The following is a 118,477-nucleotide window of genomic DNA, read 5'->3' as shown; positions in this document are numbered from 1 at the left end:
CTCCTAACTTCCATTAAAATCAATGAAAGTTAGGAGCCTAAATATCTCTGAGGATCTAAACCTTAATAGCCTCTCCTTATTTCTTTCAAATAAGGGCCAGTGAACTAGTTAACCAGATTTGTAACATCAGCAATTAATGCTAATGGAATATTGCTTAAACCACCCACCAGCATGACTGATCATGCTTATTTCTAGGCCAAGCTAATGGCAAGAGTGTAAAATAAGATGCCTCCCACTCACATTTGTTTCTTCTTTTAGTTTTGTAAACGTTTGGCATCCAATTAGAGCAAAGTACATCATAATGTGCAACCAAACAAATGTTTTCCAGTGGAAATTCACTATTTAACATACATGGCCATGATATCATAACTATTTTCCTAGAACGCTGGTTGACGTAATTTTTTAATTCAGAGAAACTTAATAAGACACAGGTTGCATTTTAAGGACCAGCTTTATACTCAGTGAAAAGATACTGTGCCAATAAAATCTGCAAACAAATTTTGCTAACTATCCAGAGCACAAAGAAAAGGAGTACTTGTGGCACCTTAGAGACTAACAAATTTATTTGAGCATAAGCTTTCGTGAGCTACAGCTCACTTCATCGGATAATAAATGAAGGAATGTTTAGGGTATGGGAACAAACCTTTGCCTCAGGGTACAGAATGAACTCACTGTAAAGTCCCATAAGGTATTAAAATGATTTACAGTCCTGTTTTTTTAATATTCCATTAAAATAAATACTCTTCCATTACTATGGGGAAAAAATACTAACGTTTTCTGTGCATGAAATGGAGTGATTTAAATCTAGCCGTGATTATCCAAATTACATGGGCATTTGAAGTTGTATGATTATTTTCTCCCTGCAGTGTTCGGCAAATTGCATTATTGCTTTTAGATGTGGACTGTAGTTTAAAAAAATAGCTTGAACATGCATGGTGTGCACTTAGAAAACATTTTATTGAGTCAAAATACTGTGCAAAGAAAGACTAATGAGAATTACCAGGCACAAATCAGCCTATGGGAAAAACTACATTGAACATAAGAACAGTCATATCGTGTCAGACCAATGGTCCATCTAGCCCAGTATCCTGTCCTCCAACAGTGGCCAATGCCAGGTACTTCAGAGGGAATGAACAGAACAGGTTATCATCAAGTGATCCATCCACTATTGCCCATTCTTAGCATCTGGCAAACAGAGGCCAGGGACACTTCAGAGCATGGTTTTGCATCCCTGCCCATCCTGGGGTAATAGCTATTGATGGACCTATCCTCCATGGACTTAGCTTGTTCTTCTTTGAATCCTGTTATAGTCTTGGCCTTCACAACATCCTCTGGCAAAGAGTTCCACAGGTTGACTGTGTGTTGCATGAAGAAATACTTCCTTTTGTTTGTTTGAAACTTACTGCCTATTAATTTCATTTGGTGACCCTTAGTTCTTGTGTTATGAGAAATAACACTTCCTTATTTACTTTCTCCATACCAGTCACGATTTTATAGACTTCTATCATATCCACCCCTTAGTTGTCTCTTTTCCGAAATGAAAAGTCCCTGTTTTATTAATCTCTCCTCATATGGAAGCTGTTCCATACCCCTAATTAATTTGTTGCCCTTTTCTGTACCTTTTCCAATTCAAATATATCTTCTTTTTTTGAGATATGAGGCAACCAGATCTGCACACAGTATTCAAGATGTGGGCATACCATAGATTTATATAGAAGTGATATATTTTCTGTCTTATTATTTATCCCTTTTCCTAATGATTCCCAACATTCTGTTAGCATTTTTCACTGCCGCTGCATATTGAGTGAATGTTTATAGAGAACTAGCCACAATGACTCCAAAATCTCTTTCTTGAGTGCTAAGAGCTTATTTAGACCCCATCATTTTATATGTATAGTTGGGATTATGTTTTCCAGTGCGCATTACTTTGCATTATCAACATTGAATTTAATCTGCCATTTTGTTGCCCAGTCACTGAGTTTTGTGAGATCCCTTTGTAACTCTTCACAGTCTGCTCTGGACATAACTATCTTGAGTAGTTTTGTATCATCTGCAAATTTTGCAACCTCACTGTTTACCTCTTTTTCCAGCTTATTTATGAATATGTTGAACAGTATTGGTCCCAGTACAGACCCCTAGGGGATACCACTATTTACCTCTCTCCATTCTGAAAACTGACCATTTATTTCTATCCTTCATTTCCTATTTTTTAACCAGTTAGTAATCCATGAGAGAACCTTCCCTCTTATCCTATGACAGTTTACTTTACTTAAGAGCCTTTGGTGAGAGACCTTGTCAAAGTCTTTCTGAAAATCTAAGTACACTGTATCCACTGAATCATCCTTATCCACATGCTTGTTGACTCCCTCAGAGAATTCTAGTAGATTGGAGAAGCATGATTTTCCTTTACTAAAACCATGTTGACTCTTCCCCAACAAACTGTGTTCATCTATGTGTCTGTTAATTCTGTTCTTTACTATAGTTTCAACCAATTTGCCTGGTACTGAAGTTAGGCTTACTGACCTGTAATTGCTGGGATCACCTTTGGAGCTTTTAAAAATTGGCATCACATTAGCTAGTCATCTGGTACAGAAGCTGATTTAAATGATAGGTTACAGATCACAGTTGTTAGTTCTGCAATTTCACATGTGAGTACCTTCCGAACTCTTGGGTGAATATCATCTGCTCCTGGTGACTTATTGCTGTTTAGTTTATCAATTTGTTCCAAACCCTCCTCTAATGACACCTCAATCTGAGACAGTTCCTCAGATTTGCCACCCAAAAAGCATGATTCAGGTTTGGGAATCCCCCTCACATCTTCAGCTGTGAAGATGGATTCAAAGAATTCATTTAGTTACTCTGTAATGGCTTTATTTTCCTTGAGTGCTCGTTTAGCTTCTCGATTGTCCAGTGGCCCCACTGGTTGTTTAGTGGGCTTCCTGCTTCTGATGTACTTAAAAATGTTTTGCCATTATTTTTTGAGTCTTTGGCTAGCTGTTCTTCAAATTATTTTTTGGCCTTCCTAATTATATTTTTACACTTCACTTGCCAGAGTTTATGCTCCTTTCTATTTTCCTCAGTAGGATTTAACTCCCACTTTTTAAAGGATGCCTTTTCCCTCTCTCACTGCTGCTTTTACTTTGATGTTTAGCCATGGTGGCACTTTTTTGGTCCTCTTACTATGGTTTTTAATTTGGGGTATATATTTAAATCAAGCTTCCATTATGGTGTCTTTAAAAAGTTTCCATGCAGCTTGTAGGGATTTCACTTTTGGCACTGTACCTTTTAATTTCTATTTAACGAACTTCCTCATTTCTGTGTAGTTCCCCTTTCTGAAACTAAACGCTACCATGGTGGGCTGCTTTGGTGTCCCCCAACCCCAAAGGGATGTTAAATTTTATTATGTTATGGACACTATTACCAAGTGGTTCATCTATATTCAGCTATATCCTGTTGACCAGATCCTGTGCTCCACTTCAGATTAAATCAAGAGTTGTCTCTCCTCTTGTGAGTTCCAGGACTAGCTGCTCAAAGAAGCAGTCATTTAAGGTGTCAAGAAACTTTATTGTTTATGGAATTACTTTGTTTACAGAAAATGAAAAACAGAAGGTATTTTTTAAAAACACCACGCAGGACTGCCTAACTAATTATAAACTGGGACTCTTTGCTTATTAAGAAAAGAAAAGCTACTACATGTTACATTTTTAAGCTGACTAAAACTGTTTAAGAGTATATTCAAATATGATCTAAAAAAACTGTTACACGTACATTTTACTGTAAAGATTTTAATATACCTCCAAACATGAAAATGTTGACCATTTTACATCATAAAGTTTGTATGTCAGCTGAAAAACATGGTTACCTGTTGTAAAAGAAAGGTTTAGTCATCAGGTTGTATTCTTGAGGGTCATTTGGTAGCTTTCACTGACATTTGCCTGGTAGCTATTTGATTTAAAAAAAACCCCATCTTTCATGTGACACACACTACTCCAGTTGATAAACGATGAAAAGTCACATAATAGCAGTGCTAGCAGATGGTGAGCGTATCCACTGTTAGTGAATATGTACAATTAATGAGTTACATTTTACGTGCAGTTTTCATTTTCTTTTCTATTTCTTGAAACCCCAGCAAGGATTGCCAAAGGGCTGATTAGCAACCTAAAAATCCAGAACACCAAAATGAGAGAATAGGGAATCTTAGGCATTATGTTAGAGCCATCTGCTTAACACACAACACGCATTCATCAAGAGGTTTGTTTCCCCATCAGGTTCCCGTTATGTACCTACAATATTTGTGGTCTGTTTATTGCTTTATATATCTGCAAGAGTAAACTAAATTCAAGAGAATAGCAGTGAGTAGATACGTTATTGAAGATAAATACAGCTACAGCCACTTTATCAAACTTCCCAGTTCCAGCCTCTGTAAGCCTCAATACCATTTTCTTGACAACACAACAGGGCAGGGTGCAATAACTGTTTCAGCAATGATACTTTGATAAAATTATTACATAAGGAAATTGACTAAAAATGCTTCTCCTAAACTAATATGAAATACTGAATACAAACCTGTTTTTGTTAAAACAGCACAGAGCAGTTTAAATGTCAGTGGTTTTTCTTGAGTCACAGAACAAGCCTGACTATGTTTTCATTCCCAGCTTGGTAATCACAATACATTTCATCTGTACCTTTAGAAACTAAGGGCAGTAGAGCCAGTCCCATTCTCAGTAAAGTCAATGGAAATTTTGCCATTAACTAATGTGGGAACAAAAGCGGGCCCTACAGTTAGTTGGAACTTTTAGATGCCTGTGTATGTTAATTGGAGAGAATAAAATTGTATAGGGCAGGTACAAAGCCAAATTAAAAGTTGTATTAAGCAATGAAGCTAGTGAGGATGATTAGCAAAACTTGTCCTTTAGTTTGGCAAAAGATCTGCAACTCTTTCAATAATCTCGAGATGCAGGTGATTAATTGCAGGAAGCATCCATGGCTCCAGCCCCATTGTCCCCATCCCAACTGTCAGTTATTAGAACACAGCTTCCTTCATGCATGATCTGGTTCTCACAGTTGTCCAATGCATCATTGTGACTCAAGCACACTTCCACTTCTTTTTGATCAGTATCATGACTTGGATGCCATTTTTCTTCTGATTCCTCATTGCCATGGATCGATGTGTCTTTGTCCTCTCGTATCTCAGATGCCTTGTCTGAGACGCTATCCAGCTGGTCATTCAAGACTGGTTTGCAGTTCCCAACATTTTCAATTGTTGACAGTTGTGCTTCTAAATTTCTTGTGTTCTCTATAACTTCACACTCTGGTTTTTCTTCTGCTGTTTGTTTCTCCCTCGAACTTAGTTTAGCCTTGATTGATTTCTTCGTTTGTTTGTTGTGCATCTCTTCTTTGGAGAACCTCCAGTGAAACTATAAATAAAAGATTTGAAAGTTAAAGGTCACTTTAAACAAAAATAAAAACTCAAGTAGAAATTTGCTTTCTGAAATAATAATGGTTGATCTGGCCAAAGGATCCAACCTCAGAATATATATTGTATATGAGTACCCAGACTACTTAAAATTGTTACATTTGTAGCTATTAGACACATGTAGATACAAAGCTTCTGTTCCTTTCTCTGTCTCTACTGCTTTGTATGCTTAGTAAGTTTCTTGATGAAGGATATTTCAGTGCTGAGGTAATAACCCACAACATCCTGGCAGACATTCCAAACTGTTCTGAAAGCAAGAAAATGGAAAGCTGTGCTAATGTAGACAAACAGAGGAAGAGATCCTGGAATATTATTCCAGTTTTTCAACAAGTTAGCAGTAGAAGTAACAAAGCCTGACTGAGAACACAAGCTCACACATTCACTAAGCGTGTGAAGACAGCAACTCAGAAAAATTAGAAATTCAGCTTTTAAGGTGGAATCCCACTGCTTGTTTTATGACTATTTATCCTCTCCCTCAGATACGTGTAAGTGTGTATATAAAGTGTGCTATGTACACATTGATATAAAACCAAAATGTGAAAGAGCTGAGCAAGAACAGTTTTATAAGAAAATCATTCAAGTATTGTCTATCACATAGAAAAGTACTGTACTTCTATCCTATGTACTGTTTGGAGTCTGCCACAAAATAACTCTAAAGGGTATTCTTTTTCAGAAGCCCACAGTTCCCACAAGACCAGCATTTGCAAGATTAAACCAACATTTTGAAACTTTCAGGAACTTTTCCAAGTCAGTTTGTGGACTAAAAAATTCCAAATGTATAATCTGAGCTGCTTGTGCTAAGCCATACATACAGTGCAGAATCCAGAAGTGATTTTACAGTACAATGTTTTAAACACTGAGCATTTAAAAGACCAAGTGATAAACAGTGCAAGTAAGTAGCAAAACATCCTGAGCCATTTGTACAAAAGTTTCTGGGGGAGAATGCACAAGGCCACCTCATACAACACACACCACAAGACTCATCTTGACCACCATTTTGGATGATCTGTGTTGACTAATGCTGAAGGCTCTATTTTGACTAGCAATAAAAGTAACTATGGTTTCTTGAAATGTTGATGCAATAGTCATAGAATTAAAATCAGAAGGGACCACCAGATTGTCTAGTCTGTCCTCCAATATATCACAGGCCACCAAAACCACCTACCACTCACACACTGAACTCAACAACTGAAATTAGATCAAGGTATAGCCCTCAGGAGACTATTGCGTGCCACAGGCAAAGAATAGGAGAGACTGAGGTGCACCGATGCCCAAGGCCCCTGCAAGGGCAGGAAATTGATTGAGAGGTACCCAGATGAACCTGGCAGGCAACTTGGACCACATGCTGCAAAGGAAGATGAAACCACCCCAAGACCACTGGATGATCAGTTGAACATGAGCTCCCAGTGTGATGCTGTGGCCAAAAGAGCTAATGCGATCCTGGGATGCATAAACAGGGGAATCTCGAGTAAGAGGAGAGAGGTTACTTTACATCTGTATTTGACACTTGTGCACCCACTGCTGGAATATTGTTACTCTTCGGGGGATTCTGCGGGACTGTGCACCCGCAGAAAACACCCTCCCGCTGCAGATTTCCTGCTTTTCCCTGCAGAAAACGGCAGGGAAGCTGCGCTTGGGAGAAGGGGGGGCGATCATGTGTGCAGTTTTTTGCGGGGGGTTAGCCCCCCAGACAGAGCTGAGGCATGGGCGGGGGAGCACACGGGGTTACATTTCTGCAAACGTAGAGCTGCCCAGCTCAGAGGCTGCATCTCGGGCTCCGCTGACTCTGCATGCAGCCTCCTGGCGCCAGTCGTGCTCCCCGTCTGTGTGCTGGGAGCCTTCCTGTTTTCTGTGGAACAATGAGTGCCCGCAGCGGGGCTGGGTAACGGTGGGAAATGAGGGAAGGGGGCTAAGGGGAAGGAAGGAGTGGAACAGGGCCGGGAGAGGGCAATGTGGGAGTGAAGGGAGGGGGAGGGAGAAGAAAAGGGAATAGGGGAATCGTGGCGGGGAAGTGGGAGCCTAACATGCTTGTCCCCTTGGCAGCAGCTGGGGCTCCCCCGTTAAGCAGGCCCATCAAACTCTCACCCTGACAAGCCGTACCCCCCGCTACACCTGCACCCCTCTGACAAGGCCCTCACCCCACTAAGCCCCAACCAGCTGCACCTGGACCCCAACACCCAGACCACCCCGCACTGAGTCCCCATCCCCCGCCAAGCCCCATCTCCCCACACTCAGACCCCACCCCCGCTGAACCCAACCACGGTCACCTGAACCTCCTGCAGAGTCCCATTGTCCCTGCACCCGGAACCCCCCAATGAGCCCCTGTGCAGCCAGATCACCCATTGAGCCGCCCACACCCAGACTGCCCCACACAGAAACCTCTCACCCCACACCTGGATCCCCCCACACTAAGCCTCTCCACACTTGGATCCTGCTGGGATGAGTCTGCCCAGCCACACCTGGCACAGGGGGCATGACCCCAGGGTGCTTCTGGAGCAGGCCCAGCCCTTGCACTGTGTCAGGGTCAGGTGCAGCCTCACTGCTGAGTCCTTGTACTGGGGGAGGTGGTGATCTCCCACCTCAGTGCAGCCAGTGGCCTGTGCTGCCATGCTGGAGCCACATTTATTTACTGACAAATAAAACTTGCAGAATTTTAAAATGTTGTGCACATAATTTTTAACTTTTTGGCAAAGAATTCGCTTAGGAGTAATATTGTGTCCAGTATTAATGCCCACAATTCAAGAAGGATGTTGATAAATTGGAGAGGGTTCAAAAAAGAGCCACAAGAATGATTAAATGATTAGAAAACAGGCCTTATGGTGATAGCGTCAAAGCGCTCGGTCTATTTAGCTTAACAAAGAGAAGATTAAGGGGTGACTTGATTACAGCCATAAGTACCTATATGGGGAACAAATATTTAATAATGGGCTCAGCTGCCTAACAGAGAAAGGCATAACACATCCAAGTGATGGAAGTTGGAGCTAGACAAATTCAGACAGGAAATAAGGTGTAAATTTTTAATGGCAAGAGTAATTAACCACTGGAATCATGTACCAAGGGTTGTGGTGGATTCTCCATCACTGACAGTTTTTTTTTACTCAAGAACGGATGCTCCTCTAAACGACATGCTCTCAGAATTATTTTGGGGCAGTTCTGAGGCCTGTAGTAAACAGGAGGACAGACTAGATCAGGGGTCGGCAACCTTTCAGAAGCAGTGTGCCGAGTCTTCATTTATTCACTTTAATTTAAGGTTTCGCGTGCCAGCAATACATTTTAACGTTTTTTTAGAGGGTCTCTCTCTATAAGTCTACATATTATATAACTAAACTATTGTCACATGTAAAGTAAACAAGGTTTTCAAAATGTTTAAGAAGCTTCATTTAAAATTAAATTAAAATGCTGATCTTACGCCTCCGGCCCGCTCAGCCCACTGCCAGCCTGGGGTTCCGTTCACCTAGGCCAGCAGCAGGCTGAGTGAGGCCTGCGGCCAGGACCCCAGCTGGCAAGGGGCTGGTAGCCAGAACCCCAGACCGGCAGTGGGCTGAGCGGCTCAGCCACTGCCATTCAACCCACTGCTGGTTTGAGGTTCCGTCCGCCGGGAGGGTCCCAGCTGCCAGCCCCGCTCAGCCTGCTGCCAGTCTGGGATCCCGGCTCTGCCCACATAGAGTGGGTACCTACCATCTCCCTGGTTCTAGCCCATTCTCTTCCTCTCTCTCTCTGCATTGAGCTGAGGGTGGGAGTGTGCTGAGCACAGGGCTGGGGGTGAAGGAGCAGGCTGGGGGTTGGGGTGTAGGGTCTACCCGGGAGCTAGAATGAGGGAGGGAGCTCAGGGTTGGGGCAGGAGGTTTGGGTGTGGAGTGCTTACCTGGGCAGCTCCCATTTGGTGCGAGGGGTGCAGGTGGGAATGTGGCGGGCAGGTGCAGGAGCTCCCGTTGGTGCTCAGGGTGGGGGTGAGAATGTGGGGGTGAAAGAGTCAGGGCACAGGGTGTGGGGGGGCTGGGTATGTGTGGGGGGTGCAGGAGTCAGGGCAGAGGGCTGGGTGTGTGTGAGGGGGGTGCAGGAGTCAGGGCTGGGGTCGTGGGGGGGTGCAGGGGTCAGGGCAGAGGGCTGGGGTGTGTGTGAGGGGGGTACAGGGGTCAGGGCAGAGGGCTGGGGGGGTGGGCTAGGGTCATGGGGGTGCTCCCAGCCCCCTGCCCAGAGCGGCTTACGGCAAGGGGCTGGAGGGGATATACCCTGATTCCACTCCACTTCCCCAAGGCCCCATCCCCACCTCTTCTCCGCCTCCTCCCCAGAGCAGCGAGCTTCTCCCCCTCCTCCGCAAGGGCCATCAGCTAATCGACGGCGGGAAGGGAGAGGAAGGGCAGGAACCCAGCACGCTGGGGGAAGAGGCGGAGGAGGGGGGACCTTGCCTGCCCTGCAGCAGCCGCCGGCAGGACCAAGCTTCTTCACCCTGCCCCCGGGAGAGGGGAGGAAGGGGGCAGGATTTTTAATGGCATGCTACTGTCTGCCGGGGTCCCAACCTGGGTTCGGCAGCAGGCTGAGCGGGGCTCGCGGCTGGGACCTGGTGGGCCGCAGCGTGCCATTAAAAATTGGCTCGCGTGCCATCTTTGGCATGCATGCCATAGGTTGCTGACCCCTGGACTAGATAATCATAATGATGTCTTCTGCCTTAAAATGTATGAATCTATTAATCAGACCTAGGGGAAAATTCCTTCCTGACCCCATATATGGCAATCAGTTAGATCCTGAGCACGTGAGCAAGAACCAGCCAGCCAAGCACCTAAGAGCACTGGCCAACTCTGTCCAGTGTCCCATCTCCAGCTGTGACCATCTCTGAGGCTTCAGAGGGATGAAAAGAAAAAAGAAACAAGGGGGAGGAGAGAATCCCTTCCTGACCCCTAATAGGTGTAATGTGCTTATAATATCCAAAAATTAGTCAGAGGGCAAAGGATTTATCTGCCTCATCCCTGAAGGAAAAGTCAACCTTCCCAAGCAAAGTCAGCCGAAACTTTCAAGTGGTTAGTTACTTCACCATTTAAACAAATTGCCTCACCAATTTGCCAGCACCCAGGTCCCACTCTGCATTGTGCTGCATGCCAACAGCATGCCAGCTGTCAAAAACTCAGCAGCAGCTCCTATCGGGGACTGGACAGATCCAGGAAGTGGGACGGACCCATTACCTGAGAGCTCACCAGCAGGGAGGGTAAACTAAGGAGTCGGGGGAGAAGGGAGGGAGTCCAGGAGGGTCAGGTTGGTGAGAGGAGGGGAAGGTTAGGCTGGTGAAGGGCACTTTGCCTCACACATTTGCAGTTCTTCTGGCACCCATGCTTTCCATACTACATAAAATACGGGAAGCTGTGGACCTTAGCTTTCTCCTCTGCCTGTCCAGCTGGAGTCCAGAAGTCATTTTCCCAATGCTACAGGTCTATACCAAAGACCACCAAGAGGACAGCTCACGTTCACAAATCTTTTGCCCTCCTTAGCAATCTGATGCAAGAGGACCACACAAAACCATATCTTAGAGATAAAACATTTTCCAAACGAAATTTTGAAAACCAGACTTCCCCATTTTGCACCCACAGTTTTAAGCCCACAAATAACTGTAAGCACAAAGTCTGCCATTTGTGATCCGGTTCTGCTCACAGATAAGGTAGTTGTGTAAATCCCATATGTTATGCCCACAGTTAATTGCACATGCAATTGCTTGCAAGCATACAGAGGCATGGTTGAGACCCTTACTTCATAATGACAGGTTTCAGAGTAACAGCCGTGTTAGTCTGTATTCGCAAAAAGAAAAAGAGTACTTGTGGCACCTTAGAGACTAACCAATTTATTTGAGCATGAGCTTTCGTGAGCTACAGCATCCGATGAAGTGAGCTGTAGCTCACGAAAGCTCATGCTCAAATAAATTGGTTAGTCTCTAAGGTGCCACAAGTACTCCTTTTCTTTTTACTTCATAATGCTGAAGTAATGCTCCAGCTGGTCAAACTCTGAGGGACCAAAAAATCTCCTAACAGTAGCTAGATTTAGCCTATATTCTTTTATGTTTTATTTGAGCCTAGATGTCGTTCACCAAATGTATCTTGCATATAAATATATTAAAGTGAACACTGCAATTTTTTAACTTGAGTGTCTAAATTTAGACACTCGAAAAAAGTGTCCTGATTTTCAGAGGTGCTGAGCACCCACAATTCCCATTTAAATCAGTTGGAGTTTTCCCTGAGTAGAGGCTACATATCAGGCCCAAAATGTTAAAAAGTTTCTTCTGAACTAAGGTCAGCCTTTACAGGGTTTAATGTTCATGAAGCCTAATTTCTGCTGAAATGAGCCTTAATTCTGTCTCAAGAAACAGCAGATAAACTTCATGAGTAATTAGATTAAATCTGCAGCCTGTGATGGGGCAATGAGAGATACAGTTATCGCTGTCTTACAGGAGAGTTTGTACAATTCCTTATACGTTTCCTTTCTGTTCTGCTGGCTGAACTGCATAGCACCAGACTAGTTCATATGTAGGATTTAGTTTCCACCCCTGCAATTTCATTTTAATCTTATCAGCACCTCATATTTTCCCCCTCCAAGTGTTTATCTATAAAAAAGTTTTAAACATGTAATCAAAAATTAAATAAAACTATCTGATCTTAGTGCCTATGCTTTTGTGCTGTGCAGAATGCTTAGCAACTGAATCAAATGTAAGGAGGTTTATGTCAGGCGTTTACCAGCAGCTGAATAACAATGATAGCTTTTTATAGAATTAGTATGAATTTGGATGATTTTACCTCTCCCATATTTTTCTTGAACCTTTGACTGAAAACCAACATATTTTATTACTTGTATTTTTGTACTACATTTATTTCAGACTCCTGCCCCATCCAACCCCCCCTGTTCCCTGACGGCCCCCCGGGGACCCCTGTCCTCTGACCGCCCCCAGAACCCCTGCCCCTGACTGCCCCCCTCCGCCCCCATCCAACCCCTCCTCTCATTCCTGACTGTCCCCCCAGGACCCCTGCCCCATCAAACCACCCCTTCTCCCTGCCCCCTTATTGCCCCCGGAACCCCTGCTCCTGACTGCCCCCCGCCGCCCCATCTAACCCCCTCTCTCCTTCCTGACTGCTCCCCCAGGACCGCTGCGCCCATTCCCCGCCCTCTGACTGCCCCAACCCCTATCCACACCCCCGCCCCCGACCACCACCCCGAACACCCCTGCCCTCCATCCAACCCCTCGCTCCCTGCCCCCTGACCGCGCTGCCTGGAGCACCGGTGGCTGGCGGTGCTACCGCCGCACGGCCCGGCTGGAGCCAGCCACGCTGCTGCACGGCACAAAGCACCAGGTCAGGCCAGGCTCTGCAGCTGCGCTGCCCCGGGAGCTCGCAGCCCCGCCGCCCAGAGCATTGCGCCAGCAGCCCAATGAGCTGAGGCTGAGGGGGGAGGGGCCGGGAGTGAGCCTCCCGAGCCAGGAGCTCAGGGGCCGGGCAGGAGGGTCCCGTGGGCCAGATGTGGCTCGCGGGCCGTAGTTTGCCCACTTCTGCTTTAGGTGGTGATCCACATTGGCACCAATGACACTACACCTGGCACTATTCCAGAGACTTCAGGGATCTAGAAAGGGAGCTGAAGGAGAGGAATATCCAGACTATCTTCTGGGAATCCTTCCTATGCCTCAAGTGAGAGAAGAAAGAAGAAATCAGAGGTGAACAGTTGGTTAAGTAAGTGGTGTAGGGGAGAAGGTTTTGTGGGATACTGGGGCACCGATCTCCTGGGTGATACACCAATGAGGGTATCTGGGAGGGCTTTAAACTAACCAGAAAGGCAGAGGGTGTTAATGGAGCAATCGTGGTGCCAACACCCAAATATGTAAACCAGCCACATGGGTGTCATGCAAATCCAAGCACAAAGGGTAAAGGTAAGGGACACATTTTTAATCATCTATATTCTGATGCTAGGAGCCTAAGTTATAAACAAGAGGAGTTGGAGATGCTCATGTATGAGAAGACGTATGATATGGTTGGTATTACTAAAACTTGTGGGATGGTTCATGTGACTGGAACATTAAAACTGATGGTTACAACTTATTCCATAGAAATAGAGGAAAAAAGAGAAGGGAGTAACACTTTACATCAAAGACACAGGAGAGTGTTACCCAGGGACCTCCTGATGCCAATTGGCAGAGGGCACAGGAGATGCAGAGTTTTACATGGATCCCCTGCATCAGGTATGCACATAATAATTCACCAAAGGGTGATAGGTGAGGACTCTACTGAGAGCCAGTAGTCCACTGATCATCATAATCATTTTGAAATGTATGTACAAGTTAATATTTAAGGAGCTATGTATCTATAATAGAAGTTATAGTCACAAAGCCTAGGCCTTAAGGCAGGTAACCAGGAGATGATGTGACTCAGACTGATTCCTTCTGGACAGGATGTAATAAATGCTTATTGCCCTGTCTGGGCATTGTGTATTGTCCATGGCACAATATAGATCTATTTGCATCTGGAGCCAAAATGCTAATCAAGGGATTGTGAAATCTTCAAGAGAGGAAATTTACAAGAAGAAATAAAACAAAAGGAGGGGGATCCTGTTTATGAGTAAAGAGAATGAATTGTTGGAGTATATGTGGGGGGCAGAGTTCTCCCCTGCACAGTATCCCCCCGCACCCTTCCTTGAGTAGGCAAGCTGGCAGTGTGACTTGTCTCACAAACAGAAGATCACAACTGAGCCTGGCTTGTGAAACGCTGGGAGGACTTTGGGATGGGCGTTGCTATATAAGACAGGAAAGTAACTTGTTAAATAAATCCAGGTTCTAGAATGCAAGTTATGAAAGTATTTTATATGTAACTATTTGTTTCCAATATTTCTATTTGCCGTCATTTGAATCTCTTCTCTTTGTTAAATAAACTTTTGCTTGTTTTTCCCATAAATATATCTAACTGCTGTGTGTTAAATGGAACTGTGATCTGAGGTGAAACTGGTAAGCTGGAGTGCTCTGCTTCTTTGGGAACAGCAAATCTGTGAATTCTGTGAGTGTCCAATGGACCAAGGGCTAGACGCTCCTGGGGGATGCTTGGAGGGCTTGGCAGTTGAGTGTTCCTATCACTGACTTGCAGAGGGCCAGAGAGAAGAGTGCTTGTGTTGCCCAGGGCTGGTGGAGTCAGGGAGTTGACACATGACAGACACAGATAAGGCTTCTTCATGCTAAGGGCAGGTGGTAGCGAGGTGCCTCCCAACCCTGGCTAGTCTTGGGAAGTGTTAGAGTCATAGAGGATTCAGAATCACAGAACCTTGAAAGCTTACAGATTAAAGTTCTAACTAGTAAAACCAAAGATGGGCTACTGGCGGGCATATGTTACAGGTCACCAAATTCCACTAGTGAGCAGGATGAACTGCTCATTAGGCATCTGCCCATAAAGGGTAGAAGGAAAAAATTGTGTTATTGTGGGTAACTTCAGCCTGGTGGACATTTGCTGGACATTTCATGTAACCAGTAATGAAATGTCCTTAAAGTTTCTAAACATTAATAACTGATGATTTCTTAACACAGAAAGTCCTGAAACCAGTATGATGGTGTGAGGGAACTCAATAGTGGATCTCATTCTGATGGCCAAAGGTGACTTCATAGCAGGCCTAAAAATCAGTGGTTGCCTAGATACTAGTGATCATGATCTGATTATATTTACTTTGTGCAAACAGAATATGGCACCAACTAGTAATATGTTTATTTGGAACTCTAAGAGGCCAACTTTTCAAAGAATAAGGCAATTAGTTGTCAGTATAACTGACGGAATATAAATTTAAAACGGGAAGCGTTAACAAAAATTGGTAATTGATCAAGAACATCCTATGGATGCCCAACAGCCACGAAAAAGGTTATCCTGGACAACAAATCATCCTGGTTAAAAGCAGTCCACATGGTGGGACTACCCCAGAACTGTAGACCCTGGGAGCCCTGGCAGTCGGACAGTGAAACCGACAGTCTTGCCAGTTTTGATGCTGCTACTAATAGTGATGAAACTGACAAGACTGTCAATTTTACTCAGTAGCTGTCTGAGACTGGGGAGCAGATTTTACTTTGGAAACTCCGTATGTCAGTGATTCTGAAACAAATTTTGGGGGGATTTCTGATTCATAGGAAATAAAAAACAAACTGAATTAATTCCCATTCGGAATGAAACCAAATTTTAAAACTATAAAATTTCCTGTGAATTGGAAATCCTGTGTTTTGGCCAGCTCTGCTCCTAATGTCCAACTCCACTTAATAAGCAGGCTCAACATTCTGCACTAGCTGAACTTCTGAACGGTCCCCGGGTGTCATCCCATTGCATTGGTAACTAATGTCAGAGTAGCTGCAGTAGATAGAGCAGGAATAAAATGGAGGCAGCTCTAGTAGCTTCTTCATCCTCTGATGGCTTGCTTTCACTAGATGGGTTGTATTTCATCTTCATACTTCACTTTTTTGGCTCCCTTGCATGCAGGTTGGGAAAGGTGAAACACATGTGAACAAGACCTGCTGGTCGGCAATCTGCCATTTTTTGCCTTGTACAAATCTCTGTATTTTCTCCTATCCTTTAAAGTATGACATGTTTGGGCCAGGATTTCTGCATGCTGCTCATTTAATAAAGGGAAGTGAAACACCTCAGGGAAGTGGGAATAAAATGAAGATGCACTGATACCTGTCAGCTGCATGCTCCATTAACGCTAGCTTGGTTTGGTTACTTTTTATAGGTTAGTGAAATTCTCCCAATCTCATATGTTAGTATTTATTTATATTTCAGAAGCACCTAGAAGCTCCAACTGAGATTAAGGCTCCACTCTACCAGACTCTATCCAAAAATATAGCAAGAGACAGTCCTCTGCCCCAAAGAGTTTACAGTCTAAACAGATAAGGCAGACAAAGGTGGGAGAAAGGAAATATTACGGTCCCCATCGCACAAATCATGAACAGGGGCAAACAGAGATTAAGTGACTTGCCCAAGATCACATAGGAAGTCTGTGGCACAACCAGGCATTGAGCCTACATCTCCTAAATCCCACTCCAATTCCTCGCTGTGTTTACTGTTTTTAATAGACCACATAGTCTCTAGCTCCCTCCAATGGAAGGAAGAGTGAAGGACAGCACCTTTCATGTCCTTTGAGTATTTTGTTATTTCTTTGGTTTAATAGTTCACACCAGAGTTCTAAAGTGTTCTGATAATATTCAGCAAACCTTCTAAGTCATTAGAAATGTTGAAACTGATGTGGAAAATCAATTAGAATATTAGAGTACTGCCACAATAAACCTACACAGGAATTCAAGGTCATTTACCTTAGATTCTTTCTTCTTTGCTTTCTGGGGTAGAGAGGGTCTCTGAAGAAAGACAATCTGCTTAGTGGCTAAATTCCCCTCCCTGTAAAACATAATCCTGAAAATGAGTCAAGCTCATACAAAGTAGGATTCAAAATCCAAGAAATACCTCAGTCATTTGCTTAAACTGGGCAAAAGAGAACCACCAGAAATAACCTAAACATCTGACTGTCTCAAATGCATATGAATAGAATGGTATTTGTTGGGAACCATCATCTTAATTTAGGCTCATGTCTAATTTGATACACCTAAAATCCCAGTTCAATCGCTGATGTTTTTTCTGCCAAATGTTCTAGAATTCAAGTATCAACACAGAATAAAGTTTTTGAAAAAAAAATCAGTCTATGTGACAGGCATAATAATCTTTATGTGCACTACAATGTCAATTACACATTGCAGTGTGCTTTTACTAGCCAAGCAATAAGTGCTGCCAGATTCTGCAATAGTGATAGCACTGATTAATGCACAGCTCGGGTGTGTAGGAAAGCACAAGGCAAAGCAAAATGCCTCCATCACTCAGGCTGTGCGTTAATCAGCACTAACGACCAATCTGAAGCATTTTATGGAGCTAATTATAAAATGGTTGACAGAAAGGAGTGGAAAGAAGGGAGAACACAGGACAATGTTGCAAAAAGGGATTAAAAATCCTTATTTGTGATTTTTCATCCCCTGATTTATTCAAGAGTGTATGAAAAACATTAGATTAGAATAACTCCTTCCACTGGCTTTCCCAGCGTGTTTGGTCTTTATAGACTGTAAGCATTCAAGGACAGGAACTGTCTTCATCTGCGTCTCATACACCACTGGACACAATGTTGGTGCTTTAATAAACAACAACTTGGCAGATCTATTTTTTTTATTCATGAGTGATGAAGTCACCTATTTGAAGAGCAGTTCTGGAATGTGCAGTAGTAAGGATCAACTGCTGTCACATGCCTGTATTTTTAGCCAGTCCCCATGAAGAATGTTTTAAAACTATTTACATTTCTATTAATATAATTATGCTTATGATGTAAAAGTAGATATAAAAATGACCAAAACCCACCAACAAAGGAAATTCCAACTGAAGGCTACTACAGTACTATCAGTATTATTTCACCCACTTTGCTGAGCTACTGCAGCAAACGATATATAACACCACACACTGTTCTGATAGCTACTGATGAAAGACAACATGTGCTTCTACCACTAGGCCACACCACTCTACAAAGGGAACCACAGTTAGTTTATTTTTTTTTTAAATGGAGCTAAGAACTTACACCTGCAACCCGGCACTCCACATACAAGTCTGGCAGCATTCTAACACCCACCCCCACCCCCTTCCTGCCCACAAGATTTGTGACAGGGCTGAGGTGGGGACAGAAGTGCTCAGACTGGCCCAGTGGCAGCTGCAATGTGGCTTTCTTGGACAGTTTAGTGCGCATGTGCAGGGAACTGTATGCTAGGAGAACAGGGAGCTGTCAGCACAAACTATCATGCTGATACAGAGACTTCCTTAACCAAAATGCAGTGCCCACACAGTACCTGTTTGTCTTTACAATTGGAGTAGGAAGCACACAAGTCAGCTGCCAACCATACACCGCGAGAGAGTTCAACAGTGGAATATAATCTGTCTGCACTTCAACTCCCTGGGAAAGAAAAATCAACTGTTAGGATTATCGCTTGATGTGTGACAATTTTTTTTTAAACAGTGTTTTGTGTTGTTTCTTTACAAAGTTAGATCATTTTTGCAAGTTAAGAAAATATTTGAAAACGCAAGACATGTAGGATCATTCTCCAGTTCTCACTGAAGAGTTAAATATATTTGTTTAAACAGTGCAAATATGAAATTTCTTTTTGGGCTCTAAACCGTCCATATGACAGCTGATGAATCAGATAAACAGGGCTAATTCATTTTGTTTTATCAGAGCTCCCTTGGACAAGTGGCCTCCTGCAATCTTCATTGAAAAAAGAAGAATTACATCCTTGCAAACAAAAAGGAATTCATGAGGCACAAAAACGCATTACACTGTGTGGTCAAGATTCTGCTCTTGATTATGCTGGTGCAAATCCTGAGCAACTGTCCTGAAGACAAGCAAGTTAACTTCTGCTTTACACCAGCAGAGCTGAGAGCTAAATTTGGCCCTCCGATTTCAAAGCATTTCATGGGGAGTTAAATGATAGTATGGTGGTAATGAACCCATGTTATTTGCATCCAGCAGCAGAAAGAAAATATAAGTACAATTTGTTTTATTCCTTTTGTCACCACAGGCAAATAAACATTGCCTGTTTGTTATTCTGAATCAGGAAATATGTGGGCGAGACCAAAACGTTACCTTTTAGTGTAAAAGTCTAGCTTCACTCAGAGATGCTGTACAATAGACCCTTGCTAATTCTCCCTCTGCTAATCTATAAACCCAATAATTCGCTTGAAAGGAACAAACAGTAGTCTCAGTAAAGATTGCTACAGGGAGCACTAATCGTACAAAATGATCTATTGCACATTTACTCTTCAGTGTTACCAATCTTACTGAAGTATTATCATAAATTGCTAATACACTTGTCACTACAAATACTATTACACTACATGACAGTATAAATTCTGCTTGCCAAAATAAATACACAAATACATTCTGTGATGCTGTGAGTGTGTGTGTGTGTATTCATTTTCTTGTTAATTCTCAAAATAGGGTAAAGCATCATAGTTTTACCAGTGATCAGTGTCAATCAGTAAGGTACTAGTTCAAATCAAAGTCTATACATATTGTAATAACAATAATTTGAACAGACATAATTCATATCCTACTGTAGTATTTTAAACAGAGGACCTGATTTTCAGTCTTAATTGGGCTTTCCTTTTTGTGCATGCGATTTATGTCACTTAGATAGCTATATAACTGAAAGGCAGGTATAGCTGGGTAACTAATCACTTACATGACCTAAACTGCAAAAAGAAAAGGAGTACTTGTGGCACCTTAGAGACTAACAAATTAGCTCACGAAAGCTTATGGTCAAATAAATTTGTTAGTCTCTATGGTGCCACAAGTACTCCTTTTCTTTTTGCGAATACAGACTAACACGGCTGCTACTCTGAAACATGACCTAAACTGTATATGAACTAACTAAAGGAGCAAAACGGTACCCATTTAAAGGAAAGCCATGATTTGAAAATCTGTCCTAAAATATGCACATGAGCACACATTGGATTAACCTTGCTTTGGGTTTCTTCACAAAATCTGTCAGATGCTCACAATGATACACCTACTTACAGAGGCGAGACATATTTGCAAGGACTGGCAGCATCACCTTATATAAGACAGCATGAAGGTACAGGAAAGGAAGAAGATGGCTTTTAAGAGAAAAGATAAATTCTAATTTAGCTTCTGACTCAATTCCTCAGAAGCTTATCAGAACTTCTTCAAAACTACCATGACAGCAGAAGTGTCATGTTTATGGAGCCGCAGAGCTGCACAAATCAGAGATTCCACCAACCCCACTATCTTTGTCTTCCCTCCCTCCAGCTGCCAAACTGACTTTTTCCTCTTTTCAGTTTTTAAAATGGCCCAGTGCCTGAGGAAAATCTATTAAAGGTACAGACAGATGTCCAAATGCCTTTGAAAGCAAATACTAGGAAAATACTAGTTATTTTGGAATGAATTTATAACAAAATCGGAGATTTGTCAGAGAGCTCAACAACTCCTTATTTCCAGAATTATCCAGAAAAGAAGATAGTAATATCCAGAACAAGGATAAAGACTGAAACCAGAACATTTGCTGTGGCAGGCACACCACTGGGCAGCTGCAAAAGGAGCTGATTGAAAAAAAATTCCCTCTATCGCACAGTACCATGAGCAGGAAAACTTTTGGGACTTAACAACAAAGGACATGCAAAGAGTGGCTCAGGACAGACAGGGATGGCGGAGCCTTTTTTGTGCCCTAAGCGATGTCTGATGGTGCAGGAAGGATTCAGACTTCAGATTCAGCACCTCAGGGCTAAGATTATCAAAGACAGCCTTCCTGTTTCATCGAGAAATGTGACAAACATGTCAAAATCCGAGAGTAGTTATGGCAACCAGGAAGAGCACCACGACAACACAAATCACATTTGGCTGCTGCAGGAGTCAAACCATTTCAGCAATGCGTTGTCTCCTGCCACAGCCAGTTTTCTCAGCAGGCTCCTGCAGCCGCAAGACAATGAAACCCTGTGGGATTTTGACCTGTCTGACTTGTCAGATCTATGCATCACCTGTAGCAGATGATGTTATATGTCTCAACAGACGCTTAGAGAGAGAAAAGAGCAGGCTAGGGTTCAACAAAATTAAAGCATTTATTAGTTCAGAAGGTTGAAGTGTATAAGAAAATTGAAGGGGAAGGATTAGGAGAAAAGGGTGGATAGAAATTGTTCTAAAGGTGGTTTCTGTTTTCTGTAAGTGTTAGTCTCATGGTGCCTTTTTATCCACCCTTTTTTCCGAATACCAGTCAGCTGGGTTTCTAGCACCCATGAGAAAGCATGTCCATACCCTGCCAAGGTACATACCTGGCCCTAGAATCACTTCCATGGCCCTCCTTAACAGTTCTGCTGGAAGTCACTCAATGCCTCTGTGGAATCAGCCAAAGTACCTCTCCCCAGGTCACCATGCCAGTGATCTGCAGGCACACACCTCCTGCCCCATCCCAACTAGCTCTGTTCAGTGGTGGTAGGTAGGGGAGAGGACAGCAGCCTTTTTTCACCTTAAGTAATTTTTTTTTTTCAAGTGGAGCTCAAACTCTTCACTGGCAGTACTAGCAGCTTTAGAACCAAGAGCCACAGAGGCACTAACATGGAAGGGCAAAAAGAGGCCATGATGTGTAATTGTATCACAGCTGGAACTTGTGTTCCACCAGGAGTCATAGCTGACTACGACACATGGGAATACACATATTCATAATAAGCCTGAGTGTGGTACCATGCCCAAGTGTCACCGTTATAGTTCTTTCCAACACAAAAAACAGCTAAATACATAGTAAATTTTAGCACAATCTTGCCATGCACCAAAAAGCAGTCTCGAATCTTTTAGTAAATGTAATTTATATTCTTATATTAAATGTAGCTGTATTAAGTTCAAATACAGAAGAGCATGAGATTTAACTACTGTAATCAGGATGTTTTTGAAGCTCAGGGTTGGTTAGATAGAAGAAGTAGAAAGTACATGACAGAGCTCTGATGAAAAAGAAGGTGCACAAATAATACCCTGTATCAAACTGGGAGATATTTCATTCTGTGAAGGGAGCAAAACTCTAATTAACTCACTTCCCACTCTCCTGTGGTTGATAAGTAATCTCTGATCACACCTTGAGTGTCAAAAAACTAGAACACATTGAGCTGTGTTTTTTCCCTGATTTGCAACACATAATAAGATTTCATTTTTATTTATTGTTTTGCTGTTTGGTTTCAACATTTCTTTCCCCCACAATAGTCTCAGCTCATTAGAAAACTAGAAATTCCTAAAACCTGATTTTAAAAAAAGGTAAAGATAATATCCAGGGTAAACCATACAACATACTGTATTCACAATATTCATTTTCTTCTACAGTTGCAGTTTTAGCCACCGAGCAACACACACACACAAAAGACTGCTAAGTTCTTGTACGACTGAAAAAAATTCAGTCAAAATTATTTATTTTTCTTGAGTTAAGTAAATGTAGTTTAGTTACAAGTAAGCCAACTTTGGTCACTGCCTAATGTATATTTTCTTGCAATGTAGAGATGAAACAGACCAAGATTAAGGAATAAAAGGTGGAGCATCCCATTAAATAAGTCTTAATAAAGCACGTAAGGCAAATCCGGATGAGCTGTGCACTGAAAAGAATCATAGGGTTTGGAGGTGGAGAAGGAATCCTGGCAATCAGGATGGGGAGCAGAAACGCAGACAAATTGTAACTGTCCCCTGCTTCTCTGTGTTGGGAAATGGGTTGTCAATTATTTTTATTTATTATTTGTATTGCCATAACACCTAGCAGCCTCATAATCATACAGGGAATGCACACCCCTGTATCAGATTCGGACAACCTGCCCCCAGTCACACTGCAGTTATGACTCTCCATAGCCCCATGGGAAGGGGAAGTGGGGAGAGCAGGATTTGCACCACAGAAAAAGAGAGAGGAATAAAAATGTGTCTGGCTTGCTGAGAACAGGCTGGTGAGGGTCTGTGGGGAATGTTTTATGTCCTCTGTGCATTATGAGGTGAAATAATCCCTAATATGGAGTTGTTAATGATATTTCTGTTCTATTTTTGCACTCTTCCCATGAAGTCATTTGGGCTGATCATATAATATTATTGATCTATTTTAAAAAGATATTTATTGTTAGCAAAAGATTAGTTATGTGTCTGGGTAGGGTACAGCAATAAAAGTTGAACTATCCTGCTCTCATATTGGGATCATCCTAAATTTCAATACATAGCACAACAGAACATTGCTAGTTTGCACTGACTGGGAAGTCCACGATGGATTACCAGCTTTCTAAATTAGACACAGGTCCTGCAAACTCATCAGCTTGGGCAAACCCCTGCATCTATATAGAGCGCAGTGACTTCCAGCTGGTGTGAGTGATATCTACGCAAGCAGATCAGTTTGCAGGATTCAGACATCAGTGAGTAACAACAACAAAATCACAGGGAGGCCTTTGCAAGTTATTCTGGACAGGTGTAGTTCAGACAGTTCATGGTACACATGCACTGTGTATATTTTGAGAAAGTAACAATGCCTTAGTACAATCACTACAGCACATTGCTATGACAATTTAACTGAGAACAGGGGTGAGAGACTACCAGTTGTTTTGTAAGAATTTTGGATTTGCGGATTAGCTAAATGAAGATGAGAAAAATTCTGCTCTATCAGTTACATCTTCATCCCCCAGCTCGACTGTGCATGGGCCAAATTGCATGCTCTTAAATGCACCCAAATGTCACAAGTCCAAAACTGTGTGTGTTGCTGAACAGTCTTAACACCTGTGTGCATGTCAACGGTAAATCTCCTTTCCTAGTGGGTTTTGTGGATGCAGATTCTAGCCCGACACATGCACACGTATTAGGATTGTTCAAGTGCTCACACTTGGTGTTTGCACCTGCAGAGCACAGACATGTTTATGTAGAGATGCGATTTGCACAACGGAGGAAGAGTAGAGGCTCAGCTGTAAATATGGCTCTATGCGGCTAACACACCGATACAGTTCACTCATCACTAGAAAGTGTCTTTGTAAATGTTTTAAACTAACATTTCAATGGCAATTCTCACAGCCAGTACTGTGGGAAACTTTCACATTCTTGGCCATAGGGTATGAGAAATATAATCCAACAATTTTTTATCAGTATATTTTTTTAAACCAATTTATCTAGACCATAAATGCATCTGGTGTATTTCAGTAGTTATATTCTTGTGACACCTGTTTAATTAGGCTCTACTAGACTCTCACATAGCTTCACTTTGGTACTGGTTCTACTATCTGTCAGTCAACAATGTTTGGAAAAAAATTAGCTCATTTATTGTTCAGGAACTGATATCTCTGATGATAGCCAGGCACACTTCATAGCACACACTGTTCAATGTTGTTCATTCAGATTCCCACTGCAAGTCATTCAGGGTGAAATTCATCCCCCTGCCTGGACAATGCCCAAGTAATCAGCCTTTGTGATGACAACTCCATGAGTATGAAATTTACCACACACACCACCACAGTCTTTAGGCAGTCCACAGAGCTAAAGAGCAGACCCTTCACCATCACTATTCCAGTCGATGGAAGAGCAGCCATTGCCCTCCTCTATGCAGGGTTGGGGCTACTGGATAGGCGTTGTCATGGATCCCCTGGCCTGCCTCCAAAGATCCCTCCAACATACAGGCCTATTCAGAGTTAGTCTGGAGGAGGGGGATGCACAGCACCCAATTCCCTGTTCAGCTGCTTCACTCCCATCTCCACTGCATGGCTTAAAGGTGACCTGATGAGGGAATGGAAATGAATTTGTGCCTTTTTGGTTCTTTATGAAGTATAAAGAAGGGCTAGAAGAGTTTTTTTCCTGCTTGTTTCCAGATGGGAAATTCAGGTCTGCGTCTGCCCTTCCCAATTTTTTCTTGAAGACTCTATGGACGAGTGGACAGTTAACACGCTTATGACAAAATCACAGATACCAAAACAAAACATGAGTCAGAGGAAAAGTGATCATTATTAAGAGTATCTAAAACTCTGTATTTTGTCTGCTTTTGGCAACACCTATTTAACTCAAGCCCCCTATAAGTAGACAGAGAAAATGCTGTCTCTGTTAGAATTTTAACATTCCTGTCCTTGCAGTCAAGGGCTGAAAAAGGTCTGAATACACATTTCTAGATTCCCCAACTAAGACCTCCAGCAAAACCAAGGGAAGATCAGACTTGGCATTTCTGTTATTTTTTTAAGATAAGAAACAAACATTACAAAAAAAAACCCCAATGCCTTTCCCCAAGCTTTTTAGCTGTATATACATGATAAAGGAGCAAAACAAGGACAAACCGCCAATATTTTCCCCACTGAGCAGACTACTTTTATGTGGTACAGGTCTTTCATAGGACTGAATTTAGTAGTCATCACCTTCAACCCTCCTGCTATTCTAGTCATGGGTCTTTCTCATGACCACAGACTGACAAGTGTAACAAAGTGAGGAGATCAAAGTCACTGGAATCTAAGGTAGATCAGATTTAAAACTAAATTAAGGCCAGATGTCCAGAGAAATTTCCAGAAAGAGCACTGAATTAAGGAAACTTGTGACGCAGGCTTAGCTGAAGAAATAACTTTGCTTTGTCTGTTGGGATAGGAACCACATTATGAACATTTACCACACCTATAGCTGATACTATATCACATGACTTCCATTCTACCAGACACTGAAACATCACAATATATCTGGGAGCTTATAGTGTAATTCGAATCAACACGCTGCAGACACAGAAGAAAAAAAATATTGAAGCGAGAGCTGAAGATGCACAGTGGGGAAATAGCCTTTAGTCAAGGAAAATATTTTCAGAATGACTGTTACTCACGAGTGAGAAACAATGCAAATATTTGAAATAATTGTTTATAGCTCTTCATTTTAATAAAGTACTGGTTAATTTGTCAACATGTTGTTTCTTGGGTACAGGAAAGAGAAGGTGACAGATTGGAGTTGGGGAGAAGGGAAACCAGACAGTTCTTGATTAATCAGAGCTGCCTACCCACATTTGCCTGCACAAGCAGAATTAAAACCATCAAAGATGTTTTAATGCTAGAGCTCACAGATTTTAGTGAAAATAATGTGGCCTGACATTTTTAGGGCTAAAGCAATACGGTCGAGGGAAGCATTTAGTCATTAAGAGTTCTCTGGTCATTTGCAAAGATACCAGAGTTCTGTTCTGTCTGAGTGGAAACAGTTAAATAACTCAGAACTATTACATCCTGTCAGTTGCTTGGCGGACCGCATACTGTGACAGCTGCAAGCTTTACATCCTCTTGCAAACTGACATTTTACACACATACCAAGTGCATCAGAGTGTTCAGATTGTTCTCGCCATTAGACTTGGAAGCATTACTGTTGTTTAATAGCAATTAAACAGGCAATATTTTCTCTGTAAAGAGGCATGCCGATTCCCCCTCATTTGCCTTTATGATTATTGGAAAGTTTACCTTTTATTTAGTCTCAATAGATTCACTTTTCTTAGTAAAGCGCGTTGAGATCTGTTGATGCAAAGCACTGTATAAAAGCGGGGTATTATCATCTTTTTATTTATTACTTTATTATTGATGGGACTGGAAGATATATGGCATCTTTTCTTTCATAGTTGTGGCTGCATTTTTTTAAACTGGAGTACACTTAAAGAAACAACATATTCGATAAGACAGTTCTCATCCCCAGAAGGAGCACACAAACAAGGGAAGTTGGATAAGCTCTGCAGAAATTACACTGAAATGTACATATAATTCTGATTCCATCCCCAAAATTCTGAAGCTTCAAGATAAGCAGGTCTGATATAAGCTCAAAATGGGAGTCATTTTATCCATGAATTTCTGAATGTCCAGGGATGTTTCTTCCATATGTCTGGTGCAAGACAGACATGTTCTAACAGGATGGAATTTTAGAAAAGATGAGCATAGCCTATACTGCTCCAACCATGAGCTTGCATAAGGATGAGAAAGTCTGGATTAACCAGACACTTCACCCCTCTGGAAAACTCTGCTCATGATTCTTTGGTGTAACTGTAGTAGAGGCAAAGCACTTATTAAGGTTCCAGATAACTCCACTGTGTCTCAGTGAGTTCTTCTGTCATCCATGAACCTAAAGTCCCTCTCTCTCCAGCTGTGATCTAATCTTCATCTCTGGCAGCTTGATTTCCCTGCATTTGTCTGTGAACAAAGGTGAATTCTAAGAATATCTGGCTGGGAGACAGTTTGGTCTACTGGACAGAACACTGGCGTAGGAGTCAGACAGCCTGGGTTCTAACTAGAAATGGTTGGGAAATTTTCAGTAAATGTTGTTTTTTGGTGGGGGGTCAGAAAATGCCTATTCATTGAAACATATTGGCTTTGACAAAACTTTCTCAGGTCCAGGATGGACTTTCTGGTAGAAATCACAGAGAGAGACCCATTCCAGAATAGCCAACAGCCCAGTGGTCAGGGCACTCATCTGAGACACAGGAGAGGCAGATTTAATTCCCTGCTCTGAATTAAGCAGACTTGAACTGGGATCCTTCCAAATGCCAGGGGAGTGACCTAACCGTTACAGAGTCAATCTTGCTGACTCAGTGAATATTTAACTATTTATATAAGTGGAAAAATTCCACCAAGAAAGATGGAGAAGAGAGTGAGAGACTAACTCTAAAAGCCTGAGAGATTAGGGCACTTGCCTGGGATTTGGATATCCCTACTTTGAAGCAGGCAGAGCAGAAACTTGAACCTGGATACCCCATATTCCAGGATGAACACCCTAATCACCGCCCTAGGTGTTAGTGTGTCTCTCATTCTCATAAAAGTTTGTTCTAATGGAAAATGAAAACAAAGATCAAAACCTCAACATTTTTCTGAATTCTTCTTTTTCAGCCATTCCCAATTCCAATACCATCTCTTCCACTGACTTGCAAACTTCCCCTCTCTGCCTCTGTTCCACCTTCCACTGTCTACCCTGTCTATTTAAACCAGTGGTGGGTAACCTGCGGCCCGTCAGGGTAATCCGCTGGTAGGCCACGAGACAGATTGTTTACATTGACCATCTGCAGGCACGGCTGCCCACAGCTCCCAGTGGCTGCGGTTCACCGTTCCTGGCCAATGGGAGCTGTGGGAAGCAGCGCGGGCCGCAGGGACATGCTGGCTGCCACTTCCCAGAGCTCCCATTGGCCGGGAACGATGAACCGCGGCCACTGGGAGCTGCAGGCGGCCATGCCTGTGGACGGTCAATATAAACTAACTGTCTTGCAGCCCGCCAGCGGATTACCCTGATGGGTCACAGGTGGCCCGCAGGTTGTCCACCACTGATTTAGACTATAAGCTCTTCAGGGCCAGGACTGTCTCTTAATGTGTTTGAACCTAGCATAGCGGGGACCCGATCTCAGTTGGGGACTCTAAGGAAAACAGTAAGAATTATAGGAATACTAATACTGGGCTAAGTCTCTTAAGGGAAAGGATGTCATGGATAGCCAGCTTACATGGCTTCCCAACAAACCTCTGAGATACTTTTCTAGCTATAAGGAAAGAAGTACTTGTGGCACCTTAGAGACTAACAAATTTATTTGAGCATAAGCTTTCGTGAGCTACAGCTCACTTCATTGGATGCATTCAGTGGCTGTAGCTCACGAAAGCTTATGCTCAAATAAATTTGTTAGTTTCTAAGGTGCCACAAGTACTCCTTTTCTTTTTGCAAATACAGACTAACACGGCTGCTACTCAAACTTTTCTAGCTATGTGATAAATTCATTGGTTCTCAATCTTCTTGAATTGGTTTGGATGCAAGAGTTTCTTAGGATCAACACAAACATAAAGAGCAGGATTGCCAGGTAGCATGCAAGCCATCCTGATCTCAAGTTACATCAGGTGATGATTTAGCCATGGCACCTGAGTTATATAAACCTAGATCCTCCCAATTGAAATCCACATCCTAACCCAGTTAATGACCTATCTCACAACCAAGTCAAGGGAACTGCACAAGGGATTAATTTGGCCCACACGATGTGTACCCCATCTTATGTGCATGCTACCTGCTGTATGAGTACGGATGATTTTAACACCTAGTCTACTACAATTATACCTGGATATCCTTCTATAGCTTGAATAATGCTGCATGCAAAGAGCCTATCTTACTCTGCATTTTGATGAAGTGTTTGCTCAAGAGGATTACTTAGCCCTAGAAAAGGCAAAAAAAAAAAAATCTGAAAACTTTTTTGTACTCAAGAGACTTGGAGAATCTGTCCAATTAGCACTGGGTCCAAAATCCATCCCAAAAATGTTCTATGAAGAACCATTGTGGCTGACAGATAATTACAAAGGCAAAATGTGAGGGGTGAAAGAACTGCACACCCTGGATACGGATATGCATGGCACTCTTTTTTAGGTCAGTCATTTCTGCTTGTTGGCCCATTGGCCTCTGAAATGTGTTCATTCTTGCCTTTTTTAAAAAAGTCTTTTGAATTGTTTCCACTCCCTCAGAAGTCACTTCCAATTTTCACTTCTCAAAAGTCTTAGATGGTTTGAGGGGAGTATTCTCATGCCTCAGCCAGTGAGGAAAACCTAACCCAAAAATCTATCAAGATAAACTATCAAGTGATATAATCAATAAAAAGAGAATACAATTGCAACAATCCAACTGAAGCAAATGCTATAAATGTTTAAAATATTATACAGCAACAATAGCAAAGAAAATATATAGTTTTAAGGCTTGTACCTTGAAAGAAACCAATAAGACTTCCAAAGGCTCCTGTGGAAATTCACAAGACTAGTATTTATTGTTTTCTCTGAGTCGCCTGATACTTAACACCCAAAACAGTTAAAATTTATGAAAACCAAAGTAAAGCATTGTTTATAGCAAGAAAGGCTTTGTAGCTTTCAAAGGGTTTTAATTGTTTATATATCCTCTCTTTAACAATTCAATTTATACAATTGGAATATTTATCAGGATAAAAGTCAAGCTCTTTCAAAAATAAATGCTGAAATAACTTGGTGTTAAAATGCATTCTTAAAGCACAGACAGGCTCGACTGTACCTAGCCCGTATGTGGATAAACAAGACAGGGGAGGTCAGAAAGAACCTTTCTCCCTGACTCTCACACTTATATAAGAAAATAAAGGCTGACCACAGTTTTATTGTGTGCTCCTGAGCATGAGGACTGCTTCTGTGTAGCACGGTTACAAGCAGCAGTCACCCTAAAACTGGAAAGGCATAGGCAAGGCCATGGCGGTATTCCCCTCCTTACCCTGGAAAGGAGCATATGCTGCAGCTTCTGTAAGAATTTCTGCAAGGGCACTCCCTAAGAACACCTGGAGGCCTAGTGCACAACTAGGATACAATGCCTCTGTGAGATGCAAAGGCTCACAGGCACTCTTTGCAAAGCTCTGTCTTAATGCCAGAATTTAGCCCTAAAAATGTGCAAAAAAGAGCCTGTTCCAACTTACTTTCAAGAGTATAACTATCTGTATTAAGAGTGAACAGAATACCCAAATTATTTATTCAGACACTTTTAGCCACAAGAGGACCCACCACTAGCTGGTTAACACAATGCCTGTATTATTCTTTGATTAGATCTCTGAACATTACTGTATGGCCATTTTATTTCACTACGCCACAAGCCATCCCTTGATCACCACTAAAATCGGTGGTGCTTAACTTTTAATTGCTTGGGATTTTACATATTTAAACTGGTGGTTGCCCAACATTTTTTGTTATGCATACTTGTCGTGAAACCATGCTTTGTTTAATCCTCTCTCCGGATTTTATACCCTTTTACTCCACATAGCAAACTAGACGTGTAGCCATTATCTTTTTTAATACATATTTTTTTCTGGCAGCACTGACATAGACATACAAAAAGCAAATTAAAGTAAAAATGTGGGTGACAATACACACGCATTGTTCCATTTGATCCTTCATTTTAGATGCAAAGAATTCTGAAGCTCAGTTTCGTTGAACTAGTTTTGCCTACAGTTGGAGATATACACCTTTTGGCCTGATCCAAAGAGTCTTTCTACTGACTTCATAGTAATAAGGTGATATGCTGCATGCTTAGTTTTTCTGCACTCTGCTCCCATTTCTCGCCTTTAATCTGCGAACACTCAACTCTGGTTAGTGCTGACCGTCATTCTGGCCAAAGACGCATCTCTGCTCATCCCTTGTCAGTTCTTTTTGTGTTGGCCAGAGAGGTCACTACAAAGCGAATTACTAGTTATGTGTACTCATGGCATCTATATCTATCTAAGATCTTTTTAGTACCACTATCCCCGGGATGAATGTAACGTTAGAACTTGAGCTAGCATGTGTGATTATGCTGCCATGACAACTGATGGAGATTCTCTTTATAGTTCATGTAGCAAAGGCATGTTTTTGGAACAGAAGGGTCTTGAGTTCTATCTGTCACCACCACTCATGCCACTCAAACAGTTTAGCTGAGAACTCCAATGTACAACACACGAAACATCTCTTATTAAGCCACGTACACATCCCACTTACGGTTAACTTACCATGTCATTATGTTTTCAAGCCCTCTTTCCTTTACCTCAGGGAATATCTATACTACCCGCTGGATCGGCAGGCAGTGATCGATCCAGCGGGGGTCGATTTATCGTGTCTAGTCTAGATGCGATAAATTGACCCCCGAGCACTCTCCCATTGACTCGCAGGCAGAGTCAACGGGGAGCAGCAGCAGTCGACTCACCGCAGTGAAGACACCACAGTGAGTAGGTCTAAGTACTTCAACTAAGTTGCGTAACTTAGATCAAACCCCCCCCCCTTGGTGTAGACCAGGCAGTAACCCATGAAGTATGTGGAAGTCTATTACACCAGCTTGCCAGCTTGTGATTTAGAAAAATATTACAATACCGTGATGGTGGAAACAAAATTATAGTAAATGATATACTTACTTCCAGGACAGTCCATTGTTCCACAACAATAGCATCATAGCCCTGTATAGTTTTACTGTCTTCCATGGAAAGATCTTCAAAGACAAACACTCCATCTGTCAAGTCCTGCATGGAATCTACAAAAACAAGAGGTTTCTGTAAGCTGCATGGTACATACCTTACACACAGCAAGGCATTTTACTTTGTTAATGATCAAAATCTGATCTTTTCCCCCAGCATGTTAATAAAAAAGGACACAGGAGGAGACCGCCATACATTACAGTTCAGCTAAAGTGAATGAGACTAATTCATCTTGTAGTTTTAAATAATACCCTTGATTCTGTAAGAGCAAGGTTCATGATCACTTATGTGTTCATGTGTTTATTTTCAACAACATAACTACTTCAGTTTGAACATGCAAAATGAAATATGCCCACGTTAGGCCCCAAACCAATGGGACTGCTCACATGCTTAAAGTTATACACATACTTATACTCTTATGGATGAAGACCATATGACATAATATTTACTGCCAAATTTTCACAGGCCTCATTATTTAGGCTTACAATATTAATGAATACATCTACTAGTCCACACAAGTCATGTAATCCCACTGCACTTGCAAGTGCAATTACCTAATCTACATGCACAAAGTAACTATTAGCATATGCAAATTAAGGATTGTGTGAGAGCAAAGATGTGCTCACAACTATTGCATGAATTATGAAAGTACTTTGATCACTAGGGCCAGTGTCCCCTACCCCTTTTCAATCATATATATAACTGCATGTTCAGCCTTTCTTTTGGTTTTCATAGATCATTACTAAGTAGCAGCATGTTCTCCTAGGCCTTAGTCATGTACTCATAAGCAGAAGTCACTAACCAATTCCTTTCTTTAATGTTTTGCAGTATGTGCTCTATTAAGGAGCTATTTTGTAAGATACACAATTGAGAAGCAATTGAATTACTGTTCCTTGTAAGATAAATAATCTAAATTATGAAATAATCAATAATCATATATTTCAAAAACGATTACAAAAGATTACTCTGTGTATGATAGAATATACTGTGAATTATTTTTACATTGCTTAGTAAAACATGTTTTCAGCCAGCCTGCCTTAAAATAGCTCCTAAATAACACATTTATTTTGGATGACTGATTATAAAAGATCTTGCACATGTTTTCTCTCCCTGCAAAAAAAAAAAAAAGACATTTTATAGCGTAATTTCTTTTAATTTTTAATTAAATTATTTTCTGCACATGGCCATAATTTGTCATTTTGGAGGGGAACCAGATATGCCCAAACAATAGATCACACAGAGCTGATATGATAACTAATGAAAATCACACACATCCAAATAAAAGCAAACCTAGTGATGGATTCTCCATATAAGAGTGACTCCAAGGGCACATTTTGTTCAGTAAACCTGTTATTAAAAGGTTTTAGTAGTTGTCATACTTGCTATTGGAAATATTGCAGGTAAACCATAAAAATTAGAGATAGAAAAGACGTTTTCAGTCTGAGCCAATGCCTATATTTACTGTCTAGTGCCTTGTCAAGGCTCCGATAATTTCCTTTAGTTGGGGTCTTTATTCATCTACATTTACCTGGAGGGAACAGAAACTATCCACACAGCATTTCTTTGACAATTACATGAATGTAGAGCTGACAACCCATTTGGACAAACCCACTGGCCTCTTTTAAAGGCCAATGATAAAACCATGGGCTCAACTGCTGCTTTTTGTCCATGGCTCACAAAGGAGGTGATGTAGAGCCTCGCCATTCAATAGGAGAGCCAGGCATCACAGTATCCCCCAGAACTCCCAGACATGCAGGGAGCAAGTACACCCACTGCTGCGCCCCTGACATATCTGCTTGTCCATAACAGTCTGCTTTGCTCTGATCCCATCTCCTTCCCACACCCCCTTTGGAATGTCTTGAACTCACGGGGTGCTAGAAAGATAGCACTGCTGCCTTCAAGGAAGAACACATCAAAAGTGTGCCCAGCTCAGGGGTGGGCAAACTTTTTGGCCTGAGGGCCACATCTGGGTGGGGAAATTGTATGCAGGGCCATGAATGAAGGGCTAGGGCTGGGACAGGGGGTTGGGGTGCAGGAGGGGGTGCGGAATGCAGGAGGGGGCTCAGGGCAGGGGGTTGGGGTGCAGGAGGGGGCTCAGGGTAGGGGATTGGGGTGCAGGAGGGGTGCAGGAGGGGGCTCAGGGCAGGGGGTTGGGGGCTCAGGGCAGAGGGTTGAGGTGCAGGAGGGGTCCGGCAGGGAGCTCAGGGCAGGGGTTGGGGTGCAGGAGGGGTGCGGAGGGAGCTGGGGGCTCAAGGCAGAGGGTTGGGGTGCAGCAAAGGTCTCAGGGCAGGGGTGCAGGAGGGGTTCAGGGTGTGGGCTCCAGCCTGCTGCTGCTTACCTGGAGTGGCTCTGGGGTGGCAGCAGTGCACAGTGGGGCTCACGCAGGCTGCCTGCCTGCCCTGGCCCCATGCCGCGCTGCTCCCAGAAGCGGCTGGCACCATGTCCCTGCGGCCCCTGGGGCAGGGAGGAGGGGGCAGAGGGCTCAGTGTGCTGCCCTCGCCTGCAGGTACCTCCCCCAAAGCTCCCACTGGCCGCAGTTCCATATTCCTGGTCAATGGGAGCTGCAGGGGGCAATGCCTGCAGGCAAGGGCAGTGCGCAGAGCCCTCTGCCCTCCCCTCCCCCAGGGAACGCAGGGATGTGGTGCCGACCGCTTCCGGGAGTGGTGGTCGGAGACCCCCTCCTAAGTGGGACGGAGTCAGCCATCTGCTGTTCAGACTGGGAAACTTGAGAAGTGTGCTGCTTGCCTGGAGCTAGAATTCAGGATGTGATGAAGTGTCTGCCGAGACTGATCAAGCCCTCAGATTGTTACCCCTTTCTAGTTCTCCATGTGGGCACCAATGATATTGCCAAGAATGACCTTGAGCAGGTCACTGCAGACTATGTGGCTCTGGGAAGAAGGATAAAGGAGTTTGAGGCGCAAGTTGTGCTCTTGTCCATCCTCCCTATTGAGGGAAAAGGCCCAGATAGGGGCCATCGAATTGTGGAAGTAAATGCGTGGTTGCGCAGGTGGTTTCGGAGAGAAGGCTAGATTCTTTGACCATGGGAAGTTATTCCAGGAAGGAGGATTGCTAACGAAGAGAGGGAAGAGCATCTTCGCAGGCAAGCTTGCTAACCTAGTGAGGAGGGCTTTAAATTAGGTTCGCCAGGAGATGGAGACCTAAGCCCTGAGATAAGTGGGGAAATGGGATACCGGGAGGAAACACAAGGAGGTGGGTGAAACAGTGGAGGCCTCCTGATTCATACTGAGAAAGTAGGGCAATCAGCTAGTTATCTTAGGTGCCTGTGCATGCATGCAAGAAGCCTGGGAACCAAGCATGAAAAATTGGAAGTCCTGGCATAGTCAAGGAACTATGATGTGATTGGAATAACAGAGACTTGGTGGGGTAACTCACAGGACTGGAGCACCGTCATGGATGGGTATAAACTCTTCAGGAAGGACAAGCAGGGGAGAAAAGGTGGAGGAGTTGCACTGTATGTAAGAGAGCAGTATGATTGCTCAGAGCTCCAGTATGAAACTGGAGAAAAGCCTGTTGAGAGTCTTTAGGTTAAGTTTAAAGGTGAGAGCAACAAGGGTGATGTCGTGGTTGGCATCTACTATAGACCACCAGACCAGGAGGATGAGGTAGATGAGGCTTTCTTCAGACAACTAATTGAAGTTTCCAGATCATAGCCACTGGTTCTCATGGGGGACTTCAATCACCCTGACATAGAATCATAGAATATCAGGGTTGGAAGGGACCTCAGGAGGTCATCTAGTCCAACCCCCTGCTCAAAGCAGGGCCAATCCCCAATTTTTGCCCCAGATCCCTAAATGGCCCCCTCAAGGATTGAATTCACAACCCTGTGTTTAACAGGCCACGGCTCAAACCACTGAGCTATCCCTCCCCACCTCTGCTGGGAGAGCAATATAAGAGTGCACAGACAATCCAGGAAGTTTTTGGAGCGTGTTGGGGACAATTTCCTGGTACAAGTGTTGGAGGAACCAACCAGGGGCGGTGCTCCTCTTGACCAGCTGCTCACAAACAGGGAAGAATTGGTAGGGGAAGTAGAAGTGGGTGGCAACCTGGGCAGCAGTGACCATAAGATGGTCGAGTTCAGGATCCTGACAAAATGCAGAAAGGAGAGCGGCAGAATATGGACCTTGGACTTCAGAAAAGCAGACTTTGATGGGCAGGATCCCCTGGGAGGCTAATATGAGGGGGAAAGGAGTCCAGGAGAGCTGGCTGTATTTTAAAGAAGCCTTATTGAGGGCGCAGGAACAAACCATCCCGATGTGCAGAAAGAATAGCAAATATGGCAGGCGACCAGCTTGGCTTAACAGAGAAATCTTTGGTGAGCTTAAACACAAAAAGGAAGCTTACAAGAAGTGAAAACTTGGACAGATGACTAGGGAGGAGAATAAAAATATTGCTCGAGCATGCAGGTATGTACTATGAGCTCCACCTATTGAAGCTACTAAAGGTATGTCTGCACTTCGAACTGGAGTTGTAAATTCCAGCTCAAGGAGATATACCCACACTCGCTCTGATTGAGCTAGTGCACTAAAAATAGAGTGTGGCCAGAGTGGCATGGGCAGCAGGAGGGGCTAGACACCCCAAGCACATTCCCAGCAACTTGGACAGTTATGTACTTGGGTTGGCTAGGCCATCCTGCCGCTTGCACTGCCACAGCTACACTCTATTTTTAGCACAATAGCTTTATCAGAGCTAGTGTGGGTATGTCTCTGTGAGCTGGAATTTATATCTTCAGCTCAACATTGTAGATATACCCTAAGTATATACCCTAATATGCAAGCACATGTGTGATCTGGGACATAACCATCATGTCTCAAGTCGAGAAAAATAGCCATCCAAAATTTTGCAGGCCACACAACAAGACTCTCTTTTACAATTCCTACAGTAATCTGCAGTAGTTACACCATCTACCATGCCAGCAATTTAACTTCTGCCCGATTCCTGTGTGTTTTACTCATCTTTCAATAATCTCTTCATTAGTGTGATTAATCTCTTGGAAGTCAGTGTATTACATTCAACCAGTTAGTTCTCAAATACTGTTAGCAAGCCCTGTGCTGCAATCAAACATTGGGCCATTTCCATTAGTAATGGTTCATTGGGCCACACAGCTGGTCATGCTATTAAAAGAAACCCTGATTCGATTTTGTCTGGTTCATGGTGTCATTTTCCTCTCCATCCTCCTAGCTCATGCAACTTCATTCTTTCTCAGAGTGAAGGCTCAGAATACAAAGGTTAAATCACCCTCCTTCACCAGCAAATGGTCCATTATCACTGCATTTTTTATTAAGGTAAAGATTCTCCCCCACTGTGCACAATAAGCTATTTTCACTCGGCTGTATAAATATTTGATGCAGATCTGTTGGCAAAATGCTGCTGTAATGTTCTTGCTTGTGATTTAAACAAAGGGTATGGAAAAAGATTTCTTATTTTATCATGACAGCTATACTAGTTTTCCCCACTGTTGTCTTTGAACTATTAAGCCACCTCATCTATGAAGCTAACCTTCATGTTGTTATTGTTTTTACTGAGTGAAACATACTGGCATAAACTCTACTTGGCATGTGATCTGTGTGTTAGCCTTTGACTGAGCGCTCTCTCTCTCTCTCACACACACACACACAAATTGAGCATAAGTGACAAGAATCCCAGCCACATTAGCTAATTATATAGGGAAATAATAAGCCAAATGCATCCTGGGCCAACTCCACTGAGGTCAGTACAGTCACACGAGCAATGATTATTGTCCAGTGTGACCAGTAATGTCCCAAACATTTTGTTTTTCCAAGCAACTCTTCTATTTTGCTTTTGGGTTTTTTTTGCACATTGTAGATATTTTTTAAAAGTCCAAAAGTTGGAAATTCAGAGTTAAGGTAACAAGCAAATGTAGGAAAACTAAGAATTTGGAGTAGTGGTCCTCAAACTAGGGCCGCCTCTAGTTCAGGAAAAGCCCCTGGCTGGCCGGGCTGGTTTGTTTACCTGCTGCGTCCACAGGTTCAGCCAATCGCAGCTCCCACTGGCCGTGGTTCGCCGCTCCAGACCAATGGGGGCTGCGGGAAGCAGCGCGGGCCGAGGGATGTGCTGGCTGCTCTTCCTGCAGCCCCCATTGGCCTGGAGCGGCGAACCGCGGCCAGTGGGAGCCACGATCGGCCGAACCTGTGGATGCGGCAGGTAAACAAACCGGCCCAGCCCACCAGGGGCTTTCCCTGAACAAGCGGCGGCCCTAGTTTGAGAACCACCGATTTAGAGGACTATAAATCAACAAAAAACCTAAACAACATAAAATCTGGAAATACTCAGCTAAGGTATCAAACACCAAGCTTAACTCTGACCCATTTGCCTTCATCTAGCCTCTTCTTACTGGTGGAAGAATTGCACTAGCTGTCACATGAAAATCTTTGTATATTATATATGAATCACAATAATATGGTCTTTTGTTCTCCAATGACATAACCTGCAGCTACACTTCCAACCTTCCTCAAGTACAGGAGGATTTCAAGCCCATCTTAGAAGGGCAATTAGAATATGGAGGGCCCATAACTCATTAGTTCTGAATGAATATAGAAAATTTGACTTCTGACCTGTGTTTGGAATATGAGGTTTCTGACTAAGACTGGGAGAGTAAATGGGTAGAGTCAAGTGCTATCATCTCATGGAGAAGCAGGGACACCTAGATGTTTTATTTCAGAGTAGCAGCTGTGTTAGTCTGTATCCTCAAAAAGAACAAGAGTACTTGTGGCGCCTCAGAGACTAACAAATTTATTAGAGCATAAGCTTTCGTGGGCTACCTTTACCATGAAGGTAGTGAAGGGGCAGGCTTCTAGCTGCTACTTAGTGGGTTTAGCCACAGTTTATACAGTGTTCTATGGCCCAGAATTGAAAGAGATTAAGGATAAAGGGCAGAGTTAAGGACAGTGTTGGCACAATACTGACTATTTCTAAGCCTCATGACATTTAGGTTGAGTCAACAACAATGTTCTAAATTCATTATTTCCACACTTTTTTCTTGATTTTCAAACTTTTTGCTTTCACAATAATAAAATTCTAATAATATTGTAAATTAATGGTCTGTTTACAACCTTTACTCTAGCTTAACTCTGGATCTGGTCATTTTTACACAGTTCTAAACTAACTGTACTATTCTGTTTGTTTAGAACATTTAAGACTTACCCTCTTCACCGCTGTGTGTAGGCATTTTCCAAGCACTCCTCAACGTGGTATCTGAGTGCATGAACCTCCCCCAGAGCAATATTATGTAAAAACACTTTTAATGTTTAAATAACATAAGAATACTTTTCATATGCTGTGTTTAACAGTACACTGATGAGGGGCCAGGAATAAATACTTGCATTAAAAAGCAGACATAATTGGGCATATCAGGCTCAGTGACTCATACTTTATAAATTTCAATTTTATATACACAAAATAAATGACCATTTGTTTCTAAGCAAGTTAACTACCAATTACAGGATTTGCCAGGAAGCTCTGAGAAATCATTCCATCATGTGAACTTTGGACCTTCTCTTTGCTGCTATTTGCTGCAGAATGAAAAATTAGGACTGACTGTTAATTTCCCAATTGAATTTTAACAGGATAAATTAATTTTCTTGTGTTTTATCATTGGCCAGGAGACTTCTGCCAGCAGCAAAAGAGGAAGAAAACCTTCTGGCAGCAGTCCTTGTCTCACTTTGCCACAAACCTTGTGCCCCTAAATCAGCGCTCTAGCCAGTGAGTTAATACAAAGGAATGGCTAAACAAACTCAATGAAGTCAGTAGAATGTGAAGGCACTCAGCATTCATAGGATCAGGGTGTTACTTCTCTAGTCTTGAGAGGACTACTACCATATTCTTCCAAGAAAGTTAGTTTGTTGTCTATGACCTGCACATTTCATTTTTGCCTTACATTTTCCCTCCGTTGGCCCGTCTTTTCCTTTCCATCCTTTCTGGGTCCGGAACACCCCTAAGTCAATATTGTACTTCTCTGTAACAGGGCTGAAGGCTTGACTTTAAGTAAAGCATTGTGGCCAAGTATGTTCTAAGTACTGGTTATGGAACCAAGAGAGCAGGGTTCAAATCCTGGCAAAGATGCTTAATTTTCAGAACAAAACCACCCATTTATTTGATCTACTCTTCTCGCTATAACATCAACAAAACAAATGAACCACCTCCATTTTCCAGCACATCTTCCAGATCGGAGAAGGCAAAGTAAAAGAGAGATTATATGTACATTTTGTAATTTTGTGAAGAACTCAGGTGATGGGTGCTGCATAAGAACCTAGACAGACTGATTAGATAATGGATAAACAAAATCAATAGTGTCTTTGCAGTCACCTACACTCAGACCCAGAAGCAGTGTACAGCAGGGCAGTTTATAGGAAATGCCTCCCTTAGTTTATTTCAACTGCTTTAAAATGTTGAGATATTATTTCACGAGCTGCTGTGGGGGTGAAATCTACAAGTAATCTGCACGTATGGTATGTGATTCCAGAGTGTAGTTAAAAAAACAGGCTACTCTTTGTTAAAACCTCAAAGATTAAAGATCAAAAACTGACTCATGTAAATAAGCAGAAGCTATCTATGTTTCCATACTTCTGTGAATGCAGAAGCATCTCTACAATGTACACAAAATATAATGCATGATCTCAGGTTTCCTCATTCAATCACCAAAGTATTTCCTGTACTTGGTATTTCCATCACTGAAATAGGTTGATCAAAACCAAAATCTGCTTTGGCTTTTATCCTAAAAACACCTATCAAATGTCTTCTCTTCAACTACAGTAAGCCCCTTAAAAGGAAAAAGAGAAAAAGAGTCACAGGGTAGTGCTTTCAGTAAATTCCATACCATTTACCATTCCAAGGCTGAAGATGGCGTTCACCAGCAAGCCTCCTTTCCTGAAGTGATCTGTCATATGCTCCAGCCAATTTGCTTCTAAGCCATTGACAGTCTGCCCATTCCTGGAGATCTTCATAGGAATCATCACAGTATAGTACTGGCTGCATCTTTGTTGGGTCTTTGGCTTGTTGAAGATAGCAAATATTTCCACTGCTAAAAAAAAGTTTTTAAATAGTAATACTAGAATAAACATATTGTGATATCATTATTGTTTCCTATTATAACTATCATAATCACATCCTTCCCCTTTTGTCTGCTTGTTTTTCTATAGTAACCCTTCAGAGCTGGGTCATCTCCTTTACGTGTTTATACAACGCCCGGCACAACAGGGTCCCAAATCCTGACTGGGGCCTTATCATAATGTAAGTATTTACTAGTTGTAATATGGAACTCCCTCTCAGAGGGACAGTCGACTAGCATAAATAAATAACATAGTGGAAACAAATGAGCATTACTAGTAGAATTTATCATCGTAGAATTAATGTATTATTAGCAAATTCACCCGAATTGTATACTTGTTTGCCTCTGTGTAAGCGCCACAAAGGAGATAGCTACTAACTGTGATATCAAGGACATAGCTCAAATCTGAGATCTTACTGCAAATTTAGGGCAAGTTACATTTCCAATGATGTGACCTTCCACTAAAGAAGTAAATAACTTATTTTGGTGTTATATGGGCTGCGCACAGAAATGGCAAGTGGGAGAGCCAAAATCAGGAATGTACAGTGTATCAAACAAATATTGAGGCCAAATGGATTATTTAGTTGATTTACTCCGTGTCTGAGAAGAGGCAAAGCAGTAAGAGATGAGCAGATGAATAGGGAGGAAAAATGGAATTCCGAAGATCCTTAAAGATGAGGACATTAGCTAGATACCAGTGTGTGTGATGTAGCTTCCAGCCCACCTGAGGAGCGACGAATTTAAATCTCATCATTAGGTAAGTCTCTGTAGACAACAAAATCATCACAGACATCTGCAGTACTGGGGCTAAGTGGAAGTTAAAGAGATAATCAAAATTCCCAGGAAGAAAGAAACACTAAACTTAACAGTAAAATTTCTACAATGTAAACTATTAATATATTGTTATTTTACATATTAGTGGCCCGATTAATGGCCCAGTGAAGTCAATGGTAAAGCTCCCATTGATTTCAAACACAGCAGGAATGGAACCCCAATTGAACTGATATTTTTTTAAAGGAAATAAAAATAATAAAAAATTCAGGCAGCCCATTAACTTGGAAGTATCTCATATTATATTGTAAAGATAATATCTTCTAATCCCAGGTGTTACTATGAGAGAGTCACTCTGACAGTTCTTTCTTGTGGAGGTCTCATCGTGGAACTAAAAGAACACAAAGCAAACAGGGACAATTTAGAGTAAGTCACTACTCAACATGAACAACGATGGTGGAACTGGGTTCCATGGGATTATAATGCCAATGACTTAGCTAAAGCCTGGTTGAAGTAAGCATGGTGGGGAGCGAAAAGGGAATGAAGGCTTAATCAAGTATAGAGAGTGTACCTCAGAGAAGAGCTCTCTAATACTCTCTCTATATAAAGGAAGGCTGGGAAACAATAGTTGATGAGTCCTGGAGGAAGGAGATGCAGAGAAGAGACATAACTCAAAATTAATACCAGCAAAGGGAATGTTAACAGGAATTCACTCACTACACACCACTTGTTTAGAAAGAACAAAGTGATGATAAGGTGACTCAAAAGGGTATACTACTCAAAAAACCATATGAACAGAGAACATAAATAAATCAGGAGAGACGTTAACTATCTGGAGATAAACCAGGACATGATTATTAAAGGTAGAAATAGACGGAGAAGGTTTTTTGTGGATATGATAACTATAACACTTTTCAACTTGGAAATGACGGGAAGTAGGGAGGTAGCTATTTTGATTTGGTTTTGAGCTGTGCAGGTCTGATCCTACACACATTTGTGGTCAATTGGATTCTTTCATTGGCCTGAATAGGCATTAGACCAGGCCCTTGATGACGTGAGTGAAAGTGTAAATGTAGGCACAAACAATAGCAAGAAAAATCTGGTCTGGCTTGTAATCAGAACTAATTTGATACCAAAGAAGTCCTGTCTACACTTGAAAATAGACCATTGTTCACAATGACTTTCAGCAAAGTGTAAAAAGATCAAAATCCTCTTCAGTACAGTTTCAGAAAGCATGGTATTTTCTGAAATGTTATTCAAAATATTTTATCCTGGTTACACGTGCACTTAAAATCATTTCCAATCCAGGTTTGGAGGACCCCTTGATGAAAGCCATTGTCAATAATGGTTCAATTGTTGACAGGTATACAAGCAGAAAGGACAAAGATTCTGAATTTCAAAAGCCATAAGAGAAGTGAGGAATGGAATTCAGTGAAGAAGAAAAACATAAAAGAGAAATGTTCAACTACTACTACTATTATTTGTGTAGCTAAGTTGGGGGTTGGCTCTTTACAGGTATAAAAATAAACATGTTGGCTCAAGAATGTAACAATAGATACAGATAATAAAGTCAGAAAGCAACTTCTACATAAGGGGGGGATTAGCTAGGTGACAAAACAAAGGCAGGTGGGGAAAGCACTTGGAAGAAGTTCTTGTGAGAAAGTACTGTATGCCTGTGAGTTGTATAGAACATTTGGCAATACATACACATGAAAATAGAAAAAGGTCAATGTGGATAAACAAAGACATGCAAAGAGTAATAAAAAATGAGAAAAAGCATATGGGCTCTACAAAATATTAGGCAAAGACACAAATCGGCAAACGTAACAATGACATTGTAAGAGTGTAAGAATGAGAAACCCAAAGGGTTCATTTATATTGCAGCTGGAGATGTAATTTCCAGCTCAGGTAGACATACACATGCCAGCTTTGATTAAGCTAGAGCACTACAAGAGTAGTGTAGCTACAGTGGCAGCACACGCTAGCTGCCTGAGTACAATCCCATCCAAGACCCTACATAAGTACTTGAGTGGACAGACTACCCTGCTGCCCATGCCGCCATGACTACCCTGCTGTTTTTAGCATACTAGGTCAATCAAAGCTAGTGCAGGCATGCCTACACAAGCTGGTAATTATACATCCAGCAACAGTGTAGATGTACCCTAAATTAAATAATAAAATGAAGACTGCACAAACTGTAACAAATACTACAACCATTTCCAAAAGATGAATTCAGGAGAAGAAAAGTCCAAGAGAGAGCAGAGAAAGAAAAGGTGAAAGAAAAGGGAGACAATGCAAAAATTATGCAGGGATTCCGTGTTCACAAGGGTGGGTGCAGGATTGATGCCAAAGACTGAAATTCATTTTCCAGGGAAGAAAAAGGAAGTGCTGAAAGAACTCACTGTCACTCAAGAATAATAAAGAAATCAGCTATATGATGGCGACAATATATTTGGAAAAATCCAGCTACAGGTGAGTTACTTCATAAAACTGTCTTCTCAGATCCCCCTTTTTGGAAAATGGAAGCATGACCAACCTGTACACTGGCTGAGAAGTACTCTCAAATCAGAAAGCACTCAGGAGAAAGAAGTTAAACAAAGGTCAGCAGAGACTGAGAAACTGAAGATCTTGTCTAGTGAATCAGCAGCTGGGGTGAAATTTTGGGGGGTTTCAAGAAGGCCTTAAAATAAGTTCCATAACTAAAAGTTTCAGTACAATTGTCAGAAACCTGGGCACAGATGAGCTATCTCAGAGTCTGAAGATAGATGGAATTAGGGAATGGAAACCGTTTGTGCCAGACAGACAAGTGGTGCCCTTCAGGAAACCAGATTGGAATGGAACCGGTTTTGTAAGGTCTAATCGTTAATCATGAGATTCAATTCAGAATAATTTGGGAAAAGGTAAGAGTACACATTTCCTTCCCCCAATGACACTGTGTGTTTCTAAATTGTTCTAACCCGTATCTTATTTGTAATTGCAGGTGAAGTTATTGAATTGCAATAATTGCAGGTGAAGCTACACAGAAGTAAACAGATACAATAGGGAGTCCAGTGGCATCTCCCTGCCAAGATATTTTTTTTTAAGTGGTGAAAAATGGCCCATTTAAAGTATAGTGTGCAACTAGAGGACAACAAAACAGACACAGGAAAATAGTTTATGATGAACCTCCCTCCACGAACAAATACATAAGAATAAGAAGATGAAAATGATCAAGTGTAATGAATTTATGAGAATGAACATTTACCATGAACCCCTTCCCACTTACTGCTATCTGACCCTGTCCTAACTGGAGATCTGCAACTACCATCTCCACCTGTCTAAGAATCTAGATCCTCTGTGTTCTCAGAACTTTTGGGCTGGTTTATTTTCTGCTATGTGTTCACCTACAGTGGTGTTGACACACACTGAAAGGGTTTGAGGACTGTCCCATTTGTGACTCAGAACTGTAAAGCCTACTCGGGCACATTATCATCTTTTCAGATGGGCAAGTAGCAGATGGAAATCAACCAAGCTCAGGAGCTCTGAGGACTTCAATACCACAAGCAGGGAGCAGTAGCAAACAAATCCAGTTGAACAGCAAGCATATGAACTTTCCACATGAGAAAGAGGCAAAAATAAGTTAAAGAGGGAAGCCCAAATCTGAGATGACAACTGCCCCCTGCAAACGACAACCCCACTAAAATAACACAGAAGGATGAACCTAATTGGTCAGAATGGAGTTGCACCTGATCGTCTGTTGCTCCTGTGAATGCCTAAACACTTATGATTAAATGATCGTGAAGTGTGCAGCCAAGTTGAAAAGTGGGTTAAAAGGTTTTATTATTCATAGTTGCATCTTTTCCCTGTTGCAATGCTACATTTACTTTTCCAAGATGCTGTGAACATAACAAGGGCAGTTTAAAACTTGCTTGTTCATATCAAAGGTCACCTCAGTACTTACTTCCAGTAAGTGGTTCTGCACATAATGCTGATGTGTCGCTTTGTGCTACCCCTTCTTGATTGTCTGTTGCTTCTCTGAGTCTTGGTGAAACACTTGGGCTCTCTCCTTGAAACTGCTCTCCATTCTCCCCTGCAGAGTTTAAGCTCAGATGCTCAGTAACTGGTTCTTCCCCTTTTACATCCCCACTGGGCTCTACACTCTGGTCAACATTTTCCTCACTTGGGGCTGGTGCACTGCATCCATTAGCATCATCTGCTTTCTTGCTATCCAATGAAGCGTGATTCTCTGAATAGTTTGATGCATTTTTGACATCTTCTGGTTGTGCAGAGTTGTTACTGGTGGGTGCCACAGTGGTGCTGGCCTGAGAGTTCACCGGGGAACTGTACTGAGGTATAATTCCAACAAACTTCAAGCCTTGACTTGCTGCATCTTGAATCTACAAATCAAAGGAGATTATGTTTGAATCTGCATGTTGCCTTATAGGACTAGACATATTCTGAAAATAACACACTTAAAGGGAACTAGCATGTAATTTTACTATTTCATGTGCTACTATAGGAAATTCTCATAATTAGCTTTACATAAAATGTTAAATTCTAGAGAAACAGAATGACAAGTTCCTTCAACTGTCTGTGAAATGTGAAAATCAAAAAAGAAAGAGAAAGGCCTATGCAATAACATGCATTGGATTTCTTCATTGGGAATGAATATCTGTGTTTGAAAGGCTTTATTTATGACACATTACCAGATGTAGTTTTGCCTAACCCAAGTTTTATAGTGCCAGCTTAAAGACATTTGGAGTTGAGGAGCAGAATGTTATATACTCTGTTTACTCGATGGATATGCAAGTGAAAGTCCCACAAATTCCCTGGGCTACATATACATCTTTGTTAGCCCCTTATTTTAAATTGAGGAACAAATGACGAATTTTCACTTAATGAGAGTACAAAGAACAAAGTTATTGTAGTACCTTTTTAGTATTTGAACTAGTTCTAGAGATAGAGATACATTTGGAGTAAAAATATCTGTGTGGATAAACAAAGAAAAATAATGAATAATCATCTTTGGAACCCCCCTTCAGGTAGTTGAAGGCTGCTATCAAATCCCCCCTCACTCCTCTCTTCTGCAGACTGAACAAGCCCAGTTCTCTCAGCCTCTCCTCGTAAGTCATGTGCCCTCTCCCCCTCATCATTTTCGTTGCCCTCCACTGGACTCTCTCCAATTTGTCCACATCCTTTCTGTAGTGAGGGGCCCAAAACTGGACGCAATTCTCCAGATGTGGCCTCACCAGTGCCGAATAGAGGGGAATAATCACTTCCCTCGATCTGCAAGCAATGCTCCCTCTACAGCAGCCCAACATGCCGTTAGCCTTCTTGGCAACAAGGGCACAATGATGACTCATATCCAGCTTCTCATCCACTGTAATCCCCAGGTCCTTTTCTGCAGAACTTCTTCTTAGCCAGTCAGTCCCCAGCCTGTAGCGGTGCATGGGATTCTTTTGTCCCAAGTGCAGGACTCTGCACTTGTCATTGTTGAACCTCATCAGATTTCTTTTGGCCCAATCCTCCCATTTGTGTAAGTCACTCTGGACCCTATTCCTACCCTCCAGTGTATCTACCTCTCCCCACAGCTTAGTGTCATCTGCGAACTTGCTGAGGGTGCAATCCATCCCATCATCCAGATCATTAATGAAGATGTTGAACAAAACTGGCCTCAGGACCAACCCCTGGGTACTCTGCTTCTTAAAATTTTAGATAAAGATGAATGATGGGAAAGTGTAGGAATGAAATTGTAAGAATGCAAGAACAATAATGAGACTGTATAAGTAATAACAAATATATATGAATGGAGCAGGAAGTAACAGATGGAAGGTCCAAGACAGAGCAGCAAGAGGCTGTTGAAATTCTCCTTCTAGTTAAACAGGCGCAATGCTACTGACTCAAACTCCCATTGACTTCAATCTGTTTGCACCAGTAGAATTGAGAAGAGAACCAGGAGAATAAGCTAGACTTTTAAAATGTCAGGGAGAGAGGTGACTGGCTGCTAATTCATGCATCAGTATTCCCCCTCTCCCCCGCCCCCCTCCGGGAGAAGAAAGACACTAGTGACTAGTGGATTTCTGGTTCATATTCTTAGTTATTTTGATTTAAGCAAAACCCCAAATTATAAAAAGAAATGGCCTCAGAATACAGGAGTTCTTCAGCCTCAAGCTAATACTGTGTTTTCAAGGCAAATAATCCAGCCGAATCGGAGCATCCTGGTTATTCTCTATAGTTCTGATTAATATGAACCTAAATAAAAGCAGCTCAGGCTTTTCAAATGCAAGTGAAAGAATGAATTATCCATTGAACCCATCACATTAGTTCTACAGCACTGGGAAGTGAGGTGGGCGGGGTAGACGTTTGAGATATTAACAATTTTATTTAACACTAAAAAATAAAGAGGAAGCTCATTTCTGCATTTTGCCCCCACCCACAGACATTTTTTATGAATCATTATTTCCTGAGAATCACATTACTGTGCTGAATATATACACAACCTACAGGTGACATCTGATCAATACAGAGAACTTCCTCTTTCAAACGACTGGGATTTTTCATGTTTAATTAACTCTTAAAGAGTGTGATGGTAGGAACTGAAGCATGGTTCCCCAGGAAACAGGGTGACAGTCAGCAGGGTGAGTTTGCAGATGGACAGGAGCTGCTGACTGGAGTGAGGCTCATTGCTAAAATGGAATAATTACCACAGCGCAATCTCGTCTCAATTAACAGGAAAGTAAAAATGCTATTACAGTGGCCTATTTAATAGAAGAAAGCCGGACAGCATTAGAGGTCTCTATAAATAAACTGAAGCATGTTATTAGTATTGGGCTAGAAGAAAGTCAGCGCCTGACTGGCTTGCTCAGTTGATCCAAGTGCATGCAAAAGATATGATGCACTCATAATAGCCTAATGTGTCTGACTCCTTGTTGCAATTTTACAAATACTTGTAATACACTCATTATTAGCAAGTGTTACAAAGTCTCTTCATCTTCCAGTGCTAATCTAAACTGCATTCGTATAGTAGAATGTCAGATCAGTTAATTATAGTAATTTAACTAGTAGGCAGCTGCCAGAGTTTGAGCACAGTACAGGTATAATAATTTACTGGTCTTGAAACACTGGTTGTCACCCCATAGCAGGCTAACGCACACTGTGCACTGAATTACAGCAGCATTCACAGGTACTGCAGCAAGATCTCAGCACATCCAGAAAAGGTGTTTGTTCTTAGAAATATGAGTTCTTGTAAAATGGCTCTTGTTTTTAGAAGGGACAGAGGGGAACTGAGGATAGAATCATAGAATATCAGGGTTGGAAGGGACCCCTGAAGGTCATCTAGTCCAACCCCCTGCTCGAAGCAGGACCAATTCCCAGTTAAATCATCCCAGCCAGGGCTTTGTCAAGCCTGACCTTAAAAACCTCTAAGGAAGGAGATTCTACCACCTCCCTAGGTAACGCATTCCAGTGTTTCACCACCCTCTTAGTGAAAAAGTTTTTCCTAATATCCAATCTAAACCTCCCCCACTGCAACTTGAGACCATTACTCCTCGTTCTGTCATCTGCTACCATTGAGAACAGTCTAGAGCCATCCTCTTTGGAACCCCCTTTCAGGTAGTTGAAAGCAGCTATCAAATCCCCCCTCATTCTTCTCTTCTGCAGGCTAAACAATCCCAGCTCCCTCAGCCTCTCCTCATAAGTCATGTGTTCCAGTCCCCTAATCATTTTTGTTGCCCTTCGCTGGACTCTCTCCAATTTATCCACATCCTTCTTGTAGTGTGGGGCCCAAAACTGGACACAGTACTCCAGATGAGGCCTCACCAATGTCGAATAGAGGGGAACGATCACGTCCCTCGATCTGCTCGCTATGCCCCTATTTATACATCCCAAAATGCCATTGGCCTTCTTGGCAACAAGGGCACACTGCTGACTGATATTCTCATCATGATCAACCTAGGATTGTAACCATATCGTAGAGACTTAAAAAACCCATGTAGAATTTATTTCAAGGCACTTTACAAATAAATTAATCAGCAATAAAGCAGTAACCAGGATATAGTGCCTTGTTTGAAATCCCATTGTACATGGTCCCAATAAAATCAGTGGGGCAAGCATCTAATTAATTTCAATGAGGCCGGGATAGTGAAAGTGTTACACTAGCAGTGCAATGAAAGGTATTATACATCAGCAGATGTATCATTTTACTGCAATAATGCTTCCTCCCCACTCTCCACAGAAACGTGTAGGAGCTGACCCTTGGCACAAATCAAAGAATCAACTCCTAACATTTTACATTTCCAAAATGAGGCAGTTTTTATTTAGAATTTGATTTTATTTTTAGAATCCTACCTAGAGCCCTAAGAAATGTAGGTTTTGTTGGCCTAGTGGACTAATCAACTTAAGCCATCTGCGTGGAGTCTTACAACCTCTGGGCCATGATTGGACTGATGCATTTTCAAAACAGCTAGTATTTATTGAAATCTCTCATATTTTGAAAAGTTATTACTGCATTTATTCAGTAATTATTTTTCAAATATAAATATCTCAAACTATATATACACATCAGGTCACTGGGGCTTACCATGCTCACCCTTATTTTAAGTTTCAATTACCCACTGAACTTCATTGCTCAAATTTTAAACCATTTTTTGAAATCAGAATGTTTATGATGAGTTCAAGCAACTTGCAGCATAGGTTCTGTTTCATTTTATTTGTTGCTGTTTTTAAAAATAGACAGTCACCAACTTCTCCAACCCCCACTTCTTTTGAGGCTGAAACCATGGATGCCAAATTTCAGCTTCAGTGACTGGGAAACAGCTGACGGTAACGAACAATCAAGCTTTGTAAACAATATACTGGAGCTGGTGTGGGTGCTAATACCAAATAATCTGAAGTGTGAGCTTCCTACCAAAGGAGTTGGAGTTGGTGACAGGATATAAGCTGGCACTTGGGGGAAAGCCTGAACCTTGTGCTGCCGGCTGAAGTGCGAGTAACTTGTGCAGCACATCTGCTAAACTTGATTTAGGTCATTTGGACAAATTACTTGATGAAAGTAAATGGCCTGACTGTAGATGTAAAAGTAGCTTTCACACCTGCTTCTGTAAGGACAGTCAGGTACAAGCTTCCCTCGCAGGCTGAAGGCAAACCTTCAGCACTACCACCCAGCGAGTCAGCAAAAGGTAGAACGGGCTTTCTTGTTATTTTCTACCCAGAGTACTACTTGGCTGGTTACATCTCTTCAGAAAAGAAAAGGAAGTACTTCATGTGCTAGAGCTGCAACTTTTCTTCATCACAAACACTCAAATGTAACAGTAAAAGGGTAGCAAAGCAGGCTGCTGTTTTATACTTAAGCATGAGGCAGATCAAATGAAAACTCACTATACGCATGATGAGAGACTGTACTTACTAGAAGTCATAGAAGATGCTTATAAGCACAGAGTTTAAAAAAAAATCTCCCCAACACCATGACAGGTTGTGCCCAGAAGCTGTGTGACTACATGGAACAAAACGCACGTAAGTCAGCTGCAAAATTCTTTGAAGCAATGCAGATTTTTTTTTAACCCTTCAAGGCACCACACAGGAAATCAAATCTGTTCCAACATACCAGCCTTTGAGGAAAATATCCCAGCAGATGCACAATTTAGAATCAATGTGGGGGAAATACATGTAGTGAAGCGGGACTGAATGAAAAGAACACTTTCATTTTGGCAGGCTAGTGCTGAAAGTATTCCAGATTGTACAAATATTACAATTGGTTGTCTTTATGTGCCAATCCACAGCACAAATAGTGAAAGGTCCTTTTCACATTATGTTCTATTGCTAAATGAGAAAAACAAGAGCATAAAAACACAGAAATTGCACCTGTACAGCATGCTGCAGCAGAATGAACTCAACATAACAAAAACTTCCCTACAATACATGCTCCAGATTGACTGAGGCTTTTATTAACATTTGTTGGGTTTTTGAACATGTTATACGCAAGGTAGCATTTAATTCTTGGAATTTTTCAAAGGGAAGCCCCAATAAGATAAAAAAAGGATAGAAATTTCTTGTTTCATTCCTCGGATACATACAGAAACATTTCTAGCACCTAATAAAGCATTGTTTAGTTGATATGGGCCATTATAATAATGGGCTGGTTTACATACACAACATATTCCTGTTTAACTAGAATTTTCAAACCAGTTTAGTTCAACCAGTGTAAATCCATAAGTGGACTCATTTTAAATCAGTTTACAGCTGTCTTATATTAATGGATTTGCACTGATTTAATTACGTCAATTCAAAAACAGGTTCTGTTTAACCAGGTGCAAGTTTCATGTGTAGCCACAGCCTATATATTTTTGGAATTTAATGTTGCCCATGTAATTTGCTTCATAAAAATGGCATTTTGTCTTGATGACAAACAAAACAAAAAAAGACAGCTTTACCCATTACTGTCAGTAAAGTAAATGGCAAATCTCCCGTGGACTCAAGTGGGAACATGAACAAGACCTTCATCAAATCTCTCCTGTAATTACCCAACTTGGAATTTGACCAGGACACTTTGACTAACACCTCCTAACACTTGTGAAAAGAATCATGGATTGTTTCCTAAGTGGTTGGGACTTTAGTTTTATGCCTCAGCTGAAAAAAGGCATTGTCAGCAGCACAGTGTAGTGCGGACAAACACTCTGCTGAGGCAATAGCTCAGAGTGCCACCCTACTGAATCAATTGCTGAGGCACCTGTGATTTCCTTGGATATCTCCTGTCTAATTACAGACCCATCCCAACTTTGCTTTTAATATGTAGTAAAATCACATCTCATGGTGGTATAGCTGATTTACAAAATGCTATTTTCAAAAAATAATCTGTTTGAGTTACAGGCACCAAAAACCATCACAGAAATCCAAATTTTAGGGACTGGGGGAAGTGTTAGTTTTATAACTGAACAATTATAAATAGATTTTTTTTAAATTATTTAAATGAAATCTCCTGGAAAGTTTACTTTGGATTGTATATTTATAACTGCATTATCAACTGTCAAATAATCTCTGATATATAATGGACAAGGTGACACTGCTGTCAATTCAGAAACATGACGACTGCAGATATAAACACTGAGTAGCATACTGTTTTTTTTCCAGTTTCTGTAATTGTTCCCAATAGCAGTCTGTGCATTTCTCCCATGGGCTGACATTTGCGGGTCAAACATTTCTTTCAAATTCAGAACAGTATTTCATCTAAATCAACAAGCATGGAAATTACAGCAGAACAATTTAATAATGAAAACCCGTCTCTTGGAAAGGGTTTTCAAGCACAAATGGGCAGTTGATTTTAATAAGACTAGTGTTCTAAACTTCTCTTAACTTTTTGATGCCAGGAGCTGGAATTTCTTGGCACGCATTCAAAGTAAATATACATTGTACTAATGCCACCAGTATACTCTAACTCATCACAGCTGGCAGTGTTTCTGAGGTTTAGACTCCCTGGTGACTTAGGTAATAATTTTTCAGAAACTAGTCATTACATCTGAGTGGTTATTTCATTAATGCTTTATAGACTGGTTTGGTGTATGATTCATGCTAAAATAAGGTGCCCAGTTAATGTAGTAGCAACCAATTAAAGGAGACTGTTGCTAACACAAAACAAACAACAGAAAACATTTACAGAGAACAGATGAAGCAGAATTCCATTTGGACAGAGGAAAAAAGTCACTCTCTGGTAACAATCAACCAATTTTCCACAAGCCAGATGCATTAGGGTAGGCCTGTAATAAGTTCAGAGACAGAAAGTTGCTACTTAGTGCTGCTGATGAGAAAATACACTGCACTAGAAACAATGGGTTGGTCAAATTTGGTCAAAAGATATTTTAAAAAAACAAGTCTAGGCTGTCCCAGTTAATAAAAGAAATATTCCTATTTTTTATAACAACTTCATGGTCATCTCTCAAGTCCCTGTCACAAGTCATGCAAATGTACTTTGATAACTGACATACCCTCAAAGGTCTTGAGGCAAAGAGTACATGCTGGTGAGGAGCAAGGAGAATAGTATGTGCTGTATGTCAGGAATTGGCATGAAAATACTGTTCCAGGCTACAAGCATTACAACTGGATCATTCCTCATTAGGATTTATTGGTGCATATTTTATCATAAATACCAAAGCTCCCCTTTTTTGTCACCTTGGTTTCTGTATTTGTTTCTGAAAAGAGATATTTAAAATTAAAAGCATCTTTTAGTTAGTCTTGGACACTTTCTGTAAGTCTGCTATACTCATGCTCATTTCCAAAACAGAAACAATAAACCAGGATTTAAGGCTCATTTTAAAATAGGCTAAGCCCAGCCAATGGCATGAAGGAAGATTTTTAGTTACTTCTATAACCACCCAGAAACAGTGTTAAACTTTATACTTCCAGCACTTTTGCATCCTGAATGTTAGGTTGCAGAAAGTGAAATCTCACTTACTGTGACAAAGTGCTGGGAGCTAGCACCTACTGAGTTCTGGGGGTGGGTAGGCGCCAGCCCACCCACAAGCTGGGAACTAGCAGGTGAGCACTCTGGTCACTCTGGCACTAATTAGTTTCCCCAGGGAGGTCTGACTGGGGAATATAATGTAATTGGCAAATCAAGCTGGCCGGCTAGGTAAGGTAAGGATTTTTCACTTCACAAACTTATCAAACTATTTAATATGACTGGCAATTTTTGCTCAGCAAAGGCTCCAACCTTAGGGGCTCCAAATAACTCAATATCCTGTCAAGCAAAACTTCCACTGAAGTTAAAGGAGATTTGCTTAAGTAAGCACTGGGTACTAAAATAGTAACAGGAGTTGAAAGTTAAGATTGTGGTACAATAACAGAGATCAGGGATTTACCCATCTCAGTGCAGCTCAACCTTTCTGGCCATGCTGTTGGTGACCTTGCCTGAAATAAGATTCTTCTGAAATTTATGGTCCTAGCACCAGTGCAAGCTCCATTAGAGCACTAGTGGAGACTGTCCACAAGTGTATTCACCACTGTGTCATTAGAGCAGTGTTAAATGACATAATTATAAGAATTCTAGTGGCTACTGTAACCTCAGGCCAGCACGGATGCTAGAACTTCAGAAAAAAACCTCAGCCTAGCCATAGCCTTATTTTGTATAAGATTTACGCTTTAAAACTGGTATACACCTGGAACGTCCTCCAGGCTTCAACCATCCTTCTCAATCCCCACAAACCTCTGCATATGCTTTAACCACAGGGCACTTTGGATAAATCTTACCAGTGACCTACTGGAGGTTTGTTAATGGTTTGGTATAGGCTACAGATTTGTGACTGTAGCTTTGAAGTCTGAACACCGCCTTGAATCTGAGTCTTCTGTTAAAAACAGTTTCTAATGGGTGAATACAAGTCGAGAACAAGTAAAGATTTATACAAATACAAGTTTGAAAATTGCTTTCAACAATCATGTCAGCTGGCTGAATATGATTCAGTGGTCAGTGTAATCATGACAAACTGTGTTCTATGCTGGGTTTACTCATAGTCAGTTGACACAACACTAAACACTGACTCAGTGTATCTTCATTGTCCAAGCTGTGAAAAACACAAAATGTAAAGTGTAATGGACATAAATTAGATATTACAAGTTGTCTTAGTTTTAGTGATCTACAATGTTATTTGCAGGAATTAAGTATTATTTTTAACCTGAGAATATCAGTCTCAACCCATACTTGCTTTCACTTAACAACTATCTAGTATCTACAGTAGAAGCTGCAGTTCAACAGACTGAACAATTTGCCCATACCTTCGTTCAGGACAATACCAAATACAAACAGATCCACTGTTACCAAATATTTTCTTTTTTTCCAGACAACTACTGGAACACTGAAGCCATAGACTGTATAGTTTACAACATCTATTTTTACCCTGGTCAAGAGGATGACCCCAAAATCTGCTGGGGCAAAGGATTCCAAGGCCTCTGGGAACATCATGAAAATAGTTTTGTGACATTCATGGAGCTTATATCTCAACACCAGAGTTAAATGGCTGAGTCAAAAGAACTCACATTGAAAGAAGTTTAAACAGGAACAGATGTTTCCCTTCACACTATACTGCTTAACATACAGTATATGTGATTTTTCACCATACTTTTGTTTTACATATTCTTTCAAAATGTTAACAAAACACACTTCAACAAATACCATTATTGCAGCAGACAGCCAACAGCTGGGCCATTGCTGTCCAGTTTTAACCATTGCTTCTAGATCATATCTACACCAGGAACCCAAATTAAAAAAAATTAAGCATTACTCTGCACTGAAAACATGCAGAAAACAAAGTTGGTCTAAGATGGTTTTCATTACAATTTGTTACAGAAATAAATGTATTGTTCTCTTGTACGTACACTTGAGAACCAAGGGTCTGAAGGATGGAAATGATTTGAAAGAGTTTCAGATCACATCGAGATAAGTAATCCCTCTGAGTAATAAATGATACTCTAGAGGTGTAATTTCCCAACCATCCAAGTACATTCAGACTGTTTATTCATTTGAAGAATGACTGCTACGACCAATATTCATGGTCCAAATTCTTCCCCCTTTCCATTTTTATTTCCACCTGCTCTGCCCATCATCTGATAGGCTCTGTAATACATTTCTAAGCAAAAAGCATATCAAGAATGCCAGTTTAAACTACAGAATAATGTTTGATATTTTTACAAAATATTTTTCTACTGAGCTTCAACAAAGACAATGTACTCAGAGAATACAGGGAAGAGCTCTTTGTACCACTGTGCAGCAAACCATTAACCAGCCCAGCAACAGCATTAATAGACTCCAAAAATTGCCATGTCCAGCTATTCTTTCCTGCTGAAAAGAGGGTTAAGTCCAAAGCAAAGTACTAGCAATGAAGAGTTAGAAATGTGGAATAAAAGGACCCAAAACTGGAAGAAATCAGGAACAGTCATCTAACAAAATAAAATAATCGGAAAGATTTTTTGTGGGTTTTTTTGTAGAATATATAAATAATTGATTAGAAATCAAAGTGTTAGTACCTTTTACTTAAAAACAAAGTTGTTGTTAAATGTACTACAGAGTGTAGCTCTTTAGCCTTTCCCCCTCTCCAGTTAATACACATGTATCTTGTCTAACTCCACATATGTCCTATGACACAATTGCAGTCTTCCCCATCTATCTGCCCTTTCATGCACTTAAGGAGAAAGGTGCTTCTAGAACAGCTCCACTATTGTAACTATGCGGCGACAACGATGGAGGACGAGAAGGATTTCTTTGCTTTCCTACATCGTTCTGGCAAAGGTTTGTACAATCGCCTTGTGATGCTGTCCCACAGATTCAAAGCTGCCCTTCCTCCAGCAACAGTCCATTATCCAACCTTCCTGTTTCATCTGTTGCAGCTTGCCTTTGAGCCAGGGAGACCTGGATGGGGTGCTGACTCCTGGGTTTAAGTAAATCAATGACTATGGGTAGCAGATGATTAATGGCCTAGTGATCTGACAGTTGTGTGGTATACCTCTTCCAGATTGCCTAGAATCCCACTGCATTCTAATGTCTCAGAAGGTAGACTATCACTGCCCTGGCTCGGCACTTCCATTTGTAGAAGATGAGTACAGACAGCAGTAAAGATGAGGGTCAGGGTGTGTCAGGCTACATAATTTGCTTGGGAGATCAAAGGGAAGAACCACATGCTGAATACGGACAGATTCTGAGCCAGTGTTGGAGATGTCATCTGTGCGGTCACTGAAGTAACCAAAGACTATGACTACAGGGGGATGCTAAAAACAGGCTTGATAGCAGCTTGATTAGCTCCAGTAGGAAATCCACAGGAGTGTGGTTATATACAACTATCATATGGCTACTCTTTAACCTGGCATTCACATACCATGCAAACACATTTGAAATAGTCCACTGTTGAGAGTGCAAAACTATGGCTGCTACTCCTTCCTTGTCCCCCCTAGAGTCAGGCATCACAAAGTTACCACTTGGCACCAGCTGTTAGTACAGGTCCACCAGAGTCATCCAGCCAGATTTCAGTGATACACAGTGAGTTTAGGTCATGAGTTACAGCCCTGATCAGGTTGTATATGGTGCTCATTCTGCTGAAGACCAGTTAAATACAATAAGCCGCATCTTAAGGTCACTTCAGCGAAAGTGGACAGAGCATGGAGTAAGACTTAGGTGTGGTTGGAGAGATCCAAAGACAATGCCCACCACTGGGTTTCAGACTGTGGTTTTTGGTTCAGCCTTCCCCAGGCCAATCACAACTGGAACAGTGAAGGATACTGAGTTCAGAGGAGGTGAGGGAGAGAGAAGCAGGCTGTCCAACCTCCGCAGTGGGATCAAACTGAAAGTTTTCTATAGAACATTATTTGACTAGGAGACAAAGGTGCAAAATGATGCGTATCAGTAATTTTTTACAGCCAAAGAGCAGAAAATGAATCACAACTAGCAACTGCTTTTTAACCTGAATGCCTCACTAATTTAGAATCTATCGGGAATGTATGAATCCTCTATGTCTGTTACAGAACTTCTACAGAAGAGGATGGCAGATTGATGTGTAAAGCAAAAGTCCTGAGAGCAGCATATCTATTTTGCAAAGTTTGGTATTCACATATTGATACATTTCGAAAATTACTATCTCCTTCCTACAGACATCAGTTCAGTTTCCCCTTCCCTACACCTCTGTCTCCACAAAGCTCCATAACATTTCCTTCAACACTTGTCTCCATAACACTTCCTTCATGCATCTAGCCATGGCAGATCATTTATGGGAGGTCAGAATAAATGTGGGAGGCTAGAGGGAGGTCCCATCATAGAAGATTCCTAACACGAGTTACACCTAGAATACAGATGTGATTGAAAGATTTTCTTGGGCTTCTTGTTTTGTTTTCAAGTAAAGAGAACATATGCTCACATCATGTCTCAGTGTCTTTAAAGAAAAATAGGATATTTCACTTGAATCAATCAAAACTTTTTTTCTTTTTATAACTGCCAATGTTTGTTCAAGACCTATGGCTATACCAAGCAGAATTTCCCCTGCATTTTCCAGGAACAAATAGTCCAGTTGTATGCAATGTGATGGCTAGTGTCTGGGGTGAAGCAGAGAGTCAACTGAGGATAGACACTATCAAAGATGTTCCTTTGCTCAGAGTCAATGTTAATTACCCTCGTTCAGCATTGCATAATAAAACTCATATAGATAATTAAGTTACTGGAAAAAAATCTCCACTCCAAGAAAAGTCACTGGTAAGTCAAAAGGTAGTAGGTATCCACATGACTGAGGATCTGAATATTCAGTAATCAAAAATTAAATAGCTTGTATAGTGTTTCATGCTTTGGTGGTGTTCTCTTTTTAAAACAACCAACAATCCTGTGCCACCCTGGCATCCCCATATTCACCACTGTCATATAATTTTGCAATGTTTCATACAAAGTATGCCTTGTGAGGTGTCATTCTAAAAGTCTTGATCTGCTAGACATTAATATCTCATTAGATTGTATGTGCTATCATTGTATGTGAAGTTATGAAGTTTGGCTATGTATGTGCTACTGAAACATATGGGGTTGAGAACACCCACAAGCAGCCTTTCAGGTACAACAATAAAAAGGTCAAACAAAGGTGATGGCTTATTGAGGATATATGCACAAGCATAAGGATTACCCCAGGAACTGTGTACGATAGAAACCTCTCAGAGATAACACTACACAATGGGAACTGTTTGACCCAGGTCACAGAAAAAGAGCTTTCCAGCAAGTTGGAATAAGATATAAAAGGGGGAAGTGACATCATGACTGGATATAAAAGGGGGAAGTGACATCATGACTGGAACTCACTGCCTCACTGCCTAGGGGGGCATGGAGAAACATTCAGGGCGGGGAGGCGACCTCCACGGGGTGGGGGTGGGGGAGGAAGCGCCACGCTTCCAACCCCAGCTCTGCCACCAGCCTCACTCCTCCCTCAACCCCATTCAGCCCCCAGTCCTCCAGGCCCAGCCCCATCCTCATTCCCTCTCTGCCTCCAAACCAGCTCCAACCCCAGCCTCAGCTCCTCGCGGCCCCCAGCCTGGTTCTGCCCTCATTCCCTCTCCACCCGCAGACCAGCTCTGACTCTAGCCCCAGCTCCTCCCCCAACCCCAGCTCTGCCTTCAGCCCAAGCTCCGCTGCTGAGGAAGCCTTGACTGTGCAGTAAAGGGGGAAGGGCACAGAGAGATTCCTTTACTGGTAAGGGCGGGACCACGACTGAAAAAGTTTGAACACTTCTCGCTTAAAATAATTTTATGCAAGGACAACTCTGGGAAATAATGAGCCTCTTTATCTACAGTATTATCCCAGTGTTAAACTCAAATAATTCCGAACAATTGGCACCAAAGTGGAAATAGATATTATTTTAGCTGAGACTGTGCCCAACAGTCAATTACAGTGCAGGGATATATTGTACAGTAGTAAAACGAGTTAATTAACATCTACTTGAGATCACTCACCCTGTGGTACAGCAAGTCATTTTCTCATAACAGAATGGTCAATGACTTGTTTCACTGGTCACTATAACTGCTCGAGAAGATGCTGTCCAGATATTGGAATCATAAAAGAGTAGCAAACTCTACTGAAGCCTTGTTAATGTTTGAAATATACAGAATATGGGGAGGAGGAGGAAAGATGAACTTGCAGTGGCTATTTCCCCTGACGGACACAACTAGCAGCAGTCATTAGGCATGTTTGTGTCCTTTTCAAGTTGTTTTCCTTATACTTACTTTCTCAATAAAATCTGGTATCTTTTTTTTGTCTGAGAGTTGGTCCGAGGAGGAGCACAGTTCTATCTCCAGTGTGTGTCCTTCACTGTGAACATCACTTTTCACAGGTCTGAAGAGACAGAAAAACACAAGTAGAGCTTTTAAAATTAGATCCCCAAAAATCCTTAAGTACTTGTTCTTAATAAAGTTTGGTTCCATGCAGAACTATCATTCAGTCCCAGCACATGTTACACAGAACCCAACACAGCTTCATAGCTCAGGCGAACCTGCAGCTTCAGAGAGCTATGTATTACCTAAGGAGGGAAGCTATCCCCAAATGATGGCTGGGTTATGCCTAAGTGGCTGCCTAATCCCTTCATCTGCCCAAGGTATCATGCCCCAGCTAGGGTCTTCAGAATGATATTAGGGAAGAAGTAGTACGCATGTGCCTCTTGGACTGTGGAGGGGGCAGGTTCCACCCTGATGGATTGACAGTGGATCTGACCCCACACAGACAAGCATAATAGGCCTGCTTTACCAGTATGACAGATGAGCTCCCCCTTCTCAAAGTGAGAGAGCCAGGCATCACAGAGATCTAACAGAGGGACAGAGCTAAAAGGAGAGAGTGTTTTGTGGGCAGTGATTTCTTTGTAAGTTAAAGTAGGGAAATCCCTTCCATCATCGCCTATCTGGCTCCAAGAACCAGATTTTGCCTCCTTTTAGGAAGAGTCAAGAGTTTATTAATGTGTCACAAACAAAAAAATCAAATAACCCAGGGCTTTCCACATTTTAAAAAACAAGAATGGTGGTTGACTTTACAGAATAAGGAAATAAATATAAAATGTGTCATTTTCTGAGCAAATCATAGAGTCAATCTGGTTAGGTAAGAAATATTTTCCAGCCCACACAACATAATAAATAAATAATACATAAAACTTTTCATCCATGAATCTTAAAGCATTTTACAAACATCAAATAAATCTCATAATACCATTCTGAAGTAGTTACTAATATCTCAGTTTTACAGATGTTTAAACACAGCCACAGAGACCCCAGTTTTGCAACTCTTACTCCCACTGTGTTATTTAGATCAGTAAGAACATAAAAACGGCCATAGTGGGTCAGACCAAAGGTCCATCTAGCCCAGTATCCTGTCTTCTAACAGTGGCCAATGCCAGGTGCTTCAGAGGAAATGAACAGAAGAGGTAATCGTCAAGTGATCTATCCCCTATCCCCCATTCCCAGTTTTTGGCAAACAGAGGCTAGGGACACCATCCCTGCCCATCCTGGCTAATAGCCATTGATGGTCCTATCCTCTATGAACTTATCTAGTTCTTTTTTTTAACTCTGTTATAGCCTTGGCCTTCACAACATCCTCTGGCAAGGAGTTCCACAGGTTGACTGTGTGTCATGTGAAAAAATACTTCCTTTTTTTTATTTTAAACCTGCTGCCTATTAATTTCATTTGGTGACCCGCTAGTTCTCCTGTTATGAGAAGGAGTAAACAACACTTCCTTATTTACTTTCTCCACACTAATCATGATTTTACAGACCTCTATCATATCCCCCCCTTAGTCATCTCTTTTCCAAGCTGAAGAATCCCTGTCTTATTAATCTCTCCTCATATGGAAGCCATTCCATAACCCTAATCATTTTCGTTGCCATTTTTTGAACCTTTTCCAAATCCAATATATCTTTTTTGAGAAGGGACAACCACATCCTCATGCAGTATTCAAGTTGTGGGGGTATCATGGATTTATATAGCGGCTATATGATATTTTCTGTCTTATTATCTATCCCCTTCTTAATGATTCCCAACATTCCGTTAGCTTTTTTGACTGCCACTGCACATTGAGTGGATGTGACTCCAAGATCTCTTTCTTGAATGGTAACAGCTAATTTAGACCCCATCATTTTAGATGTATACTTGGGATTATGATTTCCAATGTGCATTACTTTTCATTTATCAACACTGAATTTCATCTGCCATTTTGTTGCCATTTTGTCACCCAGATTTATGAGATCCTTTGGTAGCTCTTCGCAGTCTGTTTGGGACTTAACTATCTTGAGTAGTTTTGTATCATCTGCAAATTTTGCCACCTCACAGTTTACCCCTTTTTCCAGATCACTTATGATTATGTTGAATAGGACTGATCTCAGTACAGACCCCAGTACAGACTCCACTATTTACCTCTCTCCATTCTGAACATTGACCATTTATTCCTACCCTTAGTTTCCTATTTTTTAACCAATTACCAATCCATGAGAGGATCTTCCCTCTTATCCCATGACAGTTTACTTTGCTTAAGATTCTTTGGTGAGCCACCTTGACAAAGGCTTTCTCAAAATCTAAGTACATTATATCCACTGGATCCCTCTTGTCCACATGCTTCCTGACTCCCTCAAAGAATTCTAGTAGATTGGTGAGGCATGATTTCCCTTTACAAAAACCATGTTGACCCTTCCCCAACAAATTATGTTCATCTATGTGTCTGACAATTTTGTTCTTTACTATAGTTTCAACCAGTTTGCCTGGTACTGAAGTCAGGCTTACCAGCCTGTAATTGTAGAGATCATCTCTGGAGCCCTTTTTAAACATTGGCGTCACATTAGCTCCAGTCATTTGGTACAGAACCTGATTTAAATGAAAGGGTACAGACGACAGTTAGCAGTTCTGCAATTTCACATTTGAGTTCCTTCAGAACTCTTGAGTGAATACCATCTGGTCCTGATGACTTATTACTGTTTAGTAAGGCTGTCAAGTGATTAAAAAAATTAATTGTGATTAATCACACTATTAATAATAGAATACCCTTTATTTAAACATTTTTGCATGTTTTCTGCATTTTCAAATATATGGATTTCAATTACAATACAGAATACAAAATGCAGAGTGCTCACTTTATATTTATTTTTTATTACAAAGTATTTGCACAGTAAAAAAAACAAAAGTAGCATTTTTCAATTCACCTGCAAGTACAAGTACTGTAGTGCAATCGCTTTATCATGAAAGTTGAACTTACAAATGTAGAATTATGTACAAAAAACTGCATTAAAAATAAAACAATGTAAAATTTTATAGCCTGCAAGTCCACTCAGTCATACTTCTTGTTCAGCCAATCACTCAGAAAAACATATTTGTTTACATTTGCAGGCGATAATGCTGCCCACTTCTTATTTACAATGTCACCTGAAAGTGAGAACAGGCATTCTCATGGCACTATTGTAGCTGGCAATGCAAGATATTTGTGTGCCAGATGCACTAAAGATTCATATGCCCCTTCATGCTTCAACCACCATTCCAGGGGACATGCGTCCATGCTGATGATGGTTTCTATTTGATAACAATCCAAAGCATTGCGGACTGATGCATGTTCATTTTCATTATCTGAGTCAGATACCACCAGCAGAATGTTGATTTTCTTTTTGGTAGTTCGGGTTCTGCAGTTTTTGCATCAGAGTGTTGCTCTTTTAAGACTTCTGAAAGCATGCTCCACACCTCATCCCTCTCAGATTTTGGACGACACTTCAGATTCTTAAACATTGGGTCGAGTGCTATTGCTATCCTTAGAAATCTCACATTGGTACCTTCTTTGCGTTTTGTCAAATCTGCAGTGAAAGTGTTCTTAAAATGAACATGTGCTGGGACATCATCTGAGATTGCTAGAACATGAAATATATGGCAGAATGCGGTTAAAATAGTGCCAGGTACATACAATTCTCCACCAAGGAGTTAAGTCACAAATTTAATTAACACATTATTTTAATGAGCATCATCTGCATGGAAGCATGTCCTCTGGAATGGTGGCCAAAGCATGAAGGGGCATACAAATGTTTAGCATATCTGGCACGTAAATACCTTGCAATGCTGGCTACAAAAGTCCCATGCAAATGCCTGTTCTCACTTTCTGGGGACATTGTAAATAAGAAGAGGGCAGCACTATCTCCTGTAAATGTAAACAAACTTGTTAATAACTGATTTTTTTCCTAGTTAATAAGTCTTTAGTTAGTTTATTACAGGATTGGCTATAAATGTTGTCTTTGGTTTGAGATCTGAGGTACAATTGGCCTGGGGTAAGTGACTGGTCTTTTTGGACTTAGAGTAACCTCAATATTATTGTGATTTTTGTTGTAAAGGACCATCTATCACAAAGGCAGGCTTGCCTGGGTGGCAAGGTAGACTGGAGTGCCCAAGGGGACTGTCCGTGACTCCAAGTTAAAGCTGTTATAGTGCTTAAGGAATCATAGAATCATAGAATATCAGGGTCGGAAGGGACCTCAGGAGGTCATCTAGTCCAACCCCCTGCTCAAAGCAGGACCAATCCCCAATTAAATCATCCCAGCCAGGGCTTTGTCAAGCCTGACCTTAAAAACTTCTAAGGAAGGAGATTCTACCACCTCCCTAGGTAATGCATTCCAGTGTTTCACCACCCTCCTAGTGAAAAAGTTTTTCCTAATATCCAACCTAAACCTTCCCCACTGCAACTTGAGACCATTACTCCTTGTCCTGTCCTCTTCTACCACTGAGAATAGTCTAGAACCATCCTCTCTGGAACCACCTCTCAGGTAGTTGAAAGTAGCTATCAAATCCCCCCTCATTCTTCTCTTCTGCAGACTAAACAATCCCAGTTCCCTCAGCCTCTCCTCATAAGGCATGTGTTCCAGACCCCTAATCATTTTTGTTGCCCTTCGCTGGGCTCTTTCCAATTTATCCACATCCTTCTTGTAGTGTGGGGCCCAAAACTGGACACAGTACTCCAGATGAGGCCTCACCAATGTCGAATAGAGGGGAACGATCACGTCCCTCGATCTGCTCGCTATGCCCCTACTTATACATCCCAAAATGCCATTGGCCTTCTTGGCAACAAGGGCACACTGCTGACTCATATCCAGCTTCTCGTCCACTGTCACCCCTAGGTCCTTTTCCGCAGAACTGCTGCCTAGCCATTCGGTCCCTAGTCTGTAGCGGTGCATTGGATTCTTCCGTCCTAAGTGCAGGACCCTGCACTTATCCTTATTGAACCTCATCAGATTTCTTCTGGCCCAATCCTCCAATTTGTCTAGGTCCCTCTGTATCTTATCCCTGCCCTCCAGCGTATCTACCACTCCTCCCAGTTTAGTATCATCCGCAAATTTGCTGAGTGCGCAATCCACACCATCCTCCAGATCATTTATGAAGATATTGAACAAAACCGGCCCCAGGACCGACCCTTGGGGCACTCCACTTGATACCGGCTGCCAACTAGACATGGAGCCATTGATCACTACCCGTTGAGCCCGACAATCTAGCCAGCTTTCTACCCACCTTATAGTGCATTCATCCAGCCCATACTTCCTTAACTTGCTGACAAGAATACTTTGGGAGACCGTGTCAAAAGCTTTGCTAAAGTCAAGAAACAATACATCCACTGCTTTCCCTTCATCCACAGAACCAGTAATCTCATCATAAAAAGCGATTAGATTAGTCAGGCATGACCTTCCCTTGGTGAATCCATGCTGGCTGTTCCTGATCACTTTCCTCTCATGCAAGTGCTTCAGGATTGATTCTTTGAGGACCTGCTCCATGATTTTTCCAGGGACTGAGGTGAGGCTGACTGGCCTGTAGTTCCCAGGATCCTCCTTCTTCCCTTTTTTAAAGATTGGCACTACATTAGCCTTTTTCCAGTCATCCGGGATTTCCCCGGTTCGCCACGAGTTTTCAAAGATAATGGCCAATGGCTCTGCAATCACAGCCGCCAATTCCTTCAGCACTCTCGGATGCAACTCGTCCGGCCCCATGGACTTGTACACGTCCAGCTTTTCTAAATAGTCCCTAACCACCTCTATCTCCACAGAGGGCTGGCCATCTCTTCCCCATTTTGTGATGCCCAGCGCAGCAGTCTGGGAGCTGACCTTGTTAGTGAAAACAGAGGCAAAAAAAGCATTGAGTACATTAGCTTTTTCCACATCCTCTGTCACTAGGTTGCCTCCCTCATTCAGTAAGGGGCCCACACTTTCCTTGGCTTTCTTCTTGTTGCCAACATACCTGAAGCCAGCAAGGTTAGCTGAGCTTCTTAACCCTTTACAGGTAACATGATGTTGCTTCTGGCCAGGAGGGATTTTATGGCACTGTATACAGAAAGGTAGTTACCCTTCCCTTTCTATTTATGACAATCACCTTTGTTAAATTAAACAATTGGGTGGAAAAAGATGATTGTTGTATTTGCTGAACACACTATACCTAATGAGAGCTTACATTTAGTGTTAGAAGATTGTAGGCAGTCCAGCTCCAAGCATAAACTCATTAGCAAAGTCACCTACCCTTTGAACCAGAAATGGCCTCTTTCTGTTTTTGTAATATCACCAAGAATGCACACAAGAGCTGTGCTAAGTCAAAAAAAATCTTTTAGCTTTCAAGATGGAATGCGGTGACTGCTGTTTTGTGAGGGTTTGGCCTGAGCCTCCATTTCCGGAGATTCTCCTCCATGGTGTTTAGGTCCCCGTTCAAGGTCGACTTGATGTTATTGAAGGTGGTTGCTTGTGTTGCCAGAGCAAAGTCATCCACATATACAAATCTGCACGACTTCATTGGTGGCATGTTGCTCGTGTAGGCATTGAAGAGCGTTGGCATGAGTACTGAGCCTTATGGAAATTCATTGTTGAGGAACCGGGGCGAGCTGACTTTGTCGTCCAAATGGAAACGTATCTGCCTATTGCTTAACATCATCCACAGCAGGCTTAGTGTTTTGAGGCAGGGGATAATCCTTGCAAGCTTCAGCGTCAGGCCTTTAATCTAGACTGTATCGTAGCAATGCTGAGAAGCATTTGTGATATGAGAAGACTGCACTGCTTGTTTGTACTTGTCCTGCAAATAGTGGACTGTGGTCCCCATGGCTATCAATCCAGCATGAAACGGATTCTCTTTGAAGTCTTTAAATAAAAAATGTGAGGACTTCAGTAACTCAGCCAGAGGTTATGGGCCTACTACAGCAGTGGGTCAGTGAGGTTCTGTGGCCTGCAATATGCAAGAGGGCAGACTAGATAATCATGATGGTCCCTTCTGGCCTTAAAGTTTATGAGTCTAAAGGTATTTTTCAAAACTCTTTACTAAAAATTTTAATTCTATTATGAATGTTTATTCTCAATTTCTCTCTCTCTCTGTTTGGAATGACTAAGCAGAAAAATCTATTGATTTTTATTAAATTGGGAGATTAAAACATAGAAGGAATTGTGTTCCCTTTTATTTATTCATCCCTAGCCACTGAATGTATTACACAAAAATACTCAGTACAATTTTAAACACAGAATAAAGCAAACAGACTCATTTTCTGTTGATTTAAAATGAGTTGTACTGGGTTGGAAAATTAAAAGTACTTTTATAGTTTTGGGGGTAAAGTTTGTAGATAGGTACAAAAATGCACGTTACTTTACAATTTTCAGATTAATTGTGTTATCCACTGGCTGTATGCCTCTTCAAAGTAAATATTTTTCTAGCTGCATTTAATCCAATAAATTATTAGAGTAAAGGACACAAAATGGACTGTTTTAGCAAATTATTAGTCACAGGGATTGTTTGCTTTTTCATGACAACACATTCCAAAATATAAAGCAGATTTCAACTTGTTATTTTCTGTCTTAGCTGACAAAATGCAGATGGATTATAAACATGAAGAACATGTTAAGTCTATTCAAGCCTACAAATAAATATCCAAGCCTTGCACAGCAAACATTAGCAATGACATTGCTATAATTTCCTGATCTAGGTCAAAACTCAGCAGGAAATCTCATTGTCTATTTTTATCCCAGCTCACTGGAAGTGCTTTACCTTTCTGTCTTCTTGATCAGCACAGCCCTGAAGATTTGTTCCTGGGGAGTCCTCTCTTTTTTATCAGTTGGCTGCACAAAAGGGTGGACAGCAGCCAAGATGAAACCCTGCTGATACAGTTCGTGCAGCTGAGATGGAAGATCACACCAGGAAGAGAGCCTGATTGCAGAGGATCTTGGTAGCTCAGCTGGAAACAAAAAACAAAAAATAAACTGATCAATAATCCTAAAGTAAACTATCTTTTTTTGTATTCCAGCCTCTTTGGAAGTAAGCATGCTTCACACTGATGTGCACCATTCCATCTGATTTACCTGTAGCTAACTGAGGTTTACTTGATTCCAGAATTGTTAACAGATTGTTTTGCAAAAGGGTTAATTACTGCATAAATGATTTGTCCAATTAGATGTAAAGGGTCAGACTCACAATAAAATACAAAGTTTGCTGGATGTTTCGTGGATAGCATGGGGAGAGAAGACTTAGTAAGCATCCAGCAGTAGGCACCATTCCAAGTTTCAGGAGACATCATTCTATCCCACTATAATGATCAGCACCAATGGTCAAAATGTAACACAAGAACAAGGGGACATTCATTAATGAATGTAAAAGATGACAAATTCAAAAATAATAGAAGGAAGCACTCTTTTTTCCGCACAATGCACAGACTGCGGGACTCATTGCAACATAATGCCAGTGAGGCCAAGATCCCAGCAAGATTTTAAAAAATGGATATTCATATGAATAAAAAGAATATCCAGTCATAATAAGTGGGATAATCTTCCCACCCACACTCTACCTACTGCGGATTATTATCCCTTTCTCTGAAGCACTTGGTGCCGGCTACTACAAACAGATGGACCTTGGGTCTGATCCAGTCTGACAGATCCTATCTTATCCCAGTAGCCCTGCATACTTGACAAGAGACTCTGTAAATCATTTACAACAACCTTCCTGCACCTGCCTCAGCCACTCTCCATACTTTTTCAAGTGTTATCTGCAAACACATCTTTCCTCCCTGGCTTTGCTGTTTAATTCCTCTCTCCCTCGGCTATCATTTATTTTTTAACTAACTACAACCCAAAAGCCTAGTTTTGTGAGGTGAGGTGCCAAGTGCCCTCAATGCCCACTGAAATCGATGGGAGTTGAGAGCACTCAGCCATTTGCAGGAAGTGCTCTGCTCCCCACAGGACTGGACCCTTGCTGTAAGTTGCACTGGAATAGAGTTTGTTGAAAGATGCTAGTTATGCAAAATAAAGGTTTATTGTATTTCATTTCCCATCAGATTGTGTGGGTATCCTTTATGAATAATGAAAGAAGTTATCAAAAACTAATAAATATTCAAAACCAATAATAGTGAGGAATAATTTAAATAATAATAGGATAGCTATGCCATGTACACTTTTTCTTAACACATAAGAACGTGTTCCAGACAAGGATAATGAAGCTTTTGATTGAAGGCTATATGACAGTTTTTTAATTGTGTAAATAAAGAGAGAAACCTAAGAAATGTACATGGTGACAGACACTTCAGCTCTCTAAGATCTATAACAGCACACAAATCACTTGGGGTTCATAAAAAGAGCTATCCAATAAATAATGTATAATAAATATAAATAATGAAACACGCTGTTAATTACATTGGTCCTATTAGGGAGTAAAGTGGAGGGAAAAGCCCAAGTGTCCAAACTCTACTTATGTGTTGTTCAAAACGCCTACCTCCTCTGGAGAGCTCTCCCTTCCACTTCTTCTAATGACTATTCACTGTGAGCCCCAGAGTATACGAGAAGTAATTATATTAATAAAAAGAAAATGTAGGCTGAAATAGCTTTCTAACAGTGAGATCTATCAAGAATGTGGAATAGTTTCTCAAAGGGAATGGTGGGAGCCCTATTGTGTGAGAAATTTAGAACTGACCTCGACAAACCCCTGGAGCATATGTAGTAGAGAACAATGCCACACTAGCCAGTGGACAGTAAAGAGCTAGGTTATCTAGTCTACCCTATGTTTTGAGATATAAAAACTCACCCACAGAACATTTCTGCTAAAATGTTGACAGTTAATGTTGACATTGATTTATCCTCAGTATGCTTCAGAGTTAACACCCTACATCAATGAATAGGGGTGATTTCACTTCTCAGAGCTATTGTTTAAGGAACAATGGGAGATGCAGGGGCCATGCCTGCAGGCAGAGGCAGCGCACAGAGCTGCCTGGCCATGCCTTCACCTAGGAGCTGAGCAAGGGGGATGTCACTGCTTCCGGGGAGACTCCCAGGTAAGCGCTGCTGAGAGTCCGCCTCACCCCGTCCTCTGCCCCAACCCCTGTCCCCTTCTATACCCAAACTGTGCTGGGGGGGGGCAGTGGCCCAAGAACTGCCCCAGCAGAGGCCGGTGTGACTGGTGCAGGGGCTGCCTGAGCTGCCTCTGATCCAGGTGCACCGGCCGCTGCAAAAGTCACGGAGGTCATGGAAAGTTGCGGAATCCGTGACAAACTCCCAGCCTTACTCATGCTTACCTTGGGCATGGACACTGAATGTGTCTTTACCTATGTCTGGATTATTTTGCATACACCCTAAAAGAAAGATTTGGGGATCTAAAAGAAGGTCAGCACCAATGTTCCCTCTAATTTTTGACAGGCCATGTGCGCAAAATATTTCTTCTGTGCAAATTAGTGTGTGTGCAGTGTTTTGCCGTGTGCATGGGGTTTAGGATCTGTGTGCACGCGCACACGTGCGCAGCTTAGAGGGAACAGCGGTCAGCACATTAGTATGAGACAGTTGCCTAATTACTTCCTCCCAAATGCCAAATACAATGGGAAAATGTCAAAGCAAACATATTTGTGCCCCAAGACAAGCACTTTAAAAATCCTTAGTATTATTTCCATCTATCTTAACACTCTCATAGAGCCTCATCCAACCCCCAATTAAAGTCAATGAAACAAGTCCTATTGACTTCAATAACTGATAGCATCTGTCACCTGAAGATCTCAAAGCATTTCAAAGTATGATTTATCCACATTTTAAAGATGGGAAAACTGAAGCTGTGAAGTAAAGTGTCATACCCAAGGTCACACAGCAGGTCAGTGGCAGAGCAACCCTTTCCACAATTCCAGTATTTACAATAATTACACACGGCAAACCTGTGTATCCTGCCACAGGTCCAGTAAATTCTGAACAGGTTTTTCTGTGGTATCAATCTTGGTTTTAAAGTGACTGTAACTCTACTAACATTTTTGCAGATTCTGGTCCACATTTCCATGTTTATTGTTACACTTCACATCCTGACCTCAGTGATTGCTCTGTTTATTCAGTCTAGGTTTAGATGAGAATGTGAGAAGCTTGTAAATGACAGATGCTGTATTTTTCAATTTAGCTAAAGTTGAAAGTAGAAACAGAAGTGTGGGGTGTGTTTGGAACTGATTCCCAGGCAAATTAGGTTGCTGCTTGGCTGATAATTGAAGCTGCAACTATTTCCAGCAGTACTCATTACCAACAGATTAAACAGTATCTTACAGATCCTAGAGAAGGAAAAGAATATTCCCCCATGAAACAACTGACATCCATAAGGGCCATGAGATTCCTGGAGTCTACAACTCCAGGGTTAGCCCATAAATTCTATATTGCTAATAGGAGAGATCTCAGATTGTTTCCCTCCTGCAGAGAAACACAGGGAGACAGAGCAGGCACAGAATTCTATAGGGTGAACTGTAAAAAAATTGAAGGGGATTGTTCCCTCAGGTGCTTGGGCCTGTGCAAGGTGGAGGTGCAATTTCCCAACCTCACAGATCCTGAGGTCCACAGGGAAGCAAAGACTGAGAATCACAGATGAAGAGGCAGCTACAGCAAAGGGACTCCTTGGAGTTGTTCTGGTGGCCTCATCTTCTCCTGACTGCACAGCTCTTTCTGGAACAAGGCTACCATTTGGTGAACACTTTCTGGCTGCAAACTAGTAGCTGAGCAGGAGAATCCACAGAAATCAACACTGCTTCCAACAGCATTAACTTCCTCTCGGAATTTGAAACAGAACTCAGAAAGGCTAGCAAGGAATGGCACCACAGAGAGCGACTAGTACCTAGGTCCATCTCCTTCTTCCCCAAAACCCTGCAAAGCCTAGTCCCTGCAGAGAGGCTTCTAACAAGTTCTTATGATGGGCAGATGATGCCATAAATCTGCAACTCCCCTAGTGTCCCACAGGACAGAGTCCAATGGATCTCTGTCTCCTCTGCTTGTTGCACCAGAGGGGATAATTTGGACTTTTTTCCTTTTGTCAACCATAGTGACCCTCTCAGAATCCACGTAAAGATATGGAGAGTATTTACTTTGGTAGCACTGTCCCCGTGTTTGCATAGAAAATGGCACTGGTGATGTCCAAAGCTCCCAGTGTTCACCCACTTATGGCTATCCCAGGTCTTGTCCCTGAATCACAAGGTGATCTGTTCCAAAAGACAATGAGCTAAATCCACAAAAAGGACTTAGGCTTTGCTGAGGGCAGGGGTTCTCAAACTTCATTGCACCATTACCCCCTTCTGACAACAAAAATTACTACATGACCCCAGGATGGGGGACCAAAGCCTGAGCCTGCCCGAGTCCCACCACCTCAGGTGGGGTGAGAGGGGGGCCCGAGCCCCACCACCTTGGGAGGGAGGGGGGCAAAGCCAAAGCCCCAGGGCTTCAGCCCAAGGCAGGGGGCCTGTAACCTGACCCCCAATCCCCAGGACTGAAGCCCTTGGGCTTGAGCCCCTGGCGGTGGGATTCAGGGTTCTGCTTCAGCCCCTGGCCCCATGTAGTCTAAGCTAGCCCTGGTGACCCCATTAAAAAGGGGTCCAACCCACTTTGGGGTCCTGACCAACAATTTGAGAACCGCTGGCCTAGGGAACTTTAATGGTGGAAACTGAGGCGCCAAGGGATTTTAGGCATAAACAGAATTAGGCAGCAGATGAGTGAGGTTTTGATGAACTCTGGTGCCTAAATGTTGGATTTAGGAGCTTAATGTGACAATTAGAACAAGTCTTTTTGTGGTTCTGGGCCAATGTTTATAAATACTGTTGTTCCCTTAAGGACTCCATAACCCCTGGAATTAAGCCAAAACACCCATAGCAATTGTGCTAGGGTCTATGCTGAGATAAGCAGATGCATCCTTTATCAGATATTAAGAGAGAAGAATATTACAAATGCAGTGGGCTGTTCCACCTGTATCAAACAATTAGACTTGGATAACTCTGGGAAGCTGCAGTCTACACCTTTCACAAATAAGAACTATAAGGAAATTATGTGAAATAATACATCAGTTGTCCGCACCCATGATTAGGAGGACAATCATATAAATATATTAAACTTTTCATATTATGCAAATATCTTAACAAAATCTGAAAATAATCATAGAATCATAGATTCATAGAATTGTAGGACTGGAAGGGACATCGAGAGGTCTTCTAGTCCAGTCCCCTATACTCATGGCAGGACTAAGTATTCTAGGCCAGTCCTGACAGGTGTTTGTCTAACTTGCTCTTAAAAATCCTCTAATGATTCAGATTCCACAGACAATTTATTCCAGTGCTTAACTACCCTCACAGGAAGTTTTTCCTAATGTCCAACCTAAGCCACCCTTGCTGCAATTTAAGCTTCTTGTCCTATCATCAGAGGTTAAGGAGAAGAATTTTTCTCCCTCCTCCTTGTAACAACTTTTTATGTACTTGAAAACTGTTATCATGTCCCCTCTCAGTCTTCTCTTTTCCAGACCAAACAAGCCCAATTTTTTCAATCTTCCCTCATCCGTCATGTTTTCTAGACCTTTAATCGTTTTTAGAAGGAGTACTTGTGGCACCTTAGAGACTAACCAATTTATTTGAGCATGAGCTTTCGTGAGCTACAGCTCACTTCATCGGATGCATACCGTGGAAACTGCAGCAGACATTTGTTGCTCTTCTCTGGACTTTCTCCAATTTGTCCGTATCTTTCCTGAAATGTGGCACCCAGAACTGAACACAATACTTCAGTTGAGACCTAATCATCATAGAGTAGAGCGGAAGAATTATTTCTCGAGTCTCGCTTACAACACTCCTGCTAGCACATCCCAGAACAATGTTTGCTTTTTTGGCACCAGTGTTACACTGTTGACTCATATTTAGCTTGTGATCTGCTATGACCCCCAGATCCCCTCTCGCAGTACTTCTTCTTAGGCAGCCATTTCCCATTTTGCATGTGTGCAACTGACTGTTCCTTCCTAATGCAGTACTTTGCATTTGTCCTTGTTGAATTTCATCCTATTTACTTCAGACCATTTCTCCAGTTTGTCCAGTTCATTTTGAATTTTAATCCTCTCCTCCCAAGCACTTGCAACCCCTCCCAGCTTGGTATCATCTGCAAATGTTATAAGTGTGCTCGCTATGCCATTATTAAGGATACGATTCTGTCACAGAGGTCATGGATTCCATGACTTTCTGGGACCTCTGAGACTTCTTCTGGGGTAGGGCTAGAGAAACTGTTAGTACTGGGGCTGCCGGAGCAGCGGCCACCAAAACATCTGGCTAGCGGTCAGCCCCTGGTCTGTTGTTGCAGCAGCCAGCAGCCAGAGCAGCAGCCAGCCCCAGAGCAGTGGCCCCTGGAACATCTGGCTAGCAGTCAGCCCCAAGGCCACTGGAACAGCAGCCAGTGGCCAGCCCCAGGGATGCTGGAGCAGTGGCCCCCAGAAACCTGACCAGAAGTCAGCCCCAGGACTGCCGAACTGCTGACTGACAGCCTGCCGCCAGAGCAGCAGTCCTTGGCCCACTGGAGCAGCAGCCAGGGCTGGGTGAGCCTCTGCCGCAGGAGCAAGGGCAGGGCTGGAGCAGCTGCAAGCCCCAGCAGCGCTCTGTTTGACTTCCCCTCAGGGTACTTGTAGAAAAAGTCAGGGACAGGTGGCGGGCTTCCGTAAATTTCTGTTTATTGCCCGCCATCTGTCCCTGACTTTTACTAAAAATACCAACAACAGAATCTTAACCTTAGCCATTATCTAAATCATTGATGAAGATATTGAACAGAAATGGACACTTGATATGCCCTTCCAGTAAACCACTGATAACTACTCTCTGGGAATGATTTTCCAACCAATTCTGCACCAACCTTATAGTAGCTCCATCTGGTTGTATTTCCCTAGTTTGTTTATGAGGTTATGTGAGACAGTATCAAAAGCATTACTAAAGTCAAGATATACCACATCTACCACTTGTCCCTTATCCACGAGGCTTGTTAGAAATAGTTAGAAAGCTATTGAGTTGGTTTGACTTAATATGTCTTTCCCCCGAATTTTAACCTTTCCCATTTGACAAGGAGTAATGTCCCTCTCCATATCTTATGTTTCTAACACAGCTAAAGTAAACATTACTCCTTTTGTTTTCTTTCTACTTGTGCAATGACATAATCAAGGAACTCAACATAGCCCCGGGAAGAGCATTTGTTAGTTATCTGCCAAAGTTGTATTTATTTAATCTCTCTGCACTAGAGGAGTATTTTTAAAAATATTTTTAAGATAGTTAGAAAACTAGAGGAAATCCCTCAACCAGATTATAACATTTTTAAGACAAGTGAAATTTAGAGCCTCAACTTCTGAGCTCTGCCACTTAAAAAATTAGAAAAAGGAGAATGGGCATAGTGCTTCACTATAAGCTGTAACAACCTATGTTATGGGATTTTTCTTTTAAAAAAATCTATTTATTTATTAATATTTTTACTTAATGTGACTTTAGAGCATTAACTTTTAACATACTTCCTAGATTAAGCTTTTTAGCCCTTGGCCACAGTCACCCACAACTGCTAGAGACTAATTTACCCTGTGAGGACAGTGACACTGCTGATAAAATTGTTGCATAAAATCAATGTTTATTTTTTTGGACCCATTTTAACTCACTTGTGTTCCCCTGTACAGAAGTTTTCATGCCTGCAATTAGGCAATAATTGCATTAGGCAATTATTCTGAAATCCCAAAAGATCTAGATGGCTGCCCAGTTTGCAGTGTGATGTAATAGAAAATGGTCTATTTGGAATTTTTTATAACAAAAGGCAAAAATACATATTTAAAAAGAAATATGTATATGCAGAATATACATATATCTTCTCTGTTATGTGGTGCAAAGGCAAGCAGTCTGTAGTAGCACATGGCTAAAACATGGTGCACACTTGGTGCATAAGATGAAAACAGGTAAAGGCAATGCTCCCCTAGTACAGCAGTAAAGCTGCAGTGCGCCAGCCCACATTAGTGGACATCCTGCAGAGTTTTACAATGGAGTAGGCAGACCCCTGCATCTAGAAGGAGCTGATTGCAGGCTTGACGTCTACGTCAGCATCAGCTTGCTCTGTTGCATCCTGCGAAGCTCACTCGCCGGGTCACAGCTACAAATCTGCTGGGAGGAAACTAATGGTAGCACATCCAGAGAGCAGCAGTGAGGCCAGCGCTAGGAGAAGGGGGTTTACAACTGAGCACAGGCATGGATGATGAATAAATTAGCCCTATGCTCACAGGGTTTCTGACATTTTTACTCACAAACCCTGGGTCTGTGTGTGAATTCCTGGCCATATTTACTGCCTCTTTTAGCAACCCATCAGTTGTATAGACAGAATAGGAAGATGTGGTGAATGACTCTGTTCTATGTAATTATCTATGCTCTGTATGTAGGATCTCAGAGGAAAGCACATGACATTTAGTTCGCATGAGGACCGGTACTTTTATTTAATATTTACTCCTTTCCAACACACCCTATTTTGCTTAATTTAAATAAATATAAATAAAAAACAGGCTTTAGTTTCCTTAAGTCCAAGTTCTAAACAGGTTTCTAAAGTACAACCTTCAATACTTGAAGGCATATCCATGGGCACGTACAAAAAAAATCTGTATTTGCAATAAATACAAAAAAAGTTTGTTTTTCTGACAGAAGAGTTTTCTGGTAGAAAAGGAAGTTTTATCAAAATCTAAATGTTTCACAGGAATGTACCAATTTCAACAAAAATGTTGACTGGATAAAATCTACTTATTGTTTAGACTTTGTTTCAATAACATCAAGACATTTCTAGTTTATGAATTTGATTCATTTTGTTTCAACTATTTTATTTATATAATATATATTTAAATATCATAAGCCATTGACATTATCAAAATGATTCAACATTATTGAAATGAAATGTTTCTGTGGTTCTGATTAGAAATTTTGGAGAATTTTTGTCCCACAGGAAGTTTCAAAATTTTGGCTGTTTTGCTCTGTTTCAGAACAAAGCAACGAACAAAAATTCTAATTTCAGAATTTCACATGAAAAAGAAATTTGGTTTCCGACCAGCTCTAATTTGCATGAACAAGTGTGAACAAGTTGCATGAACAAGTTTGACAGGTAATTGTCCACAAGTATTGAGGATGCATTTTATCAGAGCTGCTGAAATTACGACTTTTTAGCAACCTGTAGTACACATGAAGTCAGCACAGGTTGAAGATGCTAGAACTGGGGAAGAAATTGGTCTTTGCAGAAAAGCCCATATTTCAAGAAAAGAATCTTGAAAATCTTTATTCAGATCAGGAAAAAAAATTACAGGTTTTTTTTCCTGAGCCAAATCAGCTTCACCCTGACAGCAAAGCCTGCCCAGCTTGATTTTAAAGGAAAATTCCAGTAATTACTTTCAATGCATTAGATAGATAAATATTGACTAGGACATGTTTTTAAAGAATTTTCAAACAGGCTTTTAATTGTCACTATTTCAGTTCTCCATTTAGTGAAGGGGGCCATGTTGTCTCTCTCAGCAAGGATTTCTACTCTAGACTCTTAAGTTCCCCTCCTGAGTAAAAATGCACAAGAGTGGAACACTTCCATGAAAAACTGCTGTGAGGGAGGGTGAGTAGCATCACTGTATCCTCCCTTGCACCACAATGCTAGTGGCAATGTAGGTGGGACAGAAGGTGTGGACAAACAAGTTACTAAGGACCACACACCACTGATCCCTGAGAAGATGCTGAGAGGGTCATCCTCTATGTTCCTCTCAATCACCCCTGGCCCTGACAAGCTCTCTTGCTACACAGTCATTTATTCCTGGGGTACAGTTGCATTTAGTCACTCTTCTGTGTGGAGAAGGGTGTACACAGAGCTGCAAGGAGGAGTTAATGGGCTCTGAGCAGCATTTTTTTTTTAAATGCAGACATGAGGCCACATTAGGAGGAGAAACATGCAACTCACTACTCTCTGACCTCTCCCAGTTGTTCCCTAGCCATTCCCCCTTTTTTTGCCCAACAACCTCACAGGGTTTCTGCAGACAGGACATTGGCAGCTACATGAAGGAACAACTCACAGAGCCTCACTTCCACTTCACACAGGCCCTAACCTCATTCTGCGGGATTAAGGTGTGGAGTATATAGCCCTTAGTGATAGAGCAGTGGTTTTCAACCTGTGGTCCGCAGACCCATGGGAGGCCGCCAACTATGTTTAAGGGGTCAGCGAAAGGTTGTCATTACCATAGAAGAAGGGTCTTCGACACTGTGGGTCTGCAGACTACGTCTAAGATTTCCAAAGGGGTTCACACCTCCATTTGAAATTTTGTAGGGGTCTGCAAATGAAAAAAGGTTGAAAACCACTATGATAGAGCATTGACCTTCCCAGCATGGTGTAATGATACAGCATAGGCCTGAAAGGGTCAATTTGTCCTCTTATAAATCAGAAAATTTAAAAGCTACTGTAATGCAAGCACTATGTATTTTTCAATAGTTAATTGAACAGTTGGTTTTGAACACTGAAAGGGGTCACCATCACCATTCCTTCCAACAATTAACCTTCAATAAGTCTAATTAGTTATTCTGAAGAGGAGTGGTCAAGAAGGTTATATTTGAACATGGTATAAATATTACCAGAGAAATATTGGTATTCTCTGAGCCCATGATTCTGCACAATTAAAGCCAACAAGAGCTTTGTCATTGACATAATAAATGTAAGATCAAGCTTTAAATGCCAGTTCCAAGCAAAAGGAAATAAACAGTTGCCCATTACAAACAAAGTTTTTTCCCACGTTACATATGACAGAGCTGAACTTTCTTTGGCACAACCGTAAATAGTTTGCATTGGTTTGCCATATAATCAAGTTGGTTTTTTCTTACTGTTAAAAGCATTTCCTTATTAAGACTGCAAATAGGTTCTTGTCAACAGCAATGAAAGTGTCATCAAAGAATCACCATATACAAGAAATTTCCTTCATCGGCAAGCAATGATAACATTGTTAGTACAACTTGGAGAAAACACAAAGCAGAAAACACATTTCCCATGAGTATTTGTGTCTGGACAGCATTGTAAAATCATAAAATACAATAATAATAATTCCTAAGAATGCTTGAACTGAAAGCAAGGTAAACAATCTGACTGAAATGCTAAACTAATTAGACTTACAGAAGATAATAAGATGTCTCTGACACGATGTTGCTTGGATTTAATCATTTGAGACATTAATATTAAAATGCAATTGTTATGAGCTGAGCCCAATGGTTTTAAAGTAATATTTAATTAAACCTACATTATTGACTTATTTATTATTTTAAAGAGATGTGAATGGAGAGCAAAGGAGATTCCAAAATTCTAAAGAACCTCCAAGCAAAATAATCTCAAAGCAGAGTTCAGACTCCATCATAGTCAGGCAAGAGACTGGCTGTTAATATTTCATGCTGTTTTCTTGATTTATTATGTTAAGTGACATTCTCAGTAGTTTTTCTTTTGACTTTGAAGGGCAGTATATTACATATTCCCAACAAAGAAAACAGTGATGAATATGCAAGAGAAATCTGGAATTTAAACAAGATAGAATGTTCAATAAGCTCCTCATGCTTACTTTTATGACAATATCTAATAAATGTTAAATTTAAACAACACATTCAAACGCAAAATCGTAGTATCTCAGGAAGGCAAGAACTGAGCATAAAGGACACTTTTAAAAATAAATATATATTTATTCTTCTGTTACCTCCAGGAAATAACAGAGATATCATTATTAGTCAATCTAGAAAGTGTTCCGATTACCCATCAAAATTTAATTTGATAAGACAGTAAAGTACCACATCAGAAATTGTATAATTTCTGCATAAGTGATTTTCTCTCCCTAGCTCCTATTCTTACAGTCTCTGTCCAGCAGGATGAGTTTATAGGGGACATAGTAGCTTCTCCAAAGAATATTAAAACATGTGAGACTGCACACTGGCTGGGCTTGTTTTAGTTTTTTTAAGAGAAACTAAGGAATTCATCTGATGCTCCTCCTGCAACTATCCACAGCCTGTCAGACAGCTTCTGTTCAATCTACATGCCCCACTAATTATGCTAGTACGACTCACACCTTCATCTGACATTGGCAGGGGCACAGAGAAAGAAGGAGTACAAAGTGGAGGCAAGTCTAACAGACCAGAGTAGGGATAAGGGAGAAACAAAAGGGGAAAGAACAACAGGCTTGAGGGGAAAAAAATCAGTGGGGTTATTTTATGCACACTCTACCCTGTGTACAGCATTCTATCATGAAACTGCCTCCAACAATGAATAGTAAATCGAACTTCTTTGGACTCATCATGGGAAACAGGGGATACGATTACTTCAGTCATTTCCACTACTGAAAAAGCTGTTGCTTCCACATCTTCTGCCCATACTGAATTGCATTTAACCTTTATGACCCATGAACTTGGAAGAATGGGGAAGGCCCACACCAGGTGCAGGAGCATAGCACTTCGGCTCAGGTGGCCCTGAAGGTAGGAAGAGCCCAACCTCATCCCTCCAAAGGTAGAATTCATAGGGAGCTCTGTGAAGAGAACTTTGTGATTATGTCCCTTCCCACATAACAGCAATGCAGGAGCAGATAATTTGCTGCCATTGCCCAAGTTGATAGGGAGTTTTTCCTCACATAAGGACTACAGAACCAGACATGTGGAGGCAGAAAGATAATTTACATGCCACATGTTAAAGTCTAATTATGCTTAAATTGAAAAAATTGTTCAAAATTATAACATTCCATCCATGTACGAATGTGAGCCACAAACTGGAGAAAGTGGGTAAGTGGCTGAGTTATGGGGTGAGTGCTGGTCATGTTACTTAAAGCTACTTAGGCCCAGCTTCAACCAATATACCGCATTCATTTCAAGATTTCAACATCTTTAGAAAGGAATCTAGGAATTGTCATATTGGCTCACACCAGTAATTCAACCAGTCACATCCTGTCATAGCCAGTGGACATTACATGTGCTTTAAAGTAAGATTCAAGAAACCCAACAATTATGAAATAACTTACCATCTGGAGAAGTTTCTTCCAAAATCAGGTAATTTGTGGTAGCTTGACATGCGAGGGTTGATACACCTTATTATTTCATATTCTCTTGCTAATTGTATCTGTGAATGTTCTTGTTCATGTACTTACCATTCATTTATTATTATATTCTTATGCAATCATTTTTAATCTTTCTAAGATCTTTGCCTCAATAACAATTTATGGCAATGAGTTTCAGAGGTTAACTATACACTCTGTGGAACTCTTCTGTTCTTTTTAATATGCACTTCTTTTCATATGGGCATTTCACACACTTTTTTTTCTGGCTCCTTTTGATATGCTTTCCATGTACCTGGCAAGTTTTACTCCACATTCTAATGCTAGTGAAACAATAGAGAAACAAACTGAGAATCTTTGCCAATCTAAATTAACCAAGTTTGGCCCAAGACAGATGTTTACAATATCACGAGCATATTTGTACCAAGTATACACATACTATAGCTTTAAATAAATAGCAAGCTATACAAACTTTGTTCATTTTATTGCATTCTACAGTAAATGAGAAATAATCTCCTCAAAAAGGAAATGTACAATTTTTGAGAGCCTCTTATGTATTATCACTGAACCCTATTGTCATTAAAATTTGCTATCTGGTAACTGTGAGGAATTAAAAAGGTACAAAGAACACTGCATCAGCCTACAAATTTTCATCCAAACCAACAGAGAATAATTTTGGAATTATTGTTTTTTCTTAATCAAGCATAGAGGAACAAAGTAGGTTATATGCATTATATTATGAGGCTTTTCCATATTCACAAGATAATTAGTACACAGAAATCTCACTGAAGCTTCAGGGGTGGTTTCCAAAAGGTAACAAGAGAATTTCAAATAATTCATGAAAAAGGGGAAGACAGAGAGTGAAGTCAACAGCAGTTTTGATTGAGTAAACAGGATTTGAGCCTTTATCTTTAGAAAGTACATTTATTGGTGTTACAGTTTTCATGGTACACTTAAAATGAAAATTGAGGACAACGCTTGGCCTATGCGTTAAATTAATGCAGGCTCCAGTATAAAGATCTAAATTCTTCAACAGCACATCCACTCGCCCTTGGAAAAGACCTTTGCATTTATCAACATAGTCTTTGTTCCACAAGCCAACTCGTGCAACAGAGGATTGGTAGCCTCCTGGGAAACCACAATCCTCTTGGCATATTATGCCTATATATTTTATACGTACTGCAAGGTGCAACATAGAGAAAAAGGGACAAATGACTGTATAAATGTTTGAGGGTTTCATACAAATGTTACCTGCTGGTTTATGTTTCCTTTTACATTAAATCTACACAGTTTCGTACACATTTTCCCTTCTGTTTTTGTTGTTATCTTCAGTGCAATTTAGAAAATTATTTAGGATGATACTGGTACTGTGCGCTAAGTTTAGGGTATTTTTTAATTTAGATTTTTTTATCCAATCCTATTACTACTACCAATTCATGTCCCTGTTTCAAATGTTCTTGTTTTTCAATTGCCTCTATTTATAACATTCTTTCTTCTGCATAGGCAATGATACTTACCAACCACTTAGTACTTTAATTAGATCAAATAAGGCACAGCAGTCATGTTCATCTTTTTATTTTACTTGATTTAAAATATTTCAATTTTTAGATAACTTTCTTCTCTTTATTTCAAGCTTTATTCACATTTTTCATTTGATTGAAAACATTTTATTCAAAGTATAATTTTCTGATGTGCTTTCAAATCAAAATTATTTTATTAGGGCAATCTTGTACGATTTCTCATAAAAGTAAATTGCCCTGTTTCAGCTTTAGTAGAGATATTAAATACTCATAAGTTATGCAGTCAGCAGTATTTAGACAGAGCATGCATTCTGCATTGTACAACTAAGAACCCAGTTTTATTTAAAGGCACTGTAAACTGGACTTTGCCCCCCAAATTAGGTTTTGTTTACAAAAGGGAGAGGGGATGGGTTGGGTCTTGATGACATAGGGCGACCAGATAACAAGTGTGAAAAATCGGGACGGGGTGAGGGGTAATTGGCACTTATGTAAGAAAAAGCCCCAAATATCATGACTGTCCCTATAAAATCAGGACATCTGGGCACCCTATGATGACATGTAATATGAACATGTTCATAGGGAGAGGGGATTACATTCAGAGAAAACTAAGGTTGGCAGTGTTTTGTTTTTTAAAAAGCATTCCCTTGCAGTGATGTGAACACAAACAATACCATGGCCTTGTACATGTGAACCAGAATACAGTGTAGATTATAAACAAAAGTGAAATGGCCCTATCTAGTTTCATACAATTTTCCACATAGAGTGAAATGCAAAATAAGTGAACAAAACAGCATGAAAAGATGAAACATACGTTAGATTTTTTTTATAGTAATTCCAGCTGGTTGGAAAGTTGTGATGAAAAACAAATGAAGTTTCTAAAAAAAAATTTTTTTTGTTTGCAATTTCCCCTTTATCCCCATCCTTTTTTCTGACTAGCTGTATTATTAATGGGTGTATTCTTCCATATGTAGGAACACCCATGTTGGGACAGGGTGTGAGTTTCATCCTGGAGTTTCCTTCTTATTGTTGTGTCAGAGGTGCAGGTGTTTACTTCCACTCTCCCAGCTGATCTTGGCCTGCAGAGGCCCACTATCTTTACACAGTGGCTATGATTGCCTCCTAACCCCAGCAGTTAGCTGCTAATTGTAGTCTTCTCTGTAGCTACTAGCAGCATAGGAGGAATTGACCCAATGGGAGTTAATGCTGATCAGATATTTGCAGGAAAACTTGTCATGAAATGGCTGCTCCCCTCATCCAGCTCCTTCAATCTACAAATCCTCATGAAGCCCTGACTGACTCCCAGGCTGTAGTCACACAGAGGTAGGCCTGTGCAGGGACAGGCGAAAACATACAGTGGTAATGATTCCTACCATGCCACTCCCTCAGCAGCTTCTGTTAGGCTTGGATGTAAAAGTAGAGAGAGAAACTCAGCCCAGGATTTTTATGATGGCAGCACAAACTCAAATAAATTAATTCCAGAAAACATCAAGCTAGAGGAGAAAGAATAGATTCAACACATTTAGGACTAAAACTAGGTAATTATTTCCTTTAGAATCGTGGCAGGGGTAGGCTACATCCATAATGAACAGTAGCCACATCAGAAACACGTTACTGGATGTGCTATGGTTGCCAAGCCTCCAGGATTGTCCTGGAGTCTCCAGGAATTTAATTAAAGATGTCATGTGACGAAACCTCCAGGAATGCATCCAACCAAAAATTGGCAACCCTAGATGTGCCTACCCTTTTTAGACTGGAGGTTGGTTAAAGATATTATGTAACTTATTAGTAAATTACTTATGGTATGTTGAAACCAACAAAGCCTTTATGATGCCTACTACTATTTTATACAGCACTTTCTCCACAAATTGTTACTTAAAAAAAAAATAAAGCTTACTACACAACTAAAATCCTTTGAGTCAAAGTCTGCACCTCTAATTCATGCAAAACTCCTACAGAAAGGTCTCCAGGATTTTGCCCTTTATCTTTAGCAGCACATTTATTAGGCATAAGGTTTTCATAGTACACTGAAAATGGCAATCAGGGCAGAGGCTGTGGCTCAGCATTGGCAGCTGAGAGAGATATGTCACCACCAACGCACCACATCACATCAATGTAAGCAGGAGAACCTGTTAGGAAGCCAAAGAATAGTGGAAAAGGCACTTAAATATTAGCAAAACACTTCCCAAGCGTACCATTTTGTTTTGTTTTTAAGCACGCCAGCCAGAGTACGGGTGATGGATTCATTAAGGAAAAATAAATTTTTGTTGCCAAAAAAATTGCTTTTCTTTTTTCTTTAACTCAAACCTTGCTGTTGCCCTCCAGCAGTTGAACTTCTACTCCCCTTCTGCACAAAAATGTGGCCAGTTTCATTTGTATGTGAATAATTCTCACAGAGTTATATTGGTAGTTTGCAAGTCTATTGGAAAACCACCTCGTAAACCCTAAATATGGGTCATAGGAGCATGGTAACAAACTCCAGCACCAGAGAATAGAACTGAACTGCAAAAACAAACAAGAGGCCAGTGCTGACAGATCAAAAACAGAGATCTGGACTATTTTTAATAATAATGCCTGCTAAGAATAATAGAGCATTCCCCAAAAAATATCTGATGAGAAAACAGAAGTTTAACATCATTGCTTTGTACAGTCAAGAGTCCACATGATCCTTTCAAAAACAGTGCAACATGTAAAAATACTTGGTGGAAATAAAAATGCAAGTACCAGAAACATCTTGCTTTTAAAGCTGCCAAAGAATCAGTTACTGGAGGTATAATAATCTTATCCGAAAGTAATAAATGCACACAATAAAGACATAACAGATGTCCCATCTAACAGTGGGGTAGGATTCTACTGCACTATGAAGATGGTAAACATGAAGCATCATGCTGTCCATCTTAACAAAATATAAACCTCTTCCTCACCCCCTGAAATGTTCAGGCTCTTACCATCCTTTACGACAATCAGTGGCATTGAAATTAGTTTTATAATCCCACCTCCTGCATATCATCATTTTTAAAAAAAAAAAAAAAAAAAAAAGGTCAGATTCTCAGTTCCCTCCAATGAACAGGTTAAAGGGGCTTTAAAGGCAGCAGGATACCCCAGCAACAGGGGTCTCCTGAACCAGTGGCAGAAGCAATGCAACAACCTAATAGCAGGTTTCAGAGTAACAGCCGTGTTAGTCTGTATTCACAAAAAGAAAAGGAGTACTTGTGGCACCTTAGAGACTAACCAATTTATTTGAGCATGAGCTTTCGTGAGCTACAGCTCACTTCATCAGATGCATGCCGTGGAAACTGCAGCAGACTTTATTTATACACAGAGAATATGAAACAATACCTCCTCCCACCCCACTGTCCTGCTGGTAATAGCTTATCTAAAGTGATCATCAGGTGGGCCATTTCCAGCACAAATCCAGGTTTTCTCACCCTCCACCCCTCCACACAAATTCACTCTCCTGCTGGTGATAGCCCACCCAAAGTGACAACTCTTTACACAATGTGCATGATAATAAAGTTGGGCCATTTCCTGCACAAATCCAGGTTCTCTCACCCCCTCACCCCCCTCCCAAAAACCACACACACAAACTCACTATCCTGCTGGTAATAGCTCATCCAAAGTGACCATTCTCCCTACAATGTGCATAATTAAGGTGGGCCATTTCCAGCACAAATCCAGGTTTTCTCACATCCCCCCCACCCCCATACACACACAAACTCACTCTCCTGCTGGTAATAGCTCATCCAAACTGACCACTCTCCAAGTTTAAATCCAAGTTAAACCAGAACATCGGTGGGGGGGGGGTAGGAAAAAACAAGAGGAAATAGGCTACCTTGCATAATGACTTAGCCACTCCCAGTCTCTATTTAAGCCTAAATTAATAGTATCCAATTTGCAAATGAATTCCAATTCAGCAGTTTCTCGCTGGAGTCTGGATTTGAAGTTTTTTTGTTTTAAGATAGCGACCTTCGTGTCTGTGATTGCGTGACCAGAGAGATTGAAGTGTTCTCCGACTGGTTTATGAATGTTATAATTCTTGACATCTGATTTGTGTCCATTTATTCTTTTACGTAGAGACTGTCCAGTTTGACCAATGTACATGGCAGAGGGGCATTGCTGGCACATGATGGCATATATCACATTGGTGGATGTGCAGGTATACGAGCCTCTGATAGTGTGGCTGATGTTATTAGGCCCTGTGATGGTGTCCCCTGAATAGATATGTGGGCACAATTGGCAACGGGCTTTGTTGCAAGGATAAGTTCCTGGGTTAGTGGTTCTGTTGTGTGGTATGTGGTTGTTGGTGAGTATTTGCTTCAGGTTGCGGGGCTGTCTGTAGGCAAGGACTGGCCTGTCTCCCAAGATTTGTGAGAGTGTTGGGTCATCCTTTAGGATAGGTTGTAGATCCTTAATAATGCGTTGGAGGGGTTTTAGTTGGGGGCTGAAGGTGACGGCTAGTGGCGTTCTGTTATTTTCTTTGTTAGGCCTGTCCTGTAGTAGGTAACTTCTGGGAACTCTTCTGGCTCTATCAATCTGTTTCTTTACTTCAGCAGGTGGGTATTGTAGTTGTAAGAAAGCTTGACAGAGATCTTGTAGGTGTTTGTCTCTGTCTGAGGGGTTGGAGCAAATGCGGTTGTATCGCAGAGCTTGGCAGTAGACGATGGATCATGTGGTGTGGTCAGGGTGAAAGCTGGAGGCATGCAGGTAGGAATAGCGGTCAGTAGGTTTCCGGTATAGGGTGGTGTTTATGTGACCATTGTTTATTAGCACTGTAGTGTCCAGGAAGTGGATCTCTTGTGTGGACTGGACTAGGCTGAGGTTGGTGGTGGGATGGAAATTGTTGAAATCATGGTGGAATTCCTCAAGGGCTTCTTTTCCATGGGTCCAGATGATGAAGATGTCATCAATATAGCGCAAGTAGAGTAGGGGCTAAAACTAGACAAGCCATTTACAACGCACACTTTGCTTCTCTACAAAAGAAAAAGGACAATAAACTTTCTAAACTACTACATGCTACAAGGGGCCACAGCAATGGTTCCCTCAACCCACCTAGCAATATTGTTAACCTATCCAACTATAATCTCAGCCCAGCAGAAGCAGCTGTTCTATCTCGGGGCCTTTCCTTCTGCCCCTCCACCCCCATGAACATGATACAGTTCTGTGGTGACCTAGAATCCTATTTTCGACGTCTCCAACTCAAGGAATATTTCCAAAATACCTCTGAACAACATACTAATCCACAGAGACCTCCCTACCAACACTACAGAAAGAGGGATTCTAGGTGGACTCCTCCTGAAGGTCGAAACAGCAGACTGGACTTCTACATAGAGTGCTTCCGCCAACGTGCACGGGCTGAAATTGTGGAAAAGCAGCATCACTTGCCCCATAACCTCAGCCGTGCAGAACACAATGCCATCCACAGCCTCAGAAACAACTCTGACATCATAATCAAAAAGGCTGACAAAGGAGGTGCTGTTGTCATCATGAATAGGTCGGAATATGAACAAGAGGCTGCTCGGCAGCTCTCCAACACGAGTTTCTACAAGCCATTACCCTATGATCCCACTGAGAGTTACCAAAAGCAACTACAGCATTTGCTCAAGAAACTTCCTGAAAAAGCACAAGATCAAATCCGCACAGACACACCCCTGGAACCCCGACCTGGGATATTCTATCTACTACCCAAGATCCATAAACCTGGAAATCCTGGGCGCCCCATCATCTCAGGCATTGGCACCCTGACAGCAGGATTGTCTGGCTATGTAGACTCCCTCCTCAGGCCCTATGCTACCAGCACTCCCAGCTACCTTCGAGACACCACTGACTTCCTAAGGAAACTTCAATCCATCGGTGATCTTCCTGATAACACCATCCTGGCCACTATGGATGTAGAAGCCCTCTACACCAACATTCCACACAAAGATGGACTACAAGCCGTCAGGAACACTATCCCCGATAATGTCACGGCTAACCTGGTGGCTGAACTTTGTGACTTTGTGCTTACCCATAACTATTTCACATTTGGGGACAATGTGTACCTTCAGATCAGCGGCACTGCTATGGGTACCCGCATGGCCCCACAGTATGCCAACATTTTTATGGCTGATTTAGAACAACGCTTCCTCAGCTCTCGTCCCCTAAAGCCCCTACTCTACTTGCGCTATATTGATGACATCTTCATCATCTGGACCCATGGAAAAGAAGCCCTTGAGGAATTCCACCATGATTTCAACAATTTCCATCCCACCACCAACCTCAGCCTAGTCCAGTCCACACAAGAGATCCACTTCCTGGACACTACAGTGCTAATAAACAATGGTCACATAAACACCACCCTATACCGGAAACCTACTGACCGCTATTCCTACCTGCATGCCTCCAGCTTTCACCCTGACCACACCACACGATCCATCGTCTACAGCCAAGCTCTGCGATACAACCGCATTTGCTCCAACCCCTCAGACAGAGACAAACACCTACAAGATCTCTGTCAAGCTTTCTTACAACTACAATACCCACCTGCTGAAGTAAAGAAACAGATTGATAGAGCCAGAAGAGTTCCCAGAAGTTACCTACTACAGGACAGGCCTAACAAAGAAAATAACAGAACGCCACTAGCCGTCACCTTCAGCCCCCAACTAAAACCCCTCCAACGCATTATTAAGGATCTACAACCTATCCTAAAGGATGACCCAACACTCTCACAAATCTTGGGAGACAGGCCAGTCCTTGCCTACAGACAGCCCCGCAACCTGAAGCAAATACTCACCAACAACCACATACCACACAACAGAACCACTAACCCAGGAACTTATCCTTGCAACAAAGCCCGTTGCCAATTGTGCCCACATATCTATTCAGGGGACACCATCACAGGGCCTAATAACATCAGCCACACTATCAGAGGCTCGTATACCTGCACATCCACCAGTGTGATATATGCCATCATGTGCCAGCAATGCCCCTCTGCCATGTACATTGGTCAAACTGGACAGTCTCTACGTAAAAGAATAAATGGACACAAATCAGATGTCAAGAATTATAACATTCATAAACCAGTCAGAGAACACTTCAATCTCTCTGGTCACGCAATCACAGACACGAAGGTCGCTATCTTAAAACAAAAAAACTTCAAATCCAGACTCCAGCGAGAAACTGCTGAATTGGAATTCATTTGCAAATTGGATACTATTAATTTAGGCTTAAATAGAGACTGGGAGTGGCTAAGTCATTATGCAAGGTAGCCTATTTCCTCTTGTTTTTTCCTACCCCCCTCCCCCCAGATGTTCTGGTTTAACTTGGATTTAAACTTGGAGAGTGGTCAGTTTGGATGAGCTATTACCAGCAGGAGAGTGAGTTTGTGTGTGTATGGGGGTGGGGGGGATGTGAGAAAACCTGGATTTGTGCTGGAAATGGCCCACCTTAATTATGCACATTGTAGGGAGAATGGTCACTTTGGATGAGCTATTACCAGCAGGATAGTGAGTTTGTGTGTGTGGTTTTTGGGAGGGGGGTGAGGGGGTGAGAGAACCTGGATTTGTGCAGGAAATGGCCCAACTTTATTATCATGCACATTGTGTAAAGAGTTGTCACTTTGGGTGGGCTATCACCAGCAGGAGAGTGAATTTGTGTGGAGGGGTGGAGGGTGAGAAAACCTGGATTTGTGCTGGAAATGGCCCACCTGATGATCACTTTAGATAAGCTATTACCAGCAGGACAGTGGGGTGGGAGGAGGTATTGTTTCATATTCTCTGTGTATAAATAAAGTCTGCTGCAGTTTCCACGGCATGCATCTGATTAAGTGAGCTGTAGCTCACGAAAGCTCATGCTCAAATAAATTGGTTAGTCTCTAAGGTGCCACAAGTACTCCTTTTCTTTTAACCTAATAGCAGCATCCGGCATGGAATGCATGGCAGGAGTGAAACAGTGCTCTGGTTAGCCTTGGCTGTTCACAATCCTTAGCAGGTCACAGGAAACCCAGGCACAAGTTAAAAGCAGCCGTAAAGCTGCTCTGAGTTCCACTGGGGGCCAAGAAGCATCTCAGCAAGGTCTCACAAACCAGAGGGTGCAGAGGTGGCTTAAAAGCCACCTTTCTTCCTCTCCTCTCCATTCCTGTGCTGAGTGAATATCAGCTGGAATGGAGAATTGCTCCCAATGTGTATATAAAGCTACCAAATTCTAAGTAGTATTAGGTCTCCATTGCCCAATAATGGAATTTCCTAAGTAGAGAAATCTTCCTACATGGTTAGGACTTCTGAATAATGCCCTATGAGCAATTAACCAAACTCAAAAGAAAGGTAGCTTGAGCTTCAACCACTGGTTTTGGAAAGGTTTTCCTGGAAATATCAGCTGCTGAGCAGATAATTTCTCCTCCCCAAAATTTACGAAAACAAAAACCTGACAAATATTGTAAGGGTGCAGCTTGATAACATAAAGTCTGACAATTATAAAGTATTTTATTCAGTGCACATGTGGTGAAGAACAATGAAAATAATCCTGCAGAATATATACAATTTTATCTATTTGATCATTTGAAAGGCTTCATCAAGGCAGTCAACCCAGCTGGAAAAAAATCGGATAGAAGAAGGACCACAGAGAAAGACAGATGCTGCATCTGAGCTTAGCATTCCTAAGTAAATAAATAACAAAAACAAAACAAAAAAGATTCTGACACAGTTCCAAACTTTACACAACAATAACTTAACAAAAGACCATTTATTCTGTCGGTCTCTCTTTTCGTTCTTTTGTTTTGTGTTGTTTGATATAAGTAGATGCTAATTTTTTGCTTTTTAATAAATTGTACAATAAGTGGTGGTGAATTAACCCATGCAATTTAGCACCATTTGTCAATTCTTGTGTCAGTTGTTCAGAAATTCAGGAAACAATTGTTTAAATAAAAGAGAACCAATATAGGGCTTAGCAACCAAAGAATAACAACAGCAGACTGATGTTTATTTATATTTCATGAGTAACCATTTCTTGACTCATCTCTAACTTTTTCAAAACTCTTTCTATTTAATTTGTAAACCTCATACCTCATTCCCTTTCAGATTAAGGCTTTTATCATTTCATTTCAAAACACATGGCATCTTTAGGACTCCTCATGTCCTTGATGCTTTGAATTTTTTATGTACCACATACCATGTAAAGGCTCTGTATTTTCAGAATTGAGATGAATTCCTTTATGCAATGACTGTTTAAGAGAGATGGGTAGAATTTCTGCCATTTTTAACGCACCTGATGACTGTCTCGCTTGTCTTTAGTGCATTGATCAAGAGCTGCAGTTCATAGCAAAGACTTAATGAGAATTTTTCTCCCTTGAAGAATCTGTTTCTTTCAAGAAAAATCTACAGCTGATATGTGCATTTCTAAATTTTTTATTTATTTATTTTAACGATAAAGAAAAGCCTGTTTATACTAGGGAGAGAGGTTCTACAAACTACTGGTTGGAATGCCTTGAGCTTGCAGCTTCAGTACAGTACCTTACTTCTAAACACGACAGCCATGCTCAACATTTTACAAAAGCTGGTCATACCAGTTGGCTGTGATGGCTGGGAGGGCCTTAGGTCCAGCTGAATCTGTACAGTTTTCAACAGATTTCTCCACCATGTAGCTGGAAAACTACGAATACTGCAGCTCTACTGGTTCAACTGGTCTTTTTATCCTTACCCCACACTAGAGTGCCTCACATATCCCAGAGTGCACTTGTGTAAGCATGACTGCATGTGAACATGCCAAAGTGGTTGTCAAAGGCGTTGCTGTGTGGATGAGCTAAACCATTGTAAGGACAAATGAGACAACTACCCATTTCAGGCAATGATCTCTTCATTTGGTCTCCACTCATGAAATGAGATCTGAAATAATGGACTCCTATGAGCCATTGAGACTCCATGTGGGCATAGGGTTTTGCACTAGAGCGTCCCATTTTGGAATGAGGCTTTAGTGGCAGTACATACTAACTGGAGAAGAAAACTGACAACCTTATTAGAGAATTCAAGAAAGCCCATATGTTTTGTACACATTATGCATTAAAAATAGAAAACAATTATATTTAATCCCTCTTAGTAAAATATTTTCCCTGGAGCATGTGCTGCAATTCCTTTTTACTCTCCACTGCAAACTTCAAACATTCATAAGCCATAAATCAACTCCTCCTTCCCAAAAAATTCATCAGAGCAACTTAAAAATGATAAGATTTTAAAAAAATAATACATTGCAGGGGTTTTTGGTCCGTCCTGATTTTTGAGCCATATACCTCTAATTTTTGGAGTGATCATTTCAGTTCAAAATTCAACCTTGAATGCACAAACAAGACCACGCACCACATTGTTAATAGTCCAGAGCAGAACTCTACTTAACCTCGCCTTATCTCTTGTAGGAGGGTAGCTGCCATTCTCGCTGAATGCTCATCACTACCTTGTTGCCCGCTCCCTGAGGAGGTACTAGCCCATTGGGGGCCCTAAGCAGAAATATTAGGGGGGGCCCACACAACACATACTATAAAAGTGAATAAGGGGCCCCCTTGAGCTGCTCAGGGCCCTAAACAGTTGCTTAGTCTGCTTAATGCCAAGCCCCAGCACTGCCTACTCCTCTCCTCCTTCTCTGCCTCGCTCACATTCTCCCTGCTATCCCCTATGCCCTACTGTCTCCTATCTGTCCCCTACATTCATGTGGCCACATTATTGTGCCTCCATCTATAGCACCCCCGACTCCTGTCGCTCCTTCAGTGTCCTCCTGAGCTCAACATTTCCCTGTTCTTCCAACAGTTTCTGTTCTACCATTATATTCTCCTGTCTCCACACACTTTCCCCATACACTCTCCTAACCACAAAACCCAGGAGGCAAGTAGCTTCCTGGTGTGCAGCTAGGTCACAGTCCCACTGGAAGCAATAGGCAATGGCGATTATTATTACAAGGGCAGCCTCGCTTCCCCATGCCAATGTTGTAGGGAAATGGTGACCGTCTTGACCGAAGGCAGCCTGTGGTTGCTAGGGTTGCCAACTTCCTTATCACACAAAACCAAACACGATAGCCCCTCCCCTTCCCCAAGGCCCACTTCTTGCCCCAACCCCTTCCCTGAGGTCCTGCCCCCGCTCACTACATTTCCCCTCCCTCAGTGGCTCACTCTCCCTCCATCACTTTCACTGGGCAGGGGGTTAGGGTGCAGGGGGGATGAGGGCTCTGATTGGGGGTGTGGGCTCTGGGGCAGCTGGGTATGAGGGTTTTGGGGTGCAGGAGGGGGCTCCAAGCTGGGGGGTGGGGCTGAGGGATTTGGAGTGTGGGAGGAGGTGTGGCTTGAGGCAGGGGGTTGGGGTGTAGGAAGGAGTATGGGTTCTAGGCTGGGGTGGGGCCGGGGATGAGGGGTTCAGGGTGTGGGAGGGGGCTCTGGGCTGGGGCATGGGGTTTGGGTGTGGGGTGGGTTAGGACTCCTGCTGGGGGTGCAGGCTGTGGGGTGGGGCCAGGGATGAGAGGTTTGGGGTATAGGAGGGGGCTCTGGGTTTGGGGGGGGCTCAGGGCTGGGGCTCAGGGTTGGGGCACGGGTTTCCCTAGAGTGGTTCCCAGTCAGCGGCACTAAAGCAGGCTAGTCCCTACCTGTCCTGGCTCCGCACTGCGCTGCACCCTGGATGGGTCAGTAGCAAGTCCGGCTCCGAGTTGTGGGGGCCAGGAGGCTTCACATGTTGCTCTCGCCCACAGGCATCGCCCCGCCACCTCCCATGGTTCCCAGCCAATTGGAGTGCAGAGCCGGGGCGGGGGCAGCGCATGGAACCCTGTGGCCCACCCGCCTAGGAGCCAGACCTGCTTCCGGGGTACAGTGCGGTTCCAGGACAGGTAGGGATTCGCCTGCCTTAGCCCTGCAGCACCATCGACTGAACTTTTAAGGCCTGGTAGGCGGACCTGACCGGAGCCACCAGGGTCCCTTTTCAACCAGGCATTCCAGTCGAAAACCAGATACCTGGCAAACCTAGTGGTTGCAGTCCCATTCAAAGTAACGGAAGTGAACCCACATTTTGCAAGTTTAGTGCCCACAACTGGTAGATCATGAGAATTTAACACGAAATCAAATCAAATATCACAAGACTCAGTAACTTCATTCACTTTTATTTAGTCAATATCTTAATAAATAGCAAATATGTCAAAACACTTGATTTACAGAGTTATATCAGACTTTTCATGTACATTTCTCAGACTTTCTAAATACATTCCAATATCTAATTATCTAATAACCTAAAATATCTAAAAGGGAAGAAAAAACAAGTAATAATAAAAAAGCCTGAAAAATTAATATCTCTATTAAATCAAATGTGGAGTTAACACTTCAGACTAAGTATGACCATTAAACATTATATATATAATCTGGTCTTCTTAATATAAACTATGGTGCCCAATCCTATACTCTTTACTCAGGCAAAAATCCCACTAATTTGCAGAATCAGGCCCATAAGTGACTATATTGCAATTTCTAGGCACAATGGGAGATGGTAGCAACATTTAAATTAGCTAAAGACAATTCTCATCTTATGTTTCAGTTTTTGTTGTAATTTAATGTCACTTCTTCCATTTGTGGGTTCAAAACAGGCTTTATGCTGCTCAATAACTTTGGGAGGGGGGGTTATCTCAAAACTACACACATCAGAGGAAGACAAGATTTGAAACCATAGATGTCTTGTATTGCATTGGAGAAGCCATTTTACTTTTGACCATAACACTGCAACTGCCTATGTACCCAATGCTGTGGTCCTTATGTAATGCCAACAGACCCCCGGTCATCGTCGCACAGGATCAAACTGGGGATCTCTGGAGCTTAGTGCATGAGCCTCTACAGCATGAGCTAAAAGCCAACTGGCTGTAGAGCAGACTCATTTAACACACACACACTCTCCCTCTCCCTCTCCCCCTCTCTCGTCTCAGTGCCACTAGATGGGACAGACCACCATACAGGAGGTATGTGGGTTACACTTACACAAGCAGAACTCTCAGAGAAGTCAACAGGAAGTTTTCCAGAATGACTGCAGAGTCACTTAAATACTTCCTTTTTATTACTAAAATGGTGGAGTTCCTTATTTGTCCATGGAGTAAAAAAAAAATCTTTTTTGCTTACTATTCCTGTATCTCTAGTTGCTTGACTGTGGCTGTATGTAGATTGTTACAGGTAGGATTATTTTGATCCTATGCCTTTCTGTTATAGTAACAAGGTCTGGTGTCAGCATGATGACACCAAACCACATGCAGCCTATGATTCAAGACTAAACTGTTCACCCACACACTCAAAAGCAATTATGCTTTTTCCTCATGGGCCTGTCATGTGTAACTGCTAACGGTACAAGTTGTTTTTCTCATGGAGAGGTTTTTACTTCCCCTGTAGTTGGTGGGCTTACAATGCAAACTAAAAAGAAATGAGTTATATTTCCTCCAGGGTTTTCTTTCAGTACGATTAAGAAAAGTGACTTCTTAGTCAAGAGCTAGGTGACACCAAGATTTCCTGTTTTCTCTCAGCAGGGAGGCTGTCACCACTCAATATTAATTGATTTTAACCTTCCATCCATCATGCTACAGTTGCACAAATTTCCAGTCAAAGATCAACTGTTGTTCTCAAAGTAAACTATTCAGAACTTCTCCATTAAAATTAAGTGTTGCATATATTTTTATGGTGTCTGTTACTTGACAAGTTAAGGGATATTTTCTCTAAATATGCAGTTAAAAATTATGGAAAACCCCCCTAAAATTTTACCTCAGGGTTCCTTCCCACTTACCCCAGCACCATCATAAAGCCATTATGGTTTCATTATTTAATCCATAACAAATTACAAGCAACTCTGGGGCCTGATTCTACTCCATTTTAAATCAGTGGAAATCTTGCCACTAATTTGAATAGAAAAAGGATCAGGCCCTTCTGGCTTGTAGCTGTTGAGAAATTTTCGCCATTCAATCACAAACAAAGCCTTTGCACTTGACAGCTGATAAAACCAATTCCTTGATTTAGCAGATAGAAACCAGGAGAAGACTTAGACCTATGTGACCAGAAAGCTCTCCACAGTCCAAGTGCTTTGCAAGGCATCGAAACACTGATCTCTAATACATACGCCATAAGTTTACATACACCATAAGTGTATATTCATAAACTGCATATTTACACGTGTCCTTTATGAGCAATTGTTAGGTTCACAAGAAATCACCAAATCATAGCTAGGTTTTCATCTACCCTACAAAAAACTACCCTGTTGCGGATCCTATTACAACATGGCATTTCCCCAGAGCAGTTTGGTCTTGAGTGCACAGGCAAGACTGATGGCTATTTTAAAAATTTCAGGGCATTTGCATGTTATTAATAAGACCTCAGTACAGAAATTTTGTAGCATACTGAGTAATAAAGCCAGTCTGACCTACTCCTTACTTTAGATCTATTGATGAACATGCATTTGGGCAAGACCATGGCCAGGTAGGTAAAATACAGGACTCGGTATCAGGTTAGGATTCTATTCCTAGCTCTGCCTCACATATAACTTTAGATAAGGCACTCAAGTTCTATATGCCTCAGTTTCCTCATCTGTTACATGAGATTAATCTTTCTCTACCTCATTAGGATGTTGACATTAATTGAGGTGTTTGGAGATCCTTGCAAGAAAAGTATTATTTAACATTTTGTTTTACAAGAGAAGGCAAAATGATTAAATCATCTGAGACACATGCTGTTGGAATACTTAGCATATATCATCAGTAAAATATACCTTGTCAAGAGGTATGAGGCTGCAAACAAGAAACTACCTAAAAAAACAATTTTTTGAGTCTATCATACTGTAGCTGTATACACAAAAAGTATGGGAAGCAAGTTTCTATTTAAAAACTAGAATGTAGTTGATATACTTTCCCAAGCTATTAAACTTTAGTTAAAAGCCAAACAGGGTAAAGAAATCTGAAGTTCTACCTACCAATTATACCAATTATTTTTAATAAACACAATAAATCTGCAGCATATAACACTAACATGTTTAATGTTCTTTTTATGTCATATTACATATAAAAATGGTTTCTGTGCCTTGGAGAAAACATTTTATGCATTGCTGTAGTCTGATAATTGGGTTTTGCTTTGACCTATAGTAGCGAGCAATTTTACTGCAGATTGCTTTGAGCAGCTGTAATTCATATGAGGAAATGCTGATGCGCTTATCAGAAGACAAAAAGTAGAATATTTGCTTTCATATTTTATTGTGATTCTATTACTGGAGAGGGAGTAACGCCCTTATCCTGCAAACATATGTGCTTAATTTTGCACATGTATGTAGTCCAATTGAAATCAATGTGAGCATATGCATGAACAAAGTTGAGGCCACATGTAAGTGTTTGCAGGATCAGTGCCTAGAGCAATACAACATTTAAATTCAGATATATGAGTGATAAAAATTTTCAGACAAGTAATCCATCATCCCCTTCTCCTTCCCATCTTACTGCTCTCAATCTGTGGATTTCATCTTTCCATATTTATCTGCTAGGAAGCCAGGTTTATGAGAAGTAAGTTCCTTTATAATTTATCTGTGTTTTATATATGGTGCACGATCTCATTGTAGCCAATGCGCAAAGATCTCTGAACTAATAATATTTTACCATGCTAACTTCATTTAATCACTCTCAGGAACAAAATGGTGGTAACCTACCTGGTCAAGTGGAAATACAAAAGTAGAATACTGATTTCCTTTAGACACCTCTGCTTACAAAATGAAAGGAGGTAATTAAATAACTTCAAATGGGAAAAAAATTGCTTTTACCAGTCTTAAATCAAATAAAAACACCTGCAAATGCAGTATTTTTTAAAATGTACAGCCACATACTCTAATACAATTTTTAAAATGAATTGTGAAAGGAAACAGAAGGCAGAGACCAGGCACAAGCAACTGTTTAATGTAATATCAAAATCACTGCTAGAAAGGGAAGGTAATCAATGAAGTAAATAGCAAATGTGATATCCTGCAGAAAATAGAAATTTGTCGATGAAAACTTGCATCTTTTTCAGTGCATGAGGTGTCCAAAACCCAGCTATGAATACAATTAGATTGTGATCAGTTAAACTAAGTACCTTGTTGAGACAATAACTGAAATATGATACTAATTTAAGTATATTTCAATAGTAAATGTTCACTTAACTTTTGATTTTACGACATAAAATATGACCTCATAAAAGGCTCATCTATACCATAATGGTGTGTTTTGATTAAAAAAAAACACACTGACTTCAATAAATCTGAAACAATTGTTGTTTGAACAATATAATTGAACACCAAAAAAGTTACTTGTCTCATGTCCAACAGTGTGTCACATATTTTAAAGATATATACAAAGATATAATCTAGTCAGAGAATGGACCTAATCTAAGACCCCAGTTCTGCAAAGACATATGCATGTACTTTAATTTGCACACTACGAGTAAAGAACTGGGAATATAATCTTAAGAAGACAATACAGAAAAAGCAGTGGGGATGGATGTAACTCAAAAGTTCTCCTTTTCTAACCTTTATCTCTTTGCTTTTTTTTTTTATTCTGCTCTCTTTTACTATAAAGATGCTATCTGTTACACTAAGGAATTCCTTACCATACAAACACACACAAGAAAAGAATCAGTTAAACAATATGCAAAACTAAATCAATTTCTGACATCCTCTTTTGAATACAGGCTTTGCAGCAGTGTGTTTATAAAGGGACTGATCCTGCAGACAGACCCATGGACATTCTTGTATATCTCCTGTTTCAGGACTTTTGCACACAAGACCTAGCATGTGAACCTGCTAACCAAGGGACCAAGTGTAGGAGGATGGATGGTTTTGTGGCTAAGACACTTAACCCGGACGCAGGAAATCTGGGTTCTGTTACAGAGTTCTTGTGTGGCTATTTGCAAATCACACCATCATTCTGTGCCTCAGTTCCCCATCCGTATAGTGAGGATAACAACATCTCCAAACCTCAGAGTGTTAGGAGCAGGGCTTAAATTCAGTCAGAGCCACCCCGCTGGTGCACCCCGCTAGGCTGAAACCCCAAGCCCCAGGGCTCCAGAAAATACTTGGGGAGAATTTAAGCCCTAGTTAGGAAGATACATCTAGTAAAGATTCTGAGGCACTCAGATATGGTGGTGATGAGTGACATAGAAAAGACTATAAAACAAATGTCCCCACTGTTAATTCATTTCCACTAGCTCCACAGTATGCAATATATCACAGTAAGATTGCTTAGAAAATCAAAGTACAGACATGAAGGCTCTCAGAATTTCAAAATGAGCTACTTGACTTGATTTTGTATTTATTTACTTCAATTTCAACACACAAATATAAAAAGAATGCCTAACCCAGCCTCTTGATGTTCTTGACAAATAACTAGAAACGCATTCCAATTAAGACAGAAGCAGCTGTAAAAATTCAACATCCCTTCTCCAGCAAAAGAAACTAGACCACAAAGCCAAAATTTCTCTATCCCACGTCCCCAAACTCCATTTCACTCAAATTCACATTCCTACTCAACCACCCCCTCCAAATCTTCAACTTTCTCCAAATGCCTGGCCAAACAGAAGGGCTTTTCAGCATGGAGGATAGGTCGATCAATAGCTTTTAATCAAGATGATCACAGATGCAATGCCATGCACTGGGAGTCCCTAAACATCTGACTGCCACAAGCTGGTACTGGACGGGTGGGGATGGATCATGTGATAATTGCCCTGTTCCGTTCCTTCTCTCTGAAGCATCTGGCATTGACCATTGTCAGAAGACAGGATACTGGGCTAGATAGACCACTTATCTGACCCAGCCTGGCCATTCTTATGTTCTTATGCCCTAAAGGTTAGACAATTCATGCTATTTTGGATGAAAAGTGAGTTTTAAAGTCAAGAGGCTCTCAAGGAGAACATCTTGCCAGCAATGCCCGCTCTCACATAAGTGACTTGCAGCTTGAGCTTCTACACTGACAGAGTTGCACCAGGAAATAAGTGATCTCTCAAACAGACAGGTCCCTAGTCATTTAGCACTTTATAGGGCAGAACCATGATTTTAAACTCTGTCTGGAAACCAACAGACAGCCAATGCAGATTCCAAAGCACAGTTGTCATATGTTAAGAAGTGGGCCACAGCCCTCCGCACCAACTTCGGTTTCCAAAGAAGTTTAAGGTATAGCCCAATGTAGAATATACTATAGTAGCCTAATCTTGAAATAACAAAAGGCATGGATGACTGCAGCCTGGCATTTCTGGAAGATCTTCTAGGTTCATTGATGTTAACAAAAGAGAAAATAAATGGAATATTCATGAGCAGTCATCGGATTAAGATGTGGAATATTTGGCATACTGTTGAAAGGAAGAGGCTCATTGCTGGACAAAGTTAAGAGATATATTGAAACTACAAGGCTGTGTGCCTTTCAGCTGGTTTTTTTTTTTTAAAGTGGGCTTCTGTCATTTTCCATTTTTCCAAACATATGAATGCCACAGGCATTAGTCACAGCCTGAGGGTTATGAATGACAGGTCAGCAAAGTGACAACACTGAATTCAACCTCTAAAAACAGCTATCAAGGGTGACAGTGGGAGGGGGAAACGGTGGAAAACTGTCCAACATTCCAGCTCTGAATCACTTTACCAAATGAAATCTGGATAATGTGCAAAGGTAAAGGAATCTAAACATATCCTTTCATATCAAATACACTCAATATAAGGAATCCCTTCTAAAATCTGAAGAGCTACATTTTATGCACTAGTTTAAAATCTATGGTAGAAAAAAATATTGAGTAAGATATTGTCAAGGTGGTAAAATCATCAAGATCATTGTGACTGCATGTATTGAAAAGTTATTTAAGACCAAAGAGATTAAACAAGACTTTTTTTAAAAACTCTAAATACTCACATGTACCATACTAGTTAAAAGCATTATGAATGGATTGGCTTCTCAGTGTCATCAAAAATAAGCGAAAAGAAAAAGACTTTTGTACTTACCATCATTCAGAGTAGTGAACTCCAGGAAACGATATTCATAGGAAACATCTATCTTGGTTTCTACCTGGGGCCTCTTCAAAGTTGAATAGATATTACCAGGCCGTTTTTCATCACGTTTCTCTAATTTGTTTAGTCCACAACCCATTTCAACAGCTGCTGATTCAAAGAGGTAGGGGAAGGGGAAAGAAAAAAATAACAGGACTCATTTTTTAATTTCATATGCCAGTCTCAAAGTTTCTGTGATTTATATTTATTTTAAATACACTATCCATAGACCTTTTAAACAAGCATATTTATCACTCCTGACTCACTTTTTTAAAGATAAAATTACCAGGTGTACTATTATTTTATTGAAAGCTGAAAATGTAATTTACCTGTAATATACTCTGAAGGACACATGTTTAGTAAAAGACAATGATATAAAATGCAATATAATGTTATTAAGCAGTCACCATATATATATATATATATATATATATATATATATATATATATATATATATATATATATATATATATATATATATATATATATATATATATATATATATATATAGCAACAATTCTATTATAGATCTACGACTGCTATAGGAAAATATAGCTATACCTATCCAACTGCAAGATCTGTCCTAATATTAAAAGTTATCACTTAGATCTATATTTAAATGAAAAAAACATGTATCTCAAACTAGATGTTTCAGCTTTTATGGGTTTTTAGATAAAAATCTTGTATTTATTCCATCCCTCTCAACTTTTTCAGGGTAAGCTACAGGAAATAAAAGTTACCTTAGGTAGTCAACTTTAGAATAGAATAAAAGCTGGCTGAACACTAATGATAGCCTAAACACAAATTGGAAACAGAAATCAACATGTGCTAAAAAGAAGATTTGTTGCTTCAGTATGAAAGTGTCTAGAGAAATGTTACATAAATGTGTGTTACATGTTGTGCCAAGCTTTAAGTGTTTTGCCATTTACCCTATAGAAAAAATAATGCTTCTCTGTTTATTTTGGCAGAATTACATGAACTTCATTATTTTAAATCATTTCTATAAAGCTGGAGTTAGATATTTTACTTAGTCAATTAAAAGCTAAGCATTGCTAATGTTTTTTCTATTTTAGATAGCACAGTCTGCGATCAATGAAGATAGTCAACATTTCAAAAACGTTTGGTAGCCAAAAATATTTAACAGAGTTACGTAATGACTGAGCTTCCTTTTACAAATAAGAATTCCTTTGCTTTGCTTCTTTAGCTATATCCATTCACAGTACAACAAAGGATCTTGGTAATATGGCTAGCACAAAGAAAACAATGTTAAAACAATGTGACAAAGCAGCCTGTACTTTAACGTACTGATTTGATAACGTACTTTAAGCAAGAGAGAAGTCCAATTGACTTTAACAGGACTACCTTAAGCATATGCTGAAGTTCCTTGCTGAATCAGGGCCAAAGGCCGCAAGAAGTCTTATAAAGAAAACCAATATTCGGCTGTATTTCAGTGGTGGATGGAGATAATCCCTATGTACAGGATTGCCAACTGTCTAATTGCACAAACCCAAACACCATTGCCCCGCCCCTTCCCCAAGGCCATACCCTTGTCCCACTCCTTCTCTAAAGCCCTGCCCCCCACTAATTCCAGCCCCCTTCCCTCAGTCACTCACTCTCCCCCACCCTCGCTCACTTTCACCAGGCTGGGGCAGGGGGTTTAGGGTGCGGGAGGGGGTGCAGGCTTTGGACTGGGGGGTGGGGCTGAAGGGTTTGAAGTGTGGGAGGGAGGCTCTAAGCCTGGGGCAGAGGGTTGGGGTGCAGGAGGGGTGTGGGCTCTAGGAGGGAGTTTGGGTGTGGGAGGGTGTGTGGGATGTGGGATGTGGGCTCTGGGAGGGAGATTGGGTGCGGGGGTGTGTGGAGTGCAAACTCTAGGAGGGAGTTTGGGTGTGGGAGGGGGTGTGGAGCGTGGGCTCTGGGAGAGAGTTTGGGTGCAGGAGGGGATGCGGGCTCTGGGAGGGAGTTTGGGTGTGGTCTCACACCTGGGGCATGGGGTTGGGGTACGGAAAGGGGTGAGGGGGGCAGCACTTAACTTGGGTGGTTCCCAAACGCAACCGGAACATCCCTCTGGCAGCAACTCCTAGGCCCCTGCCAGCAGGCACCATCCCCGCAGCTCCCACTGGCCGCAGTTCCTGGCCAATGGGAGCTGTGGAGCCAGCACACATTCCTGCAGCCCCTCGGGGGGGGGACAACAGGGAGCTCCGCGTGCTGCCCACCATAGGTGCCGACTCCATGGGTGCTCCAGGGCTGGAGCACCCATGGGGAAAATTGGTGGGTGCTCTTCACCCACTGGCAGCTCACCTCCCTGACCTGCCCCCCCGCCCCAGCTCACCTCCACCTCCGCTCCGCCTCCTTCCCTGAGTGCGCCGCGGCTCCGCTTCTTCCCCTAGCTCCCAGCGCTTCCCACCATGAAACAGCTGTTTTGTGACAGCAAGCACTGGGAGGGAGGTGGGAAGAGGGGGAATGCAGTACACTCCAGGAAGAGGCGGGGCGGGGATTTGGGGACGGAGACCAATGGGGCAGGGAGGGGGAGGAGTTGGGGCAGGGACTTTGGGGAAGGGGTTGGGATGATACAGGACAGGGGCGGAGTCGGGGGGCCTATGCTGCCCACGCCTGCAGGCTCTGACCCCGCAGCTCCCATTGGCCACAGTTCCCGGCAAATGGAAGCTGCGGAGTCGGTGTTCAAGGCAGGGGCAGCGTGCTGAGCCCCCTTACCCTCCCCCCAGGGGCCACAGGAACGTGCTGGCCGCTTTCAGGAGCAGCACAGAGGCAGGGCAGGCAGGGAGCCTTCCTTAGCTCCGCTGCGCCGCCAGGATTTTAGTGCCTAAAAACTCCTGGTTTGTCTGCAGTAACCTCTAGGAGATAGAGCCTTATTCCAGGAGACTTCCGGCGAAACCAGGAGGGTTGGCAACACTAATAAGTATGCAAATGTTTATAAAGCACTCTGGATGAAAATTGCTATGTAAGTTGTTAGTATTACTAGTTCAGGGCCTGCAACCCTTCCTCATGTGAGGCGTCCCAGTGAAATCCATAGGATTCCTCAAGTGAGTAAGGGGTGAAGGAGGAAGTCTTAAAAAGTCTCTGTAATGACTTGTGAGAAATTACTAAAAACTTTGTTCAATTTTACAGACAATTTTGCATTTTTTCTGACTTGAGTTGACAGTCCTAGAGAATTAATGTCTCTGATTACCACAGAAAGATATAGCAACACAAGCTTCCCCAGGCTTCCCTGGCAATGTTTATCAATCCTGTTCTGAGAGGACAACCTTTTGCGTCTTCCTGCTCATTCAGATGTTGGTGTCTCTGCTGAAAATGGTGAGTTTTAAGATGTGGACACCTTTGCATTTGGGACTGGATTGAGACCACCAACTATTTTCATTCTGATGCACTGAATAATTATTTACGCAATGGCTATAACTTTCAATTAACTTCAATTAATGACCTAATGGTGAAAGATGCCATAACCCATATCTAATCCCTGAGACAGCAAGTCCCCACCTTTCTTTTAATTAGGTATTTTTAAATGCCTGGGGTAAGGGTATGAAAACAGGATCTTTTCTCAGGAGTTAAAAGCATAAATAAGAAACAGAAATGGGTTCCACAGTGACAGCACAATGAATTGCTATGGAAACGATTATGATGTCACAGAGGTTTATGATTCAAGTGGGGTGACAGAAGAGACAAACTCTTAAAAAATAAAAGAACCTACATTCACATGAGAATTCTTAGTAATAAAAAAAGATTTTAAAAAACCTGGAAATCTATAAATCACTAGAATTTTTCTTAGAGTGTTTTTCAAGTTTTCTATAATTTCCATCATGCCATCTTTTTAAGAGATCGTTAATTTTAAACAACAACTAACAACATGCTCTTATTCACAATTCAACAAGAAGAATTTGATTATTGATCCTTATTTACTTTTTAGTATGGTAAGGTTGAAAAATAATAATTTTCCACCCAATACATTTAGTATGAAAATGAGAATAGCAAATATTTGTCTGTTCTAAATTTTCAGACAACTGCATTTCATTAAGAATGCATCTTCATTATCAATACAACAGCTTCATGTTTCTAGAAATTACTTGAATGATTTTTTAAATGGCAAAATCTAATGAAGATTGCTAAATAGTAGAAGTGAAGACTTATTCATGGGTTCTTACAGTTGCAAGAAATAAAATCTCTTGGAAGTTTGTTTCACAGCATTTTGGAAGACAGTGTTTTCAGTGGCAATTGTAAGGGCTAGGAGCCGGGACACTTCATTCTATTTACAGGTCTCTCTGTGACCCACTCCCTGACTTTGAATAAGTCACAACTGCCCACTGCATCAGTTTCCCGCTCTGTAAGACAGGGACAATATTTACCTACCTTACAGGGATGTTGGAAGGCTTTTTAAAAAATAAGTACAGGGCTTTAGATTTGCTAGGCAATCAAGGGGATCACACATTTTTTTAAAGTTCCCACAATTTTAATCCTCCCATTTTGGAGAGGATCAATTGATGGACTCCATAGTGAAAAGGGCTTTGGTTCTGACCCTGCTCAGTGCTTTGGCCAGCCATTGGCCTAATACATCACTGGAGAAGGAAGCATCTAAGCTCCTCTGAAAGTATGTTACTCAGTTACAGAATGGCTCTTAGGGAGGGAATTGGTAAAAGCAGCTTTGCTGTGCAGAAGTTTTAGCTTAGCTCAGTTACTGCCAGTCTAGGCATGGCTTCAGTTCTCTCCTCCCTACACTGACTGAAGAAACATAAAGAAGTTCTCAGCCCCAAACCCACTCAGCTTTTAAGCTAAATCCTGAGGACAGGACTTGCTTGAAAGCTGATTCCTTCCTCCACCACGGTTAAACAAAAGTGGTTCAATGTGAAGCAGAAGAGTGACAAGGGGGGCAAGAAGTACTAGGGAGAGAACCAAGACTGGGGAAGATGATGGACAGCACCAGACTTTGGAAATAGGGCACACAATCAACTAGAGCAGGGAGCACATTGTGCTGAAAGTGGGCATACAGAAGGGACAGTTGACTCCTGCCAAGCTCTCACAAAGTGTTTGAATTCATCCTTCTTTTACAATTTGTAATCTCTCACATACTTCGTAAGAGTTTTTAGGACTTCCCTTCCCATGATAAAAGTGAAATTGTCCTGAACTATCTACATGTGTTTTATAAGTGTGTTTACAAATAACTTTGTATATAAATATACAAGAATAGTAGGTGACATAGCTTTGTTACACACAGGTAGACAATGGTTGTTTATGTCAGTGGCTCTCAACCATTCCAGACTACTGTACCCCTTTCATGAGTCTGATTTGTCTTGCGTAACCGCAAGTTCACCTCGCTTAAAAATACTTGCTTACAAAATGAGACATGGAAATACAAAAGTGTCACAGCACACTATTACTGAAAAATTGCTTGCTTTGTCATTTTTACCATATAATTATAAAATAAATCAGTTGGAATATAAATATTGTACTTACATTTTAGTGTATATAGAGAAGTATAAACAAGTCATCGTCTGTGTGAAATTTTAGTTTGTACTGACTTTGCTAGTGCTTTTTATGTAGCCTGTTGTAAAACTAGGCAAATATCTTGATGAGTTGATGTACCCCCTGGAAGACCTCTGTGTACCCCCAGAGGTACATGTACCCATGGTTGAGAACTACTGGTTTATATAATTTATGTTTCCAAATTATTTGAAAAAGAAAATTATTTAATTATGTTTTGCAGCACAACTCAGGGCTGCTGTAAGTATTTAGTAATATTTATACATACTTGCTCTGCACTACATTTTCATTCTCAGGCCAGGGGATTACCAATGTGCAAGGGGTGGAAAACCCCATGCCTGATGTAACAAATTTATGAGACCCAGTTAAATGTTCCTCTAAAAAAATGCAGGGAAGGTAGACTGAAATAAAGTCATAAATGTGACCACAGGTATTGTGAAAAAATACATTATTCATATAATTTATTACTAATGTCAAAAACTGAAACTAATAGATGTAAAAAGCTTAACAACATTTTCCCCTTGTAAACTGAAGATCGTTTATGTCTTAGCAATGTTAATTATTTTTCTATTAAGTCAAAAAAAGGTAACTGAGTACTATTGGGTTCCAAATGGAACAACTGGCAGTTTCTTTTAACCAGATAAAATATCCTTTAAAATTTTCAAATAAAGTTTGGAAACTACAGTATAATGGAATATTTACAGTTTACTCCCAATAAATATTTTGTCGGATAAAACACATCTATCAGTCCAGCTTGGTGGCTTAGTTGGTGCACTGCACTGCCATACAGCAGCCTCTAGATCCATTTGCTTTCCCCTTTTCTGAGTGCCATAGGAAGAGCATACTGAGTCCTACAGGAATCCTTTGGCCAAGTTGTGAACATTACAGATGAGCTCATCCAATTCCCATTCCATCCCAACCCATACACTTCTCCTTTTCCAAGAGTATGCGGGGCTACTGGGCCAATGACAAGCAGAGAAATTAATAGCTCTTACAAGGATGCAGATTAAACAATGCTAGGGAAAAAAAGTACATCATTCCCATTTTCTAGATTAACCAAGTTCATATTCACACTCACACATAAACACATTCCTGTACACACATATTTAATAACTGTTGTCCTACACTGCCAAAATGTCACTGATATCCATTATCTCTGTGAACCTTATCACATCAGTGTGTCACTGTTCTTGAGTCTCAATTAATTTACGAGGAATTTCAAGCCAGAAAGACTAACAAGCCATGACCACACTGGTCCTCAGGCATCCTCCTCTTTTTGCTTGAAGCCAGAGTGAAGCTGTACTACAGAGCTTAGATTATGTACATGGTAGCCTAAACTGGTTTTGGTCATTGTGTTGCTTACCTAATGGGGAAAAAAAATCTCCAATTCCTTCCTCATTTCGGCCCTTATCATGTGTATTCAATTCTGGAGACGATATCTCCACCAAGGTGGAAACTGTGACCTGACTTACCAGCCCTAGGGGTATAACTGCAATGTCCTGAAATCCAGGACACACCGCATCAAAGAATCAGAAGAGCAGCCATGAACTAATGTGTCAATTTTCAGCTAAGAGTATTTTGAATGAGCTGCCAGTTTAGTCCCAACATCACCATTAAGATGTACGGGCTGCTTGTCAGAGATGAATCAATGCATGCGCTTGGCTATTTGGGGCCTGATCCAAAGCCCATGAAAGTCTGGAAACCCCAGCTGTCTTCATTGGCTTTGGATCAGGCCCTCGCACAACAAGGAAACAAAGGCAAAGCTGGGCTTTTTCTGCCCAGCTACCGTTCATAACCCACCCCAACCCCAGAAGTGCCCTGGCGGAACTGAAGGCATCCAGCGGCTCATTAAAACAACACGCAGGAAAAGCCCGTTATCCCCTTGCGGCCGCCTATCACTCAGCTCCCTGTTCAGGAGAGGCGGGTGCCCGGGGATCCCCTATCAAACTTCAAGAGGACGCACAGGAAAAGCCTGAGCGCCGCTTCCCTGAGGGGCTGCTCCCCGCTGCCCCGCGCTCGGCAGCCAGGGAGAGCGGGCTCCCCTCCCGCCCAGGCGCACACTCCAGCCGCAGCGCGGGGCAGCGCTTCCCCCAGCCCGGGCGCTGGCTGGGACGGTGACTGCAGCGCCCCGCGCCCTCGCACCTACGCCCTGGGGGCGGCGGGAGACCCGGCTGGGGTCTCTGGGGGAAGTCTGCCGGGCGAGCAGGGCTTGGAGCCAGCCGTAGCCCCACGGGCTGGGGACGGGCGATGCCGGGCGGGGCTGAAAGGTGCCCGGCGGGCGGAGGTAGCGGATCCCTTACCTAGAGCGGGCTCGTCTCTGCTGGGTCGCTGCCCCTCCCCCGCTCAGCGCCCGGGCAGGGACATGGTAGAGCCGCCGCCGCTCGCAGCCCGGCTGACAGCAGGGCAGAAAGTTTGTGCCGCGCAGCCCCGCTGGGGAGGTGGGGAGCGTAGACCGCCGCGCTGCCGCTGCCCGGGGGAGGCAGCGCTTCTGGGACTGGGAGGCGCCTCGGTGGCTCCGCGCAGAGCCCGAGCCGTAGCCGCTGCACTTCCTCTTCCTCTCAGCTCGGCGGCACACGCTGCTCCGCAGCCTCCCGCCAAAGCGCACGGGCCGCGGGGCGCAGGAGAGGGGCTGCTGCCCCCAGCCTGTGAAAGGCACCCCCCCAGGCCTAGAACTGCCTCTGCTCCTCACACCCACCGTCCGCTCCCCTTGGCCTGCTCTAGAACTGCCCTCCCCCTCATCACACCCAAAGCCCGCTCCTCTTGGCCAGTCTAGAACTGCCCTCCCCCTCATCACACCCAAAGCCCGCTCCTCTTGGCCAGTCTAGAACTGCCCTCCCCCTCATCACACCCAAAGCCCGCTCCTCTTGGCCAGTCTAGAACTGCCCTCCCCCTCATCACACCCAAAGCCCGCTCCTCTTGGCCAGTCTAGAACTGCCCTCCCCATCACCACACCCAAAGCCTGCTCCTCTTGGCCAGTCTAGAACTGCCCCCCCTCATCCCACCCAAACCCTGCTCCCTGCTCTAGAACTGCCCTCCCCATCATCACACCCATTGGTCCCCTCTAGAACTGCCCTCCCCCTCATGACACCCCAAGCCCCACTCCCCTTGGCCAGTCTAGAACTGCCCCATCATCATACCCAAACCCTGCTCTGCTTGGCTAGTTCTAGAATTGTCTCCCGCCATCACATTCAAACCCTGCTTCCCATGGCCAGCTCTAGAACTGCCTCCTCCTCATTACACTGAACCCCACTCCCCTTGTCCAGTCCAGAACTGCCCCCCATCACACTGAAGCCCCACTCCCCTTGGCTAGTCTAGAACTACCCATCTATTATCACACCCAAACCCTGCTCCCCTTGGCCAATCTAGAAACCCCCCCATCACATGCTTCTCCCTTTGATGAGTTCTAGAACTGCTGCTTCCTCATCACACTCAAATCCCGCTCTCCTTAGCCACCCTACTCCTATCAGGATGAAGCCCAACTCCCTTGCCTGAGGCTGGAACTTCTCCCATTATTTAGTTTAGCCTCACCTTCAAGCCACACAACCAGTGGAAGAGTGGTGAAACATGAAGTGATTAAACGTACCTGAACTAAACTCCATATTCCTCCAGAGAAGTCAGTAAACTCTCTTTACTCAAATTACCCTCAACCACACTGCTGCAAGTACACTGCCCCACTTTGACCCTTAATGTCAATGGAAGTCTTTTTGCAACCAGCCTTCCTCCATGCTATGCTCATTGTGGCTTCTTAGAGGCACATTGTGCTTAAAACAGGTGAGGGGGAGACTGTACGTAAAGTGTAGAAATCCAGTTGCCATTATTAAAAACAAAATCTATTGTGTATTAATAGAAAACACTGCAGTACCAGTACTGTAAGATGCAATATTGTGACCATGACTGCAGAATACTAATTGTATTTAAGGCTGGTGCTGTGCACACATGAGCTCTAGTCACACATACAACTCCAGACTGAACTGTCCTCCTATCACTTTTCTGTCAGGTGCTAAAGAATATAACCATTGTTAGTGGAGAGTAGCACAGCTTTTATACCACATACGAGTTCTCAATGCACAGCCCACAGAGTTGGCTAATTAACGGTAAAACAGTGTGAGATGTAAACATAAAATATTATTCTAAATTATATTGGGTAAAGAAGACACACAAAATAGAGAAAAGATTAAAGTAGAGGGAGAAACAGAAGATTAAAGACAACATCAATCGTATAAAATGCTTCTTACCTATTCTTAACTATAAAGCAATCACCTACCGTACATTTTTGTGTAAGTTTTCCAATAGCTTTACCTTGTCTTTCAGTCCCTCTTCTCTTTCTTCTTCTCTTCTTCTCCTCTATCCTTCCTTATTCTCGCTCTTTCCTTGGAGTTTTCCTTTTATTATTTGCAGTGTTTTTCCTCTCTCTCCCCCTCTTTCTGTACCTCATCATTCCCCCCCCACCCTCAATGGCTTGTCTGGCTTTCTGACTGTGTGAGAAAGCAGCATGCAGTCACATCAGGGGGCCATGTAATTACGCTGTTTTTCTGATACTGGTGTTAAAGCATATGGGGAAGAAGCACTAAATCTGTGGGCAAGGAGAGAAAGTACAGCTTTCCCAGTAGCATAATAAGCAAGTCAGGTCATGAATGGCTCCAGAACCCAGGTCCTGGATGCGAGGCAGTGGTTGCGGATGCCACATGATTGGTGAACTACACATCACAGATTGAACTTGAAGAATACCTTGCTTCAAAGCGATTAGGGGCTATTGCTATGCAAATACTTCCTCTGTCATAAGAAGGGACTTCAGCCAAAAAGAGAAGTAAACCAATCAAAATGAGTCCAGAATACACTGCTGGACTCTGTTCCTGCCATGAAGCAATTTTTACTTGAGAAAAGGAAAAAAAAAACCTGTTTTCTAATTTCTTTTAAAATTTCCTCTGGGTCATCTTTTACAAGCCTATAGACCAGACCATAGTTTTGCCAGCCACTATACATAAAAAATTTTTTTACTAGGAGCGGCCAGCTACTTTGAAAACTGAGGACTAACATTAGAACTAAGCTGTCTAGCCTCACTGGCTCAGCTCCTTCCGAGTACTGAGCTAATGAACTGCTTTAACCTGCCTTTGCACTTCTGGCCCTATGGAAATCAATGTCAACATCAACAATCCCATGCAAAGACATTCCAATTTTTTCACAAAAGTCTCTGGAGATGCTAGAAAGAGTCCTGGACTGAGTTACAATGAACAAAAGACAGAGGCTTCAAGCTTTGTGCCAGAAACAACTATGCACCTGAAAGTGCTCTGTGACCTACCAGAGGTATACAGCCTTAGTTTGAAAACCACTTTGCTAGGCAAAACTGACCTAAAGCTGCTGTAGGTCCTAGGAACCCTAGTCATGGACCAGGACTCCATTGTGCTAGGTCAATGGTTCTCAAACTAGGACCAACGCTTATTCAGGGAAAGCCCCTGGTGGGCCAGGCCAGTTTGTTTACCTGCCGCGTCAGCAGGTTCGGCCAATCGCGGCTCCCACTGGCTGCGGTTAGCTGCTCCAGGCCAATGGGGGCTGCAGGAAGCGGCGCAGGCCGAGGGACGTGCTGGCCGCCCTTCCCGCAGCCCGCCAGGAGCTTTCCCTGAACAAGCGGCGGCCCTAGTTTGAGAACCACTCTGCTAGGTGGTATGCAAACAGAGAACAAAAACACTGCCCCATGGAGGTGAGTCTAGAACCAATTTAGGACCTCAAGTAAAGCCCATCTTGTAAGTGGGCAAGAGGACTGAGAGCAACGTTTCCCTCAAAAGAGAAATCTGATGCTTGGTGAAACTGTCACAGTATGAAAAAACCCAAATTGCTTAGGCTTATGGCCATCAGCGTACAGGCTCCTGCTACACTTGCACCACATCCTGAATCCCCTCTATAGTACCATGTGCTGCAGACCACTTTGGACAATTCCATGATTGGCAGGCCCATGCAATTGGGACTTGAACAGCAGCTAGCCAGGGCAAATCTGCCCTATGCTGACCCCCCACCCGCCCCTCCCTTGCAGGCCTGCACTCATGTGAACAGTGCCACCCCCTGATGCAGCACCAAGTGCACACTAAATGTGAAAGGAGAATGGGAGGCCAGGGGACGTGCAACAGTAGGGACTTATTGTTTGGAACTGGTTGCATTGTACATGAACTTTATTTTTGTTAAAAGTTTGGTGTTGATTTATTACTGCTGCATTGCTGTGCTAATGGTAGCTGGCCTGCCTGACAATGGTTTAATATTGCACTTTTCTAATATATGTTCAAAAATAAAGATTTTTAATTTATTAAGAAATGTTGTTGCCATCACTGCATCACATCATATAATTTGTATTTCAAATAATAAAAAGGTAAATATGATAAGGGGTAACTGGGAAGTAGTAAGCAAGTACTTTTACTCAATGCATTTTTCTACATCAAGCCATAAATGTAAATGCACAGTTCTTCCCACCCGCCCTCCACCCTTACTTCATCAACAGTCATGTCATTCACAACTACAATGTGTGACAATCCACACACCTCTCCCTAACATTTCATAAGTGGTCACATCATTCATAATGACAATGTGTGGCAATTCACCTCCTACACACATACATTTCATTCTATGATGTGACATAAAACCAGCCACACTGAGTCAGACCAAAGTCCATCTAGCCCAGTATCCTGTCTTCCAACAGCAACCAATGCCAGATGCCCCACACAGAATGAACAGAACAGGTAATCATCCCCTGTCACCCATTCCCAGCTTCTGGTAAACAGAGGCTAGGGACACCAACCCTGCCCATCCTGGCTAATAGCTATTGATGGACCTATCCTCCATGAACTTATCTAGTTCTTTTTTGAACCCTCTTATAGTCTTGGCCTTCACAAAATCCTCTGGCAAGGAGTTGTTGTGTGACAAAATACTTCCTTTTATTTGTTTTAAACCTGCTGCCTATTAATTTCATTTGGTGACCCCTAGTTCTTGTGTTACAAGAAGGAGTAAATAACACTTCCCTATTTATTTTCTCCACACCAGTCATGATTTTAGAGACTTCTATCATATCCCACCTTAGTCATCTCTTTTCCAAGCTGAAAAGTCCCAGTCTTATTAATCGAGTTATTCTTCCAGTGCTTGCTCATGTCGATTCCAAGTAAGTGACTCCCAAGCCTTACCTAGACGGCAGGGTTGGAGTTCATGGAAATGCTGACTGAAGCAGCACTCTGCCGAATGCTGCATCATCCCTGGCATGCTGGGTAACGGCATAAGAAGTGAAAGTGTGGACCAAGGACCACATTGCCACTCTACAGATCTCCAGGATTGGGACCTGGGCCAGGAAAACGGCTGAAGAGGCCTGTGCTCTAGTGGAATGTGCCGTCAGCGCAGGGGCAGGTATCTTTGCAAGATTGTAGCATGCTCGGATAAAGGACATGATCCACAATTACATCCTTTGGGAGGACACTGGGAAGGCCCTTCATCCTGTCTGCCACCGCGACAAACAGCTGAGTCAATTTATGAAACTGCTTTGTTCTTTCAATATAAAAAGCCAATGCCTGCCGAGCATCCAGAGAGCGGAGCTTCTACTCCCAGCTGTTAGCGTGGGGCTTCAGGAAAAAGAACTGGGAGAAAAATGTCTTGGTTGGTGTGAAAATGTGAGACGACCTTAGGGAGAAAGGTCAGGTGTGGCCAAAGCTGCACCTTATCCTTGTAAAAGATGGTATAAGGATATTCAGATGTGAGGGGCCTTGAGCTCGGACACCCTTCTAGCTGAAGTTATAGCGACCAGGAAAGCCAGCTTCCATGACAGGTAGAGCACTAAACATGTTGCTAAGGGCTTGAAAGGAGGCCTCAGCCTTGAAAGCACCAGATTAAGGTCCCAAGCCGAGGTCGGTTGCTGAACCTGTGGGTATAACCTATCCAGTCCTTTAAGAAAATGCCACATCATTGGGTTAGTGAAGACCGAGCGGCCTGCCTCTCCTGGGTGGAATGCCAAAATGGGGGCCAGGTGCACCTTTATCTACGAGAGGTGAATGTAGCAGGTAGTCCAAGATAAAGGGTACTGATGATTGCATCTGAGAGGTACAGCTTTGCAAACACCAGATTGAGAATCTCTTCCACCTGGCTAAATAGGTAGTCCTGATGGATGATTTCCTACTGCCAAGGAGAACCTCCCTAACAGGAGCTGAGCATTTGATCTCTATCAGATTTAACCATGCAGCTTCCAAGCCGTGAGCTGGAGAGATTCGAGATTGGGATGCTGGAGCCGGCCGTGATGCTGGGTGATCGGATCTGGAACTAAAGGTAGGGTGATTGGGGTGTCCATTGATAACTCCACCAGCATCACTGAGGTTCCATCCCTCCAGATCTTGAGAAGGACTTTGTGAATGAGCAGGATAGGTGGAAACACGTAGAATAGGTGGTCCTTCCACAGAAGGAGAAATGTATCTGCAAGTGAGCCCAGACTGATTCAGGAAAGAGCAGAACTGTAGGCACTTCCTTTTGCTCTTTGTGGTGAACAAGTCATTCTGGGGAACACCCCACCATTGGAAAATGTTGTTCACCACATGTGGGCAAACAACCACTTGTGATTGTGAAAGGCTCTGCTGAGGTGGTAAGCTAGCTTGTTTTGAGATCCAGGGAAGTAGGAAGCTTCTAGGAGTATTGAGTGGGCTATGCAGAAGTCCCAGAACTTGAGAGTTTCCTGACATAGGGGAGAGGAGCATGCTCCACACCATCTATTTAAATAAAACATCACTTGTATTGTCCATCAGGACTGATACGCATCTTCCTTCCAAATGAATCTGGAAAGTTTGACAGACAAACTGCTCTCAGCTCCCCGACATTGATGTGAAGCAACAGCTCTGCTGGAGACCAGAGGCCCTGAGTTCTGTGCTCTCCGAGGTGTGTTAGAAAGGCTGCATCAGGAAGTGAACATTGAGGGTCCCAGAAAGCCATGAACAAAATTGGTAACATATCAGTTCTATTTTATGCACCAGATTTATAATTTTCATAGTCTTGGTTCAATAATCAACAACATTTTAATGCTCATGATATCTAAAAATAAATTCTTCTTCAAATTGTGAAATCCTGTGCAAATGAAGATGCCCAGGACTCTTTCTGTCCCTCTGTAAGTGGGTCTACAGCAGGGGTCGGCAACCTTTCAGAAGTGGTGTGCGGAGTCTTCATTTATTCACTCTAATTTAAGGTTTTGCATGCCAGTAATACATTTTAATGTTTTTAGAAGGTCTCCTTCTATAAGTCTTTAATATATAACTAAACTATTGTTTTATGTAAAAGTAAATAAGGTTTTTAAAATGTTTAAGAAGCATCATTTAAAATTAAATTAAAATGCAGAGCCCCCCGGACCGGTGGCCAGGACCCGGGCAGTGTGAGTGCCACTGAAAATCAGCTTGCGTGCCGCCTTTGGCACATGTGCCATAGGTTGCCTACCCCTGGTCTACAGTGTTGTAACTAGTAAGCTGGGGGGGATATGTGGACAGGGGCCCTACTTAGTGACTGCATAAGTCTTCCGAGGCCAAAGACCCATCAGGGATTCCTAAAGTAGGATATTTCCAAAGAAAGCCAGCAGCAAACGGAACTTCTAGCCCTAATTAAGTCCAGACGGTATTTCTGACAGTTTCTGAATTTGTTGAAATGACAAGTATAGTCATTTAAATAAGAAAGAACTAGATTTCTTGGAGGAGGCTGTCCAATCTTACAAAAAAAAAAGAAAGTGATGCTAAAATGCATTGCAGGCTCCTGATGAGAGGAGTTGCTTAGACTGAGGGACCTGAAAATAGTGAAAAATTCTAGATAAGGATGGGGGGGGGAGGAAGACCCCATGGACTGAAAATAAATTCAGAAGTAAAAAGTAAGTACCATGAGTCTTAGAGACTAGAGAAAGAATCACTAAAAAAATAGCTCCAGGGTGTGATGAACCTCTGAACTACCACAATTAAAAATGTCTGACTCCATTCTTTGCACTGCTTCTGCTCAGAACACACAAATGGAAAAAGCTGGCAATAAGCTTCAGATTGTTTATATCATAGCAGGATAAAATATTAAGATGTTTACGCACAGATTTTGTGCCATGTGTATATTATACCCTATTCCCACACTATGTCTACCTTGTCTATTTAGATTGTAAATTCTTTGGGACTGGGACCATCTACAACTCTGTGTTTGTGCAGTGCCTAACATGATGAGGTCCCATTCTTGGTTAAAATGGTATAGCTTACTAGGGGAGACAGAGTTTATCAGTATACAGGTGCTTACAAAGCTACAGCTTATTTCTGTGAATTTATGGGGAATAAGCTACAGCGATATAAGCACTTATATACTTGTATAACTGTATTCACACTAAGGGGTTGCACCACTTTATATCTGTTTCTAAATAAATATAATTAAAGCAGTACATAAACAGTGCATGTGGGCAACTCCTTAAGGAGACTGTCCAGTACAGATGGCAAACACCAGCTGCAGTCAGCAACAAATTAAAAGTCTTTTAAACACCAAAACAAAACTCCCACCCCCAGCAGAGTCTTAAAAAAGAAGTGCAAGGGATTATATGAAGTCCAGAAGGAACTTCACTAACCTCTCAGAATAGGACAAGAAGCAATGGGTTTAAATTGCAGCAAGGGCAATTTAGGTTGGACATTAGGAAAAACTTCCTAACTGTCAGAGTGGTTAAGCACTGGAATAAATTGCCTAGGGAGGTTGTGGAATCTCCATCATTGGGATTTTTAAGAGCAGGTTGGACAAACACCTGTTAGGGATGGTCCAGATAATACTTAGTCCTGCCTTGAGTGCAGGGGATTGGACTAGATGACCTCCCGAGGTCCCTTCCTGTTCTATGATTCTATTGCAACTGATTTTATAGGGAGATATAAAAATCTACAGATACTAC

The 118,477-nt window shown here is 41.9% G+C and overlaps 1 protein-coding gene across 5 annotated transcripts; it reads right to left on the bottom strand.

The window, feature by feature from the left end:
• Positions 1-3,769: 3,769 nt before the first annotated feature.
• RFTN1 (raftlin, lipid raft linker 1) lies at positions 3,770-112,001 on the bottom strand. 5 transcript variants are annotated; one of them, XM_073333544.1, is made up of 10 exons: positions 111,848-112,001; positions 102,048-102,200; positions 68,288-68,474; positions 60,505-60,613; positions 45,746-46,181; positions 40,804-41,004; positions 31,890-32,005; positions 18,336-18,439; positions 16,773-16,854; positions 3,770-5,417 (listed from the first exon to the last, which is right to left on the bottom strand). In XM_073333544.1, the coding sequence occupies exons 1-10, from the start codon at positions 111,852-111,854 to the stop codon at positions 4,965-4,967; spliced, it is 1,848 nt and encodes a 615-aa protein (XP_073189645.1). In that variant the 5' UTR covers positions 111,855-112,001; the 3' UTR covers positions 3,770-4,964. The 5 variants fall into 5 exon arrangements, with proteins under 5 accessions (XP_073189645.1, XP_073189644.1, XP_073189647.1 ...); XM_073333543.1 differs by having other exon boundaries at positions 40,804-41,007; positions 111,848-112,000; XM_073333546.1 differs by having other exon boundaries at positions 40,804-41,007; positions 111,883-112,000.
• Positions 112,002-118,477: the final 6,476 nt, after the last annotated feature.

The sequence above is a fragment of the Lepidochelys kempii genome, chromosome 2, assembly GCF_965140265.1.
Source record: "Lepidochelys kempii isolate rLepKem1 chromosome 2, rLepKem1.hap2, whole genome shotgun sequence".
NCBI lineage: Eukaryota > Metazoa > Chordata > Testudines > Cheloniidae > Lepidochelys > Lepidochelys kempii.
The sequence above is the reverse complement of the archived record's forward strand: the minus strand, read 5'-3'. Positions and strand labels throughout refer to the sequence as shown.

Excerpts from the sequence above, each read along its gene's own strand:
- RFTN1 (XM_073333543.1), bottom strand. Across the intron at positions 46,182-60,504 it reads TACCAGATTTTATTGAGAAA|ATTCAAGATGCAGCAAGTCA; the intron begins GTAAGTATAAGG and ends TTTGATTTGTAG. Across the intron at positions 41,008-45,745 it reads TGCAGAACCACTTACTGGAA|CAGTGGAAATATTTGCTATC; the intron begins GTAAGTACTGAG and ends ACTTTTTTTTAG.